Source organism: Neoarius graeffei, chromosome 5, assembly GCF_027579695.1.
Source record: "Neoarius graeffei isolate fNeoGra1 chromosome 5, fNeoGra1.pri, whole genome shotgun sequence".
NCBI lineage: Eukaryota > Metazoa > Chordata > Actinopteri > Siluriformes > Ariidae > Neoarius > Neoarius graeffei.
The window spans coordinates 56,641,828-56,786,006 of record NC_083573.1 but is presented as its reverse complement, the minus strand read 5'-3'; the positions used below and the strand labels follow the sequence as shown (position 1 = coordinate 56,786,006).

Genomic DNA, 144,179 nt, shown 5'->3' with positions numbered 1-144,179 from the left:
TTCTAAAAAATGAACTACCCTAGTTTTAATGTATTTCTATTCTGTTACATTCCTGCTGCTTAGTATCAAAACTCTTTACATTTGACTATATAGTTTCTCAGTGCTTCAGAACAGAACACTCATGACACTATATCAAGACAAAAAATTGTTTCAAATCCCTTTACACGGTCTGTGGGCAGTGATTAAAAAAAAAGTCCTTCACTGATTCTTGACACTGCATATTTGCTAAAAACTGTAATTTCTTATGGCTACTGCATTACTTTATCAGAAATGTTTGAGGAGTTATCCAGTAATGATGGTCACAGTGAATCAACTCTGTGATTTTCTGAAGACTCAAAAGATCTGAGGATAAAATGAAGAACGAGATCACATGATATTAATCTCCCATTGATTTTCTCCTACTGATACCACATGAGACTTCCTCTTTTCTCCCTAATTGTAGGATATATGCAGATGGGGAGTACTGATCCAATTCTATGGTACAGCCTGGGGAGATGTACTAATTAGTTAGTCTAAAAAATGTGCTATTTTACGTTCATTTAATTCCATTAAATCTCATTTGGAAAAATGATATTCTGATACTTTAACTGCACTGGCATGGTCATTAAATAACACCAACCTGAAAGGGAAATGTGTATTTTGTATGTTTAAGTCAAAATAGAACAACATACCCACATGGAATGCATTTCCAGTTTCCTGTTATTTGGTCACAGGGTCGTGAAGGTCATGGGCGCACACATCTGTGAGTGTGCACATCTGTAAGTGTGTAATGTGTGTGTATGTTGTGTCTGAGCAGTGTGCTTTCACACAGGCACATTCTAATAAAAAAGTGTAGACAGCTTGCAGTATTGTGTCAGTAGCTATGGCTCCTGCAGTGACCTGTGCACCACTTGCTTTCACACCCTGCCGCTGAGGAAAGGAAGTTAACGAGTGTCAGGCAGCGAGAGCGACAGAGCTAAAGACAAGTCTGCGTCAGAATGAATTGCCACTCCTGCAGCACTGTTTTGGCGGCTATTAATAGGGCATCACAACGGTTTGAGCAAAGATCCGCACACAGAGATTATGGCGTGTCAGTCTGAGTGCCACTGGGCATAACTGGACTGTGAAATCAGGAGCCTGATAAAGAGATAGAAAATGGGAAGGAGGACTGATTAAACACAGACTTCTGGAGGTTAATTGTTTGTTTGTGTGAACGGTTCACTCTGCTGGGTGCTTTGTATATCACAGTGGTTGTTCACAGCTGCGAGAGGTAGAATAATTATCAGACAAGGAGAGGAATTAAGAGTCTTTGTACATACACACACACACATCACCAGATATAGTCTCTCTCTCTCTCTCTCTCTCTCTCACACACACACACACACACACACACACACACACACACACACACACACACACACACACACAAATAAGTGATAGATTGATAAAACTGGTGTACCCACCACCCTGTGTTATGCGGGTGACTGACATGCATACATTTATGTGTGTATGCGGGGGTGGATGGAGACGTATGTGTGTGAGGGTGGTTGGTTGGTTGAGGATGTTTATATCTTGATGGCGACCAAATGCCCCCACAAGGACAGGAATATCTGAGAATTAAGACCTTGTGGGGACATCTGGCTTGTCTCCACAAGAAAACGTGCTGTTATACAAAAACTGCAGATTTTATTACAAGAAAGAAACAAAAAACCTAAACGAGCCCAGCAATTTTCCTTTGGTTACTGAGATTAAGGTTAATTCTGGAAGGTCCTCACAAGGATAGTGTGTGTGTGTGTGTGTGTGTGTGTGTGTGTGTGTGTGTGTGCGTGCGCACATACTTGTATATTTCACTAATCTAAGACAGTGAGAGAACACTGATAACCTGCTACCCATAAAATGCTGTATCCCAATGCTGATCTCCAAAGACCTCCTGTCACTTTCTCTATACCTCTATTCCACACTTTTCACTTCTCTTCTTTCTCTCTCACCACTTCTTTTGCTGCCTCTCTTAACCTCTCCTCCCTTCTTTATTAACGACCCCTTGTGTTGTTGCTCTCATTTGACAGTGTTGCTGTTCTTTCCTCAAACCCCACACTCCATTTGAAGAATAAAGATGGCTCCCATAAGTTTCAGTCACCATGGAAATGCCATGCTCACAAGGATTTAAGAGGAAGAGACTGTTGCCAAAATCAGCAAGGAATGTTCCGGCACGCTCCAGAGCAGCGATCGTTCTGTTTCAGTGCCGAACACAGCTGCGCTAAGCCTCCCTGCTGCCTGACAGACATCCACTAACAGCTTCTGTGCTGCTTAGAAATACAGTGCCGCCCAGAGGGAGCACCAGATTCCAGTTAAATTGCTCTTTATGAATTGCTCACCTGGCATATGCTTTATTACTAGAGTAGTGGAGGCCCACCTATTGTTCTGTTCAACTAGATCCTTACCATGTGCACATGTAGGCTACATTCATGGACAAGAAGTCACACACACACACACACACACACACACACACACACACACACACACACACACACACACACACACACAATCAAATAGACTGCAATATGAGTCTATGGTTGTCAGAAATAAGGCACAGACAGTGATGATCCTCAAGGTTAATTAAATCTTTAAAGCAGTAGGCGTGGAGATGAAACAGGATCTTTGAGCTCTGTCATGGTAAGTGAGCTTGTTTACCAAATGACTGAAATATACCCGCCCCAGATATATCACTTACAGGCTTTTGCCACAGAACGTCTGATTATTACACTATATACACTCTACAAACAGGGTTCTTCAGGTTGCTTTGGGTATTTAAGGGTCTAAAGGAGTTCTGTTTGTACCCCTTTCCAATAAAGAAACACTATATTTTACGGATCGATAGAAATGCTAGACCTAATCATTTTCTAAGAGTGTAGCAACTTGCAAAACACCTGAGAAATGACTTAATATAATATAATCAAACTGTTTTAATTTATAGAGCACATTTCCTTTTTAACTCCCAATGGGACATTCAAATCTCAGTCCTTTATACAGAAAGATATCAAGATTCAACAGAGTATTTGTAATATTATCCTAAATCAAGGACTGTATTATACAACAGTTCAAAAGTTAGGAGGGTATGGGAAATGCAAATAAAAAAAGAAAGCAGTGAACTTCATTTAATTTGTTAATATACATCCATTCCTGCATTTCAGGCCTGTAACACATTCCAAAATATGTTGGGACGGGGCAATTTAGGGTCAGTCATGAGGTAAAACAGTTAAATAATAATGTGATTTGAAACAGGTGATATCAACAGGTGACTGTAATCATGACTTGGTACAAATTCAGTATCCAGGAAAGGCCTCATCTTTGAGGAGCAAAGATGGGCTGTGGATCTTCAGTTCGTCAACAAATGCATGAAAAAAAATGATTGAAATGTTTAAAAACAATGTCCCTCAAAGAAAGATAGGAAGGGATCTGGATATTTCACCCTCTACAGTACGTAATATTATTCAACAATTCTAGGAATCTGGAGGAACTTGTGTGTGTAAAGGGCAAGGGCGCAAGCCTAAGCTGAACACTGATCTCTGATCCCTCAGATGGCACGGCATCAAGAACCATCATTCATCTATAGCTGATATAAACACATGGGTTCAGGATTACTTTAGCCACGGGCACAGATAGAGGGTGGGACGGGTGGGATTCGTCCCACCCAGATTTAAATTCACCTCGTTCGGTCCCCCCCACTTATAGGGAGGAAAAAACGTCTATGCTGTCTTTCTTTGCATAAGGCAAACCTCACGGAAAAATCAAAAGACTAATTACCATTCGGTTTATTGAGGTGCACAGCAGTACATACATAGTTGTAACAACTCACATAAAACAAAACAAAGACTGATATTCGGTTGGTTGAGCTGTGCAGACTGCACAGGTTGCGAGCTCGAGCTTGGTTGCTATGGTTACCCACAACAAGTTTGACAGGCATATCGGGGACAGCTCCTAGTTCAGGACCCCAACACGGCATGATGAAGGGTGCCAAACCGAAAAGGCAGAAAACGATTGCATCGGGGTTTTTTTTCAAAAAACAACGACTGTAAGTAAACTGTGCCTTACTTTATCATATCACCTTGCAATTTTTTGATAGTCTGTTCAAAGTAATGTCGTAGTGAAAGTAAAATCGTACGGAGTAGAGATGCCTTTCTGGTAGCCTCCTTCTTTCGGTGGTAGCCTGTAGATACAGTGCTCAGAAGGCAGTTTTAATGTTTAATCTGGCGTTCCCTGCCATAATTTCAGCGAGCATATTGTTTCATAAGGAAACTTTGCGAAGAGTTGTTGACTGACTGCCGCTCACGCAACACACAGGCATAGTTAGAAAGTCAGGATGCACTGGTTTACACTTTACACACACACACGTAGCCCAGCCTCTCGCTATGTTTAACAGTTGGAACTTAGCGGTTTTAAAACTAGTTTTCTTAAAGAATCAGTGTGCTGAAAGTCAATATTTAAATAAAACAGTTTTTGCATACAGCATATGGCATGCTTGGGGAGTGATTGGAATCAGTATCAGAATCAATAAGCTTTATTTCTTTCAATGATGGGTAATTAAGTTTGACAGTCCAAGTCTCAATACATAGGATACACAGACCTAGATGCTATAGATAAATACAAAGGGTAGACAAAACAGTCAGCAGTCATCCAGAACACACACACACACACACACACACACACACACACACACACACACACACACACACACACACACACATATTCAACCCACATGACATCCTGTCGTGTCAGTGGTAAATAGCACATGAGAGCACCAGACATCACAGGTGTGCTCTATTCCTACTCTTTATTTATTAGTAGGCCTAAGCTAACGGTTGCAGGGATGAAGGAGTGATGTTTTTTTTGTCTTAGCTGAGTAATGTCGCCGCCCTGAGGGCATCAGAGTATATTCCTCGCACAACACATGTTGGGGTGGGGTTGGGGTTGGTTTGCTGGCAGCTTTGTCCCCCCCAGTTCAAAAAACGTATCTGTGCCCCTGACTTTAGCAAACCTTTGTCAAGAACCACAACATGGAGTTACATCCATAAATGCTCGTTCAAATTTGACTGTGCAAAAAGGAAGCCTTATTTTAAGTGGGTCCAAAAGCACCATCGACTTCTCTGGGCTCAGAGGCATCTGTTATGGAACATCACACAGTGGCAGCATGCATTGTGGTCAGCTGAATCAGTATTCCAGGTATTTTTAAAAGAAATGGGCACCATGTACTCTGGACCAAAGATGAAAAGGACCATCCAGACTGTTACCAGCAACAAGTCCAGAAGTAACTTACACTTCTATGATGGCAGCATTAACGCAGAAAAGTACATTAAGATTTTGGCGCAACATATGCTGCCTTCAAGGTCTTGTCAGTGTTTACAATTTTATCACAACATCCATGTCCTGTGATAGGATCCTTGCTTAAAACTTTGTGAAATTAGATGTCAGTTGATGGTAAAATGTTAAAATTTTAAATCCAAGACAAGCAATGATATATTAACATTATGTTTATAATACTTTATCACAAATTAACAGATTAACCCATTAACTTCTCAGGACCTGTCAGGTTCATATTTACAGTACCTTACATAAGCATAATAGCTATCAGAACACAGACAGGACAATGTACCTGAAAAGCAGTGTTGTAGTCGAGTCACTAAACCTTGAGTCTGAGTCCAGTCTTGAGTTCCCAGTGTTCAAGTCCGAGTCAAGTCCAAATCATTAAAAAAAATTTCGACTCGAGGCCGAGTTGAGTCCACTATTGATCTGAGTTGAGTCCAAGTCGAGTGCCAGAGCAAGACTCCAAACGCACCATTTGACGGTGGCTGTTTTAGCGCCATTAACATTAGTTTGGTCCTGAACATGATATATGAACAGGTGAATGTGCTTCTCTTTGTCAGGGAGTGTGAAGTATTCTGTCAGAGATGGTTAGGAGACAGATGTAAGTGCAGAAGGTGTGTTTATTAATACAAGTGAAGACAGGTAAACAATTCAGAACGGCAGGCAAAATCGTAAAACAGTGAAACAGGCAACAGGTCGAGCCAGGCACAAACAGGCTAGCGTAGACTCGGCAGAATCAAAGATGAGATACAGGAAATCAGGGATCAGGAAACCAAACAAGGAAATAAGGCTCGGTAATGTGTCAGCAACACAACTCAATACTTCGCAAAGTAAGTGCGTTTTCACAGTTTTTATATAGGTGCACTTATTGCGCCTTAATCCTTTGCAGGTGCAAGTTGTTTGCGGCATGTGTGCGAGAGTCCGCTTGTCACGCGTGCTTCCAGAGCATGCCCGAGAGTCTATCTGATACATGCACCAAGGTGTGCAGGTGTGACACTCTTGCATGAAATTAGTACAAATATTTATGTAGTTATAAATATCTTCTGCCAAATTATTATGGCATGTTACAAAAAATAAAGAAAAAATCCGATTCCTCATCTCTAATTCACAAGTCTGAATGCAATTAATGCATGAGTCTGAGACCAAGTCTGAGTCATCAGTGCTCAAGTCCGAGTCAAGTCACGAGTCCTTAAAATTAGGGCACTAGTCGGACTTGAGGACTCAAGTACTACAAGCCTGCTGAAAAGTATCTATCTATCTATCTATCTATCTATCTATCTATCTATCTATCTATCTATCTATCTATCTATCTATCTATCTATCCTCCTGAGAACCAACCCATAGACTTGTGTCCTCTGTAGTTGACATTTGTTTTATGTGCACACCCTCTTAAGGCCTTTGCATGCTCTTGCGACAAGGCTTTCGCAGATAGCTTTTCGCAGACAGTTGTAATTTATCGTTGAGCGGGGAGTATAGGCGTGTATAGGCATGCGCGATGTTATTCACCGCCACAACGCAAGGGGGCGCGAAGTCGCGAAATCGCTAGGAGTAGTTGGTGGGTGTGGTTAGTGGAGTGTTTATCTTCCGGTTACTGAGCAACAGGTCATTCAACACCGCTGTCCTCATAATGCGCTGTCCTTATAATGACTTGAACTGGAGTCGTATAGATGTACGTACTTCCTCACTTCCTCGATCAACCGCTCTTCATGCTGCTCCATCTTCACTCGTGTTTTTAAAAATGGCGGTCGTGAAAACAAAACAAACCGGGGAAGTAGGGAAGCGGAAGTGCGTGTACAGCGGATGTAGAGTGGACCAATCAGAGCCCCCTTGTCTGCGACGCTGTCTGGGAGGCTGTCTGCGGTGGTCACAAATTTTGGGAGGTGCGCGCAGAGTGTCTGCGAAGGGGGGGGCTACGCAAACGCTATCTGCGACGCCGTCTGCGAGGACTGGGTTGTCAGCATAAATTGGCCCTTACTCTTTCAAGCTATTCACTTGAATCCTGGTGTCTTGTAAAGAGTACATCCTTGGCTTTCCAATGATATATCATGTGACTAGGAGGGTTGCTGGGAAATTCCTACTAAGGAAATCACAACAAAAGAGAACTTGAGAGACACATTTTTTCTCAGTTCCCAGGAGGATAAAATATCACAAACTTTGAACACCCTACAGAGCAACATTTAATCCAAAGAATACAACACGACCACAACTCTGCATGGAGGAGGCCATCCATCAAAAGTCAGTGACTGGGTGAGGGCCATATAAAAAGCGACCAAAAGGTAATGGGTAACTGGAGAGATCACAGGACAATCATAGGCCAGATATTCCACAAAGCTGAGCTTTATGGAAGAATGTCAAGCCATATGAAACCTCATTTGGAGTTTGGCAAAATACTTGTTGGAGACTCATAAAAAGGTGGACAAAAGTGGTTCTCTGGTCTGTTGAGACCATCACTGAACCTGTTGGCCTTGGTACAAAGCATTATGTAAACCCAACACCACTCATCACCATGAATCTTTGCAAGCTTGCATAGTTAAACAAATCACTCTACATTCCTTGCTCTTGTAAAAATCCCTTTCATATGAGTTTCACTACAGTTCATAAACATTACTAAAGCATAAATGAGCAGTGACCTGGGACTGTACAGTATTTAAAACGTTTATTAAACATTGATGTCAGACAGGTTTGATGTAGCACTTAAGAATATCACCAAGTTTATTCTGTTATTTTTCACCTACAAGCATACTAGAATAAGGAAGCAGTTCACACCCACATCTTGTCATGTTTCCAGATCTCTGGGTTGAGCCACCAGCAGACTCAGTTAAAACAGGTTCAACTGCAATCAGCTCTCATAAACACTTGACAGTCCGTCTCTTCTGTGTAAACTGGAGCACTAGAACCTGAGAAGAGATTTTAACACAGCAGTTAGCCAGTTTAACAGCAGTATGGTAAGTGCTGTATTGCTAACTTAACTCAAAATAATTTTCAGTTTTTTTTCTCATACACTAAAGTATTTGTTTGCTGTCCCTTTTGTATTTCTGTTAGCACATCAGATACAAACCAGAACTCTAACTTTCAGTGTATACACTAAATCATGGGTTCAGGACAAAGCAAAGATAAGATGTATTGCACCAGATATTTAAATGGCAAGGGACCTCCATCACTGACTGACCAAGGTATATTACTACATTATGTTCCTATACAATCTTAATATCTTTCTATGCTGTACAGTCCAGGGTGTAAACCAGTTTGTTTTTTTGAATCAGCTGAAAAAAGTGCCAATGGAAAAATAAACTCTGAAATAGTCAATGGAAACCAACCAGATAATGGGCGGATGACAATAACACACCTGAGGAGGAACGTGGAAGGATATCCAGACTGTGACACCATACAGATGAACTTTGAATTTGATAATGGAATACAGACGGTCAGTGTTTAATGTTTTTTTTCCACCTGTAATTCTATACTTTTGCATTTCACACAACAACATGCATACATGACATAGTTTCGGTTAGCTCAGTTAACTAAAAGTAGCTTCAAAGAATGTTCCTCCCTGCATTTGCTTTGGTCTGTGGTATTTGGCTCAACCTGTTTCATTGCTTAAGGTTACAGTAACATCTGCATGTTCTTTACAAGCAGCTCCTTGTAAAAAAAAAAAATCTAACTCCAGGCAATCAGAGCAAAGGGCTCACTCTACTGATTAGTGTGTTTCCACTTTGACAGTATGACTTACCATCCTTGTGGTTGTGTGTTTCCTTCTTTCCTCTGAAGGAGAAGCATCCTAATCCAGGACAGAAATACCACGGGCTTAAAACAGTGGCCTTTGTGCCTCAGAACCATGAGGGAAGGAAGGTGTACTGGCTGCTCGAGGCAGCGTTCAAACACAAGCTGCTGTTTACAGTGGCAACTACTAGTACCGGAGAAGAACAAGTTACTTTTGCTGACATTCCATTAAAAACCAAAGCGAGTGGAGGGCATGACAGGTGAGGACTATATGAAATCAGCTGACTCATGATTCGGTTGGCATTGCTTGAAGTTTTTCTCACATTGCATTTTCTTTGTCAGCTTCAGCTATCCAGACCCGAAGTATCTGAAAACAGTGAAGAATATCCTGAACTCTAAAGGGATCAAATGAGAAAGTTGAAAGATGAACAATATTCCAGCATAATATATGGACTATACAGACTGTACACAGGATTTATTCACATGACATTCACAAGACTGCCAATTTTACAGTGAAAAGTGACGTTTTCATTTGTGTACCTGTGCCAGTCAATAGACACCTGGAGTTTTTCATGTTAACAAAATGATACAGAATAAATTATTTAGATAGATAGATAGATAGATAGATAGATAGATAGATAGATAGATAGATAGATAGATAGATAGATAGATAGATAGATAGATAGATGAATGTATTAACTGATCGCACTTAGATCCTAATGGAACTTTAAATGAGTACTTTGTTAAAGAGGTGCACTTGGAGGGTAAACTCATTAAGCCCATAGATAAGACTCATATACACTGATAGTAGTAACTGTAAAGAATAAATATTTGTTGTGCCTCATTAGAGTCATAACAATTTTGGATTTTCCAATTAGATTAGATCTAGATTGTTCCAATAAAATCAAGTCATTTCTTAATTCACTAAACTCAGAGTTGCAAATTTCAGTGTATTAAAAATAAGGTTATTTAAACAAAAAACAGCAAAATATAGTGTACTCTTTTGACTGGGAGTGTATATGGAACATGTTGAAACAACAGGGGAATTTGTTCTGACAATTATTTATTAAGTAGTATGGAATGTTGCTGATCAACTGTCTATTTGACATAAAGGGATAAGAATATAGATAGATTATACTGTACAATATGCTTAGCAAGTGATTTAGTCTCCACTGATATGTTTAGAATCTCTGTTCCTGTAGAGTTCTCTTCCTTTCTTCATTATTTCTTGTATTATTTATATAGCACAGTTTGTACAACCTTGCCAAATTACATATGTGTAAATAAACCTGTTTCACCAAAGCAAGGATTCATTTCATACAATATCATTTACCCATTTACCTTAAAATTTAAATGGATAGGTGTTAATTACAAGCTAAGGTGACTCTTGCACCTCAGGCTCATGGGACATGCCATTTCATTCATCAAGCAATATGGAACATTGAGGGTGTAAATTAAAATTCCTAATTATAAGCAAAAGTGTCAACATTAAATGTTTTCAATCTACTGATTTTAGTTTGTCAGTATAGATTCGCCTCTAATCTATTCTTTGAAAGGCTAGAGGGGAGACTACAGGTAGCCTATATTTTGTCTGTTTGTCTGATATCCGTCCAGCAGATTGCAGAGTCTGAACTTTTTCAGGATGATGGAGGCCCTTTTGTTCTCTTCAAACTGAATTATGGGCTGGGCTTCACACAGACAATAAAGTCTAATCAGATTGGCGGGACCCATTAAAGATGCCTCTGTCATCTCCACAGGCATTCTTAAACCACTTTCTCCTGCATGCTCCACCAGGAGTCATCTGTCCCAACTGTCAGCTGCTACCGCTGCTGTGACAGCTATCAAATCTGGCTAGGCTACATCACCTCATCCTCGTCATCCTCCACCACTCTACACTACTCAGTTCTGCAAATGCTCCTTCTGCTATACTGAAAAGCAACACTAGCCAGCCTCTGTCACTACAGCCCACATCTGAAGTAAATAGGTCTCCATATAGCCATAGTCTCCATACCCTGCCTCGTAATTCATACTCCTAAGCTTGCTGTGCATGACACTGGTTTTTCTAACATCTCATAACTGCATTGTGTGAAAATGACAGACACAAATACACGCTTTTCTCAAGTCAGTAAATTGTGAGCCGAAATAATCCCCTCCTTCATCTCCTTTACGGGAACAAACAAAACTTAGAGTTCCAACAGAAATTATTTTAATTCTTCCCTGTCATACTGTTACTACAGGAAGGCTTAGCAGTCTTCAGTGTCCTACTTAGCAGTGATAAATGGGCTTTAGGCTTGATTTCATTAGGCTCTTTAATTTGGAGCACAATTAGACTTTTAGAAGACAAAGCAGAATCCGAACCTGTTAATTATAAGTGTGGAATCACAGATGCTGATGATGGATGCAGCTTCTGGGGCTCCACTTACAGGACACATCTGAACCACAGAAACCTTTGCTCTTACATTGTAGGCCTCTGCACCAATATCCTCACGGTGATTAATTCAATTCAGTTCAATTCAAATTTATTTTAATTATACCAATACAGCAAACGAAACAAAACAAAAAAACACAACTATCTCACTATTGTCTCTGAGACATACATCATAAACACAGCAAAACGTGCAGGATGGGATAGTGTAAACCAGAACGATGTCCACAACTCCACAACTGTAATATTTTTAGATTGTTGACTGTAGTTGAGTTTCATACATACATACAAAATGTTATCTGCTGGACCAGCTGTTTTCAGAACATATCAACATCAGTTATACCATAGATCAGTGTGAGATAAACTAAATGAAATTAAAACCTGACAGTGTGTTAATGTACAGCTTCCTCAAGGTTCAGGATAAAAATATGCCAAAGCCCAGAAATATTCTCATTAAATCCAGGTGTTGTAACCGCTCCTCTCCAGGACTGAAGTTAAGCACCACTTTTTTGTATTTGTGTGTAATACGATTCTGTGAACCATCAAATGCAGGCAGGCTTTTTGTGACAGGGATAGCACATTCCATTTGTGTCATGGAGTGTCCTTTTTACAGGCCCTATAAACCTTGCTGACAGGGAAGAAGAGTGACAATACACATTGTGTTAACCTGAACCATATCCGTAAAAGGAACAGCAGTTGCCACAAAGGTGAGGGGAGTCAATCTTACAAAGGAAATGGTTTATGAAGTGATAAATCTTCTGCAAGAGATGGATCGGGTGTTTTAGCCACTTCTCCTTTGTACTGATGGGAATACGCTTTACCTTTAGGTTATCAAAGAGCCAAAATGAAAAAAAAGAGGAAATATATGGAGAACACTCATATTTCTGACTCTTATTCTCAAGAGGAGTTGGTATTTATTTGGCTGTGTTAAGGCATTGTTTATGAGAGCAAACAGATTAGGTGTATGTCCGAAGTATTAAGGTGTAAGACAAGAGATATTACATGATAAACAAATATCTTGGTTCCAGGACCTGTTAATGGATCCAGAATTATGGTATATACCTCACGATTGTAATTACACACCTTTCCTTTTAGTTTCATGGTAGTTAATTAATAATTCCTAATAGTTACTGAATAATATGATTTAGTATGAATGAAATCAAATCTGCAGATATTAGTATGAATCTTAAAATGGTTATAAATAAAGAGAGAGAGAGAGAGAGAGAGAGAGAGACTATCCATCTCTGTGATCTATGACTCTTTCTCTCCATCAGCTCCCTCAGAGAGATCCGATGTTGTGCTTTCAGAAGGCCACCAAATAACACAAAAGCTCCAACTTTATACCATTCATCTGTGGAGCAGGTCCCATTTGCAGATCTTTGGTCATCTCATACTCTTTTCTTCAGACACAGAGACCTGTCAGACACCCAGGGCATTTGGGCTCACATGGCTCTTTCCTCACCGATTCAAATCAGAGCAGCCAGGGATCAGACTCTCCGATAACCCACACGCTCTTTGTGGCCTTAGGTTATTCCCCCTCCGCATTCATCTGCCAAGCATCCACATTCACAAAGTACTGATATCTCTATTATGGCTGAATGACACCAGGCCTTCTAAAAGAGCACAGATATGGCCTTGTGATACTGTTGTATCCTCTCTTCATGTGGCCTTTAACTGGAGCAGAGCCTCAGCAGAGAGCATTGATTCAGAGAAAGCTTGATTTTTCTTCCCTTTTGCCTTTACACAAAGAGCTATACAGTCTAGACCAAAATATTTAAGTGAGAGTCCTAACAGCTAAGAAATAGTAAGTGTCCTATGTTTTGTTATCTGTATTTCTTTGGGTCAAGCACACACAAAGAGATAAAGCATGTAAAATGGTTTATGAAAAGTTACTTTGCAGTCAGACACAAACTTCTGACTTTTTTCTGTGTGTGTTAAAGAGTAAAGTACATAGTTAAATCTATCAATTTGCTGCCACTTAAAGACTTGTTACAGTTAGCAGACCAACCATCTGTATTCTTTGAGACATTTCATATGCTCTGTGTGTGTGCGTGTGTGTGTGTGTGTGTGTGTGTGTGTGTTCACTGCTTCAGATGGGTTAAATGCAGAGGTTAAATTTCACTGTGTGCTTAAAGCAGATACACAGAACCTTTATTTTTAAATACATTTCTGAGTGGATAGTATCTCCATCCTTGACTCTTGTATGCTGCATAAATGGTAATAAAAATATATATATTTTTGAGAGCTAAAATTGACTGCAAAGTTGGCATTCGAGCTGCCCCGCTGAGCCAGCCAGCCCTGAGTATGTGATGTCACAGCGGTAACCGGTTTTAAGGCCGAGGCCTTTGACTGCTATAGACCAAAGTCATGTAAATAAAAATTTATGGTGAAAGTAAGAAATACCGTTACCAACTCACTCAAGTAAGATTGATTTGACTTCAATGATTGTGGGTTGACTCTCATTAAAACAGGATGGGTGTTATAACTTATGCAACAAACATGTACATGTATGCATCTTCACTGATAAAACGTAAAAGGCTAATTAAATAATCAGATGAACTGAGACAATCACATTCTGAAGCAAATTAAATAATCTTATACTGGTAACTTAAACACACAATACAAGTTCCATGTATTAATCTAAATACAGGTAAACAATGTGTTGTTTTTGTTGTTTTGTATCCAAATGAGAGTCGGAGCTTACCCGTCTGTGTTCTTGCTTCTTGAAGGCTGACCTTGTGGCCGATTGTTTTGAAACAATCTGACTTTCAGTTATTCGTTCAGTTCTCCATTCATTCACTTCTTCCACATAAGGGTGAGATGGCAGCAATATTCAGTTTAGAAATAAGACGGCTGCTCCACTCTTTCTCTATTTTGTCCATACGGAGTACTCCGCCATTACTGCTCGGCTCAGGCAATTACTAAAACCCAGGATGGAACAGGACATCACCGGTTTTAGCAACAACCGCGGGGAGGTCACTGCCCAAGCGATATGCCACGTCCCGTTCCATCCCGGGTTTTAGCAACAACCCTCGGCTCACTCTGGGAGGACTGGGGCAACTGAACTTTCCTTTTAAAAATAAATAAATAAATAAATAAATAAAATACTTTCTGTGGCAATCGTTTAAGGTGGGTGGAGCACAGAAGCACGGCAGGCCAGAACTGAACAGAACAGAAGTTATCTTAATCTCTTTTTATTTGCACTTTTCAGTGTCTACTTTACTCTCCCAGTCTCACACACACACACACACACACACACACACACACACACACACACACACACACACACACACACACAAGCATTCTGTTTGGGGAGAGAACTCCCTTCCTCTGCTCTCCCTCTCCTCTTATAGGGCGCGGTCACTGGGGAAGACACACAAACATAGGTTAATTCCTGTCAGGTGCAGTGATTCTGCCACTTACCTTCCCTGACTCTGCCCTCCATTCACTGACCAATGCTTGACCACGCCCCCGCTGCCACATACCCCCCCGACAGGAGAGGAAATCCGCCACAACCATCTGCGCCCCCAGCCTGTGGACCACCTCAAACTTAAACGGCTGGAGTGCCAGATACCAACGGGTGATCCACGCGTTGGCATCCTTCATGTGGTGGATCGTGGTCCGCTACTATGGTCCTCCGCTACTACCTGCAGGGGCACGTGATCCGACCAGAGGGTGAAAGGGCGCCCCAGCAGGTAGTAGCGGAGGGCGAGGACTGCCCACTTGATGGCGAGGCACTCTTTTTCTATGGTGCTGTACCTGCACTTGCGCACTGACAGCTTCCAGCTGATCAGTCCCCAAAATTATCGAGTGGGTAAGGTGAGGATTAGCCACCGCCTTTACTTTAGATTTCTCCCCTCGAAATAGAATGTAGACTGACACTAAAGGGTAGTTGTGAAGATCCCCGTGCACACACAACACCTTCACCAATTGTGCTCTCCCCAATGCCTCGTCTTGCACCAGGCTTTGGTGGATTGAGGTCTGATTACAGCCAGAATCCACCAAAGCCTGATACGTATCCACTTGGATACTCACCAGTATGCAATACACTCCGGCCCGATCGAGGGCGGTCCCTGGCGCGTCGGGGATCCGGACCACTGTGCCCACCTCCATCGCCGAGCACTGATGCTGGAGGTCCCCTGGCTCCCCGCAGCGCCAGCATACCAGCCCAGACTTTCCCTCTGCACCGGTGTTACAGAGCTCATTCACCTGAGGGGGGGAAGACACAGACATGGAAGTAGGAAACGGTAGGGCACCGTGGGTGCGGCGGGCCGGCTGGGGTGGAGCCGGCCGCCGCCTCCACGGTGGGGGAATGGGGCGAGGACAAGGAACAGAAGGGGAGAGAGAGAGAGAGAGAGAGAGGAGAGGGGAGAAGAGGAGACGTGCTGTCCTGCTGTCGGAACAGCTGCCATATGGTCTTCCGCCAGCTCGATGGCCTGATCCAGCAACACCGGGCAATGGCACTGGACCCACTCCACTGTTCCTTCTGGAAGTCAGGTGACGAATTATTCCAGCGCCACCAGGTCGATGTTTCCCTTGGCGTTGCGGTTGTCGGCCCTCAGCCACCGCTGGCAGGCATCCCGGAGTTGCTAGCCAAATGCGAATGGCCAGCTGACCTCCTCCAGGCACAGTGTGTGGAAGCGCTGCCATTGCTGCTCCGGGGTGCACCCCCACACGTTGGAGGATGGCCCTGCGGAGGTCGGCGTAGACCAGCCGGCTGTCGGAGGGGAGCTGTAGTGTGGCCAGCTGCGCCTCGCCGGTTAGCAGGGGGAGGAGGCACACCATGCGCTGTTCAACCGGCCAACCCCACGCCTCTGCTGCTTGCTCAAAAAGAGCGAAGAAGGCCTTGGGGTCATCATGCGGGCCCATCTTCCTTAGGGTGAGGTGGGGAGGGTCCGCGGCGGTGGTGACGGTGGACCCCGCTGACACGAGCAGGTGCCAGAACGCCTGGCGATCTTCCTGCTGCGCCAGCACCAGGGCTTCGAACCGTTGTTCCTGTTCCTTCCGGAGGGTGACCAGCGCCTGGTGCTGGCTCCGTTGGGTTGTGGCAAGGGCATGGACCAGGTCCTTGAAGGAGGAGGACTCCATGAGGCTGTTCTCTTCTGTACTCCGTCCCAGGTTTCGGCACCACTGTGGCAATCATTTAAGTTGGGTGGAGCACAGAAGCGCGGCAGGCCAGAACTGAATTCTCTTAAACTCTTTTTATTTGCACTTTTCAGTGTCTACTTTACTCTCCCAGTCACACGCGCACACACACAAGCATTCTGGTTGGGGAGAGAGCTCCCTTCCTCTGCTCTCCCTCTCCTCTTATAGGGCACAGTCACTAGGGAAGACACACAAACATAGGTTAATTCCCGTCAGGTGCAGTGATTCTGCCACTTACCTTCCCTGACTCCGCCCTCCATTAACAGACCGACGCTTGACCATGCCCCCGCTGCCACACTTTCCTTTTCTTGTTTTCTTTTCCTTTAATTGTTGGTACTGCACCCTCTTTTAATATGAGCTTATAGCCAACGCTTCTCAACAGATCAGAGGTTTCGTACGAGTCTTCAGTAAAATGTGCAGAGCAGAGGAGAGACCACTTCATAGGCGCCCAATGTGCCCGTGAACTTCTTGCAAAATGCGTCCAAATCTTTGCAGTTTGAACATTCTTGGTCCATGAGTGCAACGTAAATCCACCTTTTGTTGTGTTGCTGCACCCGCCAGCAACACATCTACGTGGCATGGCGATAAATTAGCTGAAAATGGAGGATTGGTGTTGCAGTCAGCTCTGTGTTTTAGTATAGCAGAAATGCGATGAGACCAATAGACTTCCTGCTGTGACGTTATGGACGTCAAGGTTATTCACTCAGGCTACATCCACATGACAACGGCAACGAGATTTTTTTTTTTAAATATCGCATCCACATGGGCAACAGATCAGTAAAATATCAGGTTCATATGGCAACGCAACGCTTGCTGAAAACGATGCAATACACATGCCACACCTCTACGTGCGCTGTAAGACGGTCCCATCGGAGACACCAGAACAATAGAAGAAGTAGGACGCATGCGCATGTAACGGGTTTATTTTTTTCCACTTGCCATTGTGTGTAGTGGTGGGGAAATTCTGCGCTGGCCCTTTAAGAGCGCACGTAGTTATGGGAACGAGGCGCTGGCCTCTTTCAGTTCTTTTTGGAAATGTAAGCGCCAATGCCACTGGATGTTTGCAGCCCATCCTCAGCAGTGTATTTGTGTCTCATTTCTTCAGAATAAAAAGACTGCTGAACAACACAACACAACGTCTGTTACACGCATAAACCCCTTCTTCTACCCGGCGTGAAGCACTCACAGGAACAAACACACAACAACAAGAAGATGGCTGTGACTACGCGAGGAAATCGTGCCTTTTGTGTGTAGAAATTAGTTTTATTAGTGTGCATAGTTTTATATAACTTAATTTTCTTATTGTGTGTGAACATTTTGAAAAGCATTTTTATATAATTTATATAACTTTTTATATTGTGTGTGAACATTTTGAAAAGCAGTCTTATCCAATAAAAAAAAGAAATTCAAGAAATGGTTCAGTTACTTGTTTATTTAAAAGAAAAGCTGTATACAAAAGTGAATGCAATGCAGTGGTTCATACAAAACAGTCTGTTGAAGGGTCTTCTGACCCTTTTCCCCTCTGCCTCCATTATAGTCAGGTAACTGTTGCTTTGTGTGGAAGGCTGTACTTTCTGTTCATCAAAGCAGGTGTAAATTGTCTGTCTGGCAGGTCAGTCAGGTTAATGTGTAAACAATTTCAATTTCTGTTGTTGTTATGAATGATGCGCGCGAGAGTGCTGCTTGTTCTAGTCATGTGGTTGCGACGTCATCGTAAACAAATCCGTTCTACTCATCCAGACGACTTCGCAACGGCGCCGTTGCCAGATTTTTCCACTCTGGAACCTGTTCTCAAAAGATTTCGTTTTGGGGCACCCAAAACGCCGGTGCCGTGTGGACGCCAGGCGGAAACGATAAACAATTTTATCAGATTCACCTGAATCCGTTGCTGTGTGGACAGGGCCTTAGACCGCTATCTATATAAATCACTTTAATTGGAAAATTACTACATTAGATTTATTGTTAACGCTTAAAACTATTCCTGTGCCATTCTTGAGGTCTCAAGGCATTTATAAACGAAAGTGAGGCCATGGTTCTGCATATATGCTTTAAGTCTGTGCTTGAGTGTACATGTTAACAAATAAAGGCTTCTTGAATTTTTGGCTTCTTTTCTTCTTCTTCTTCTTCTTCTTCTTCTTCTTCTTCTTCTTCTTCTTCTATTGGACCCAATAAAGCTGGGATGAAATGCTATATCTTTCACAGTAGACCAACGGGACTAGTAAACTATGCTGCCCCTGTTGAGCAACTCTTACAAAGAAAGGTAAAGGAGGGCACAACAGATGCAACTATGGACACCAAGAGTAATAATTTATAAACAAAAGGGAAATTCAGTTATGTCAAATATGTTATTTTTTAACAGATTTGCTGGAACCTATTCATCAATTTGTGATATGTACCGATAAAGTGTATAAATACTGAATGTACAGATGATTTAGGTTCAGTGACTTTCTTGCAATAAACCATTGAACTTTTTATGTGTGCCCTGTACCACAATGGGCTACTAACTTTGAATTAGTCTGGATTAGGGCCCACAGTTATAAGAATTTAAGCTTGTTGTAGTGGTTCAACACGTTTGTAGACTCCTCAATACCTTTCCTTGTGTTGAAAGTTCCTATGGGTGGTTGACTGGCCTGGCTTAACTGCCCAAACTCCCAGCACTTTGTGATTAATGACCTTTAAGGTGACAAATCACCACAGTAACAAAGCATTGGAATAGAGGAGCAATGGGGCTGGGCGCCCCGAAATCGATGCTCCATTGTTCTCTCCCTCTCTGCACCCTTCTCTCTCTCTCTCTCTCTCTCTCTCTCTCTCTCTCTCTCTCACACACAGCTTTTATCTGCCATATAGAGTGGTTTAATAACAGGGACACCGTCACCCAGATCTGTAACTGGGATACAAGTTGCATGGTGTGGATTTTTGAAAATTATAACTAACCCCAGGCATTGAGTTTTATCATGGATACACAGCTTTGAACTGTTTGATAAATTTTTGAATGTAGAAATATCCAGAGTGTTACAAAATCACTTTTATTTTGGAATATTATTTAAAATGCACCGCTGTGAACCTATCCATCTATCTGTAGATGAAGGAAAATTCTATCAAGCTCTAAAGAAATCACAGTTTGTTTTGCAGAGGTGGTAGAAGCACAACTACTTCTTATTCAAGTAAAAGTGTAAATGCTCATCTACACAAATATTCCAGTAAAAGTTAGTTTACTTATAGTAAAGATCCAAGCAGAAGCACCTTTGATAATTTATGTTTGTTTGTGATACTATCTGATACTAAAAAGTCACTTAATGATTTATGAGAATATGTAGATTACAGAGAAATATAATGTCAACGTTACACTCTTAGAAGAAATGTGTAAAAAATGCACAAATAATTTGTAGCGCTCACATTTTGGGTCAATAGTAAATACAATTATGTTGGAAGAATTTGGCTTTTTATACACAGTTATGTGTTGTTTTACACAACCTGTGAATTTGTTCACAACATTTAACACAGTATGCGTAAACTGATCTGCTCTACGCAAACTCAGTGTCAGGTTTTTTAATGCATGAGCTATTTGATTTATCTGAATAGCAGCCAGCCTGTAGTCTGATAAGGCCATCAACTTGCCGTTTCATTTTCATTTTATTTATACTGTTAGACATAAAATATCAAAATATTTTACATATTTCATATCCGCAGTTGAGTGGTCATTAAAGGCCTCTGAACATCCTCTGCATTTCTCAGAGATGATGTAAACAACACTGCTAATGTCAGCCACTGAGTAGCTCATCAGTCCTTACTACTCACAGTATAATACACTGGTCCTGTGCGAGTAAGATTGAGACTCCTGTTTACACCTCCCTGGAAAATTGGTGGAATGATAATAACTCAGGTGAGGGATTTTACTGGGAGAATTTTAACTAATGAGGTTACTCAAGTAGTGTTACATTAACACTAACGATCTCTAACTTCAGCTTGAATAATGCTAGCTTGCTACTTGTTTTTAACAACTACAGTGCCTTGCAAAAGTATTCATCCCCCTTGGTGTTTGTCCTGTTTTGTTGCATTACAAGGTGGAATTAAAATGGATTTTTGGAGGGTTAGCACCATTTGATTTATACAACATGCCTACCACTTTAAAGGTGCGCATTGTTTTTTTAGTGTGACACAAACAATAATTAAGATGAAAAAACAGAAATCTGGAGTGTGCATAAGTATTAATCCCCCCACCCCCACCCCCAAAAAAAGTCAATACTTTATAGAGCCACCTTTTGCTGCAATTACAGCTGTAAGTCTCTTGGGGTATGTCTCTATTAGCTTAGCACATCTAGCCACTGGGATTTTTGCCCATTCCTCAAGGCAAAACTGCTCCAACTCCTTCAAGTTAGATGGGTTGCGTTGGTGTACAGCAATCTTCAAGTTATGCCACAGATTCTCAATTGGATTGAGGTCTGGGCTTTGACTACATCATTCCAAGACATTTAAATGTTTCCCTTTAAACCACTCCAGTGTAGCTTTAACAGTATGTTTAGGGTCATTGTCCTGCTGGACCATGAACCTTCATCCCAGTTCATCCCATGAACCTTCATTCCAGTTCAACCCCACAGGGTTGAAATCACTCTCCAAGTGGATGCACTGAGAGCTATTCTGTGTTGTGTTTCCATCATGCTCTCCTCATCCTTTCTCTCTCTCTCTCTCTCTCTCTCTCTCTCTCTCTCTCTCTCTCTCTCTCTCTGTCTTCCTTGTTTCCTGTTTGGAAAGGACCTCTGTCTCTAGTTCCAATTTAAAATGCTGCTCCTTTCAAATAAGTAAAAAGATTAGCAATCTACAGCTGGCACACTGTCCTTTTTATTTTTCCTGTGCTATTTCATTTACAAATGATAATTGATACTTTATTACTACAATATTCAGCTTTCCTGGTGCCATGTTCTAGTTTTATTTAGTTACTGCTCATAAAGGCTCACACGTATAGGAAAAAAAATATGGATCAGCTGCATCCATTCAACACAAAAAATTATACAGAGATAAAGGTATTCAAAAGGTTTGTTGAAAAGCATACTGAGTTTGGCCTTTATTGAGAATAGTTTTATTCTTACAAAGACTCAATCCTACCTCCTTTTTCATTGTTTGTGACAAATAAATTATTTTGATACTTAAATAGATACTGTGAGGTCCAAAAATCTGAGACTACATTTAAAAAAAAAAAATCTAAGAATTTTGAAATTTAAGAATTTTGAAATTCTAAAATATAATAATAAAAAAAAAACTATTTAAATTTAAGCAAATTTGTGATATTGACAATGTTCTCTGCTTTGTACAAAAAGTCAGGTTTTCCGTGAGTCTTGAAGCACGTGTTCAGACATGCTGATGGATTTAATCTAGCCTGGATCATCAGTTTTTTTATACAAATTTGTTGAGCCTGTATTAACTCAAGAGCATACTATCATTGCAGCAAAAATGAGGATGTAGCAAATATTAAGAAATTCTGAAATTCATCTAAATATTTCGAAAATTAGACTGTACAGAAAGTAGCCACTGTTTACCTTAATGACGCTTTACACACTATTGGCATTATCAGTGTCAGTAGTGTATAAAGCATCATCAGGGTAGTCCAGCTTCATAAGGTCGTCACCTGGAATGCTTTTCAATTAACAACTGTGCTTCATCAAAAGTTAATTAGTGAAATTTCTTGCCTTCTTCATGTATTTGAGATGAAACAGTAAATAATAAATAATAAAAATACAGTAGATAGCCCTATTCCACAACTGTAGTAATCCATATTATGTCAAGAACCGCTGAACTAAGTAAAGAGAAACGAAATCCATCATTACTTTAAGATATGAAATGTCTTTAAAACATTTAATTAGAAGGTGTGTTCAAACTTTTTACTGGTACTGTATGTACAACATTGGTCTTTTTTTTTCTTTTTTTACAGCATGCATGTGGGAGCTAGTTATGAGGAACATTATGAAAAGGGTGCTCACATACAAACTATGACAGTCTATCAGCAAAAGGTCACATCTGTTGGGATATTGGCTTATTGATATTGAATAATTAATGTATTAATGTCCCTGATGTAATGTAAAAATACACTCAGACCCCTCTTGCTAAAAGGAACTACAGTCAGAAAAAGGTACTAAATTGTACTTTTCACACTACTAATACCAGTCTCTAGAGTGGTTATGTCAAGCATACATTGTCTGTACTTTTATTAATTAAAGTCATTTACATGACTTTAAGGATGTCTCTTGCACCATTTGACATACAATATACTCCTGGGCAAATTTTTTTTATTTTTTATTTTTTATTTGGGGGGGCTGCAAACCCAATATTTTTCAATTGATGTTTAGCCCATTTTTTTTGCCCAGGAGTATACATTTACATTGTTTGTGAATCTGAAAAACCAAAGTGTACCTGTAAAATACCTTTTATGACAGTTAAGGGTGAGGTTCAGTTAAGGATGTTGTTGCCATGTTCTACAGTCATGCTTGAATTAGGCAGTCGTAATAATCTCTGGTAATATTTAATCTAGTAATTATATCTTAGTAATTATATCTATTATAAAACAAGATGGCAAATGATTAATGTACATTTCTATAACCATTAAAGGCTAAATTGTCATTATCTTACATCAGATTAAGCATCTTTGCTGCATGTCATGTGATTTTGTTGGTTACATTGGAACACTGAATAGCCAAAGGCAACTCTGAGAACTTCTCTCCTTTATTTCTTAATAAACGGCTTTTCCTCCACAGAAGCCTGATAGATCACTCCTTTTTCTGCTCACAGAGGAGGGGAAGCCCAAGGAGGATATGCTTCCTGACAGTGGGTCTGTCTTCTTAATGACTGGGACTGCACATAACCTTCAAACCAGACTGTGGCACCACCCAGTCACTGACAGCTCGACCATCTCCCAAAGCTCCAATAAATGTCAAGCACTCATCTCTCTCTCTCCTGCTCCTATCTCCATTCCCAGATTAACAGGGGTCCCATAAATCTAAGCGACCCAACTTCTCCCAGGTCTGACTGGGGCCTAACAATTGGAACTGGCACTGTATTCATTTTCATTTTTCTTTATTTCATATGGCTCCTTTCCCTTCAGCCCGTCTTTCTTTATGACCTGCATTTAAGACGTGATGCCCCGTCTAAGCTGCTTTCTCTCTATAGGGCCTAAAGGGAGTCAGGGGGATATAATATTTACAATGTGAAGGACTTCATAGCTCATCTTAAGAAGAGAGAGAGAGAGAGAGAGAGAGAGAGAGAGAGAGAGGGAGAGAGAGAGATTTTGATGTGGGTCATTTCAGGAGCATGGTAAGGTGGTTGCTTAATCTTTTTCAGTGTGATCTGTGGCTTCATCCATTTATTGCATTCTAAAACACCTCTTGCTCGAGTCATTCATATACGCTGTTTGCTAAAGACATTTTCTTTGTTAGTTTGCAATATATTGATGAGTTTCAAAGATTATTTTATAATGTTCATATAAAGTACTATCAAAGGTGTAAAAAATTGTGACAGTGTCTAAAAACTATTCATTCGTGACAAAATATGGCCAAACAGCTGTAATTACTGCACACATCTACTTACAGACAGTGTCGTCCCCCCCCGGAATTCCTCAGAGAATTTTCCATCCAGTCTTATCAGACTATTTGTGTAGCTGGTTAGTCACCTCTAGTGAACTTTTCCATATAACTCCTTCTAGAGTGGATTAAGTCTTTAAAAACCCAGGAATGGCGGCACGGTGGTGTAGTGGTTAGCGCTGTCGCTTCACAACAAGAAGGTCCAGGTTCGAGCCCCGTGGCCGGCGAGGGCCTTTCTGTGTGGAGTTTGCATGTTTTCCCCGTGTCCGCGTGGGTTTCCTCCGGGTGCTCCGGTTTCCCCCACAGTCCAAAGACATGCAGGTTAGGTCAACTGGTGACTCTAAATTGGCTGTAGTTTTGAATGTGAGTGTGAATGGTTGTCTGTGTCTATGTGTCAGCCCTGTGATGACCTGGCGACTTGTCCAGGGTGTACCCCGCCTTTCGCCCGTAGTCAGCTGGGATAGGCTCCAGCTTGCCTGCGACCCTGTAGAACAGGATAAAGTGGCTAGAGATAATGAGATGAGAATGAATGAAAACCCAGGACTCATAATCAGGTCCTGACAAACATTCTTTACTCTTCTAACTACATCCCTTTCCTATTAGTTTCACAGTAGCTGCTAAATAATTCATAGAATGACATAATATGCTTTATAATAAATAATTGAAAGTTCAGTTGGCTGAAGAGGTATTACCCCCCCCCCCACACACACACACACACAGACACACTTTATTTAGAATAGGAAGTCTCACACTATCTCCTTCATCTCTTATTACTACATTTACAGCACTGAGATGAGTTTGGGGTCGTTGAAAATAAAACATCACTTGGTAGTACTGCATACCTTGACAGACAATGTGCAAATGCTTCAAAAACTGGTTCCTCAAGAGATCTTTTAACAAGTTGACAAAGAATGTTACTGGAACATTCTGCAAATGCTAGACTGTGACATTCCAGAAACAATGTACCTGCAATGTTCTAACATATCCGGTGTAATAACGGTTTCCTACTCAATGTTATTAGAACTTTGCCCACACTTTTTAGTTCATCAAAAAAAAATGTTGTGAGAACGTTTACAAACATTATATAAAAAGCTTCTCTGCATTCCCAGAAAAAAAAAGACTAAAAAATAAAAGAAGTTATTTGAACCATAACTTCCTATAACTGTAATGTTCAGAAAACTTAAAACTGTTCACTGGTGAACACTGGATGATAACAGTAATAGTCTACATGGGTTTATAGAGCCTTTAAGGGTTCCCCCAGCTTGACAAACATAGGACCCATTAAAGTGGTAAGGAGTCTTTAATGCACTTACAATGTTCCTCAGGAATGCAATCTATTTGTATGCAGGTGAATGTCTCCTAACCAAAGACTCAAAGGCAAATTTTTGCACAGCACACATCACAACAGATGGAACACTGTGTCATTTTAAACTTTGACCCCATGTCCCCAGCTTTGTGTTCACTTATCATATTTGTCAAACTGATGGGTGTCAGAAGCGCATTGAATGATTTCTGTTTCAGGTGCACCCAGCTGCTCTTCTGAGATTTATGGACCAGGTAACACACACACGTGAATCAATATTTCAAACTGTCCAAAATTACAGCAATTTGTTCATGACTAATGTTAGTTACTGTCATAAATGAGTAACAAGGTCAGTTTACAATAAATCTCAGGTGTCTTGGCTTTTGCTTACCTTACCAAGCCAAAACTGTAACTTAATAATGTCCATTTTCATCCTGCATGTTTATTATAAACAACTGTAAGCTACAATTTGGTTTCATTATATCAATAATGACGGCATGTGCTCAAATGTTCAATTCTTTGGCACACACTATAAAAGCAGAAACATGGTCTTGGTGAAACACAAACTGTTCTGTATTTTGTCCAATACAAGTGTAGTATTGGGAATTTTCTTCCCAGAACAATGACCTGCACAAGCTAAAATCAAGACCCAAATGACATCCTCCCTTTATCTGTAGCACTGAGTGATGAACAACATGGAGACATCCAGATGACACCAGCCATACATCCAGCCCTCTGTTCTGCCCTCCATGATGTTCCCTCCTTGGATGACAGCACCAGCCTTCACCTGTGCCCACCTTGGCATCATCACCACCCCCCTCCACTACAGAGACAGCACAGAAATGCAATCAGCCTCCATCTCCCTGCTGGTAATCCCATCTCCCAACTTGTGTCAGTATGTTTAGCCCTATGTGAGGCAGTGAGTGATAGCAGTGGAAAAGCGAAGAGAGGCTGAGGAATGGCTTGCAGACTCAGGAAGAGCAGAGGCTGAGCACACATCTTAAAAGAAGCAAGGGTCATTGCTCTTCAGAAAACCCAGAAAGGAATTATGGTCTAACACTTAGACTTCAGGCTGTTCAAGTGCAAATCAAACAATATTTGTGAAAGAATGTACATAAAACATGCCGAGGCAATCTGAATTTTACCCGAAAACCATAGGCATACAGCAGTTAATGAGTGTTGCTTCTAAGCAATATTTTAGAGAAGGCTTGCTCATGGACATATCATGCTACATGATATATGTGAAAGAATGGCCAAGTCACTTCACTGAAATATTTGTTGTAATAAATAAATAAATAAATTCATGAATTTTATTCCATCACATTATTTCAATCTCTAATTTGATTCCATTTTGTCAAGATGAATCTTGACAAAATGGAATCAAACTGGAAATTTAAAAAAATGTAAAAATTTATCATAAAATTGTGTAAAATTGATCATGAATAAAATTCACCAACAGTAAAATTATATCATTTTTAAATCTTGAATTCTACCTTTGAAACCAAGTTAGGGTATTGCTCTTCATCGTTCACTTTTTCTGTCATTGCACTCTGTGTTTCAAGAACATAGCATATCAAATGGATCGAATCACTCTCCCTCTTTCCTCAATCATTTCAAATGGTACCTTTCTGGTTTCAGCCATCTAAGAGTGGATTACAATTATTTGTCATATTAATTTGTCATGTGGGATAGTAAAAAGGACAAGATCATATGTTCAACTTGGTTCTGCCGATGATTCATAGCTCTGTCTCAAGGGCTGGATTAATATTGCACTGTAATTACTACATCCCCTACCATTAATGCTCAGGCCAAATGAAATCTTGTGAGTGAAGGATTTCATTAAAACAGAGAGCTTAAAAAAAATCACTGAACAACTACCTCAGTAAATGAGCAATTTAAAAAGAAATATTTTAAGTCCCTTGATACATAATTTACATAATTTTATTAGTGCATATTAATTTTAATAATACTAAATAACGCAATAAATATCTTTCAACAAAATTAGCACACCTTTGTAGTTTGGTTAAAATTTTGTGCAAGGATTAATTTACCAGAAGCGCCCATCTAAGCTTGCTTACCTTAATGTTGTTTGAATGTTCATAATCTACCATGATATAGGTTGACACTTTTTTTTTTAAATAGAGCAGAATTATTCTCACTGATTTCTCCATGTGAGGACAGGACATAAACAGTACTGGCAGATCCAGTGAGGGGGAAGAAAAGCTGGGCGTATGTTGGTGACAAACGTCATGCTGTCATCTAGCACACACTCTGCCTTTGCCCTGGGGATACACAGGCCACAGTGAGATGTAAGTCCGATTTAATCTGGACTGAAGGTGTACCAGCATCTGGAAATTTATTCATGATGAAGTGCAATTGTCATAGAAAATGTGTGTGTCTGAGACTCAGTCTTGCAGGTGGTTTGTTCATCGGAGGTCTGATTGGTGAGGGGGTGATGTTCAATGTTATTGACTTGGGCACATGGAGCAGGCCCTCCAGTTACATTCTTCTCATTCCTTGGTCTGATGCTGTGTCATGCCACATGAGAGCTGCACCAAGAGACTTACTGATACAATCTGACTGAAGATAAATTTCCTTTTTGAAAACATCAAAATTCCTCCAGTATGCAAATTAATGTTAAAGACACTTCAATTTGTTATATCCAATGCCCCTAGGCTTGTATGTGTGTGTGTGTGTGTGTGTGTGTGTGTGTGTGTGTGTGTGTGTGTGTGTACACATTTATATATATATATATATATATATATATATATATATATATATATATATATATATATATATATATATATATAGTGCTCAGTGTAAATGAGTAGGGGAGAGCGGGGTAAGATGAGCCAGGGGGCAAGATGAGCCACCCCCTGTTTCTAAGAAACAGTAAACAAATGTGACCATGTGACCACATTCAAAGGGGGGCGGGACCATTTACTTACACTTGTGGAGAGGAGCACCACATGTCAAACTAGGTGAGGGAGATATTTATAAAAATGTGTTTTTGTGCTTTCTAAGTCAATTCCATGTTTGTCCACAGTGAAGATGATTTAGAGAAGACAAAAGTAGAATAATATTTAGACACATTAGGGTTAAGTTAGTGGCTTTCTAAGCTATGATATGAATGCTAATAAAAATAATTTTGATTAGCCTAATCCCCTTTATTAGCATTTTTCTACAAAATGGTGGCCACGGGGTAAGATGAGCCATTAGATGTGGGGCAAGTTGAGCCACTGGCTCAACTTACCCCATTGGTGGCTGAGCTTACCCAATATGGATGACACTTAAGTTTTCACATTTACTGGTCATATATGACAACAACAACAACAAATAAATAACATGTTAATATAAATAATGTGTTTAAAAGGTTTTTAATAAATAAAATAATGCCCTCTGTTATTACAGGTGTGCATGATGCCACACTATACAAAAGAAAAACAGACAGAGCCGCACAATCCCGTGCAGTTTTGGAGAGAGCCGCAGAGGAAGTCAGGAAAGGCAGGCCTATTCAGGCTGTGGCGAGGGATATGCATTTGGACAGGATGACTCTGACTAGGTTCACTGAAAAGATAAAGAATGGAGAGGTAGAGACCAAGTTGGTGAAAGTGCATTACTTCATTGGCCAGATAATCAAATTGGATGTCTTCGAAATAGAGGCAAGATTTCTCAAAAGAAGCCGGTCATGCCATGGCTCTGCAAGAAAGCCAACCTTTGTCTTCAAAGAGAAAGATGAGGCTGTCCTGTCAAGACAGGATATTGTGAAAAAATTGCCCCGCCCCTTTACTGTTGGTGGGACAGCACGGAGGGAGAGGCAAATGGTGTTCCCTTGCAATTTGAATGCTTGGAACATTGAATAATGATGAAATGATTGAATGATTGATGGAATGATTGCTGCATGTTTTAGCAATGTTTTAACCTACTGAAAGAAATAAGATTTTTTGGCACTGCTCTACTGTTTTAGTAATTTCTATAATATAGTATATCTCTCATTCCCTCTCTAACCATCCCTCTTTCTATCTATCTATGCATATCTCTCTCTCTGTCCATCTATCTATCCCTCCCTATCCCATCTCGTTCTATCACCTCTCTCTTCATCTCCCCTTCTCTATGCAACGGCCCTATCCCCCACTTGATTGACTTGACTTGATTCATTGATTGCACTTCTAATAATAAAAGTTGTTTACTTTGTTAACCTAACATGTTTTGTGTTGGCTCAATTTACCCCACACAGTGGCTCATCTTACCCCGTGCATGGGGTAAGTTGAGCCACTTGACATTTTTTTTTCAAGAGGTAATATCACTCTAACCATAAGAGCTTATCAATTATTTTTTGCTCAGATAGTAACAGTACACTTTGAAATTTGGTATGGTGTGTAGACTGGAAGCAAAAATGGCTTTAATATGTAGTTATGATGAAAAATGTAAAAAGTGGCTCATCTTACCCCGCTCTCCCCTACACCCCCTTTGAAAAGTAACATTTTAAACAATATCTCAATGAACACAAACAATTTCCAAAATGTTGACAAGACAAAGTTTAATATAACATCTGTTTAACTTATAACCTGAAAGTAAGGTTAATAATATAACTTAGATTACACATTTTTCAGTTTTACTCAAATTAGGGTGGTGCAAAAATGAGTACACACCACAACAAAAACTACTACATCTAGTACTTTGTATGGCCTCCATGATTTTTAATGACAGCACCAAGTCTTCTAGGCATGGAATGAACAAGTTGGCGACATTTTGCAACATCAATCTTTTTCCATTCTTCAACAATGACCTCTTTTAGTGACTGGATGCTGGATGGAGAGTGATGCTCAACTTGTCTCTTCAGAATTCCCCATGGCTGTTCGATTGGGTTCAGATCAGGAGACATACTTGGCCACTGAATCACTTTCACCCTGTTCTTCTTCAGAAATCCAACAGTGGCCTTAGATGTGTGTTTAGTCATGTTGGAAAAGTGCACGACGACCAAGGGCACGGAGTGATGGTAGCATCTTCTCTTTCAGTATAGAGCAATATATCTGTGAATTCATGATGCCATCAATGAAATGCAGCTTCCCGACACCAGCAGCACTCATGCAGCCCCACATAAGGACACTGCCACCACCATGTTTCACTGTAGGCACCATGCATTTTTCTTTGTATTCCTCACTTTTGCGATGCCATACAGTTTTGAAGTCATCAGTTCCAAAAACATTTATTTCGGTCTCATCACTCCAGAGTATAGAGTCCCAGTAGGCTTCATCTTTGTCAGCATGGGCCCTGGCAAACTCTAGGTGGGCTTTTTTGTGCCTGGGCTTTAGGAAAGGCTTCTTTCATGGACGGCATCCATGCATGCCATTCCTCTGCAGTGTACACTGTATTGTCTCATTATCTCATCTCATTATCTCTAGCCGCTTTATCCTGTTCTACAGGGTCGCAGGCAAGCTGGAGCCTATCCCAGCTGACTACGGGCGTGTGGCAGCGGGGGCGTGGTCAAGCGTCAGTCTGTGACCGGAGGGCAGAGTCAGGGAAGGTAAGTGGCAGAATCACTACACCTGATGTCAATTAACCGGTGTTTCTGTGTCTTCCCCAGTGACCGCGCCCTATATAAAAAGAGAGAGAGAGAGCAGAGGGGGTGGCACGGTGCCGTAGTGGTTAGTGCTGTCGCCTCACAGCAAGAAGGTCCTGGTTCAAGCCCCGTGGCCGGCGAGGGCCTTTCTGTGTGGAGTTTGCATGTTCTCCCCGTGTCCATGTGGGTTTCCTCCAGGTGCTCCGGTTTCCCCCACAGTCCAAAGACATGCAGGTTAGGTTAACTGGTGACTCTAAATTGACCGTAGGTGTGAATGTGAGTGTGAATGGTTGTCTGTGTCTATGTGTCAGCCCTGTGATGACCTGGCAACTTGTCCAGGATGTACCCCGCCTTTCGCCCGTAGTCAGCTGGGATAGGCTCCAGCTTGCCTGCGACCCTGTAGAACAGGATAAAGCGGCTAGAGATAATGAGATGAGATGAGATGAGATGAGATGAGATGAGATGAGATGAGATGAGATGAGATGAGAGAGCAGAGGAGGAGAGCTCTCTCCCCAACCAGACGACTGATGTGTGTGTGTCTCTCTGAGTGTCTGGGAAGAGTGAACGCTCCGGCCCGATCAAGGGCGGTTCCTGGTGCGTCAGGGATCCGGACCACCGCGCCCACCTCCATTACCTAGCACTGATGCTGGAGGTGCCCTGGCTCCCTGCAGCGCCAGCAAACTGGCCCGGTCTCTCTCTCTGCACCGGTGCTCTGGGGCTCACTCACCTGAGGGGGGGGAGAGACAGACATGGAAGCGGGAAACGGGAGGGCAACGCGGGTGCGGCAGGCCAGCTGGGGTGGAGCCGGCCCCCGCCTCCGCGGTGGGGGAACGGGGTGAGGATGAGACACAGAAGGGGAGGGGGAGAGAGAGAGAGAGAGAGAGAGAGAGAGAGAGAGAGGAGAAGAGGAGATCTGCGATCCTGCCATGGGAACAGCCGCCAAATGATCCTCCGCCAACTCAATGGCCTGATCCAGCGACGCCGGGCGATGGCACTGGACCCACTCCGCGGTCCCTTCGGGAAGTCGTGCGATGAACTGCTCCAGTGCCACCAGATTGATGATTCCCTTGGCGTCGTGGTTGTCAGCCCTCAGCCACTGCTGGCAGGCGTCCCGGAGTTGCTGGCCAAACGCAAATGGGCGGCCGACCTCCTCTAGGCGTAGATCGCGGAAGCGCTGGCGTTGTTGTTCTGAGGCGCGCCCCACACACTGGAGGACGGCCCGGCGCAGGTCCGCGTAGACCAGCCAGCTGTCGGCGGGGAGCTGTAGCGCGGCCAGCTGCGCCTCGCCCATTAGCAGGGGGAGGAGGCGCATCACGCGCTGTTCCACCAGCCAGCCCCAGGCCTCTGCTGCTTGCTCGAAGAGTGCTAGGAAGGCCTTGGGGTCATCATGCAGGCCCATCTTTGTGAGGGTGAGGTGGGGTGGGCCTGCGGCGGTGGAGGTGGTGGACCCCGCCTACGCGAGGAGGTGCTGGAACACCTGACGATCTTCCTGTTGCGCCAGCACCAGGGCCTCGAACCTTTGTGCTTGCTCCTTTCGGAGGTCGACCAGTGCCTGGTGCTGGCTCCGTTGGGCTGTGGCTAGGGCATGGACCAGGTCCGCGAAGGGGGAGGACTCCATGGGGCTGTTCTCCTCTGTGCTCCTTTCCGGGTTTCAGCACCACTGTAGAACTTTGCGCGGGTGGGTGGAGCACAGAAGTACGGCAGGACAGAACTGAGTTGAAAAAACTCTTTATTATAACACTTTTCAGCATTCACTCTTCCCAGACACTCAGAGAGACACACACACATCAGTCGTCTGGTTGGGGAGAGAGCTCTCCTCCTCTGCTCTCTCTCTCTCTCTTTTTATATAGGGCGCGGTCACTGGGGAAGACACACAAACACCGGTTAAATGACATCAGGTGTAGTTATTCTGCCACTTACCTTCCCTGACTCCGCCCTCCGGTCACAGACCGACACTTGACCACACCCCCACTGCCACAGGGCGAAAGGCGGGGTACACCCTGGACAAGTTACCAGGTCATCACAGGGCTGACACATAGACACAGACAACCATTCACACTCACATTCACACCTACGGTCAATTTAGAGTGACCAGTTAACCTAACCTGCATATCTTTGGACTGTGGGGGAAACCGGAGCACCCAGAGGAAACCCACGCGGACACGGGGAGAACATGCAAACTCCACACAGAAAGGCCCTTGCCGGCCACGGGGCTCGAACCCAGACCTTCTTGCTGTGAGGCGACAGTGCTAACCACTACACCACCGTGCTGCCCACGCTGTATTGTGTCACGGGAAATAGTCAACCCAGTTTGGCTTTCTACTTCTTTAGATAACTGCAGTGAACTTGCATGCCGATTTTCTTCAACCCTTCTCATCAGAAGACGATCCTGTCGAGGTGTTAACTTCCGTGGACAACCTGGACGTCTCTGTGAGATGGTTGCAGTTTCGTCTTTCTTAAATTTTTGTACCACTTTTGCTACAGTATTCTGACTGATAAGTAAAGCTTTGCTGATCTTCTTGTAGCCTTCACCTTTGTGGTGGAAAGAAATTATTTTCTTTGGGGAATTCTGAAGAGACAAGTTGAGCATCACTCTCCATCCAGCATCCAGTCACTAAAAGAGGTCATGGTTGAAGAATGGAAAAAGATTGATGTTGCAAAATGTCGCCAACCTGTTCATTCCATGCCTAGAAGACTTGGTGCTGTCATTAAAAATCATGGAGGCCATACAAAGTACTAGATGTAATGGTTTTTGTTGTGGGGTGTACTCATTTTTGCACCACCCTAATTTGAGTAAAACTGAAAAATGTGTAATCTAAGTTATATTATTAACCTTACTTTCCCGTTATAAGTTAAACAGATGTTATATTAAACTTTGTCTTGTCAACATTTTGGAAATTGTTTGTGTTCATTGAGATATTGTTTAAAATGTTACTTTTCAAAGGGAGTGTACTCATTTACGCTGAGCACTGTGTATATATATATATATATATATAAAATCTGCTTCACTGAAATGATCACCCAACTGAACACAAAGAATTTGTAATTACTAAAGTCCAATTCCTTAATTTGCTGCTGAGTGATATTACACTACGATACAGTTACATGCAGATCTATACAGCGGCAAGTTTCCCAAAAGCATCGTAGCACATAGATCATCATTAAATAGTAGAGCGAGCAGCACAATGAACACTCTCTCTCTCCTAGTTAAGATGGTCTTAGCATTAAGAGGCTTTTGGAAAACCCACCACAGACTAGTTTACTGTCTCATCTGTGTCTTAATATCTAATGTTAAAATCTGTTAAGTGTTGTATATCAGTGTAGAAGGAGAATGAAGGTAGAAAACTTTTTTTTTCCAAGGTGGTCCCTGTGCCTGAGAGAACAACATGTTTGTCCTTGAGAGTGCATATCCACTAGCTCTCACTGTGATTTATTGTGTGTATTGTTGTGCTTTTCAATATTGTTCAATAGCCAGGTGCTGATTACCTTTCTCCACTTCCTTGTCAGACTGTGGCTTGCTGCCCCGCAGCACCAGGGGCTTTTTAATTGGTTCTGAGAGGATTTTGCCCCCTTTCATCAATGACAAATTTGATCATTTTGAGGGTTAGGAAGCAGGGAAAAAGACAGTCACAAATGCTACACTTCTACCTCATACCTTGTAGTCTTAGAGGTGTCTTTAAGAGCTTTCAATCAAAACTGATTGTAGTGCGGAGAGAAAGAGAAAAGGAATGTGGTGAGTTTTACCTGATAAGTTATATATACCGTATATATATATATATATATATATATATATATATATATATATATATATATATATATATATATATATATATGGGTCCGTCTCAGAAACTGGTCTCTCCTTTGGGACATTATGGTCAAAAAATACATTTTCTAATTTTACTTTTTTTTTTGCATTTACCTAACACTCAATGTTTCTTTTGTCATGTTTAATAAGAATAAAGATAGCATCTTGCTTTATCTGGCCTCCACTGTGGAAAATTATTTTGATTACAATTCAAATGCTTTTGTAAAATTGATTTACATATAAAATAACTCCATCATGAAGAATTAAAGCCCCTCCTTCACAGATGAGTGAAAATATTGAATAAATTTCCTCTTTTTGATTGCTTGGGTTAAAAATGCCAAATTATGATGACTGAATTGACTATTCACTTAAATATGAATAATATGATACATTTTGGGTATTTGATATGGCGAAATAGGACACAATGGAAAAATCAAGAACACACGGGAAAGATGAGAATAACGGCGGTGGTAAAAGAACAGCGACTGTACCGGCTGAAGGTCGCGCGGGTCTCTGCTGCGGCGTGCGAGCAATGGGACATCATTACCGCACCGGACGGAGCAAAATGACTGGCCGTAGATTCTATCAAAAGTTCGATCTAAATTGACCATAGTTACAAAATATTGGCCAAAAATACGCAAACACTACGAAATATGAAAGTAAGATGAAAAAGAAACATTCTATTGCCTTATACTGCCAGACTAAAACAAAATAAAACCTGTCAAAACTCACCTTTTCAGTGATAACGTCCGAACAGATCACTCGCGTAACAGAGAGACCGCAAATGGAAGCACGATCAACTCCTAACTGTTGGAGTGGAAAATTTCATTCTACACATGCAAATTGTTAATGTGTGTCCTTCCCCGCACACAAATAACGCACTGCGGTTAAAAAAATAGACCACAGCTCATTTTATAGCTCAGAAATTCATATAAGACCAGCTACCATCGTAACATATTCTGTAAGAAACACATTCTATACCTAACTTTCAGCTTTCGTTTTAAAAAACAAAATCACAGATTTATAATTAAATTTTTATATGGCATAGTGATTTTAAGTTGGGCGGCACGGTGGTGTAGTGGTTAGCGCTGTCTCCTCACAGCAAGAAGGTCCGGGTTCGAGCTCTGTGGCCGGCGAGGGCCTTTCTGTGTGGAGTTTGCATGTTCTCCCCGTGTCCACGTGGGTTTCCTCCGGGTGCTCCGGTTTCCCCCACAGTCCAAAGACATGCAGGTTAGGTTAACTGGTGACTCTAAATTGACCGTAGGTGTGAATGTAAGTGTGAATGGTTGTCTGTGTCTATGTGTCAGCCCTGTGATGACCTGGCGACTTGTCCAGGGTGTACCCCGCCTTTCGCCCGTAGTCAGCTGGGATAGACTCCAGCTTGCCTGCGACCCTGTAGAACAGGATAAAGCAGCTAGAGATAATGAGATGAGATGAGATTTTAAGTTACTACTTTTGGTGAGGTCGTGACCTTGACCCTGAGGCTTTCCGTTTAGATCAAAACACACGATCATATTGGTTTTGGGTCTGCGGAAAATGGAGTTATGGTGATCAAATATTTTGCATGATGTTTTATTACGGTTATGATTATTCTGTGAGCGCACCAAAATCCTTAGGTGTATAAAGTTCCAACTTAAAATACAATTAGTGATAACTGTAGACTTTTCAGTGGACTACAGCCTTTTTAAGGGAATGCGATGTAGTCAACCGTTTATCATGTCCCAGATCAAGCCGCCATTTTTCCACAAATTTGCAGAATTTTTGCCAAATTCTGAATAGAGTATTCACATCAAAGATTTAGTTTTATCTGTATTATTTCTTTCATCATTTTATTTCAAATTAAAACCAATATCACCATTCAAAACTGTATAGTTTATTGACTGTGAGTATATTTAGTGGGGTACCCCCACAGTACCCAGTTTCTGAGACAGACCCATATATATATATATATATATATATATATATATATATATATATATATATATATATATATATATATGTGTGTGTGTGTGTGTGTGTGTGTGTGTGTGTGTGTGTTGTAAATAGAAAACCATAAATTATATAATTTTAATTCTCCTAAATAACTAAATGCATGTTCTTGTTCCACTTAAATTATATTTGTAAAAATGCTTAAACAATAAAAATATATTCCACCAAGGCCAGGTGAGGAAAAACTATTCAGTAGCATCCTTAAAAGAAAACCTAACTATTATTAGTAGTATTCAGTAGCACATTTTTTTTATTTTTTTATCTTGAGCCTCTACATCTCTGTCACTACTTATATATAAGTTCAGGACACACTGTGCTATAGGCTTGGGTATCATCACATCACAGAATATCGCATAAATAATATGAAGCTTCATTATTACATATCACCACTAAAATAACTTTTACAAAAAGTAAAAAAAAAATACTTTGAGGTGTTCCTAAAACATTCTGAATGTCTGCAGCTTTAATCATGAACATGAACTATGCAATTTGTGCCATAATCAAATAAATGATTGATGGGCTGGCGTGTTTGCAGATATTGCCCTCTTCAGGCTCGCACAGGCCACATCAGTCGTAATGTTCAGGACAGGCAGTGACACAGCAGGCCAACAGTGTCGATTTGAGGCACACTGGATTCTCTATGATGGATGGTTGAGTTGGGCTGACTTTATTGCTGTCCTAATAAAAGCTGCCCTCCAATCCACATGGCTGGGAGTGGTTCTCGAAAACATTGCTGTCTTTAAGAGAAAAACTGCTCCATGTGTCAAAAAGAACAATGTTTCTCTGAAGACAGTACCTCACCTCAGCAGCACTGAGAGCTATATTTGCCTCTTGCAATTTCTTTTGTGCAAAGGAAAGCACTTAAAATATAATGTTCCTCTTGAATTAAATTTTGCACGAGGTGAAAGAAAGAAAGAAAGAAAGAAAGAAAGAAAGAAAGAAAGAAAGAAAGAAAGAAAGAAAGAAAGAAAGAAAGAAAGAGGCAAAGAGGCGAATTTTTAAAATACTGAAAATGTTCATTACAGGGCACATAGTTGAGACACAATAATTAAGAGTTATTCCATGAAATCGAGTCATACATGAGCTGATAGCCTATGAGGTGTGTAGCACCCAGTCGGCTATAAGCCATGTACGACTCGATTGAGTGGAATAACTGTTTTATTCTATCCACATTCTGCGGATTTTGAAAAACAGAGCATTTTTATTTTTATTTTTTGCAAATTCGATAAATAAAAACTTCATACAAAATGTCCGACAAAATCATTTCCGCTTAGAATGTAAACAAACTGGAGAAATGACAGTAGCAATTTGTGAAAAATGCTATAATAATAATTCTTGAAAAATAAAAAAAAGATACGTTCTTAACATCAAATACTTTCATTCCATATTTTGTTGCCTTTTTTGTATTTTTTTGGGGTTTTGTTTTCGAGTAGAGCTTTTATTTCATCCTCAGTTGGTTCAGCAACACGCGCTGCCATTTTGTATTTCTCTACTCGTGGTATATGAGCTGATAGCCTAATAGTACAGGAGCCAATCAGAGTGTGCGATTGCTCATATCCAGTGAATGTGGATATAATAATGAACATTATTACATTTTACTGTATGTTTAGCATCTTTAATGCATATGTCTATTGCTATAATGTTGACCTGTCACCTGTAGCGAATATTTTACTTGAAAGGAAGCCAGCATCAGTAAATTGTGCAATTGGCAGAGGATCGCTGTGTGCACAGGAATTCACTGGTGATTTCCTTATAACCTGGAGCCTCAGTCAGTCCACTCCCTGTACAAAATAATAATAATAATAATAATAATAATAATAACAACAACAATAATAATAATAATAATAATAATAATAATAATAATAATAATAATAATAATAATAATAATAATAATCATCATCATCATCTTGAGATAAGACTATTTGTTTTTTAATTTATTTTCAGTCGAATTGTGAAAGTAAAAAATCTTGGTCGTATTAAACAGCCAAAGTAGTCCACAGGTCAATGTTCTGAGTTAGTGACCAGAGTCTAAATTGCCAGGAGTCCCATAGAGCCCCTGCTGGAGCAATGCATTTAACTTTTTCATATAGATAAATGTAAATGTGCATATGAGTGAAAAAAAAGTGCATGTAATGAATTACCTTCCACTAAGTTGTAGAGGTTGCAGTAATTAGTGCCATGGTCTCTAACAGCATACCAGGTTTCTGAGACTGACATGGCCTATGGAGAATGTTAATGCTGTTCACATACAGAGTTGTTTTCAAGGTCCAGTATCAGTCAAAAGTTTGGATACTTATTACTATGAATGAGTAGGTGTGTCCAAACTTTTGTCTGATGCTATACATGTTAAAGTGATAAGCGCAAAGCAAATTCAGTGTATATAGAATAAATTCTTACTGATACATGGCAATGGGTGAAGAATTTATATGGATCCAGTCTAAAGTTTATATCTTCCACATATTTCTTCCTTGGTGCTGTGTGCTTTGCTGTAATGAAGTGGACGGAGGCTGACTGGAGCTATAATCGTAAAAAAGTATTTTCATTCATTTGTTTGTTCGTTCATTCAGTCATTACAGCTTAATCCTCATTCAGTAAACACACACACACACACACACTTACCTTATATAAACACTTTTCTCCACCCATAGCACAACTTGACATTGTCCTCCACTTTTTAATTTGAGTGACCAAGGCTTCATACACTTGACTGCAGGGAAGCCCAAAGTACCTGAAAGAAAATATATTGCAACTTTTCATTATAGATTTACGGTTCTTCTGAAATTTACAGTTACACTTTAGATAAGGAATTTACACGAACCCTTAACTACATGCATTTCTGTTTCCTCCTGCTACTTCTCAAACTTTTTGTAGCATGTTTAATGTTTAAAATAATAAATTCCATAGACTCCCTCAATACATAACCCAACTATTCAAATATTAGGCTCATTATTTAAATTTGTATAATCACATTCTATTTATTGCACCCTAGAGCTTTCTTAATCCTGATATTTTCTTCAGACAGAACATATTATGTCCAAGAAGACATTATTTAGATTCCTTGTTGTTTTAAGATATTGAGGTTTGGATTAAATCCATTCAGTTCAAACGACCAGTAAAACAGGCTAATAAGTCAGGTCAAAAAATATAATTGATAATAGTGGGTTGTGAAGTTAAAAATAAAAAATAAAATAATACAGACCTCCTGACTATGCTTCAGCAGACCCCACTTTAATAACCATTGTACCACAGCACACCCAAGTCAGCATCCATCCATCCATTATCTGTAGCCACTTATCCTGTTCTACAGGGTCGCAGGCAAGCTGGAGCCTATCCCAGCTGACTATGGGTGAGAGGTGGGGTACACCCTGGATAAGTCGCCAGACACAGAGACAAACAACCATTCACACTCACACCTTCGGTCAATTTAGAGCCACCAGTTAACCTAACCTGCATGTCTTTGGACTGTGGGAGAAACCAGAGCAAACCCACGCGGAAAACATGCAAACTCCGCTGGGTTCGAACCCAGGACCTTCTTGCTGTGAGGCGACAGTGCTAACCACTACACCACCGTGCCACCCCAAGTCAACATACGTATATTAATTATAATATATAAAATCTCTCTGTAAAGAGATTTGACATTTGACCATCTTAATTCAAATGCTGCCATCAACTGGAAGAAAGAGGACATTGCTGAATTCATTCGATTTATTTATTTATTTAGTTTTTTTTTTTTTTTCTTGTGGCTCTTAAATTCTGTTTGGTTCTCTACATGCCCTCCTCTGTCCATGTGGGTTTCCTCCCAAAACCTTGCAGATAGATGGACTGTATATGATCTACTGGCTGTAGGTGTGAGTATGGTGCCTTATGACAGATGGGCTTCCTATCCAAGTTGGCTTCTGGCTCATGGCCAGTGTTCCTGGGTTAAGCAACCTGGAATAAAGTGGTTACTGGAAGTGACAGAGTGAGTAACTGTTCTGAAATGCAACAAACACTTTTTTGTTTAGCCTGAATTAGTGTGTCCAGATGTTCTTTATTTAATTGGACATAAAGTAAAACAGAAATTTACAAATCATATACTCCATTATGTTCTTCACGAATAACATTACCGTGCTACAATAATTTCTAATGCAAAAGTCATTAGATTTACTTATACACAGGTGATTTCCCAACATTGTATTACCACTGCATGCTTTTTTTAACATATTTTTCCTCTGCTACTGGTCATCGAACAATAGTTCATTTTCCACTTGTATTCTATAATCTTAACTGTAACATTACCCTATCGAATTCAAATAATATGTGTGCAAGGGGTGTTCCTTTTCCAGTATAACACAGTTTGACATCAATACTGTACATACCTTTAATCTGAAATCACATCACACCAACCTCATAGCAACAGTTAAGACTTAACACTTAACACATTTAAGAGTTAACACAGATTTTTATAGTTTACTGGGTAGAAAGAGAGACCAATTCAAGCAAACAGACAGGTACACAAACAAATAACATATTTACCATTCCACTTTGCACTGTGCATGAAGAGGGCCTGAAGAACACACGGTAAATGATCCTAATGCCAGCATGGCAAGTAGGAGACACCTGGTGAAGTGCATTATGATCTCAGAGATTTCAATCCACAACTATTCTGTCTGAAGTTCTGGCGAGGAAAGATGAGAGTCGTTGAAAAGTCACAGGACACTCATGTGAGCTGTTCTCAAGGAAACTGACTGAAATTAAATTAGGAGACATTCTTGCTCTCTTCAGAAGAACAAGGAGAAACACAAGCAATGTTTCAAACACTGTACAGTCCACTGACTCCAGATGCTTTTGATTGTTTACAAATATAAAATGAGTACATGTTTGGAGTGCAAAGTAGAAACAAGAAATATAATAAAATCTGTATCTGTAGATATGGAATAAAATGCCCTTCTTGAAAATCCGTGAACAATTTGGTGTAGCTCACTGTTTATAATATACAGTGTGTCATGTGGTTTGCAAAATTTACAAATAAAAAGTTTTGATTGTGGCGGTACAGTGGTGTAGTGGTTAGCACTGTCACCTCACAGCAAGAAGGTCCTGGATTCAAGCCCAGTGGCTGACAAGGGCCTTTCTTGTGGAGTTTGCATGTTCTCCCCGTGTCTGTGTGGGTTTGCTCTGGTTTCCCCCACAGTCCAAACACATGCAGGTTAGGCTAATTGGTGGCTCTAAATTGACCGTACAGTGGTGCTTGAAAGTTTGTGAACCCTTTAGAATTTTCTATATTTCTGCATACAGTGGTGCTTGAAAGTTTGTGAACCCTTTAGAATTTTCTATATTTCTGCATAAATATGACCTAAAACATCATCAGATTTTCACACAAGTCCTAAAAGTAGATAAAGAGAACCCAGTTAAACAAACGAGACAAAAATATTATACTTGGTAATTTATTTATTGAAGCAAATGATCCAATATTACATATCTGTGAGTGGCAAAAGTATGTGAACCTTTGCTTTCAGTATCTGGTGTGACCCCCTTGTGCAGCAATAACTGCAACTAAACGTTTGTGGTAACTGTTGATCAGTCCTGCACACCGGCTTGGAGGAATTTTAGCCCGTTCCTCCGTACAGAACAGCTTCAACTCTGGGATGTTGGTGGGTTTCCTCACATGAACTGCTCACTTCAGGTCCTTCCACAACATTTCCATTGGATTAAGGTCAGGACTTTGACTTGGCCATTCCAAAACATTAACTTTATTCTTCTTTAACCATTCTTTGGTAGAACGACTTGTGTTCTTAGGGTCGTTGTCTTGCTGCATGACCCACCTTCTCTTGAGATTCAGTTCATGGACAGATGCCCTGACATTTTCCTTTAGAATTCGCTGGTATAATTCAGAATTCATTGTTCCATCAATGATGGCAAGCCATCCTGGCCCAGATGCAGCAAAATGGGCCCAAACCATGATACTACCACCACCATGTTTCACAGATGGGATAAGGTTCTTATGCTGGAATGCAGTGTTTTCCTTTCTCCAAACATAACGCTTCTCATTTAAACCAAAAAGTTCTATTTTGGTCTCATCCATCCACAAAACATTTTTCCAATAGCCTTCTGGCTTGTCCATGTGATCTTTGGCAAACTGCAGATGAGCAGCAATGTTGTTTTTGGAGAGCAGTGGCTTTCTCCTTGCAACCCTGCCATGCACACCATTGTTGTTCAGTGTTCTCCTGATGGGGGACTCATGAACATTAACATTAGCCAATGTGCGAGAGGCCTTCAGTTGCTTAGAAATTATCCTGGGGTCCTTTGTGACCTCGCCAACGATTACACGCCTTGCTCTTGGAGTGATCTTTGTTGGTCGACCACTCCTGGGGAGAGTAACAATGGTCTTGAATTTCCTCCATTTGTACACAATCTGTCTGACTGTGGATTGGTGGAGTCCAAACTCTTTGGAGATGGTTTTGTAACCTTTTCCAGCCTGATGAGCATCAACAACGCTTTTTCTGAGGCCCTCAGAAATCTCCTTTGTTTGTGCCATGAGACACTTCCACAAACATGTGTTGTGAAGATCAGACTTTGATAGATCCTTGTTCTTTAAGTAAAACAGGGTGCCCACTCACACCTGATTGTCATCCCACCGATTGAAAACACCTGACACTAATTTCACCGTCAAATCACCTGCTAATCCGAGAGGTTCACATACTTTTGCCACTCACAAATATGCAATATTGGATCATTTTCCTCAATAAATAAATGACCAAGTATAATATTTTTGTCTCATTTGTTTAACTGGGTTCTCTTTGTCTACTTTTAGGACTTGTGTGAAAATCTGATGATGTTTTAGGTCATATTTATGCAGAAATATCGAAAATTCTAAAGGGTTCACAAACTTTCAAGCACCACTATAGGTGTGAATGTGAGTGTGAATGGTTGTTTGTCTCTATGTGTCAGCCCTGTGATAACCTGATGACTTGTCCAGGGTGTACCCTGCCTCTCGCCCATAGTCAGCTGGGATAGGCTCCAGCTTGCCTGCAATCCTGTACAGGATAAGTGGCTACAGATAATGGATGGATGGAAGTTTTGATTGCATACATATTCACTTCCATTGCTTTGATGGTGGAAAATATTTCTTTAGCCTGAGATGTCTTAAACTGAATCAAATTTTTGGCACAATGTTTGGGTTGTGTTTGGTAGAAACCCTGGGAACACCAGGCCCACAATAAAGCACTGTGCTGAGACTATCATGTTGATAGTTACCCTTGGCCTCTTGGCTATTTACGTTCCATGTAATACAAATTGTTGTAAAGGTCAAGGGTGTCATGTTGTAAGTATGCAAGTCACTGTGTGTAACCACAACAGTTGTAGAATAATACATATACAGGTTGATGCTGTAGTATGTAAACTTTTTTCTGAATTATTATTATTATTATCATTATCCATCCATCATCTGTCGCTGCTTATCCTGTTCTACAGGGTTGCAGGTGAGCTGGAGCCTATCCCAGCTGACTATGGGCGAGAGGCAGGGTACACCCTGGAGAAGTCACCAGGTCATCGCAGGGCTGACACATCGAGACAAATAGACACATAGACACCTATGGTCAATTTAGAGCCACCAGTTATCCTAACCTGCATGTCTTTGGACTGTCGGGGAAACCCACACAGACACTGGGAGAACATGCAAACTCCACACAGCAATGCCCTCGCCGGCCGCTGGGCTCGAACCCAGGACCTTCTTGCTGTGAGGCGACAGTGCTAACCACTACACCACCGTGCCACCCAGGTGCGTGAGCCATCCATCCATTATCTGTAGCCACTTATCCTGTCCTACAGGATCGTAGGCAAGCTGGAACCTATCCCAGCTGACTATGGGCGAGAGGCGGGGTACACCCTGGACAAGTCGCCAGGTCATCGCAGGGCTGACATATAGAGACAGACAACCATTCACACTCACATTCACACCTACGGTCAATTTAGAGCCACCAATTAACCTAACCTAACCTGCATGTCTTTGGACTGTCGGGGAAATCGGAGCACCCGGAGGAAACCCACACAGACAAGGGGAGAACATGCAAACTCCGCACAGAAAGGCCCTCGCTGGCCGCTGGGCTCGAACCCAGAACCTTCTTACTGTGAGGTGACAGTGCTAACCACTACACCACCATCTCATCTCATTATCTCTAGCCGCTTTATCCTGTTCTACAGGGTCGCAGGCAAGCTGGATCCTATCCCAGCTGACTACGGGCGAAAGGCGGGGTACACCCTGGACAAGTCGCCAGGTCATCACAGGGCTGACATATAGACATAGACAACCATTCACACTCACACCTACAGTCAATTTAGAGTCACCAGTTAACCTAACCTGCATGTCTTTGGGCTGTGGGGGAAACCGGAGCACCCGGAGGAAACCCACGCGGACACGGGGAGAACATGCAAACTCCGCACAGAAAGGCCCTCGCTGGCCACGGGGCTCGAACCCGGACCTTCTTGCTGTGAGGTGACAGCGCTAACCACTACACCACTGTGCCGCCCTACACCACCATATTATTATTTAAGTATAGGGAAAATAATGATTAAACACTTGCACTTCTCTTTCTATCACATCCCAAAGATGTTCTTAAAGCAAACCGTTCTTATTTGTGTAGATTCCAAACAAATGTGGGATTTTCACCAATAGCTATAACGTGTTTCTGTGAGCCGCCTTCTACAATATTTTACTTTGAAAAAGAAATTAATTAACATTCAGTGTCATTACAGAAACACATACAATTTACTGAAAATGTGAAAGAAAAACGCTTCTGAATAAATTACGTGAAAAAGTTAGTCATGCGCATGGCGGAGTTTTATAATGGGCGCGGTCTATGACGTATGTTTGCTGTGATTGGTGAACTTTAATAGGAGGCGGGGCTAAAAGGAAAGACTTCGTCTCCGGTAAAGAATGTGGGCTGAGTATGTGTCAGAGAGAGAGAGAGAGTGTGTGTGTGTGTTCATTTTAGAAGTCTACCTTTCTGTCATCATATTTACATATCCTTTTTGCCACTTTTTCTTTTTTTTAATTTCATGCAGGACACACGGTTAACAGCTACACGGCTTCAGTTGTGGACTGGTTGAGAAGTGTGAAGTTTATATCCTGAGGTATGGCTCTCTTTTTGACTGTATGACCCATTAAGTGAATGTATTTTGCTGGCTCCATGTGAATCATGTCTCTGGCATGGTTTCACTTTCAGTGCCATCTGCCTGTATTAATGTTGCACACTAAGCACTGAGTGGAGAAGTGGTATGGTAGCTAGGCAACATACTCCATAAAATGATTTACCATTGAAAATAATCACTGACCTGAAACTCCACCATAGATGAAGTAGTGGGATTACTTTATTTGACAGGGACAGAGTTCAAATATTCAAAACAGCTGCATGTGTCATATATAATAATGTACAGTGTTACACATAGCAAAATAAAACCTGTACAGTTTTGGGTGGCACGGTGGTGTAGTGGTTAGGTTGCCTCACAGCAAGAAGGTTCTGGGTTCGAACCCAGCAGCCGGCAAGGGCTTTTCTGCGTGGAGTTTGCATGTTCTCTGCGTGGGTTTCCTCCGGGTGCTCTGGTTTCCCCCACAGTCCAAAGACATGCAGGTTAGGTTAATATGGGACGGCCTTGGGCTGAGGTGCCCTTGAGCAAGGCACCTAACTCCCAACTGCTCCCCGGGCGGGTGATTCTCATGAAGCTACAGTGAACATGTCCAGGGCACATTTTCCAAAATCAATACTTAATTCACATAAACTCTGATATTTTGTGTAAAGAAAATAGGGAGCACTGTATGGACAAATGCTTTTCATCATCATATAAACTAATTTTTATATCAATTAAACAAAAAATCTATGGAAATTCTCATTACCGTTATGTGTCCGCATCCCTTTTTTTAATGTTTACTTTAAATCATATAAAAATTCCTAATTATATTAAAAATAATACAGTGTAAAGTTATTTTAAAACATCTATATTTATGCATAATATTAATATTTTTTGTGTTGAACAAAAAAAGGTACTTGATTTTAAACAAAATAACTGTCCGCACCAAATGTTTCTCATTACCGTTTCATGATTTCACCCCCCTATAAAAAGTACACCGTGCCTTTAAATTGATCAGCTATCCCATGATGCATCACTTCAGATACAAGATTCAAAATGGAGACAAGGTCAGTTGCTCACTCTTCTCTTACTTTGTGATATTTATGTTAATGTTGCTAAATCTGTCCTCAGTTACACTGTCTATTATCATTACCGTTATGGTTTGATACTCATTACTTTTAAAAATAAAAAAATATATATTAGTTTATGATTATTATCACAATATAAGGCTTTAACATGTGGCAAAGTTATAGGTTGCTAGCATTTCAGGTTATTTGTGAAATTAGCCAAGAGTATCTCATTACCGTTACTCAATATTCTCATTACCATGCACTGTGAGGGCAATAAATAAATGTAAAAAAATATATAAAGTAATTGTCATGGACTGTGCTGTTCATTTAATGGGATATTTTGTGGAAATATAAAATAAATTGTCAAAAAATGTTTTTAACTCATGATCTAGCTTCATCATTTACTATAACGGTGATGAGAATTATTCTGGATCATGTAAGCCTCAAATAAGAATAAAATTCCATTAAAATATTTTCCATTAAAAAAAGATCAACATAGTAAAGTTCACACTCTATTTTAGGCTCTCAACTTGAAAAAATACTGAAATGAGGTGAAAAACTTTTGTTAATGTGAAGGTCTTCATGAGAATCACCCGGGCGCTGTTAGCATGGCTGCCCACTGCTCTGGGTATGTGTGTGTGTGCTCATTGCTCATGTGTGTGTGTTCACTGCTTCAGATGGGTTAAATGCAGAGAGGAAATTTCACAAGTGTGTGATGAATAAAGTTGTGCTTTCTTTCTTTTTTAATATTACATATTTTACTAGATGAGTAACTCATACAGTGTTTAATAAAGAAACTGAATGTTAAACCTCTTAACAGCGCTAGCTGTGAACGTCTCCCCAACTCCAAGAATTAATGCCTTGGTGATTACAGGGCAGTCATGTGGATGCCAGATTTTGTCTTTGTGCCTCCATGCTTGAAGGGTTCATTGTTGACATGGGAATGAATTGCAATAAAGCACTAATGCACTTGTGGAGTTTGTCCATAAAGGCCTAGAATAACAGTGCACTGTGGGCAATTTTCTAGGGTTTCCTGCTGTTTGCCCTGTTATGGAGAGACGTCCTCATGATTTGGGAGAGCTAACAGCACACCATGATGAAAGCCTTCAGCCTTCTGAAGTGGAACCACAAATACAACTCAATCAAAAGGCACGGTACACTGCATCATAGGGTGAAAGACTCATATAACAGGAGTATAAAAGAAATAAGACACATGCATGTATCGAAACCTTCTCGGGAATAATTATCCTGTTTGGCATGCTTGTATCCATTAGCTAATATGTTTCATTGTTGGAGTGATTTTTTTTTTTTTTTTTACAGAAATGCCATTTGCACATTAAATTATTTCTGGTGTTTTTTTATTTTGTGAAAAGACGTTTATAAAACTCCGGAAAAAACTTCGTATTTAGATATTCGTGGATTTCTGAATAGATAATCATGTGTGCTTAATAACTTTTACTCAGGTTTTTAATGAATTTAGTTTTTGGGGTTTTGTAATTGTAATGGAAATTTCTAATAAACACTTCAGAACGCTTAGCAGTTGTCTTTTCAGTCATTTATTATAGTAGATCATATAAAAGATATAAAATAGGAAAGGAAAGAGAAGAATAGAAGAAGACACCACTTCTGATGATGCCGAGAGTACGCGCACTCTGAGTTGTGTTTTAGGAATGTTATCTATTATACTCTGAAAGCATTCGCTCACTGCTTGTGTCTTCACGTGATTGGCTCAAGATTTTCTCTGAAGTTTTGTTAAAGCGTGCACCTGGCGTGCTCTGGTATGTGCAGGCGGATGCGAGTTAGGGAGAGCTCAAGCTCCCTGCTTATCACCACCGAGGTCAGGAAAGGTGGTTACATCATGAGAAGATGCGTAGTTAGGACGAACTCAAGCACCCTGCTCATTACCACCAAGGCCACAGAAAAGTGATTACAACATTGGAAAAAAAAAAAACACATCTTTCTCAGTGTATTAGGCCACTTGAGCTCAACACACAGAAACACAGAGAATAGGAATGTTCATCCACTAAATTTCCCTCACAGTAATCTTTTGCACTGATGTACAGAGGAAAAGTCTAGACTGGAAAGCAGGTTTGCATCTTTTATGGTAACTATGACCTTGAAAACAATTATGCTATATTGTCAGTATTTGACATCAGAGCAGAGCAACGTTTCCACTGAATATTGCCTAAATGCCATTTATTTGCGACAACAGCATATCATTTAAGGATCGCAAATCTCCATAGGCATAATTAGATTTAAGACATTGATTATAGCTCTTGCTTTCTCTCAGGAGCCTGAGGAGGGAGAAATGGAGGCTGAAGAGATGTTGTCAAGCACGAATCCTCACCCCTTGCTGCCTGCGTATGCACTAGAGGAATTTGAGTTCCCTGTTCATCTACATGAGATGCCCCTTTTCCCCAAGTGGCGCCTCCCTCTCAAGCTCATGGCTGTGTTTTTGACTGTGGCATTTGTGTATACATTCCTCCGGGATGTGCTGCAGCCTTATGTGTCTCAGAGTAAAAATGACTTTTACAAGATTCCCATCCTGTTGTTAAATAAAGTTCTACCCTGGACATCAATCACTCTGCTGGCACTTGTCTATCTGCCTGGAGGGCTGGCTGCTCTGCTGCAAATATACAGAGGTGAGCAAATGAGCATCTGTAATGTAATCTCCATTATTAATGATTGTGTTGAAGTTAAAAACACACATACAATTTCATCTTTTTATTGAACACTCATTGTCATAAGTAACAAAGTGAAAAGTATGAGACAGTATAGGAAGATAGATGGCAACTACAGTGCCTTGCAAAAGTATTCATCCCCCTTGGTGTTCGTCCTGTTTTGTTGCATCACAAGCTGGAATTAAAATGGATTTTTTGGGGGTTAGCGCCATTTGATTTACACAGCATGCCTACCACTTTAAAGGTGCACGTTGTTTTTTTTTAGTGTGACACAAACAATAATTAAGATGAAAAAACAGAAATCTGGAGTGTGCATAAGTATCCCCCCCCCAAAAAAAAGTCAATACTTTATAGAGCCACCTTTTGTTACAATTACAGCTGCAAGTCTCTTGGGGCATGTCTTTATTAGCTTAGCACATCTAGCAAATGGAATTTTTGCCCATTCCTCAAGGCAAAACTGCTCCAACTCCTTCAAGTTAGATGGGTTGAGTTGGTGTACAGCAATCTTCAAGTAATGCCACAGATTCTCAATTGGATTGAGGTTTGGGCTTTGACTACGTAATTCCAAGACATTTAAATGTTTCCCTTTAAACCGCTCCAGTGTAGCTTTAGCAGTATGTTTAGGGTCATTGTCCTGCTAGACCGTGAACCTTCATCCCAGTCTCAAACCTCTGGCTGACTCAAACAGGTTTTCCTCCAGAATTGCCCTGTATTTAGTGCCATCCATCTTTCCTTCAGTCCTGACCAGCTTTCCTGTCCCTGCAGATGAAAAACATCCCCACAGCATGATGCTGCTACCACCATGCTTCACTGTAGGGATGGTGTTCTCAGGGGGTTGAGTTTGCGCCACACATGGCATTTCCCATGATGGCTAAAAAGTTCAATTTTTGTCTCATTTGACCAGAGAATCTTCTTCCATGTGTTTGGGGAGTCTGCCACTATTGGGCAAACTCCAAATGTGATTTTTTTTTTTTTTAAACAATGATTTTTTTTTCTGGCCACTCTTCCATAAAGCCCCGCTCTGTGGAGTGTATGGCTTAAAGTGGTCCTATGGACAGATACTCCTGTCTCCGCTGTGGATCTTTGCAGCTCCCTCAGCATTATCTTTGGTGTCTTTGTTGCATCTCTGATTAATGCCCTCCTTGCCCGGCCTGTGAGTTTTGGTGGGTGGCCTTCTCTTGTCAGGTTTGTAGTGGTGCCATATTCTTTCCATTTTGCTATAATGAATTTAATGTTGCTCCCTGGGATATTCAAAGTTTGGGATATATTTTATAACCCAACCCTGGTCTATACTTCTCCACAACTTTGTCTCTGACCTGTTTTGAGGCTCCTTGGTTTTCATGTTGCTTGTTTAATAATGTAGCAGAGTCAGGGTCCTTCCAGAACAGGGTGCTTTATACAGACATCATGTGACAGATCATGTGACACTTTGATTGCACACAGGTGGATCTTAACTAATTATGTGACTTATGAAGTGAATTGGTTGGACCAGCTCTTATTTAGGGGTATCATACGAAGGGGGGGGAATACTTATGCACACTCCAGAATTCTGTTTTTTCATCTTAATTATTGTTTGTGTCTGTGGCAGCGGGGGCGTGGTCAAGCGCCGGTCTGTGATAGGAGGGCGGAGTCAGGGAAGGTGAGTGGCAGAATCACTACACCTGAGAGCAATTAACCTGTGTTTGTGTCTTCCCAGTGACCACGCCCTACTTAAGGAGGGAGAGCGAGAGCAGAGGAGCTCTTGCTGAACCAGACGCTGAGTGTGTGTGTGTGTGTATCTGAAAAGTGCATACATAATTGTTAACCTGAAAAGTGTGGCAATAAAACGGGCTGTCAAACCTGATCTCTGTCCTGCCGTCCTCTGTGCTCCACTCACGAACGCTGAACCGTTACAGTGGTGCCGAAACCCGGGACCTGGAGCACAGCAGCCTCACAGCCCCATGGAGTCCTCCCCGTTCGCTGAACTGATCCACGCCCTCGCCACGGCCCAGCAAAGCCAGCACCAGGCGCTACTCGCCCTCCGAAAGGAGCAAGAAGAGCGGTTCGAGGCCCTGGTGTTGGCCCAACAAGAAGATCGCCAGGCGTTCCGGCACCTCCTCGCATCGGCGGGGCCCACCAGCGCTGCTACCGCGGGCCCGTCTCCCCTCACCGTCACCAAGATGGGCCTGCAGGACGACCCCGAGGCGTTCATCACGCTCTTTGAGCAAGTCGCCGAAGCCTCGGGGTGGCCGATGGAGCAGCGTGCGGCGCGCCTCCTCCCCCTGCTCACGGGAGAAGCACAGCTGGCCGCGCTACAGCTCCCCGCCGACCGCCGGCTGGCCTACGGGGACCTCCGCCGGGCCGTCCTCCAGCGCGTAGGGCACACTCCAGAACAGCAGCGCTAGCGCTTCCGCGCGCTGCGCTTGGAGGAAGTCGGCCGGCTGTTCGCGTTTGGCCAGCAGCTCCGGGACGCCTGCTGGCGGTGGCTGAGGGCCAACAACCGCGACGCTGAAGGAATCCTCGACCAGGTGGCGCTGGAACAGTTCGTCGCTCGCTTGCCAGCAGGAACTGCGGAGTGGGTCCGGTGCCACCGCCCAGCGTTGCTGGATCAAGCAGTCGAGCTGGCGGAGGACCATTTGGCGGCTGTCCCGGCGGCAGGACAGCAGATGGCCTCTTCTCTCTCTCTCCCCCTCCTCCTGTGTCCCGTCCTCGCCCCATTCCCCCTCCGCGGAGGTGGGGGCCGGCACCCCCCCCAGCCGGCCCGCCGCACCCGCGGTGCCCTCCCATTTCTCCCTTCTGTGTCTGTCTCTCCCCCACCTCAGGTGAGTGAGCCCCAGATCACCGGTGCAGAGGGAAAGCCGGTTTGCTGGCGCTGCAGGGAGCCGGGCCACCTTCAACAGCAGTGCACGGCAATGGAAGTGGGCGCGGTGGTTCGGATCCCCGATGCGCCAGAGGCCGCCCTCGATCGGGCTGGAGCGTATCGCATACCGGTGAGTATCCAAGGGGCTACATATCAGGCGTTGGTGGATTCTGGTTGTAATCAGACCTCAATTCGCCAAAGCCTGGTTCAAAACGAGGCATTGGGGGGAGCACAAGGGGTGAAGGTGTTGTGTGTGCATGGGGATGTTCACAGCTACCCTTTGGTGTCGGTCCACATTATTTTCAGAGGGGAAAAATTTATAGTGAAGGCGGCGGTTAATCCCCGCCTTACCCACTCTCTAATTTTGGGGACTGATTGGCCGGGATTTCGGGGTTTAATGACACGCCTAGTAGAGAGTGGGTCCTGCCATTTGACAGGGGGAGGTCCCGGTGTCGCTTTGGCGGGAGCCGCTGTCACAGAGCCGTCTACGCCATCTCAGCGTCAGAGTGAGGAGCCGCCGGCTCCTCCTCTCTCTATTGGGGAATCCCTCGCGGATTTCCCATTAGAGCAGTCGCGAGACGAGACTCTGCGGCATGCGTTTGACCAAGTGAGAGTAATCGATGGTCAAACGCTCCAGCCGAACGCCACCCCGTCCTTCCCCTACTTCGCGATTATGAAGGATAGATTATACCGAGTGACGCAGGACACTCAAACTAAAGAGCGAGTCACGCAGCTTTTAATTCCGAAGAGCCGCCGGGAATTGGTATTCCAGGTGGCTCACTTTAATCCCATGGCTGGACACTTGGGGCAGGATAAAACACTAGCCCGAATAATGGCCCTATTCTATTGGCCAGGGATTCGCGGCGATGTCCGTAGGTGGTGTACGGCATGCCGCGAATGCCAGTTAGTAAACCCAGCGGCCATTTCAAAAGCGTCTTTGCGCCCTCTACCGTTAATCGAGACCCCGTTTGAGAGAATTGGGATGGATCTCGTCGGGCCATTAGATCGGTCAGCACGAGGGTACCGCTTTATATTAGTTCCGGTGGACTATGCAACGCGATACCCGGAAGCAGTGCCTCTGTGCAATATCTCAGCACGCAGTATTGCAGAGGCACTCTTCGGCGTCATCTCCCGAGTTGGAATCCCGAAAGAGATTCTGACTGATCAAGGCACTACGTTTATGTCACGAACACTGCGCGAACTGTATGGGTTATTGGTGACTAAGCCGATCCGCACCAGCGTGTATCACCCACAAACGAACGATTTAGTGGAATGATTCAACCGCACCCTCAAAAATATTATTAAGAAATTCGTAAGTGAGGATGCACGTAATTGGGATAAGTGGCTCGAACCCTTGCTGTTCTCAGTGCGAGAGGTCCCCCAAGCCTCCACGGGGTTCTCCCCATTCGAATTATTATATGGGCGTAAGCCGCGCGGCATCCTGGACGTGCTGCGGGAAAATTGGGAGGAGGGACCTTCACAAAGTAAGAACGAAATTCAGTACGTTATGGACCTGCGCGCAAAACTCCACACGCTCACCCACCTAACTCAGGAGAATTTGCGGCAGGCCCAGGAACGGCAAGCCCGCCTGTACAACAAGGGTACGCGCCTTAGAGAGTTCACACCGGGACATAAGGTACTCGTACTGTTGCCCACGTCGAGCTCCAAATTGATCGCCAAGTGGCAAGGACCCTTTGAGGTCACACGGCGAGTCGGGGACGTCGACTATGAGGTGAGGCAAACGGACAGGGGTGGGGCGCTACAGACTTACCACCTCAATCTGCTTAAACTCTGGAATGAGGAGGTCCCCGTGGCGTTGGTGTCGGTGGTTCCGGAGAAGGCGGCGCTGGGGCCGGAGGTTCAAAAAGGGACATTGGCATCACGTACCCCTCCGGTCCCCTGTGGAGACCACCTCTCCCCAACCCAACTCACGGAGGTCGCCCAGTTGCAGACCGAGTTTTCGGCTGTGTTCTCGCCCCTGCCTGGTCGCACTAACCTCATAGAGCACCACATCGAGACGCCCCCGGGGGTGGTAGTGCGTAGCCGCCCTTACAGGCTACCCGAACACAAAAAAAAAAGGTGGTTCGGGAAGAACTTCAGACCATGCTCGAAATGGGCATCGTCGAGGAGTCCCATAGTGACTGGAGCAGCCCGGTGGTCTTGGTACCCAAGGCCGACGGGTCGGTCCGGTTTTGTGTGGACTATAGGAAAGTCAACGCGGTGTCTAAATTTGACGCGTACCCAGTGCCTCGTATTGACGAGCTGCTCGATCGACTAGGCACGGCTCGCTTTTATTCGACACTGGATTTGACGAAGGGATATTGGCAGATCCCCTTGACTCCACTATCCCGAGTCGGCTGCAGGCCGGACGGCCGCCCAGCCTGAGTCGGGCGGTGGGGGTATGTGGCAGCGGGGGCGTGGTCAAGCGCCGGTCTGTGACAGGAGGGCGGAGTCAGGGAAGGTGAGTGGCAGAATCACTACACCTGAGAGCAATTAACCTGTGTTTGTGTCTTCCCAGTGACCGCGCCCTACTTAAGGAGGGAGAGCGAGAGCAGAGGAGCTCTTGCTGAACCAGACGCTGTGTGTGTGTGTGTGTGTGTATCTGAAAAGTGCATACATAATTGTTAACCTGAAAAGTGTGGCAATAAAACGGGCTGTCAAACCTGATCTCTGTCCTGCTGTGCTCCACCCACGAACGCTGAACCGTTACAGTGTCACAATAAAACAACAATGTGCAACTTTAAAGTGGTAGGCATGTTGTGTAAATCAAATGGTGCTAACCCTCCAAAAATCCATTTTAATTCCAGCTTGTAATGCAACAAAACAGGAGAAACACCAAGGGGCATGAATACTTTTGCAAGGCACTGTAGATACATCACTTTATAGTGTCCTTTGTTTTTCCATAGCCTCCAGAAAATGCAGTTTTACTCTTAAGACAGACCAACACTTTTTTAATCCGACTACTGAGTTTGTTTATAGCACGTGTGCTGATGCTATAGCATTTACTGGAGGCCCTCAGTCTTTTCAAGACATGAAGGATTCTGGCCCTTCTTGCACGTGGCATCAGCATTGATAGTTATCCAAGAAAACCCACAGTGAGTTGTAGATTTTCACCATTTTTACAATGGCACCATCTACACAGGACTGCATTTCCTGAAGTTCACCACCATCTCATCTCATTATCTCTAGCCGCTTTATCCTTCTACAGGGTCGCAGGCAAGCTGGAGCCTATCCCAGCTGACTACGGGCGAAAGGCGGGGTACACCCTGGACAAGTCGCCAGGTCATCACAGGGCTGACACATAGACACAGACAACCATTCACACTCACATTCACACCTACGGTCAATTTAGAGTCACTAGTTAACCTAACCTGCATGTCTTTGGACTGTGGGGGAAACCGGAGCACCCCGAGGAAACCCACGCGGAGTTCACCACCATTTGTAATCAATTACCATGTCTTCACTTACTGTATATTTTGCAGATTACATGACCTAAAATTGTTTGTGTACAGGTTGAACAGGAAATGAGTCAACACAGTCTTTTGGGTTCTTATTTTGGGCCTTTGTCATGGCTATGACACCACACAAGCTGTTGCCAGACAGGCCATGGTATGAAGTCTGCCATTGTCTGCCAATGACCATGATTTGGACTGATGTTGAATTCAGACTCAACCAGGTCCTTGGATTGTGTTAATATCACCCTGGTTCTGTGGCTTTGTATTGTCAATGAAGTACTGGTTCCAGAGCCAGTGCGTGATCTGGAACTGTTTGTTCTTAAACAGCAAAATCAGTTTGATTTCACCACCAAAATGCAATTGAATATAAACTACATTGCTATAAATGAATATAAGCGCCACTGCTAATGGAAAACAAAGCTTTGTTTGAGTAGATGGCAGACTGCTTCATACAACATTTGTTAATACGACATCATTCAGTAATAAGCTTCTACATCTAATTATGAAGTTGTTTAGCTATTTAGTCAGTAAAAACGAATTTATTTAAAAAAAAAATCTTTTCCTAGCCCAGTACTGGTGCCAGCACCATGTTGGTGAACAAAAGGTATGTTTGAGGTTCCTCATCTTTTTCTAAAAAGATTCAATAAAGAATAAGGTTACTGTGTTTTGGAAAAAATATTGTTTAGTTATCCCCATAGGCACTCCTATTTCACAGCTTCAAACAGAAACACTAGTCATAAGAGTTTTTATATGCACTGGCTCCAGTCTGATGTTTAGTGAATCCACCCACTGTTTTCTCATGGACCCATTATGTGTTCTGAACTACTTTTGACATGGGTGTAAAATGTGACTTTGTTTTCGCTTTTTGTGAGAAAACAGACTTGCTACTTTGAGATATGTTTAGTTAAGTGATTGCTGTTTGCTGCTATGGTTGAAATAAAATGGCTGCCTTCTTTACCAGTTGCCTGTTGAATCAGGCAGGCTGAATGCAGCAGTAAGGTGCTATAGTTACTGTGTATTAGTCTAATGCCTCGGTCCCAACCGGCCGTACGTGCTCCTACGGCCGGTCTACGTGCAAAAAACGCAAGAAACGCACGGACGGCGCGTGTGTGATGTGCTGATTTTCGAGCCGTAGACTGGCCGCAGACCGGCCGCAGAGGTTCTTTGTCATGTCAAACAAACTCTACGGCCGCTTACGTTTTTTTCAGGTTGCAAGACAAACTTACGGCCAACGTGCATCTTTCTCCACGAACAAAAAAACCGCAGCGATTTGGGAAACGCCAAAAATTGCACAGCCAAAAAAATCGTACGTTCGGTTGTGACCTAGGCTTAACGCAAACTTCCTGTGAATAAACCACCACATAGATAGATAGATAGATAGATAGATAGATAGATAGATAGATAGATTTATTAAGGTAAAAATTACATGCCAGTAGGACAATATACTCATGTACAATTGAACTAAATGCATAAAACTAAAACCAAGGATAACACAAAGTGTAAAACACTTATTTCCATTGTGGTCCAAAGGAAAGTTTCAGGATGGCACTATGTTGACTGTTTAATCATGGAATTACGTGTATTATCAATACTGCATTTGTACAAATGGCACTAAGTAGAATAAAAAAAAAAAAAAACTTTAACGGCACAAAAAAACCAAACACCTGAATTGCTAGCTAAACATGGATATAAAAGGCAAGATACAATAATGCACCCGAGTAACACAATGTAGTTGAGCACCACAGAAGGATCACCACAGTCAGATGGCTCAATTTATATACCTTCCTTGACTGATATTATACATCTATTACAGACCAAACTAGTTGGCATCAAATTAATACTTTTACTCTTCCTTGTCAGGCACTAAATACAGCTCTTTCCCAGTTTGGCTGGAAAATTGGATGGGTGTGAGGAAACAGTTGGGTCTGCTGGCCTTCTTCCTGGCCTGCCTACATGCCATTTACAGCCTGAGCTACCCAATGAGACGCTCTTACAGATACAAACTCCTCAACTGGGCCTACCAGCAGGTGAGCAAGGATATTAAGTTTAAATCCTTTTCATATGAAAAGAACATTGTTATTAGATACTTAACATTCTTACCATGGCACATTTATATTATCTTCCTGCATTTCACATGCAAGACCAGAACTAGTCTGTATAAAGCCACTCAGAGAGATTCCTGTCTTAAGTGCCAAAAAAATCAGGAAGTTTACTCCTTTAATTAGGCCTAAGAATGGGAGCAATGCACAAAAAAATCTTCAGTCTTAAAAGTACTCTCAAACGAGCAAATATTTCGGAGTGTTTCAGATATGTCTCGAATGTTTAATAGTCATGAACAACGGCAGCACTAGCGCTGAAAAGATGTGCAGCCGCTAACTTATGTATTCATTAGGATGTCACCACCACTCATCTCATCTCATTATCTCTAGCCGCTTTATCCTGTTCTACAGGGTCGCAGGCAAGCTGGAGCCTATCCCAGCTGACTACGGGCGAAAGGCGGGGTACACCCTGGACAAGTCGCCAGGTCATCACAGGGCTGACACATAGACACAGACAACCATTCACACTCACATTCACACCTACGGTCAATTTAGAGTCACCAGTTAACCTAACCTGCATGTCTTTGGACTGTGGGGGAAACCGGAGCACCCAGAGGAAACTCCACACAGAAAGGCCTTCGCCGGCCACGGGGCTCGAACCCGGACCTTCTTGCTGTAAGGCGACAGTGCTAACCACTACACCACCGTGCCGCACTCATTAGGATGTACTGCAATTAATTCTGAGTTCAGTAACCTGGTTTCCTTTTTATTCATAGACTTAATCACTAATCAAATATAACAGCGCAGTAATGGTTGACTGAGGCACAGCCATTTCAGATGTGCCTCATGTCGTCGTTTGGCTTTTGTTTATTTGCTTTCAAAAGACTAGATTGAAAACTAACTTTAGAAAGATTAACTACAGATTATGGAAGTTTTATAACACATGGCACTTCTATTCACTGACTTCTGTTTATGGTGCCACACAATCTATATAAAGAATTTAACTAATTTATACCTGAATTTTGTTACAAGTTTGGTAACTTTAATTTAGCCAAATAACATCTATTCTCTAGCACCCATGTGCTTATGTGATAGGTGCAACAGAAGAATGAGAACTCATGGGTAGAGGATGATGTCTGGAGGATGGAGATCTACATTTCACTAGGAATCCTGGGACTGGGAATTCTGGCTTTGGTGGCCGTCTCCTCCCTGCCCTCGGTTATGAACACACTAAACTGGAGAGAGTTTCAGTGTGTCCAGGTAGGTGAGAAACAGAGAATCCAGATAAGCACTGAAATATGATGCTTCAGTTTTATGGTCTTTGACAGTTTCCTCTCAGAAATGACCTAATCGTACATCATCGTATGTTTGGATTCCATAGCCATGATAGATGTTATAAAGATTTGCTCCACATGTTGATTTTGCAGAGGCTTTCTCCATGTTTCTGTAGAGAACTCTGGGACATGCAGCCCTGTTTTTGTGCACGGCTCACGCTCTGGTGTATGGATGGAGGAAGTGGGTGGAGGTGAAGCAGTATATATGGTACACACCACCATCATTTATACTGGCCACCTTCCTCCCAGGTGTGGTGTTACTGCTCAAGGCTGTGTTGGCTATGCCCTGTTTCAGCAAGAGACTGGAACGCATTCAACATGGCTGGGAAAGACCTGGGCAAAAGCGATTAATAGACAAGGACTCATTCTGACTCACTGTCTTGGAGGCATATAGTTTTAAATTTGTCTTCACTAATGTTGGGTTTCAAGTAATGATTGTTTTTCAGAGTGCTGTTTTTCACAACTTGTGAATGATGTTTGATTTGTTTGTACTATCATGCATCACGACATTTACGTATCAATTAATATGATCTCTTCTGCTTATTTTACAGTAGTTAGTAATTAATATAGTACAATTTTTATATTGTTGTTGTTATGGTACATTGTTCTGTTTAAAAGAAAGGAAAATCAGTTTTGTGACAGATGCATGATTCCCCATCATGACTACAACATTAAGGCATCACAAACCGATTCAGATCACAAACATCACCAGTATCTTGCACTCCATTTTGGCATATTTATTAGCAGCTTAAGTTAGGTTTGAGTCAGGTGGGCTTTACATTAGACCGTATCAGCGGATCATCAGATTAACGTTTTTAAAACGATTAGCGTGCACACAGCAACACCAATACACGATTCGCGTGCACACAGCAACACCAATACATGGATGCGCTCGGCTCCGCAGGCATCCTGCGCTCCAAATCACTCCGCCCTGAACAGCGAGTGCCCTCCGGCCCTGCGCAGCTCACAGAGCGCGTGAGTATAGCGCACGAGCAGTGATTCGGGACTGAGCCGCTGTGTGTGTGATCCCAGTGCATATCACTTACCACTTGCAAGTGGAAGGATGGCAAGCCTAAAGACAATCATAACTACACAATGGGCAGTATTTGCATCAGTATTTGCAGTATTTTCATACTTTTATACTCTTTAATGAAAGGTGATACAAGGCGGAAGTCCGCGCTGTTTTTCAGCAGTCGCGTCACATGACCAACGCCAGCGAATCAGGAAGGTGGATGTCACAGTGACGTTGTCCAATGACGACGCCGGCTAGAGCTCAGCACAGCGTATCCGCGTATTCTCAATGTTTACACAGCACCGGACCAGACACGATCTAGATTGAATACGTGGACCCTGGCGGATTCCCGTTTCCCGGCGTTTCCAGGCGTTTTAATGTAAACGGACAGTGCATCCGCGAAGAAAATGAGACAGATACGGTCTAATGTAAACTTGGCCTCAGTGTTCAGTCACTCTTCAAAACTGCTTGTGAAATGTGATAAGTGGGGGAAAGCAAAGCTATGCATTGCAGCAATGTCCTAAATTATACACTGTTGTACTAAATAGTATGTTATATAGTAGTATGATATCAAGGGTGACATTCGCCACCTTGCTAATTTGATCTATGTATTAGTAAGGTACAATGTGTGTGTGTATATATAAATGCAACCATTGTTTGAAGATGTTGCTTATTAAGTTTCTTAACAACTATGACATTTTGCTTATGATTTATAAAGCTCTAAATCAGGGGTGTCAAATTCACATTCTCCCAAGGACACCAGTATTTTTGTGAGATTTTAAAGGGCCATAAATAAAGGCTATTCATTTTTTAACGTGCTCTAAAATTTGATTATGATATTTCTGACAAAAAAAAAGGACTACCAAAGTATTCAACTATATGCACTATTTGGTGATAGTTATTAAACTGATTAAAATTTTTATATATCATAGGGGTTGCAGAGACTAGTTGATTAGACTAATTTCACTAATCGACACTGTGATGTTGACTTGTAAGGGTGGTTGAAAAACAAGGAAATGTAGACAGAAAAAAAACAGTTGAGCTCTAATATGTCAGACTAGATGAATTCTACAGTCAACTGAACATTGTGTAAGAATACACCTGTATTTTTTTATACATTTGTGTGGGGTGTACTGCACTTATCTAATTCTGATGACTAGTTTACTAGTCCACTACTTAAACAAATTAGCCCTGTTTGTTGACTAGTAAAAATTAATATTTACGCAATGCATTATATAGGCTATATCTGTTTTCCAAATATTGAAAATATGAAAAAGAGGTTTAAGAGGGACACAGTATCTTGTATGAAGATAATACATGAACTATAATGGCCTTGTCTTTGTGCTTCAAAAATGTTCTCCCCCCAACATATTTTAGATCTCTGGGTGATACATTTCAGGATTTGGAGTCACTCACTGAATCCCACTAAAGACCAACACCCCACATGTTTCTGAAACTTCCTCTAGACATGTGTTTGATTTGCAGCAGATAGACAGCGATTTGAACCAGTGTTTCAGCCCTGCAGTGTTTCAGATGTCTGAGTCTTCTCTGAATTGTAGCTAGTGTGAAAAAGTTCAGTTGTGTGTACTATGGTGCATTTCAATAATGTGGTTTACAAATTTGATCGAGCTGAATGAAATGAAGCAGCGAGTCTGCAAGCCTTGAGTTTGATGCATGCTCTAAATTGTTTAGCTTTGGTGCTATTTTACTCATCTTCTGAAACGAACTCATCACTTCGTTCAGGTGAAGTATGTTTAGGATTAATTCTTAGGATTAACTGCAGTTCAATCACTGGTAGATTTGGGTTATTTTTTTAATATATATTTTTAACAATAATTTTTGTACTAACATTACTGATTCGTATTGATTTTTTTCTATTTTATTTTTTAAATTATTTTTATTTGCATATTGTTTTATTGCTTGTGCATTTTTTAAGGAAATGCAGGCAGAAAAAAGGTAGTCCAGATCTAATGTCAAACTAGATGAAAATCCATCCATCCATCCATTATCTACAACTGCTTATCCTGTGCAGGGTCGCAGGCGAGCTGGAGCCTATCCCAGCTGACTATGGGCGAAAGGCGGGGTACACCCTGGACAAGTCACCAGATTATCGCAGGGCTGACACATAGAGACAAACAACCATTCACACTCACATTCACACCTTCGGTCAATTTAGAGCCACCAGTTAACCTAACCTGCATGTCTTTGGACTGTGGGGGAAACCGGAGCACCCGGAGGAAACCCACGCGGACACGGAGAGAACATGCAAACTCCACACAGAAAGGCCTTCGCCGGCCGCTGGGCTCGAGCCCAGAACCTTTTGGCTGTGGGGCAACAGTGCTAACCACTACACCACTGTGCCACCCTAGATGAAAATCTAATTAAAATATTTTATTTAAAGTGTTTTGAGATTCTGACAAGTGCATTATTATTATTATTAGTAGTAGTGGTGGTGTAGTGGTTAGCACTGTCGCCTCACAGCAAGAAGGTCTGGGTTCGAGCCCCGTGGCCGGCAAGGACCTTTCTGTGTGGAGTTTGCATGTTCTCCCCGTGTCCGCGTGGGTTTCCTCCGGGTGCTCCGGTTTCCCCCACAGTCCAAAGACATGCAGGTTAGGTTAACTGGTGGCTCTAAATTGACCGTAGGTGTGAATGTGAGTGTGAATGGTTGTCTGTGTCTATGTGTCAGCCCTGTGATGACCTGGCGACTTGTCCAGGGTGTACCCCGCCTTTCGCCCGTAGTCAGCTGGGATAGGCTCCAGCTTGCCTGCGACCCTGTAGAACAGGATGAAGCGGCTACAGATAATGGATGGATATTAGTAGTAGTAGGTTTTTTTAATTTATGTTATTTATTTTTTAATAAACAGCAAAGTAATACAATGAAAACACACGAGACAGTACCGGGGGGGTCAAAACAGACAGAAATACATTTGGAAAGAAATATGTTAAAGAGCACACATCAATCCAAGCAGCAGGAGTAGTTAGTTGTCAGTTGGTTACGTAGTCGCCGTGGCCTGGTATCTGATTGGTGGAGATCTGCCTGCTGAGGCGCCAGACCGTGGCCAATCAGTGCACAGAGGGCGGGGCGAGCGGCGACAGTGAAGACATTCCTTGTGTTGCAGTGAAGGAGGCTCCATGAGGCATCGCGGTACCGCCACTGTTTCCTCAGCTCAAGGTTAGCCGGTATAGTGTTGTCTTGATAAAGCCTAAAACTGTGGTCGTACTGTGTTAAATAAATCAGCGTTTTCAGTTCGTGCTGCGTGACACTGGCAGGTCACTGTGGCTGTAGCCCTACAGTCAGATTAGCACCGACCGCCTGGAGTTCCATCCGAACCCCAGAGTCACTCAGCCTTCATCTGCGGTTTATAAAGGAGCACTCAGCCAGCAGCATGTGGGTTACCGCCGCTTAGAACGGAACGATAAGCGAAATAATGTTGATGAGAACATGGAGACCTGTGAGAAGCTGTTAGAGCTCATCACAGTGCTGTAACACAGAACCCGGTCCGGACGGAACAGTACTGTCACGTATTTTAATCTGGTGTCACGTATTTTTTCTTTTATTTTTTTCGCGGTCCGGTTTCCATCGAATCCTGCGCTCTGATTGGCTGGCGAGCGGGTCTGTATCCTACGGTACGGACCTCTGGCGACTCGCTCGTTCACAACAACAAACAACATAGTAGTATTTTTTGTCAACATTTATTTTTTTAATAAGATTTATTTATAAGATTATCAAAAATCTGATAAATTTTTGCCAGCATTTCTCAGGAGAATAGCATTAATTTTACAGCATGGATAGCGATAACGACAGTGTTCACAGCGGAAGCGAGTTTTACTGCCCTGAGGAAGAAGAAATAAAAGAAAACATTTCAGGAGAAAGATAAAACCTCTAATTTGCTCACGCCGAGCAACAACATGGCTGAATCCTGAATGAGCCCTATTTGTATAAATAGGGCACTACATAGGCGGCAAAATGTAGTTTTTTTTTTTTTTCCTGCCATGGAAGTGCACTTGTATACTGAGGAGGAAGCAATTTGCATTACAGCCGTGAATGAGGATTCAAAATGGCGGCTCGGCTCGGTTTCCCCATTCGGGCGCTCTCCTTTTCTGTTAGAATTTGGTAAAGAAAAAAATAAATATATTATTTCCCAGCTTAAAGTGCCATTCCACCATTGGATGTATTCTTTAGCATAAAATACAATATATTTTGACAACATATATAAATGGTATCACTAGATAGAGAAATCTTTTAGCTTCAAAATGATATATCAAACATAATTTTTTGACAACGACAAGTATATTAATTTTGCAACCAAAGTCACCTACCCTTTTAATTTCCGCGCGTGATGTCATCGGCAGGTTCCCCTTCTTGTGTACCACGGCGGATAGAACGCGATAAAAATAATACCAATAAATCTAGCTAATACCAATAAATCTAGCTAACTGAAAGATTAACTCAATTTTTCGCAATTTTTTTGGCCCCCATATACGAGGAGAAATGACTCTCTCACTTTGGGGGTTTCCTGGTCACCGACACGTGGTACACAAGAAGGGACACGTGGTACACAAGAAGGGGAACCTGCCGATGACGTCATGTTTCACTACCGCGCGGAAATTAAAAGGGTAGGTGACTTTGGTCGCAAAATTAATATACTTGTCGTTGTCAAAAAATTATATTTGATATATCGTTTTGAAGCTAAAAGATTTCTCTGTCTAGTCATGTTGTCATAAAATGTATTGTATTTTATGCCAAAGAATACATCCAGTGGTGGAATGGCACTTTAAGGTCGGTCCGTATGGTGAAATACCGTGACCTCGGCCCTGAATACTGACCCAGAGGGCCTCGCTCAGTACTTTCAAGACCTCGGTCACGGTATTTCACCATACGGACCGACCTTAAGCTGGGAAATAACATATATATATTTGCCTTCCGGGTTTTTATCTGCTGTTCCGCCCCATGTAGAACAGGTGTTCTGTCCTGCAATACCATTTTTGTGACATTTATTTACGGAATGTATAATCTTACCTTTTTGTTCCAGTTTCACAGAGACGTCAGTCACATTCACCATTTTATTAATCAGTATTTACACTAGTCATCCGGCCTTATAGAAGAGCCTGTCCCGTCATACGGTAAATAAAGTTAGAAGAAAAACAAAATGTATTGTTTAGTAGTTTTATTGTCAAAACATATAACAACTATTTATTCATCTATTTTACAATTTATTATCTCTACCTTTTTCATTTCTTCAGCTGATATTGTATACATTTCTCGTTCTTATCTTTTCTGATCTGTGCTTCTGTTTTATGATCCACGTTTTCACAATCAGTGTGAAACCACATTTTACACTCATTGCACATGAAATACAAATCTGAATCTTTTGGTAACTTACAACTACAGTAAAGCCTTTCTACATGAATAGTTCAATATCGTATCAGTTTTCTCAATGATTTTACATGGGAACATGGTAAAGAGTTTGTTTTGCATACAAGTATGTAAGTGCTCTTTCATGACCCTAACATCATATTCGACAGTACATGAGCCAATGCCATGTAAAATACCAACACAGTTTGCTATAGCAAATCATCATCTTCTTTTGGCTGCTCCTGATTAGGGGTCGCCACATCGGATCTTTTGTCCTCATTGCTCCCTGTCTTCCGCATCCTTCTCTACCACACCTGCACCTTTCATGTCCTCTCTCACCACATCCATGTATCTCCTCTTTGGCCTTCCTCGTTTTCGTGTGCCTGGCAGCTCCATCCTCAACATTCTTCTTCTTTTGGCTGCTCCTGATTAGGGGTCACCATATCGGATCTTTTGTCCTCATTGCTCCCTGTCTTCCGCATCCTTCTCTACCACACCTGCCACTTCCATGTCCTCTCTCAACACATCCATGTATCTCCTCTTTGGCCTTCCTCGTTTTCGTGTGCCTGGCGGCTCCATCCTCAACATTCTCCTTCCCACATGCTCTGCATCTCTTCTCAGGATGTGCCCGTACCATCTCAGTCTCATCTCTCTTAGCTTAATTCCCAAGCTCTCCACATGTGCCGTCCCTCTGATGTGCTTGTTCCTTATCCTGTCCAACCTTGTCACTCCCATCGCAAATCCTCAACTCTGCCACCTCCAACTTTGCCTCCTGTCTCTTTGTTATGGGTACTGTCTCCCATCCATACATCACAGCTGGCCTCACAGGAATTAGTATCAGGTTGGGATTGAACAGCTACAGATTTCAAAACTAGTGACATTGATGACACTGGTCTTGCAAACCCAGCCACACTTCTTAAACATGTTAACCTGAGATAGTTGCCTCCTCCACTGTCTAACACAACATCTCCATCATGACAGTTAAAAGTGGAGACAACTATCCAGTGAGAACCCATCCCAACAGGATGGCACTCGTTCTGCCACACGGGATTTCTTTGTGACGTCATGCTGAGGTATATTCCGTAATTGGAGTTCCAGGCTTTTAGATCAATTTCGATCAAAAAATCATGAATATAATGTTAATACAACGTGACGGGATATAATAATACTGAATAATCAAAGAATACATGGCAGTGATGTGTGAGTCCAAGATGTTAAGTATGAAATCCCTGAGTATTTAGAAAACATAACGTTATTGTAATGTACCGTCCCGTTCCGGTTCATACTTTCCGTACTGGGTTATGGGAGACACCCTGTAACACACCTGTATTTTTATTAGTCTTAAACATGCTGTCTGTAAAAGCTCACATTTCTGACACATTTCACATGCTTTTTAGACTAATATTGAAAATTATGTATTGAGGCAAATTCTAGCACCTAATCTTGTTCTACATCAGGCCTACTAAGACTATAATTATCATGTTTAGTATGATATCAGTTAAATGATATTGTCTTGACTCTCTTAGTGAACACTTTTCTAATGAAATAAATCATCAGTGTAAAAAACAAACAACAATTACATTACAATTAATATACCGTATTTATATTATAAGCAAAGTGTATCTGGTTAAATTAATTAAACTTTAAAGAATAGTTTGACATTTCTGTACAATTTGATTTATTGTCCTACTTAGAAACGTGGCTTTATCAGCATCGAGAGCTCCACGTCTGAAAATGGACTCCATCTCATTGATGGGCAGCAGTCCTGCCAGCAAGGCCTCCTTCCTTCCTAATGGAGTGAAGAACGGGCCCAGAGAAGGCTCCAGCAAACCCTTGGTGGCCATCATCGGCTCTGGGGATTTCTCCAAGTGCTTGGCCATCCGTCTGCTGCGTAGTGGCTTCCAGGTGGTGGTGGGCAGTCGACAGCCCAAGCGGGCAGCTGAGTTTTTTCCTCATGTGGTAGACGTGACCCATCACGAGGATGCAGTGGGCAAAGCCTCCATTATTTTCCTGGCTATCCGCAGAGAGCACTACTCTTCTCTCTGGGACATCAAGCACCTGTTAACTGGCAAAATCTTGGTGGACGTCAGCAACAACAGGAGGTCGAACCAGTATCCAGAATCCAATGCAGAGTACCTCGCTTCCCTTTTCCCAGAGTCCAACGTAGTGAAAGGGTTTAATGTCATTTCGGCATGGGCTATGCAGTCAGGCCCTAAAGATGCTAGTCGACAGGTAGGACATGCAGTCAGTCCAATAAAGTCAGCATTTATGACAAGGAATAAAACACGATGGGGCCTGCTGTTGTAGGAAAATAATCAACACCACGGTGGTGTGATGTGTACCACCCTAGAGTCAATTATTTTCCAATGACCGGATTTCTCATCATGTTTTATTCCACTTTTATACCAAAGAAATGTGCCAGATATTAGTCTTTTATACCTTTAAATCATTTATAGTTATATTTAATGTTGTGGAATGTCCGTGAGACAAATCAGTTCCTGTTATAACTAATGTTATAGCAGCTGTAATCAGTCATTCCATCATCCGCCTCCTTTTATCCCCATTGAAAATAACAAGACAAAAAAAGCAGCTTATCATGTTACTGAGAAATCAGAAAGTGCTTAGTCCTTTGTCTTCTGGACTCTCCTGTATCAGAAAACTGACTGAATATTATAAGGTTTATATACTATAATGCTTATATATTTTATAACACATTTTTAACTTGTTTATTATTATGTCAAATTATGTGCAGCATCCACCTTTCACACCCCTGTGAATGAGTTGTTACTATAGAAGCCATAAAAGGAAAACATTAATATTAACCTGTAGTTTGACTGATTTCATAAGCATATTTGACTGGTCACTTGAATTTAACGGATTTAATCCAGATCTGTAATCTCTTCTCCTAAAATAATTCATATATACTAGAGGACGACAGTATAGCAGCAATAAAAAAGGCTTATGATGCCAATATAATGCAGTATATACAAAGTGTACACATTTTAAAACTGTGCCTAATATTTGAATAGTATAATTATAGCCGGCGAGGGCCTTTCTGTGTGGAGTTTGCATGTTCTCCCCGTGTCTGCGTGGGTTTCCTCCGGGTGCTCCAGTTTCCCCCACAGTCCAAAGACATGCAGGTTAGGTTAACTGGTGACTCTAAATTGAGCGTAGGTGTGAATGTGAGTGTGAATGGTTGTCTGTGTCTATGTGTCAGCCCTGTGATGACCTGGCGACTTGTCCAGGGTGTACCCCGCCTTTCGCCCGTAGTCAGCTGGGATAGGCTCCAGCTTGCCTGCGACCCTGTAGGACAGGATAAAGCGGCTACAGATGATATGAGTATAATTATGTTTGTATAATTAATGAGTACAGATCAGTGAAATTGTTTGAGAGTTAAAAGACGCAGAATGTTTGAGATCCCCTGCTCCAAAGTAATTGGCAGTAAACTAATAAGGATTAATGATGGTTGATTTTATTTGCTTGTGCCATTCTGCTCGAATTGATGTTTCACATGAGAACATCATGGCAGGATCAGTAGGAGGTATATAGCCAGCACCAACCATTCTGATTGCACGTTTCGGTGTGGGTCTCAATATTGCATTACATATTATGTTTTAATGTACTCTCTTTTTTTTATTACAGACCTAAATTAATCCACTGACTCCGTTCCTGTTGCTCAAACCCATACTGAAAATCATGAAACAAATTCAAGTAGATATTTAGTTCAAAGCAGGTCCTCTCGCAACATGATTGCATCAGGGATGGGGTCAGGAAGTTCTGGGAATAACGTTGTTTCCCAGAATACTGCAGATCGCAGGGTGCCACATTAAAGGGTTTATTCTGGGCCTGCTTCTGAGCTAATCATTTTCATAGAGAGCGCTTTGAAGACAGTACGAAAAGGGTTAGCAAAGATGCTTAAATTTTGTAAAATGCTTGATATTAAAATATGTTTTTAAGGTTCTAGCAGGAGCTTTGTTTTGAATTTTAATGACTGAAAAATGTTCAGTCCATTATCAGTGCCAGACAAGTTCTCTCATACCCCTTTTCCACCAAATCAGGGCCCGTTTACACGAGGACGCTGTCAGGTAAAAACGACTAAATATTTTATCAGAAGTGCCTTTCGTTTACACGAGGACGGCGTTTCCGAGGCTGAAAAACGGATAAAATTGAAAACGCCTTCCAAAGTGGATAAGTTTAAAAACGGCCCCCGTTGCGTATCCGTCTAAACTACCCAATACGCGAAACTCCGCTCGGATCTGCTCACGTCGGGTACGCGTTTACGTCATACATGTGTCATATACTGCACATGCCAGCCCGGGAAGTAAGAAAGTAAGTAAAAAAGTAAGAGCATGTCTGATTACATCGATCCAACGGACATTCAAGCTGCTCTGTGTTTTAATGCAGTAGATGTGTTTTCCTGCTCACCCGCCCGGCTGGAGCTCCTCAGTTTGGTGTCGCCAAGTTACACGCACGCGCGCGCCGCCTATTCAAGCCGCTCGTGAAACCATAAACCCGAGACTGAAAACAAAACTAGCAGCCGAACGGGTTTATTTTGCTGAGATGGACACTGCCTTTTCTCTTCTTCACCGAAACAAGAGTGAGTGTTACTTAATAAAGGCAGATTGAAAGAGTTTCGGTTTGCTCCTGCTCCTCCCTCGAGCACTACAGTACCTCAGCCGGACCGGTGTTCTGTAAAGTTATCCTAGCAAGTTCTCATACAGACCGTTTTATTATTTAAAACAAGTCATTACAAATTATTTGACTCGGCCAAAGACTCGACCAATACGCACAAAACATAAAAATCGGCAAATGCGTGAAATTCTCACCGATTTTCTATCAGCCCAGCTGATCGGTGGGACAAAACTACTGTTGAATTTTCCTACCCTCCTGGATTTCGCGCATGCGTAGTAGGCTTGGTAGGATAACTTGACAGAACAGCGGCGCAGATGTGCAGATCAGACAAGACGGAAGATGTTGCGCATGCGTGCAGACATAGCGGAGACATTTATGCGTCACCATATAGATGCAGATTTCCTCCTTGAAAACGGTCGTGTAGACGCGGAAAAAAGTGAGAACGAAAACGGACTTTTTCGTTTTTGTTTTATACCGTCCCCGTGTAAAGTGGGCCTCAGTTCCAGGGCTGGTTCGGGGCTGGTGCTGGTTCACAACTCGCTCAACTTGCAAGCCAGCTAAGAACCAGCTTGCTTTTCCATCGCTCGCGGTGCTAAGAGAAGACACGTCAGTTACGTCGCTGTTTACATCAGTTACGTCGCTGTATACGTCATTACGTCGCTGTATACGTCAGTTACGTCGCTATATTTGCATAAACCTTGGCGCGAATATCGAAGCAAAAACAACGTGGAAGAAGCAGCAGCAGCAACAACAATAATAATAATGGATGACTTCGTTTGTACGGCTGCTGCTTCTCGTCGCTTAAAAATGGCGATCTTTCGCGGTCTTGTTATTGTTGTTGGTCTTAACAACTCCGCCCCCCCCGCTGATGTAAGCGGTTCTTTCCTCTGGCCCAGCAGAGAGTTGGTGCTAGCCTGGAACCGGTTTTTCTGGCCCCAGAGCCAGTTCTTTGTCAGTGGAAACAGAAAACCCGGTTCCAAACTAAGCACTGGCCCCGAACCAGCCCTGGAACTGCTTTGGTGGAAAAGGGGCATCAGTGGAGTGAGATGCTAAAACATCACTAGGCATGAAGCAGATTGGAAGGTAACAGATGCTTTCTAGACGTATTAGATGATTACCTGCTGACAGATATTATACTGTTATGTCTAGTTGTCAGTCCAACATTAATAGAAATAGATCTGAACTTTAATACATAATAGATTCATGCCCAACAGCTTATAGAGTGATCGTAACACTTTTGGGTGTTGGAGTGAAATGATGGAAATTCTAAACTGACCTAGATGGCGAGTGTTGGCTCATTAACTAGCACAGTTTCAAAGATTTCAGAACGAGAAGCTGACATTATTCATCTCCTTCCATTTAGAAATTTAGCGACTTCCTTTTGTTCAGTCTTTGTTTGTCAAAGTCATGAGATACATGTTGATATTTTAATCCGAGTTACGGTATAACTTGGATATCATAAAGGCTATATCTGGATAATTATGCAAAGCATGAATAACAGTTCATTCTTGCCAAGAATAACCAAGAAGAATAAATGTTTGGAACTACATTGGAGGTACAATATACTTTTGATATAATATAATGTTGTACAAAAAATAGAGGATATTATATGGCTATTTCCCAGTAAAACACTCGTTTCCATATTATAATATATTACATGGACATGAGGGTTTTACTGGGAAACACACCACTTGTATTTTTCATACAAGCTACGTCTGGGACATAGAGAACCAAAACCACAATATAAATCTCTATGTCACTTGTGAGAAAATCAATGAATTGTTTTAATAAATTTGGGTATTTTTTGTTTGAGTGTGTCTAGAAAATAAAAATAAAATCGTACGTTGTCTTGAAGATGCAAAGTTTATCTTCTCGTGTTGAAAAACTCACATTTTTCATATGAAATGCATCACAGGTCTGAGTCACATTTTTAAATAATATTGGCTGGCTGTGAGTGGTCTATCAGATGTATTCCATTCAGCAATCATGATATTCGACAAGTCAAAGACGAGTAGCTGAATGGAATACATCTGATATACCATGAAAAAAATAGGTATTCTTCTGATTATTAATAATAATAGTAATAATAATAATCTCATCTGTAGCCACTTTATCCTGTTCTACAGGGTCGCAGGCAAGCTGGAGCCTATCCCAGCTGACTACGGGTGAAAGGTGGGGTACACCCTGGACAAGTCACTAGGTCATCACAGGGCTGACACATAGACACAGACAACCATTCACACTCACATTCACACCTACGGTCAATTTAGAGTCACCAGTTAACCTAACCTGCATGTCTTTGGACTGTGGGGGAAACCGGAGCACCCGGAGGAAACCCACGCGGACACGGGGAGAACATGCAAACTCCACACAGAAAGGCCCTCGCCGGCCACGGGGCTCGAACCCAGGACCTTCTTGCTGTGAGACGACAGTGCTAACCACTACACCACCGTGCCGCCCTATTATTATTATTATTATTATTATTATTATTCATACACATTCAATGGAATGATTATAGATTTTACAAAAAGTTAAGAACGGGGGTAACTTACCAATATTGAATGCTGATGCTCATCAAATGTAATCTGTCAATCCAATGTACATTTACAAAGTCAAAGTTCTAACAATAAAAATGGTCCAAATCCAAAAAGCCTGAGCAACCCAACTTATGTACAAGCTATATCCAGGTAGACAGTTCAAGTTTAAAGTTACTTTTGCTCATAGTTAATTGTTACATTGCAGTTGTTCAAAACAAAAGGGCTTTGCTGAGTGAAGTCCTCTTGTAAAAGTCTCCGTCACTTTTCCTCATCTCCAAGTAAAACTTTGACAATATTTCTGCTGTTGCTCTTTTCCAGTTTTTTTATGTCCTTTGGTATGTTTTTCTCTTGTAAAGACGCGTGAAGAATATCCAGTGAAGTTTTGTAGCCTTTCGGGTGTTCAGCGCATCTTTCTCTTTAAATCTTCCGCATTTAATGAAGCAAACCTCGCTGCCATGTTTGTGTACAAAGGGTCACAGTCACTCACTAACACGGAAGTTTTACATCTCCGATGTGTCTCTTTTCCAGTTTTTTTGATATCCGTTGGTATGTTTTTCTCTTGTAAATATGCGTGAAGAATATATAATGAAGTTTTGGTAGCCTTTCAGGTGTTCAGCGCATCTTCAGTTTCGGTTTTCAGTTTGTTTATTTATTTATTTATTGCTTAATCCGAGCACTGAATTAGCCCCTTCTTTTCTCTCTTTCCCGGCCAACAAAGAAATGATTGTGCGCATGCGCAGCAGAAAAGTTTTGTCATTGGATCTTCGCATGAGCTCCGAAGTGTGATGTCGTGTTGTCTTGACAATGTGCGATTATTATAACAATATTGCACGCTCATTCTCCATTGACGAGAGTGGCGTAATACATGGAGGATAAGCGATATGATGATAATATTGCATGCCATTAGTAAACCTACTAGAAGGGAATAGAATACCGTACATATTTTTATTCCATGGAAAAAGTGTCCCATATGTATAATAATTCCCGATATTTCACTCGGATGACGTCACTCCCAAAGTTTTTCCGCCGACTAGACGCATGTTGTCAAAATGGTGAACCGGTTCAAAATGTAAATTCTTTTGATTCACTTACAGATTTTTTTAGTGGATATGTCTATATAATGTAAAGAACATGACATGGTGGTGCGAAGATATGAAATTTATCTTCTCGGGTTAAATATTTTCACCAATGAATATGTTTACCACTCAAAGATAAACTTCATATCTTTATGCAACTGTGTAATATCCTCTATGTACAATATAATATAAAATAAAATACTTTGCATATTGTATAATTTCCATTGTATACTACAGTAGAACACCACTATACTTTTCCCGGCTATTTTGGAACTACAATATCACCACGACTGTGGTTTTATCATCGTTCAGCACCCAAATGAAAACCTACCAATTCTCCGTAAACCCATCGTCCATCTTCTTTCTCAGTGCCTCCTTTTTCAATGTGAGAGAGATGTAAAATCAATCATTTTATTTAAAATTATTCTTCATAATTTCAGAATCCAGTGAAAGACAATTTCTTTATACTTGATGAGGAAATGAAAGGAATCCACATCTGATCATTTGTTTGTTATATTTCACACTGCAGGTGTATATCTGCAGTAACTCAGTGGAAGCGAGGCAGCAGGTCATCGAGTTGGCCCGGCAGCTCAGTTTCATTCCTGTGGACATGGGCATGCTCTCCTTGGCAAAGGAAATAGAGAACATGCCGTTACGGCTGTTTTCAGACTGGAAAGGTCCCGTTCTGACCGCTGTTGCCCTTTCCATCTTCTTCTTTGCCTACTCTTTCATTCGGGACATCATTCATCCGTATGTGAAGAATAGGCAAAGCTTTTTCTTTAAGATCCCACTGGAAATGGTGAACAGGACACTGCCGGTGGTGGCCATAACCCTGCTGGCACTGGTGTATTTAGTGGGTCAGCTCGCTGCTGCGCACCAGCTCTTCTATGGAACCAAGTTCAGGCGCTTTCCCTGCTGGCTGCAGGGATGGTTACAGAGTCGCAAGCAGCTGGGCCTGCTCAGCTTTTTCTTCGCCTGCATCCATGTCCTCTACAGCCTCTGCCTGCCCATGAGGAGGTCTGAGAGATATCTGTTGCTCAATATGGCCTACCAGCAGGTTTGTTTAGTTTTCATTAGGATCTATTTGAAAAGTGCAAGTTCATGTTCACCAAGTTTACTTTCCAGCTGCAACATGACACGCTAAAATATCAATGCTATAAAAATTAAAGTTTTAAAGTCGACACATATGATGTTTGCGCCTTAAAGTGCATATCACGGGTAAATTCAGGAGCAAGATCAATGTAATTCTCCCATTTTATATTAAACTTTGGTCAAATATCTGTAACATTCTGCATTCTCTGCAATTTTTTTTTACCTTGCGCAATACCAGAAAAATTCAGTTGAAATCAAGCCATTTGAGGCGAATTGGTCCGCCTCTGAAAAAACTTGCCATTTGGATTTCCCGGCAAACATTGATTTTCGTGACGTCATCTGCGGGACGCCTCCCTCTGAATCCTACGTCAGCGCTGGTTTGTTTATGAGAAAACGACCTGGTGGTTTTCTGCAAATTTCTTCAACGTTATCACGTAATTATTAAAATGGTTAACAGATGTATTGTAGGAGGGTGTAGCAACACCAATCATGATGGGATTAGTGCTCATCGTTTCCCAAAAGACCAGACAATGAGAGAGAAATGGGAGCGCTTGGTCTACACAGGCTGTGCACTGAAACCGTGCAAAGCTCACGCAGCCTGCTGGCGCTTCCGCAGGTGACGTCACGAATCTGGCTCCAGACTCCCTTGGGAATTTTTCCAGACGCGTTTTGGTATTTTATTTTTTTCTGCTATAGACAGATGGCCTTGTGCAAAATTACCCTTCTGGATGAGTGTGTAAAGCGACATACTTTTATATAAAAAAAACCCCACAAAATTGGTCCAGAATATGCACTTTAAGATATCTTCCTCTATATTTTTACTTTTTTTTTCTGTAAATGACCTACTTAGTAATAGCAGCTATTAATTAAGTAATTAAGTTAATTGAACCAAATTCATGATGTAACTACACACTTGTATCTAAAGCCTCACTCTCAACCTGCCGTATGTGCTACTACGGGTGGTCTACGGTAAAAAATTTGGCAAAACTGTGCTTGAGACTTGAGCGACACTTGCATGTGTTCAGTGCTGTAGAAGGTCACAGACTGGCTGTGGAGACTTTCGGTCCTGCACAGGCAAATTCTATGGGTCTTACAACAAATCAAGAACGCATGCACTATATACGGGACCCGTACTCCTTTTGTACACCTGAACCAAGTCAGCAGCACGGCTAGTAGGGGCTTTTTGCGATGATGGTAAGACTCATGAGTGATGCACGGTCATTGTATGAGTGACATGCCTCAGAAGTACTACACAAGTATTCCACACTTGCTATTTGTGCGGCACGCAAGACAGAAGTACATCTCGCTTTCTACCCCTATGTGTGGTGTGCACGCAGCGCACGCGACCTGCACGCAGCGCACACGATACGAGGGGCAAGACTCTGGAGATAGATACAGTGGGGCACCTATGATGAAAATTACAGGCCTCTCTCATCTTTTTAAGTGGGAGAACTTGCACAATTGGTGACTGACTAAATACTTTTTTGCCCCACTGTATATATATTGGAGAGGAACCGATCATGTAGCATGTAGCATTGTAGAAAGGAAGAAGACCACCTCATTTGCTGTTTTTATTTAAGTATATGCTAATTTACCATGCAAACGTCAAATAATAAAACATGACTATAAGGGAATAATGCATTTTATTACACTGTAAAAAATCCCAACTAAATAATCCAATGGTTTGAGCACTGAAACACACTTTGACTCCGAGCTGCTGTCCTGCTCCTGCTGAGTGGTGGGATGGGGTGTCGGGATGTCCTCGTCCTCATCACTGAGCATGGCACAATGGCCTGACAGCGATGACGGGATTGCAATGTCCTCACTTCTGGGCATCGTTAGCTGAAACATACATGAAAATCAGGATTCATGTAAATATATTAATTACATAAGCATATAGATACTGCAATGAATGTTTAAAGCATGTGTAGTGAAAATCCCTCTAGCGGAGTGCTGTGCCTTCTGCCGGCTTGAAGGCATACTTCTCCCTGTCCTTGCAGGGCTCACCAGTGCTGCTACCATCATCATCAAACTCTTCCTCTTCCTGTGCTGTTTCAGGCTGGGTTACTTCACTTTTTTGCTTGCTTCTTCTTGGGTCCCATTTTCTAAACTTTAAACTGAAAAATTTTTAATTTTTCCCACAAAATATCCATCGTTCTTCAGCCGAAAGACAGATGCAGAATGCTGCAGACACGCTGGTTTTATACCCACTCCTGGCTTGCATCACACGCAAGTTATGAGTGATTGTAACATGCTAATCACATGCATTACACACGCTTCACAAGTGCGTCCCGAACTCATAGCGCAGGAAACTCGTAAAATGCAAGTCTCACACACTCCACACTTTCTGAACACGCACTGATCACATGCATCAGATATACACTTTCCACGGGCTAACAGCGCAGTTTTTCCCACGCCTCGAGGAAGTCAGATGTGCAACCTGTACTTTGCCCATACTCCTCCCCCAAACTTTCCCCCGGGTTCACCGCGACCCTGCGGCATGGCTGCAAGCTACCAAACCCTGCGACCCATGCGTGTCCAAAACACTTACAGAGGGTTATGAGTGAGGTTTAAGCTCTGTGATTTCTCCCTCATACATGTATATCAAATTTAAAATGTCTCCATGTTCTAATATATAGTGAAATGCAATATAGAGTAACCTTACTGCACAGAAATACAACCCCGATTCCAAAAAAGTTGGGACAAAGTACAAATTGTACATAAAAACGGAATGCAATAATTTACAAATCTCAAAAACTGATATTGTATTCACAATAGAACATAGACAACATATCAAATGTCGAAAGTGAGACATTTTGAAATTTCATGCCAAATATTGGCTCATTTGAAATTTCATGACAGCAACACATCTCAAAAAAGTTGGGACGGGGCAATAAGAGGCTGGAAAAGTTAAAGGTACAAAAAAGGAACAGCTGGAGGACCAAATTGCAACTCATTAGGTCAATTGGCAATAGGTCATTAACATGACTGGGTATAAAAAGAGCATCTTGGAGTGGCAGCGGCTCTCAGAAGTAAAGATGGGAAGAGGATCACCAATCCCCCTAATTCTGCACCGACAAATAGTGGAGCAATATCAGAAAGGAGTTCGACAGTGTAAAATTGCAAAGAGTTTGAACATATCATCTACAGTGCATAATATCATCAAAAGATTCAGAGAATCCGGAAGAATCTCTGTGCGTAAGGGTCAAGGCCGGAAAACCATACTGGGTGCCCGTGATCTTCGGGCCCTTAGACGGCACTGCATCACATACAGGCATGCTTCTGTATTGGAAATCACAAAATGGGCTCAGGGATATTTTCAGAGAACATTATCTGTGAACACAATTCACCGTGCCATCTGCCGTTGCCAGCTAAAACTCTATAGTTCAAAGAAGAAGCCATATCTAAACATGATCCAGAAGCACAGACGTCTTCTCTGGGCCAAGGCTCATTTAAAATGGACTGTGGCAAAGTGGAAAACTGTTCTGTGGTCAGATGAATCAAAATTTGAAGTTCTTTATGGAAATCAGGGACGCCGTGTCATTCGGACTAAAGAGGAGAAGGACGACCCAAGTTGTTATCAGCGCTCAGTTCAGAAGCCTGCATCTCTGATGGTATGGGGTTGCATTAGTGCGTGTGGCATGGGCAGCTTACACATCTGGAAAGACATCAATGCTGAAAGGTATATCCAGGTTCTAGAGCAACATATGCTCCCATCCAGATGACGTCTCTTTCAGGGAAGACCTTGCATTTTCCAACATGACAATGCCAAACCACATACTGCATCAATTACAGCATCATGGCTGTTTAGAAGAAGGGTCCGGGTACTGAACTGGCCAGCCTGCAGTCCAGATCTTTCACCCACAGAAAACATTTGACGCATCATAAAATGGAAGATACGACAAAAAAGACCTAAGACAGTTGAGCAACTAGAATCCTACATTAGACAAGAATGGGTTAACATTCCTATCCCTAAACTTGAGCAACTTGTCTCCTCAGTCCCCAGACGTTTACAGACTGTTGTAAAGAGAAAAGGGGATGTCTCACAGTGGTAAACATGGCCTTGTCCCAACTTTTTTGAGATGTGTTGTCATGAAATTTAAAATCACCTAATTTTTCTCTTTAAATGATACATTTTCTCAGTTTAAACATTTGATATGTCATCTATGTTCTATTCTGAATAAAATATGGAATTTTGAAACTTCCACATCATTGCATTCCGTTTTTATTTACAATTTGTACTTTGTCCCAACTTTTTTGGAATCAGGGTTGTAATAGACATGGTTGGAAATCTTATTATTTCTGCCTCTTTTTTTTTATCTTATTAGAATAAATGTAATTCTATCAAATTTAGTGTAACATTAAGCTTAAAGACAATTTCCATAACTTTTTTTTTTTTAAAGACTTTCGATTTCATAAAATTGGTGAAATTTAGTTCCCTCTGAAATTTGGTAATTGTGATGTATTTTTATTTCTGTAATATCTAAAAAAAAAAAAAACCTAGGCCATTCTGTGGCTGGGAATGTATTTAATTTTAAATGATTCCCGAGCAAATAATGTGCATGAAATCGCTTGCTTCACGCAGTCAAGTAGACAGAGGAAGTCCAGTGTGCACATGTGCAGGTTTACCTGCTTCTTATTATTATTATTTTGTTGGGTTTTATGGCAGCTGACATCCACAGTGCTGCATTACTGCCATCTACAGGTTTACCTTGACCGTGCACTGACCGTTCCATCATTCTGTCGCTAAACAAACAGCTGATCACACTGAGGTGCTCGCTGACCACCGATATTTATTAGTTTGGTCCTGCGTTTCCTTTCCTTCGCAACATAACATCTTTTTTTCTCGCTTTCCGTTACTGCAGTCGGTCTTTCACGTTTCATTTGCGCACTCACGTCCTCCATTTTTCTCTCCTCTTTCAAATTTGTATCCCACAATGCCTTGCGCAAACAGGGAAAGCCCGCCACGTGATGCATGACGTAGTATCTTGATTTGGGTCATGGCGAAGCAGGAAAAAATAGCGGAGAATTTAGGGCCAAGTGGCCCTAAATTCATTAACTGTTCTATTAAAAAATAATGATAAAATTGGAAGTCTGTGATTCGATTTCAGTAGCTTTTGGTCCACTAAACAAAAATAATTGGGTGTCAGGGAAAATTCTTTTTCTGACCTGCACTTTGAAAAATCTGAAAGTCAGTCTACCTTTAAGTAAGGGTGCTAATAATTCTGGAGCTGACTGTATGTTCCAATAGATTAGACAAAGTATGAGGGTATACTGGATTGTCTCTGTTTCATTCTTCCCAGGTCCATGCCAACATAGAAAACTCGTGGAATGAGGAGGAGGTGTGGAGAGTGGAGATTTATGTGTCTTTTGGTATTATGAGTCTGGGCCTTCTCTCCCTCTTGGCCGTCACATCCATTCCATCAGTAAACAGCACTCTCAACTGGCGAGAGTTCAGCTTTATCCAGGTTAGAGACACTGCACCATTACTGTGAGTGGAAACACATACTGGTAGGAATTTACCATTTATACGTGGGCCTGGTTATGCTGAACCCTTTTTTTTTTTTTTTGAGTATACTGTTAAGTTATTTTGACTCTTAAAAGTAACACACATTAAGTAACATGGCAGTTATCACAGTCTCAGTGCTATTATTTATTATTATTATTCTACCAGTCCCACACATTTTTGGCATCTATCAATGCAGTACACTAAAAATTAATATAGTATTTTATAACAGTTCTAATTAACAATTATTCGCTGAAGGTGAAGTGAATATCAGTGAATAATAACCGAGACGAAGTCGATGTTATTATTCACCGATATTCACGGAGCCTGAGGCAGATAATTGTTTTAGTATAAATACACAGGTGATTTATTTAAAAAAAATTTTTTTAATTATTTCAAACTTCAAAAGTGGCATGCATGCATATGTAATAAAGGCGCAGAGCAGGCTTATCTATGCCGAGTCACATAAAATACTTTGTTTTGAAATGGATAAAATAAATCACAATTCCACCTTACCTTTGAATAGTTTTAGACCAAACTTGGTAGCATATTTAGTGCTTTTAAGAACTGCATTTCCTTTTATAATTTGTCATTCTTCCTCACTGACAGTGACAAAGCGTTTAGCTGGCATTTTGCCCAGAAATAGTCCAAATTTCTCAACGAGTCAGCACATGTGATTTTCTATAATCACCTGTGTATTTATACTAAAAAAAAACGTATTCCCGTTCAGGCAATTGTTTTTGATGGTAGTCATTTTTATTAATTATGTCAAGGCATTTATGTAATGTAATGAGCCACATGTGATGCACTAAATGTAGTGCTTGAAAATGTACAGACTGACTTACAGTCTGAAAATATACAGACTTACATTCCTGACGCTCATAGCATCACTTTTCTGTTTCACTGTCGTTGCGGGACTCATGAAAGTTACTGAATATTATGCATTAAGCAGTATAACTGAATAGTAATCTGAGAGTTTAAAGTGCCATTCCACCATTGGATGTATTCTTTGGCATAAAATACAATATATTTTATGACAACATGACTAGACAGAGAAATCTTTTAGCTTCAAAATGATATATCAAACATAATTTTTTGACAACGACAAGTATATTAATTTTGCGACCAAAGTCACCTACCCTTTTAATTTCCGCGCGGTAGTGAAACGTGACGTCATCGGCAGGTTCCCCTTCTTGTGTACCACGTGTCGGTCTATTTTTAGACCAGGAAACCCCCAAAGTGAGAGAGTCATTTCTCCTCGTATATTGGGGGCCAAAAAAATTGTGAAAAATTGAGTTAATCTTTCAGTTAGCTAGATTTATTGGTATTATTTTTATCGCGTTCTATCCGCCATTGCTGATATATGCCACATCACACGTCACGTGGTACACAAGAAGGGGAACCTGCCGATGACATCACGCGCGGAAATTAAAAGGGTAGGTGACTTTGGTCGCAAAATTAATATACTTGTCGTTGTCAAAAAATTATGTTTGATATATCATTTTGAAGCTAAAAGATTTCTCTATCTAGTGATACCATTTATATATGTTGTCAGAATATATTGTATTTTATGCCAAAGAATACATCCAATGGTGGAATGGCACTTTAAGGGGTTAACGGATTCATTTTCCAGTCGCTTTTTTTTTTTAATGAGCCTGTACTTTCACCGATGCTTTATATTAAAACTACCCCTTATACAGTTGTGGTCAGAAGTTTACATACAGTGACATGAATGTCATGGCAATATTTGGGCTTTCAGTAATTTCTTTGAACTGTTCTTTTTCTGTGGCAGAATGTACAGCATACATCTTTAATGGGGAAAAAAACTAGAATTTGGTGCACAAGTTTTAATTTTCTTTGGGTTTTCTGCAATCAACACATGGTCAAAAATATACATACAGCACACCTAATATTTGGGTAAAATGTCTCTTTTGCAAGATTCACCTTGACCAAACATTTTTGTTTATCATGAACAAGCTTCTGCAGAATTCTGGTTGGATATTTCATAACTCTTCATGGTAGAATTGGTAGAGTTCAATTACTTTTTTTTTTCCTTGTCATGGACTCGACTTATAAGCACGGTCCAGATATCTTCAATAGGGTTGAAGTCAGGACTTTGTTTTAAGCTTAATATTAGCCTGCTTTATCCTCCATAACCAGCTCTGTTGCATGTTTGGGTTCATTGTCCTGCTGTAAGTCCCAAGTCGTGTTCAAGTTTCTGATGGTTTATGCTGAAGAATTCTGAGGTAGGCCTCCTTCTTCATTATTCCATCCACTTTGTACAATAAACCAGTTTCACTGGCAGCAAAACAGCCCCAGAGCATGATGATCCTACCACCACCAGTTGGTACAGTGTCCCTCTGTACATGGTGGTCATTGTGGCCAAACAATTCAATCTTTGTCTCATCTGACCATACAGCTATCCTCCAGAAGGCTTTTTTCTTTCTCCATGTGGTCAGTTTCAAACTTTAAGCTTGAAGGTGTCGATTTTGGAGCAGGGGGTTATTTCTTGTATAGCAGCCTCTTAGTCCATGGTGATCTGAACTGTAGACAGTGATCCATCAGCTTCCAGTTCATGGCAGGACTGTGCCATGGTGGTTCCCAGGTTGTTCCTGACCATCCAAACCAATTTCCTTTCAGCTGAGGGTGACAGTTTGGGTTTTCTTAAAGCAAAGTGGCTTGGCGAAGTAACTACATCTCACAATACAATTATTTTAACTGAGATCTTGGGATCTGCAGTTGTTTAGAAATGGCTCCAAGAGACATTCCAGAGTTGTGTACATCTGCGATCCTCTTTCTCAGATCTGCACTGAGCTCCTTGGACTTTCCCATTTTACTGTGTGTTGGTCAATCCAATGAGTGCTGTAAACAAACCCTTTTTATGAAGGCACAGAGAAGCTACCAGCTGTAGTCAATCATGATCACTAACAGGAAGTTAAGAGACCTCGGCCTTGGCAAGATAAGAGACGTTGGAAGTTTCAGCACCTCTGAATTAATAATCTAAGTGAGTTTATGTAAATTTTTGACCCAGTATGTATAATTTTGACCCTGTGTTGATTTCAGAAAACCCAAAGAAAATGAAAACTTGTGCACCAAATTCTAGTGTTTTTTTTTCCATTAGAGATGTATGCTGTATGATCATTCTGCCACAGAAAAAGAACAATTCAAAGAAATTACTGAAAGCCCAAATATTGCCATGACATTCATATCCAAGATGACATTCATGTCACTGTATGTAAACTTCTGACCACAATTTTATAATTTAATTTATTTAGCTTTTCCCATAGGAAGATCTATATATCTATCTATATATATATATATATATATGGCATGGGAAACCACAACAGCTTGCGCCAATTACAGTGGCCCCATTGTACCGAATCTTTATATATACTGTATATAATGTTGCTACATCATGCGTCACATCAAATATATCATTGTATCAATATATATTATTGTTAGCAGTGTTCACAAATAGAGACTGAATGCGTCTTGTTTTGCTGTTATAGTCCACGCTTGGCTATATTGCCCTGCTTATTGCCACATTCCACGCACTGTTGTTTGGCTGGAAGCGAGCTTTTGAAGAGGAGTCTTATCGTTTCTACATGCCGCCCACCTTCGTAGTAGCCGTGGCTCTGCCTGTCACAGTGATTGTGGGTAAAGCTGTGCTCATGATGCCTTGCATGGCCTGGAGGCTGAAGAGAATCCGCAGAGGCTGTGACAACAGTCAGCATCATGCTGATTGTGAGAGACCTGCAGCCCATGTTTCCCCAGAGAGAGTCACCATCATGTAGCTGTATATGTAATACTCTAATAACTCAGCAGTAGTTCAGCCTTGTTCCTACTGTACAGTGCCCACACATCTCATGTGTCCCAGCTATGACCAAAAGAAGGAACTGTTTGTAGAGACACAAAGAGAAAATGATCCTGATGTTACGTCGCAAAGTTTTGTTTTCCATGTTGCCCTCAAGTATTTGATGATCTGTCTTAAACTTTCCTGTGGACTTTTCAGTTCATATTGTGTTACTGGGAGTCACATGATTAGTGCATGAAGTGAATTTGGAGTCACAGTAGCTAGACTTGTGACGGGGCCTCTGACTCCATATAATTGAACCTATAGCCAAAATGGATGGCTCCGTTTAGGCCGTGTGCTTTGGCCATATGCTGTGGTATCATTCTGAACATTATGTAATAGGAAAATGATCAGTGATGGTCTCATACCATCCTCAAGTCTTTTATTCCTCATATAACACAGCAATTTGCCAAAGATTAATTTTTTTAATTTCTTTTAAATAAAGAATGGCACAGCACATTTGTATCCGTTTAACATCCACAAAGCAAGTAAGTTCCCATTATCACTTATATTTTAGCAGCTATAAACAGTTGTTCTATTACTTTCTCTTGAATACAACAAAAATGCAGCTTGTTACAAAGAAACCAGAAAAATAGGGATGATTTTCCGTTTCAGAAAATTGCCAATTCCATTTTGTGATTTTGCCAATTCCGCCCCCCTTTTCTGTAATAAGGGATAGGAAAAAGTTTCCATGTACCGATGATACAGTTTTGGAGTTCTGAAATCCATAAAAACAAAACTTGAGCAAGACATTTTTAATTCAATTTCTCCATAATTATAGACTTTCAGGTTCAAATTGGGAGAGTGAGAGAAGTTGAAGAAATGTATGGTATCACCTCCACTGAAAGACATCAAAATGAAATAAAAGACATCATGTCAGGGCTCGACATTTAACTTTTTAATCCACTTGTCCGGTCGGATAAGCAGCAAGATTTTTCACTTGTCCTGACCATAACCTTTTTATTACTATGTATTTACTAGTTCAGTGAAAAGAACGTGGATAACAAAGTTTATCAAAAAGCAGGTATATTTATGATAATCATTATGATTTAGTGATTTTATAATTTTTTAATAAAACTCAAACTTTAAGTGTAACAATAAACAAAAACTATCCAGTGCCCCATTGTGATGATCAATTACCTGATCTGCAGTTTTAAGAGTTAGACTCACCCAAATTCAAAGCTTCTGGAGGAAATAAAGTTAAATCTTGATTAATCCAGTAAAACATGAAGTATAAATGAATTTAATGAAATGAAACGAAAGAAAACAAGTTGGACATAAGGGTGACTGAATCATGTTGTGAATGAAAACAAACTGTGAGTTTGGCACTGTCGTAAAATCCCTGCAAAATATTTTACGACATTTGTGATCATGCAAAAGAAAAATACATTGAATGTCCAACTGATATGAAGATTCACAACAGATATTTATTTTATTGAGGTATTTGATTGCCATTTATCTGATTTTGATTAATTCAAAGTCTAATAATCTATAATTAGATATTAGTGTGGTTATTTTTACACATGCGCCTGCTGTACTCGGCTTCCCCGGAATTTTGTAAACAATAACACGGCCGGATCACTGAGGTGATTGAACTAGTTGGAACTTTGATGTAACTCTTGAATATTTACTATAAAAATTGTGATCTTCAACAAATATTCAACTTGTCCTGTCGGACAGGCAGATCCAGCTTTAACTTGTCCAGATGAAACATTTGGTTGTCCCGGACAGTCGGACTACTGTTAACGTTGGCCCTGCATGTGCACGATGAAAGGTCACCATAAATTCACAAAGTACTCAAGTCACAGAAATGGCAATGAACATGAACTAATGAAGAAACAGACGGGAGACCACTTGAGTACGATTCACCCAAACGGAGCCTCAATATAACCATTGTACATCAGCATTGTGAGCTGCTTTACATTTTCCGGGTTGAGGCGTTCCCACTTATAAACCTCAGATGTCTTTTTATTATTTTTTTTTTTAACCCAAATCAGCGTTCACACTGATCATAAGCCCTTGTGTCATTTACAACATGGCGGGACATTTGATAGTTTGTTGATAACCTGGTTTACACTGAGATTCAATTTCTTTTTGTTAAAAAAAAAAGTCCTTGCTGTATAGCTGCATGGATTGAATTTATTGGGTTTTGAAACGGGATACCGACAAAAACCCATTTTCCGTTTCAGATGAGTGATTCTGTGATTTCTGTGTTTTTTCTGTGATCGCTGAAAATTATCATCCCGACAGAAAACACCGACATTCTCTGTCCTTAGACTTTCCTGTGGTAGAACAGCCTTTCCTCTGACTGTTACAAAGCATTGAAAAAGGAGACTCCATATATTGTGTGTGTGTGTGTGTGTGTGTGTGTGTACACACACACACACCCATATCCTTACAGATAGCTTCAGCATATCAAAGATGGTACATTTTGCTTTTGTTAAATAACTACAAACTATGTATTATTCAACTTAAATAATATGGAGTACCTACCATACAAGTCCCTGTAAATTAGCCTTTACTATCGAAACAATAAAGCATTAGAACAAGTACAATAATATAAAACTGTTATATGCCTTACTGTGAAGCTGTTATAGAATTAATTATAATTACTCAACACTTTCTGACAAATCAGATTTGAGAATTTTACAGCATTGTAGTGTACAGTGTATTCACTGTTGTTTTTCACAATACCATCATGTGCTAGTCAGTTTCAAGTTTATACATGTTGTGGAGTTGCCGGGTGGGTAGATGGGTGTAATTGTCAGGTTCTCACAGTGAAGCTTTGCAACTGTAGTTACAAAACAATAGCAGCCAACAAGCAACATCAAACTGCAAAACAGATTTGTACAGTTTTATGTGATTAAAGGTACATGTGCTGCTGTTTGTGGAAATGTTTAAAAGGGTGAAATATCAATGTATAATGCTTTATTGTCTGCACATGTGATAAACAAGCAAAATCTTTACTGTCTCACTCCTTGTCACTAAATTTGTATTGATTGTTTTAGTAGCAGCTGAGTTTCACTTATAAACACATTTAAACAGGATTCATTTTATTTCATTTCAAGGATGTTACATGATAGCCCATGCTTCATAGTTCCAACGTAGGACACTACTGATGTCTGTTAATTGTATTTATCTAACAGCGCCAAATCACAGAAAAAGTAATAAATAATAAAAACTTGCATTTTTTTAGAAATGTACTTCAGTATGTTATGTGAATTCTTTTATAGTGAGCAATGATGAGGTTTGATGGTGTCACTGTGGTTATGTGGACAGTGTTGTTACTGAACATATGCAGCAGATGGTGCACTTGCTTCAAATTAAACATGACCACAAATTCTGATTTCACTTACTTATAAGAAACTGACCTGTGACATTCGGTTTATGAGTAGTTAATTAACCGTCATGTAGCAAATTTAACCCCTTCAGTGCCCTTGGATGAGTCACGTACGTCATGAAATCTTTTACCGCTGTGCCTTATGACGTACGCTATACGTCCTTTGATGTACCTTACATAGCACATTACTTTTACTTCACAGTGGCACATATGAATTACAGTCAATGACTAAAACATTCTTCCGTCATAAGGCATAGCGGTAAAAGATTTCATGACGTACGTGACTCGTCCAAGGCCATTAAAGGGGTTAAGACAGATTCATGTATTCAGTGATCTCAAATGAGCTTTTTCCAACTTTTGCCCCAACGTTGGAAGTACAGAATTGTCTAGAATGCCGTTATATCCTGTAACATTAAGCTTTCCCTTCACTGGAACTCAGGGGCCCAAATGTATTCCAGCATGACAATGCCCCTGTGCATAAAGCAAGGTTGAGGCATGGCTTGGCAAGTTTGGAGTGGATGAACTCGAATGGCTTGAACACCTTTGGGATGAACTGAAACACTGATTGCACCCCAGGCCTCTTGCTCTTATCGTTGAATGAGCAAATCCCCACAGCTACACTCCAGAATCTAGTGAAAATCCTTCCCAGAAGAGTGAAAGTTATTACAACTGACTAAATTTGGAAGTAGATGTTCAACAAGCACATATGGGAGTGATAGTGATGTGTCCACATACGTTTGGCCTCATTGTGAATAAATATATGTTATAAGTATTGTTAGTTACAATAATAGTTTTTTTTTCAAAAGTAAGATTGCTTTTAATAAATGCAGAACATTATTTTCTGTTATTTGCATAATATTTAAGATGTCTTCACATACAGTACATGAATTAAAAGTTTAATAATAAATAATAGGTTTAATAAAACATAGCATCTGTTGCACTGCTGATTTTTTTTTGTGTGTGTGTGTGTGATTTAAAAATGAAATATTTTAAAATGTTTGTGTGATACCAAATATATTAAATATTAGGGAACAACTTGGGGACAGAATTGGGATAAAGCACTGGGGAAAAACAAAACACTCAATTCACTGATTAAAGTCTTGGCATCTGGACATGGGCTAATTCTAATTGAAAATGCTTGATTGGCAGCCATCTGTCCAAGAATGTAACTCATGCAGAACTATGGGGAGGGGGGAAAAAAACCCAGCAGCATCACCATTTCAAATTCATCTCATCATCTGTAGCCGCTTTATCCTTTTCTACAGGGTCGCAGGCAAGCTGGAGCCTATCCCAGCTGACTACGGGCGAAAGGCGGGGTACACCCTGGACAAGTCGCCAGGTCATCACAGGGCTGACACATAGACACAGACAACCATTCACACTCACATTCACACCTATGGTCAATTTAGAGTCACCAGTTAACCTAACCTGCATGTCTTTAGACTGTGGGGGAAACCGGAGCACCCGGAGGAAACCCACGCGGACACGGGGAGAACATGCAAACTCCACACAGAAAGGCCCTCGCCGGCCACGGGGCTCGAACCCGGACCTTCTTGCTGTGAGGCGACAGCGCTAACCACTACGCCACCGTGCCGTCCACCATTTCAAATTAAATGTTTAAATTTTGTAACATGTTTTGTGATTCCTGAAGAAATATTCATTTTTTTTAATCTCTAATAATGCTTATCTGGAGTTGCTAATTTTAAACTCTCAGCCAATAGAGCTGATATATAAATTTATGTAGATTTATTTATCATCTCTACTGGCTAAAATGTATTTTTTTTTTAATTTAGAGGGATAAATACATTGATTAGGGATAAAGTTAGCTCATTTGTTTAAAGTCTTTAATTTTCTGTAAAGTTGCTTTGCGACAATGTCTCTTGTTAAAAGTGCTATACAAATAAACTTGACTTGACTTAAAACTTGACTAGAGAGAGCATGGTTCAGCCAGTACAGGGATTTTGCCCCAGTTGCCACATTTGTTCAAAGAAATAGAAGGCTTTCAGCATATTTAATAGACAGACAGTAGCCTGGGTGTGTGTCCTGGTTCAGCTAATGTATTTTCAGAGCAGTTGAATTCAAATATTCAGTTTAATGGATGTGGCAATTACGGAGACCAGATGGGTTCCAGGGCCATTACTGGAGTTATACTGATATAAAGCGTCTCTTCATTTTATGATGAAATCAAGTTCACGATCATAAACTTTCTCAGAAACCAGTGCAGAGGGTGTCTGGTGAATGTGAGATGTCAGGATTATCAAAGAAATGTTCTGCACAAATTGAACTGCTCTCCTCTGCATGTGACTCTGCTTCTTCTAGCATTAAGTAGCTAATTGCTCGACATATCACAGTGATTCAGGGCCAAAGAGATCATCACAGGGCAGAGAAGGGAGCAGTTACCATGGCTACAAATATGCTTCTTGTCACTGGTGAGAGACAGAGAGATATTAGTCTTAATTAATGCTAATGATCAACAAACAAGGAGAAATGATCTGCCTGTTATCCTGTGCCACAGGTTTCCACATCAGGGAATAATGACAGAGCAATAAAACTCATGCCATCTCATCACTGGGTTCATTTATCAAAAGAGATGCACTAAAGCAGACATAAAATTAAGCACAGTTAATGAAACAGAAAGACCAACGGGTGGCCAGCATATGCTCATAAACAACACTCACACTGGGTTTGCTTCATAAGACATATATCAGCTCTTTCTGAAACGTATCCAACATCAGATTCGGTTTTTCCTCTTGTACTGATTATCAGAATAACATTTATTTTTCTGTATAAACCATTTTCTGTTTAGAAGAATGCAATTAATGGTTTTAGAAATGCAGTTCTACTTCCTTTCCTTCTGCACTGCCATGAAATCCTGAGTATGATGCTGGAGCTTGCTCAGCAGCAGCAGTGAATGGGCTGCAGGCTGGTATCAAATCTGTGTTAGCAAAAGTAAAACTGGTCTTACATTGTTATGTATCAAATACCATACCCATTTGTTGGTAAAATTACCCAAGAATGTGACTGGGGCTATGTCCATGGAGCTATTCTGTAGATCAGTGTATGGCAACACTTCCAAGGCATAATTCACTAAATGTGCCAAAAGACAGATAAAGAGAGAGAATTTTATTGGTCTTTGTGGGTTGTTTGTTTTTGCACCAGTACAATAAACAATAGATAGATAGATAGATAGATAGATAGATAGATAGATAGATAGATAGATAAAACTTTATTGATCCCTTTGAGAGGAGCCATTCCACTGAATGCCTATTTGTCCTTGTGTTTTTAATTGTTATTTATTGTGTATAACTTCTTTTAAGTTTAGATTACTTGTGACTTATGTGTGGTATTGACCAAGTTAGGGGGACGTTATTTCACTCTTTTGTGTACTCTAGTGCATAAGGAATGACAATAAAAATCTTGAATCGGTGCCATTTACGTCCCTAGAAAATTATATGTATAAATGCACATAAAATGTACTTTAAAATACATTTCCTTATTACGCAGAATGTCCTGCACATTGATCTGATTTCAAATTTAAGATATATAATTGTAAGGATTAATAAAAACTACCTAAAACACTGGGCGGCACGGTGGTGTAGTGGTTAGCGCTGTCGCCTCACAGCAAGAAGGTCCGGGTTCGAGCCCCGTGGCCGGCGAGGGCCTTTCTGTGCGGAGTTTGCATGTTCTCCCTGTGTCCGCGTGGGTTTCCTCCGGGTGCTCCGGTTTCCCCCACAGTCCAAAGACATGCAGGTTAGGTTAACTGGTGACTCTAAATTGACCGTAGGTGTGAGTGTGAATGGTTGTCTGTGTCTATGTGTCAGCCCTGTGATGACCTGGCGACTTGTCCAGGGTGTACCCCGCCTTTTGCCCGTAGTCAGCTGGGATAGGCTCCAGCTTGCCTGCGACCCTGTAGAACAGGATAAAGCGGCTAGAGATAATGAGATGAGATGAGATGAGATGAGATGAGATGAGACCTAAAACACTGAAAAATAGCATGTGTTACCTGTCCCCGCACTCTAACTTTATACTTAACTATGAAATATTATGATTAAAATCCTTCAGAAACAGTATTTCTTTTGCACTGTTGTGTGACTCCATATTCTATCCATGGTTTAAATATATTTTTTTCATAAGAAATCCACAATATCTTAGTTAAAATACACATTTTAGTCGTGTCCCTGGGTTTTCACTCAGTCCTGTTACCCAAACATATTACCCCATCTGACAAATTTGGAACATTCCATAAATCACATGCTCAACAGGAAGTTACATCAGTTGTGTCTTCTGAAGCCATGGGAAGACCAAAAGTTAGTTCTCTCATTTACTTTTCTGTATATTTGATGATTTTTTAACTTTGACTGATAAGGTCAATGTCAACATACTGTCCTGTTACTTAAATTATTTCTTAGATGATATTTGTTTATTTTAAAAATACAGATTTTTGGTAAATCACTAGAATGTGCTAAGTGTGGTCATGCTATTCGCAATGACGCCATGTGGCTTAATTCCATGTATTAGCTAATCCTAGGCTAAAAACTCAGTCCTGTTACTCATATAAACAGGACTGAGTAACAGGACTGAGTAACAGTAACAGTACTGAGTAAAGTGCCTAGTTTAATTGATTTATTAGTGTTATTATTATTTAATATTCTAATCACATTATTTTTATGTTTCACATTTGAAATTAATTTGTTGAAATATAAGATCAGTTTCACAATATGAATACAATACTTACAGGGACCTCACCCACCACTAAGTGCTGCAGAAAAACAGCGGCTCTATCGAGCACGTCGTGATGCTGACCCAGAGAGGAGGGAAAGATACTGAAAGAACAAGAAAAGTACAGGGAGGATCTAAGATCAGGCAGGAAGAAAAGGATTGATGACTTAAGTGAGAGAGAAAAGCAAGATGCAGAAAATGGAGGGAGACATACCATAGAATTAAGGAGAGGAAAGAAGCCCTACAGCACCTCGTCACCCCTCCACACAGCCCCAGCTATCACCAGTGCAAGCTGTAGATCTCCAACCAAGCATTTCCAGGTCTAGTTCATGAAATTGATCATATCATGAAAGTGTAATAGAACATGTACAAAGGAGGCAATTACAATTATATTACATTGTAAGAAACACAGATATGTTTCTTACAATGTAATAACAAGGTGTTGTGCAGCAACCAAATTTTGAATTTTCTTATAAAGTAGCTAATTATAATAGACATGATTGCATTACAGTATGAACTTAAAAATGTAGTTAACAGGTCTACACAGAGATTAATGTAACAGTACATTGTAAAAAGTGCAGTGTGTCATTTCTTGTGATGCACATGTGTTTTAGGCAACACAAACGGCAGAGAAGAGGCCACAAAAAGCTAAGGAAGCTTCAGAAACAAATTCAAGAACTACTGTACAGGGTCTACTGAGAAAACCAACCCAAAAAACAGTTAAGTATAAGAAACAAGTCCAGTGTATGAAAAAGACTAATGCATCTCCACGCACAAAATTGAGAAGACAGATGAGACAACTTCCACGTGCGGCCATTCAGAAGACTCTTTTGTTTCATGAGGTTCTGGTGGAGGACATCTGAAATAAATACAACAAAGCACGGGGGGAGAGGGAAAGGCAAATAATTGCAAGAATAATAACAGGAAAAGTTCTGAAAAAAATACAGACTGCAATGCTTGGCTCAAAATTCTTTGGAATTTTCAAAGAAAAGATGGAAGAATGACAAGAATGGGAAAATTAACTACACCTACCAACGGAAGAGGAACGACAGAGTTTCAGATAGTTTAATAAGCAGAGTGAAATCTTTCTACTCAAGGGATGATGTGAGTTGCATTACAAGTGGGAAGAGACAGACCATCACTTGGAAGAAAAAGAAAATGCAAAAACGATTTCTTCTGGATACCATGAAAAATTTACACACTAAATTTTTAGCTGAAGAACAAAGCTCCATCTCTTACTCTTCTGTTTGCTCTGACCTTTTTGGATTGTTCATCCAACTCTGAGTGATCGAGACACATGCATGTGCAAGATGCATGAGAATCTGGGTTTTATTGTACAGAAGCTCCACCAACTGAAAGTGATCAGCACCACTAATCTGGATGACCTTGTGAAAGCCATCGCATGCAATACAGAAAACATAATGTGCATGTATGGAGAATGCTCTGAGTGCAAGGACCTCTCTTGCCCAGTCTCTACCCAAAACAATGCAGAGCGTCAGGTGACTTATCTCCAGTGGGCAATAGTGGATAAGGAACACAAGAATGACCCCAGTGGCAAAACATCTAAAATCACAATCAAAAAAGAGTTTCAGGCCACACAACAAGAACTGCTGGAACAGCTGAACCTGCTGCTGCATCGGTTTAAGAGACACACTTACAACATCAACAATCAGTTTACCCACTACAGGGCACTGAGAAAAGGCTTGAAAGAAGATGAATGTTTAATTCATGTTGACTTTTCTGAAAATTACCTCTGCAAGTACAGCACAGAAATACAGGCTGTCCACTTTGGAGCATCACATCAGCAGGCAACACTGCACACGGGTGTGCTTTACGTATATGTATCCTCTCATCCGATGTCCTTCTGTACAGTGTCCCCCTCAAGACAGAAGGGCCCACCAGCAATCTGGCAGTACTTATCACCAGTACTTGATTATTTGCAGAGTGCACATCCAGAGGTTTCCATGATCCATTTTTACAGTGATGGCCCCTGCACTCAGTATAGACAGCGAGGGAATTTTTTAATGTTTTGTACTGAGCTGTTCAGACAAGGATTCACTGCAGGGACATGGAACTTCTTCGAGGCAAGCCATGGGAAAGGAGCCCCAGATGGTGTGGGAGGAGCCCTAAAGAGGAGGGCAGACAGTCTGGTCAGCAAAGGGACAGACATTCCTGATGCCACAGAGCTGTTTGCTGTGTTGACAAATACAGAAACAACAATCAAGTTGTTTTTTGTCAGCGAGGAAGCAGTTGAGAAAGCAGTTCAGGAGATGCCCAATGATCTGCCACCAGTTCCATCCACGATGAGGATACTTCAGGCAGTGACCGTAGCCCGAGGAGAACTGGCATACAGGGATGTCAGCTGCTTGTGCACCACCAAGCAAAATCTGATCTGTCAGTGCTTCAATGCAAAGCGTTTCACATTCCGTCATCAACAGATGACTCCCACAACCACAGAAGTTCAGTGGCAAAGTCCTGAAGTCGTTGGCAAATGGTGTGTGGTGAAGTACAAGGATAACCTCTACCCTGGCGTCATCACAAATGCATGTGAACCACATGTTGAGGTTCGCTGCATGCACAAACTGGGGGTCAACAGATTTTTCTGGCCAGCACAGGAAGATGTACTTTGGTACCTCTTTGAGGACATTTTGTGTCTCATCCCACCCCCAAAGCCAGTCACAGGTCGCTATATGGCAAATGAAAATGAAGTCTGGGTCAAATTAGATAGAGCCTCTTAAATGACCAAAATGGGTTGTCTTCACACACATACACACACTCTCTCACTCACACTCACTCACTCACTTGCGTGCACACACCCCAACACACCCCAACACACACACACTCATTCCTGTTACCAAGTGTTCATTCCTAAAAAAATAAAGTTAATTAACTTTTTTTCCAATTATGTGTGGTCCATCATTAATTCAGTTGTTTAATAAATTATATCATAGGAAATTTGATAAACTTGAGGTTTGGGTCTCTTTGAAAAGGTAAAAATTACTTTGCATCTTTTAGAAAAATGCAACTTGAGTGTATACACAGTTATTTTTTTTGTCACAAATAGTAATTATTTTAACATATAACCAGCCATTTCTTTAAAATGAACACTTTGTTTGAGGGAAAGACAAAAGAATTAGTTGATGTGCTTTTAAACATGCTTTTTAGATGTCACTTGAGTTTTGGTAACAGGACTGAAAAAAAATGCAGCCATCTTTGACTTCCAAACCTTGTAAAAAAATAAATAACGTAGCCTGAGGTTGACCAATACACATTTTGAATAGTTAAATATGTGTGTTATTATAATCAGTGTTGAAAAGATATAACAAATTAAGTTTAATTTGGGATTGGTACAACAAGCAAATGGCACCCATTCGGTGGAATGTCACAGAGGGTTCCCTCAGGGAAATTAAAATTCCAGCAGCATCATTACAGAATAAACAGAGAATAGAAAATAGAGAAAACTTCTAGATAAATTAAGTATTAACATATACAAATATAAAAAATAAAATATGAAAGGGGGGGAATCTAGCAGGAGGGGTATTACACATTATATTGCACATTTATATTGCACATTGTCCAGTATTGCTTTTTGTCGAGCTAGGCTACTGCTCCTTCCCGTCCTCTGTCCTCCTGTTACCCCTCCTCCCCCCTAGAGAGGAGTTGTATAGTCTGATGGCGTGAGGGACAAAGGAATTTTTAAGTCTGTTAGTCCTGCACTTGGGAAGGAGCATTCTGTTACTGAACAGACTCCTCTGGTTGTTGATGACGGTGTGCAGAGGTTGACTGGCATCATCCATGATGTTCAGTAGTTTGTCCATAGTCCTCTTCTCTGCCACTGTCACCATAGAGTCCAGCTTCACGCCGACCACAGAGCCGGCCCGCCTGATCGGTTTGTCCAGCCTGGATGTGTCCTTCTTGGATGTGCTGCCCCCCCCAGCACACCACAGTGTAAAACAGGACACTGGCGACCACAGACTGATAGAACATCCACAGGAGTTTCCTGCAGATGTTAAAGGACTGCAGCCTCCTCAGGAAGTACAGCCTGCTCTGTACCTTCCTGTACAGGTGGTTGGTGTTGCAAGTCCAGTCCAGCTTGCTGTCTACCCAAGGTACTTGTAGGAATCCACAGCCTCCACCTCGACTCCCTCGATCAGAACTGGGCGTGACCTTGGTCTGGACCTCCCAAAGTCAATGACCAGCTCCTTGGTCTTTGAGGTGTTGAGCTGCAGATGATTCCTGTTGCACCAAATGGCAAAGTCCCTCACCAGCTTCTTATAATCCTCCTCTCTTTCGTCCCTGATACACCCCACTATGGCTGTGTCATCGGCGAACTTCTGAATGTGACATATCTCCGAGTTGTAGCAGAAGCCCGTGGTGTACAGGGTGAAGAGAAGAGGGGCCAGCACCGTGCCCTGGGGTGCTCCAGTGCTGCTAATCACAGTGTCAGACGTGATGTCCTTCAGCCTGATGTACTGCAGCCTGTCGGTAAGGTAGCTGGAGATCCAGGTGACCAGGCAAGGGTCCACTCGCATCCTGTTCAGTTTTTCCTGAAGCAATAGGGGCTGGATGGTATTGAAGGCACTCGAGAAGTCCAAAAAGAGGATCCTCACTGTGCCATTTCCCTTATCCAGATGCAAGTGGGCTCGGTGTAGCAGGTAAAGGATAGCGTCTTCCACACCAACACCTGCCCGGTACGCAAACTGCAGACAGTCTTGGCCATGTTGCACCTGGGGTCTGAGGAGGCTGAGGAAGAGCCGCTCCAACGTCTTCATCAGATGTAAAGTGAGTGCCACCGGTTGGAAGTCGTTCAGCTCTCTGGACTGGTTCTTCTTAGGAACTGGAACGATGCATGATGTCTTCCAGAGGGTGGGCATTCTCCCCAGCTGCAGGCTGAGGTTGAAGATACGTTGGAGTGGTTCACCCAGTTCAGCAGCGCAGGTCTTCAGTAGTCGGGGACACACCTTATCCAGGCCTACTGCTTTCCTGGGGTGAAGCTTCCTCTGACTTGATCTGCAGTGATGCATGGAGGAGTCTGTGTTGAGGTAGGGGTGGAGGAGGAGGGGGCTGCTGCAATGGCTGGGGGGAGGTGTATTGAGGGAAGAACGAGAGATGGATGCAGTGAGGGGTTGGGTGGGGGGACTTGAACTGGTTGAAAAAGTCATTCAGCTCTTTCGCCCTCTCCACTGTCCCCCCTACAACTCTGGTCTTTGTATTGTGGCCTGTGATGGTTTTCACACCTTCCCAGACCTCCCTCATGCTGTTCTCCTTCAGCTTCTGCTTCACCTTTCTCCTGTAGCTGTCCTTAGCTTCCCTCACGCAGCATTTCACCTCCTGCTGTGCTGCTTTCATCGCCTCCCTGTCCCTGCTCCTGAAGGTGGCCTTCTTCCTGTTGAGGACAGCTTTGACTTCCTGTGCTACCCATGGCTTGTTATTAGGGTAACACCGTACAGTCTTAGCAGGGGAGACCATGTCTGCACAGAAGTTCGTCTGTCCGTCAGACAGTATGTCAGCTCCTCTATGTCCTCACAGTGTGGGCTAAGCAGCACATCCCAGTCCATGGTGTCATAACAGTCTCTGAAGGCATCTTCCATTTCAGGGGCCCAGCTCCTGATGGAGCTAGTTGTTGCAGGCTGCCTTTGGACAAGAGGGGTGTACTTCGGCTGTAGACGAGCCAGGTTATGATCAGACTTCCCTAGTGGGGGGGAGGGGTGTGACTCTGTATGCATCCCTCACATTAGCATACAGCAAGTCAATTTGTCCTGTTGTTCCTTGTTGGACAATCCACAACCTGGTAAAAAGCAGCCAAAGTAGAGTCCAAAGTAGTGTGATTGAAGTCCCCAGAAATGATCATAAATTACACACACTATGCACAGAGAACATAAACTACAGTACCTATACTCAGTAAACTAACTCGTAAGAATAAAATAAAATGCTAAGTAGTGACAAAAGTTAGTAAAGTGGCTGTAGTGTATGTGATGATCATAAGGTGACATTCATTAGAATGTGCCCATAAGAATATGAATAAATAATGATAAATACAGTGCAGGAGAATCTCATAAAAACAAACAAACAAACAAATAAACCTAGGATCTAGGCATTGTGTCTGAAAATACGCAGCGAATTACAGTTTCATGATTGACCACCACCAAACCATACTAGTGGTCTGGAATGTGAGGAAGTAAAATGAAAGGTTACATAACTTGGGTCACTTGGGTTGGAGAAAATGGCTAGAGAATGAGAAACTCCACTAGTTCCCACTAGAACCCTTCAATTAGTCATACAACCATGGTTACATATCTAAGTGTAACAGTCTCGAAAGTCTTGGGAAATGAGGAAATGGGAGACAGGCTTGACAACTCAAGGTGCATTTTATTTTCCTTCAACTTTACAGTTCATTGACTTTATATTTCCTTCAACTTCACATTTCACTCTGCTCTATGCATGCACGCATACACAGCACTGGATTGTTCAGCTTTCTCTCTGTGGTTATGGCCCCCGTCACACTTATTTGGAATTAGCAGGAATCAAGCAGAACCAGCCGGAATGAAAACATTTTCAAAATTCATGCCACATTCGGGCTGGAATTTCAAACTGACCAACATTCTTACAGCTTTGTAAGAATGCCGTTTGAATACTTAGAATGTGCTTCGAACCCGCCTCGAATGATTCTTGCACATTCCGGGTGTATTAGCTTTCGAATGCAGTTCAAATGTAGTTGGAACACAGTAGGAATACCTAGAATGCTGTTAGAATGCAGTAAGAATATTAAGAATGCACTTCGAATGCCGTACGAGTGCGGTTCGATTGGTGCCCGAATACCACCCGAAGTCTGGTCGGAAGGTGCCTCGAATGCTGTACAAATTCACCTCAAATGCAGTCAGAACTCTCCCGGAATAGTCGCCATTTCAAACGTCTAAGAATTCAAAGAGAATGCAGCTTGAATACTTAATGTACTTCAAATATCCCGGAATATACAAAGAATTTTAATTCCGACGGCATTCCGGCTCATTCGAGGCACATTCGGGACATTCTGGCAGGATTTGAAGTGGCTTGCCATTTCGATTTTTCCCTCGAACGCGATCAGAATGTTTCGAATGCTGTTGGAATGCCATAAGAATATTTAGAATGCAGTCAGAATGCAGTTAGAATACACTTCGAAAGCCGTTCGATATTTCTCCTCTTTGAATGCACCTTGAATGTTTTGAGCATGAGCAAAACGTTCGGGGCCGGCCACAAGAATGGGTCCGAATGTTTGGAATGCAGTCAGAATGTTTAGAATGCACTTCGAATATCCCAGAATATATGAAGAATTTTCATTCCGACGGCATCCCAGCTCATTCCGCCTCTAGTGTGACTACCCTATACCGACTTCTTTTTTGCAAGAACACAAGACACACAAATAAATAAAATGCCAGTAATCAGACACAGGTGAAATGCTTCACGTGTTACTTGCCAGTTCTACCTGACTCCTCATCGCCCACAGCCAATGCTCGATAACGGCCCCACTGCCACATACACCCCCCCACCCCGTAGGAGAAGTAATCCACCATCATCATCTGCATCCGTGGCTTGTGGACAACCTGTGGACAACTTCAAATCCTTCAACCTTTGGCATCCTTCATGTGGTGGATCCACTGGAGCGGGGCGTGGTCAGAACAGAAAGTAAAAGGGTGTCTTAGCAGGTAGTATTGGAGAGTGAGGACTGCCCATTTGATATCCAGACCACAAAGTTGCCACTTTAATTTAGAGCATGACATGGGTTTAGAGCATGACATTTTAATTTTTTGCCACTTTAATTTAGAGCATGACATTTAGTAATTTAGAGCATGACATGGATAGTAAAATGAGTACTTTATCTCCCGGTGCAAATTCCTAGAGTTGAGCCCCCCATTATACAGCCAGGATTGCTGTTCTTGTGCCTGGAGCAAATTTACCTGGGTTAGATGACTCAGTGTATGGAATTTTCCTCTCAGGTCAAGAACATACTGAATTTCCAAGATGCCATGAAGCTTGTGACCATACAATAATTCAAATGGGCAGAACCCTTTGGAGACTTGTGGGACCTCTCATACTGCAAATAAGAAGGGCTCCATCCACTTGTCCCAATTTTTAGTGTTGTCCTGCATGAACTTACGAAGCATGCTTTTAGGTGCTTGATTAAACTGTTTGACTAGGCCATCCATTTGTAGATGGTAAACAATGGTACAAAACGATTTCATCTGCAACAATTTGTATAGTTTGCGAAGTATGTGCGACATTAATATTGTGCTTTTGTTAGTCAGGATCTCTTTTGGAATCCCGACTTGGGAGATAATGCAGAAGAGTGCTTCCTCGACACTGTGGAAATGTTGCATAGAGGCACTGCTTCTGGGTATTACATTGCATAGTCCACTAAGACTAACACAAAGCAATACCCTTGTGCAGTTCGATCTCATGGCCCAACAAAATCCATACCAATTCTTTCAAAGGGGGTCTCAATCAATAGTAAGAGATCCAGTGGCACTTTTGGGGTGGCTGGCGGATTCACCAGTTGACATTTGTGACATGCCGAGCACCACCAGCGAACATCACCACAAAAGCCTGGCCAGTAGAAACAGGCTGTGAATCAGTTCATTATTTTATCCTGAACTAAATGCCCCATCATAAGGTTATGATGAACCACATGGAATAAAAGTTCCCTATGGCTCCTTGGGACCAGCAACTGGGTCACTTCCTCCTTTGTTTGAGTGTCCTGCATCACTTGATATAATCTAGCTTTAATAACTGAAAATTATTGGTAGGAGAGTGCTACGTTAGGCTGGAGGTTTTGACCCTCGATAAGTCTCACTTGGTTACAAGCGTGCTTCAGGGTTTTGTCTTGTGACTGCTCCAACAGGAAATCCTGAAGGGAAATCCTTGCAGAGAGTGGAGGGATGGAGTCCTCCCTACCCTCTGTGTCCCCCTGACATGGAGCTGACACAGACAGACATGGGACCACCTCCCCAGATAACGCTGCAATGGAATCCCCACAAGTTTCACTGCAGCAAGACCTATCCACAAATAAACGCTTTCCTAAAACTTTAAACCCTGGCCAATTTGTCCCCAGAATTAATGGATGGATTAGTTGAGGACTAACCGCCGCCTCCACACTTTGCTTTTGACCCCTAAATTGGATAGTGATGGGCACCAGCGGATATTTGTGAACATCCCTATGTACACATCTTACCTTCAACAATTGTGCATTTCCTAATGCCCTACATTGAATCAGGCTTTGATGAACTGTAGTCTGATTACAACTCGAGTCCACCAAGGACTCAGTGTGTACTCCCTTGAATACTTACTGCCACTCTGTAAGTTCCTGCTCAATTTGGAGAGACCCAGGTGCATCATGAATGCGTTTCAGAATCCCCACCTCCTTAAGGGGATGCTGATCCCAGAAATGCCCTGCTTTCTCGCCGTGCCTGTAGACCTGCCCAGGTTTTTTCCCAGTCCTGGGGAACACAGAGAGTTTCACCTGTGGAGAGAGAGGGAGGTAGTGGCAGCATTACCATGGAGGCACAAGATGGTAAGGGAAAACAAGGAGGGACACGGGTTTGGGGAGCGGGCTTTGGGTGAATTAGCCCCAGCTTCCGTGGTGCAGGATTAGGGGAGCAAAAAGACACAGAAGGAGAGAGAGAGAGAAGGGGCAGAGATACCTGCTTCTGGAAACACGGCCAGATGGTCTTCTGCCAGGTGGACTGCCTCCTCCAGTGACACCGCACAGTGGTGTCAAATGATGAACTGCTCTAGTACCACTCAGTTGATGATGTCAATAGCATCACACTATTCTGTCAGCAGCCACCATCGGCAGGTGTACTGGAGTTTTGGGCAAGGCAAACAGGTGGCCATCACCATTGATATTGGTGATGCTGTTCTGAGGTGCAGCTGACCTGCTTCAGAATATCCCACTTCAGGTTCAGATACTCCAGTAGGTTGGCAGCTGACAGCTGTTGAACTATGAGCTGGGCTTTCTCTCACAAGGGCGACAATAAACATACCACCCACTGTGAGATTGCCCACAATCTTGCTTCGGCAATGCCCTCAAACAGCTCCACAAATGCCTCTGAGTTGTCCTGCAAACTCATTTTGAGCAGCAGAACATGGGGTTTGTCCACAACATCTGCAGGATCAGCTGCTGGATTACCCGCTAGTGAGACAAGGCTCCAGATCACCTGCCTGGGCCTGGAGCAGAGCCCAGAAGCCTGTGCTACACTAGCTTCCATTTTATTTACATTATTTAAGTGCTCAAGTACTCTTTTTGTCTTGATTTGTAGAGAGGGCCTTTTCACACATGAGTAGTCTGAGTAGTCAGACGCTATTCTGGACACTTCTCCTGTTTTCCCCCTCCTTTCAAACCCTGCCAATAAATAAATAAGACCAGTTGCTTTCATAATCTGCCATTTCAAAATCAAATTTAGTATATTTACAACAGTATATTTCATTGTTTCATAAGCATATAGAACCTCCTATTCCTACTGTGCACTGAATGTGTTAATGAACAGCTAGATATGCAGCTACAAAATACTTTATTATGAAGAGTGTCATGATATTTCATGTGCTCTTCACATCATCATTAAAATCTGCAGAACTTATTTGTTACTTGTGCTTCAGCATCCTGCAGCAAAGTGTTATTTGTGCTGCAGGATGCTGAAGGTATAAGAGCAGTCATGCTGGGATGCGTACATACACAGATTTCAACGTTTTCTCATGCTCAGTAATTGAGTTGCATGCTGCTCACTGTCTGCTGATGCTAGCTAATTCACGTCATGTACCCAGAGTTCATTGAGCAACCAAATGTGTCTCAGAAAAACTTTCTCTTTAATGCTCTTTCTCTCACTGTCCCTTGGAGTGTGGGCGATACAGCGCCATTCTTGACTGTTCTCCTTCTCTATCACTTGCTCTGCTATAATAAAATTTTCACCACCAGCCTACACACAAGGAGTGGGATAGTCCCTGTCACCTCTTCTGGCTAAATCCTTGGAGCTCTGCTTTCTCTGTCTGTCTACACATTTTCTTTTCATAGCACAACTTAGTAATGCATTGCCTACTCCTCTCACATCAGAAAATGGAGTAGAGCAAAATGCAGACTTGTGTTGATCTTTATTACCATGACCTCATGAGATATGTACTGTATCCCTATGTGCATTTTTAATATATACTTGCTGTGTGTAACAAGTAGGTTTACAACAACCATGGTAATCCAGGTTTAGTCACCATCCATTAGCTCCCAGTTCATTTTAGGCTTTGGTTTGTAGGTGTACTGTGTGGAAATTGAGCACCAGTGGTTATAAACTACAAAAGCACTGGAACAATTTGTTTACTCCATGACCAGTTATGCAGCCACTGGTGTTCCTCCATGTTATTCAAGTAAAGTTAGCTTTTCATTGTCTCATTCTAATTGTTCAGTTATTGATCCAAACAGTTCACCAGTTTCTAACATTAATGATTGCATCTGTTCAGAAATATATCAAATTCATTCTTCAACTTTTTGGTCATTAAGTTTCTCCGTCTTGAAAAAAGCAACTCCCAAATTAGCACTTGCTCTGTGTGTGTGTGTGTGTGTGTGTGTGTGTGTGTGTGTGTGTGTGTGTGTGGTCATTGCAGATTTGCAGCAAATTGTGTTTTTGTCTCCCACAACAATATTATATAGTGATGCTGGGCATTTAACACTGAATTCCACCATGTTGTTGTTTCTAAGCAGTGAATATGAGAGAAGACTAGGGGTGTAATGATCCACTTTGTCCACAATTCAATTTAATTTGTGATACTGGCTTCACAATTCAATTTAATTTGATTCTGAATATTTTGAACAAAATTTGAATTCAGAACAAATACGACTGAAAAAATGCCTTTGTTATTTTTTAAATAAATAAATAAAGTCTCTCAAAACAATGATTGAATGAACAAAGTCTCTGACCTGGGGAAAATGATCGATTGAAAGACAATGAGCTCTTTAGCAGGGCCTGAGGCTTCATTTAAATTGAAAATAGAGCTCTAAAGTCAGCTAAACTGCCAGTGATTTGGGACCTTTTTCTTGGACACCATAGATTGCAGTGGAACAGGGATGTTATCATTTGAAAGTTAGTGAAGAGCTGTTTCTAACTGTTATAATGTGGTTGTGTAACCCAACGAGACAGTTAATGATGGTGTAGCTCACTCCAGCCCCACCTGCCACCTTGCGCAGTTCTACTCTCAACCAGTCCAGTTCAAATATTTGAGAGTAGAACTGCTTAAGGTGGCCCACTTTAGATCATTCCTTTTGGACTAGACAGTGCCAGAGTGGGTAGAAGTTATGTGCAGAAAGAATAAAAATTGGTGAAGAATTGAGGGAGAAGAAGCGATTTGTGTGGAAACTGCTTGTTAGGCTTTAATTACTTCATATCTTCTTTATTAATTGAAATTATGTAAATTTGGGTAGAAGCTACAGTGCCTTGAAAAAGTATTCATACCCCTTGAACTTTTTCACATTTTTCCACCTTACAACCACAAACTTAAAAGTTTTGATTGAGATTTTATGTGATAAGATAGACCAACACAGAGTAGCACATAATTGTGAAGTGAAACGAAAATGATAAATGGTCTTCAAAAATTTTAAACAAATAAAAATCTGAAAAATGTGGTGTGCATTAGTATTCAGCCCCCCTGCGTCAAGACTTTGTAAAGCCACATTTTGCTGCAATTACAGCTGCAAGTCTTTTGTGGTATGTCTCTACCAGCTTTGCACATCTAGACACTGAAATTTTTGCCCATTCTTCTTTGCAAAATAGCTCAAGCTCAGCCAGATTGGATGGAGAGCGTCCGTGAACAGCAATTTTCAAGTCTTGCCACAGATGCTCAATGGGATTTAGGTCTGGCCTTCGACTGGGCCATTCTAACACATGAATATTCTTTGATCTAAACCATTCCATTGTAGCTCTGGCTGTATGTTTAGGGTCATTGTCTTGCTGGAAGGTGAATCTCCTTCCCAGTCTCAAGTTTTTTGCAGCCTCCAACAGGTTTTCTTCCAGGATTGCCCTGTATTTAGCTCCATCCATCTTCCCATCAACTCTGACCAGCTTCATGATTTTTTATGGATTTGTCCGCCACGTTGCCATCGCTTTTGTCCACGGCTAATATTTACACATAGCTAGTTAACTTGGACACTGTTAGCATGTAAAATTGGAGTTACGCTAACACGAATAACGTTAACTTATCTGAAGTCCTTTCAGAAATATGTTTTAGCATAATCTTGCCAAATAAACAGAATGTACAAATCTTTCTTTTCTAGTAACATTAGCTACCCAATATGATTTCGAGTTTAAAAAGAGTTTGCTAGGATGGCAGGTGGCGCTTCACTGACTAGCTAGCTTAATGTTAAACCACCATGATGGCACAATATGCGTTCATTTTGTGAATTCACATTTCTGTCTTTGGTAACGACATTAGGTTTTGTAAGCATTGTGGAAATAATATAATGATGCATTGACAGAAAATGTACTTTTAATACTTGAGTATTTTTAAAGCAGGTACTTCAGTACTTTAACTTAAGTAAAAATTTGACTGTACAACTTTCACTTTTATCGGAGTAACATTTGACCAGTGGGATCTGTACTTTGACTTAAGTAATGAAGTTGGGTACTTTGTCCACCTCTGCACCATGCACATTGTCAAATTTTTGCACTACAGTGCATCAAAACCTGATGCGTAATTACACCCCTAGGGAAGAGTGAAGAGGGCAGTTGCGGTTTCTATACAATGACAGACAGGAGGAATCCAGTAGGGATCAATGTTATTTCAAGGTGCTTTTTACTCAGAGTACATTTTCTTGAATTTCATTGTTGTAAATTTTTTTCTTCACATTCTCACATTTGAGAATCTTAAGAATAATAAAAATGTGCACCTCTTAATCTATCAGGAACAATAAACAGAACGATACTTTTTCTATTAGTTTCAATGCAGTAATAATAAATAGTAAATAATTAATAATAAGCTTTGAAATATAACCATGTTGCTTTGCACTAAACAACATGCTGAGACCTTAACAAGTTAAGAGTGACCATAGTTTTGCAGTTTCTACTTTGGTGCACTGTGCCATTTAACACAGATGTGCCTCTTATGTTTCTGTCTTAAAGATAATACACAGAATGTTACATGTATAGACTGTGTATATAGTGTGCGTTGTATATTTGTTCTTGTTTTTTCTTTCATGTACAGTTAAAAATAACACGAGTACTTCTTAGCATCAGAAGTTAAATGCAATGTTAGCACATAAAGGTGGTTACATGGAAATGATGGATTTATGTTTGCAATATTGTCAATTGATCTACTACTACAAAATAATCTTCACTAGTGTATAGTGGTGCTTGAAAGTTTGTGAACCCTTTAAAATTTTCTATATTTCTGCAAAAATATAACCTAAAACATCATCAGATTTTCACACAAGTCCTAAAAGTAGATAAAGAGAACCCAGTTAAACAAATGAGACAAAAATATTATACTTGGTCATTTATTTATTGAGGAAAATGATCCAATATTACATATCTGTGAGTGGCAAAAGTATGTGAACCTTTGCTTTCAGTATCTGGTGTGACCCCCTTGTGCAGCAATAACTGCAACTAAACGTTTCCAGTAACTGTTGATCAGTCCTGCACACCGGCTTGGAGGAATTTTAGCCCGTTCCTCCGTACAGAACAGCTTCAACTGTGGGATGTTGGTGGGTTTCCTCAAATGAAGTGCTCGCTTCAGGTCCTTCCACAACATCTCAATTGAATTAAGGTCAGGACTTTGACTTGCCCATTCCAAAACATTAACTTTATTCTTCTTTAACCATTCTTTGCTAGAATGACTTGTGTGCTTAGGGTCATTGTCTTGATGCATGACCCACCTTCTCTTGAGATTCAGTTCATGGACAAATGTCCTGACATTTTCCTTTAGAATTCGCTGGTATAATTCAGAATTCATTGTTCCATCAATGATGGCAAGCCATCCTGGCCCAGATGCAGCAAAACAGGCCCAAACCATGATACTACCACTACCATGTTTCACAGATGGGATAAGGTTCTTATGCTGGAATGCAGTGTTTTCCTTTCTCCAAACATAACGCTTCTCATTTAAACCAAAAAGTTCTATTTTGGTCTCATCCATCCACAGAACATTTTTCCAATAGCCTTCTGACTTGTTCGTGTGATCTTTTGCAAACTGCAGATGAACAGCAATGCTTTTTTTGGAGAGCAGTGGCTTTCTCCTTGCAACCCTGCCATGCACACCATTGTTGTTCAGTGTCCTCCTGATGGTGGACTCATGAACATTAGCCAATGTGAGAGAGGTCTTCAGTTGCTTAGAAGTTACCCTGGAGTCCTTTGTGACCTCGCCGACTATCACACGCCTTGCTCTTGGAGTGATCTTTGTTGGTCGACCACTCCTGGGGAGGGTAACAATGGTCTTGAATTTCCTCCATTTGTACACAATCTGCCTGACTGTGGATTGGTGGAGTCCAAACTCTTTAGAGATGGTTTTGTAACCTTTTCCAGCCTGATGAGCATCAACAACGCTTTTTCTGAGGTCCTCAGAAATCTCCTTTGTTTGTGCCATGATACACTTCCACAAACATGTGTTGTGAAGATCAGACTTTGATAGATCCCTGTTCTTTAAATAAAACAGGGTGCCCACTCACACCTGATTGCCATCCCATTAATTGAAAACACCTGACTCTAATTTCACCTTCAAATTAACTGCTAATCCTAGAGGTTCACATACTTTTGCCACTCACAGATATGTAATATTGGATCATTTTCCTCAATAAATAAATGGCCAAGTATAATATTTTTGTCTCATTTGTTTAACTGGGTTCTCTTTATCTACTTTTAGGACTTGCGTGAAAATCTGATGATGTTTTAGATCATATTTATGCAGAAATATAGAAAATTCTAAAGGGTTCACAAACTTTCAAGCACCACTGTATATCAGCAGACAAAAGTACAGCAGTTTGCATTCTGAAGTCTTATCTAATCACTGGTATGAAATGACGTTAAACAGGTCAGTTTTCTTTGCAAACAAAGCAACATCGCATTCCACAACAGTGTATAAAGCACAATGAAGCTGAATTCCTACTGTACGTTCATGTTAATCTTCATGATAATTATTCTGACAATTAGTGGTTTTAATTTGATTTAATTCGACAATAAAAGTCTAATCCTGTAATTTCTAGTTATAGCTGTGGACACATCATCTCTGCTGTGATGACCTGGCGACTTGTCCAGGGTGTACCCCGCCTTTCGCCCGTAGTCAGCTGGGATAGGCTCCAGCTTGCCTGCGACTCTGTAGGACAGGATAAAGCGGCTAGAGATAATGAGATAATGCATCTTCTCGGAGCATACTCATCAGGTAACGATCAGCGAGCTGAGTCAGATTTTTTTCAGATGATCAAACGATGCATTTAGGCATCATATTTTTTACTATTTATCAAATGGCAGTTTCACAGCATTTTAACAATGTATCATTCCCCCAGTCACTTCTGTTCTGTTTATATAGTCCTCAGTGCACGTATGTGGTCATTCTGCTTTGTCCTAGATACAATAGAAAGAAAATTGTTCTGCTCATGCGCAAATCCATCTTAATCACAGAAGCTATCAGGAAGCCAGCATCCAACATCCCAAAGTATTGCCAGTACAACCCATCACAGCGTGTCAGGCTGCAGTGGGAGAAAGGAGCAGAGGTTAGATGTGTGGCAGATAGAGAAAAAGAGAAAGTCTAAGCAGGCCACTGAGAAAATTGTAGTGTGTCTGGGAGTAAAATTAAAGTATCTGAATAAATAGATAAGAAATAGGTAGAGGAAATTGTCGTTACTGACCTGCTTTAGAATGAAAACATCTTATTCATTGAGAGAGCTTTTTAATGGAATGGAAGTGAGGGAAGGGAGAAAAGGAGAGACAGGAGGGGAGAATCACATGTTTCAGTGACACAACAGGAGAAGGAGGATGCAGCTGCAATGCAGCCTGTTGATTACTGAGTGAGTCTGTGTGGTCAGCCAGTTCTTGTAATTAAAATTTGATTAAGATTATTATGCCCTTTGTGGAAACTGGAAAAGAAATGCATTTTTATTCATTTCCTCCACCCTTCCTGCCAAGCTTATGTCCCCTTTTAATTGTGACTTTACTGCAACGTGGTGAGGCATTACTGTGCTGCTATTGGTCATGTGATAGTAAGCAGAGGACGAAAAAAAAATTAACTTAAATAAAAACTTACTGTGATGCTCTGCATTGTCCATATTGTCAGCTCCATAATGATTGGTACCTTTGGTAAAGAGGAGTTAAAAAGTTTATGAAAAATATCCTTGTGGTTTATTAGCTTAATCTCACACTGAAAATATGAGAGAGATATATATTAAGCAACTTTACTCTAAATAAAATTAAACCCCGTGTCAAAAATGTTTTTAACAAAACCTACGTGTTACAATTATTGACACCCCTGTATTTAGTAGTGTGCAACTTTCTTTTACAAGGAATTTGTGACCCCTTCAGGACAGAATGTCTCCTAATCCTCCAGGGAAATAGATTCGCTTTTGTGTAGTCTGTTTTTTACCAAGCATAACCTTTCTTGATGGTGGCACAGTGGTGTAGTGGTTAACATGGTTGCCTCACAACAAGAAGGTTCTGGGTTTGAGCCCAGCGGCTGACTGGGGCCCTTCTGTGTGGAGTTTGCATGTTCTCCCCGTGTCTGCGTGGGTTTCCTCTGAGTGCTCTGGTTTCCCCCAAAGACATGCAGGTTAGGCTAATTGGTGGCTCTAAATTGTCCATATGTGTGGATGGTTGAGATGAGAAAACCTCTATAATAATCCAATAGAAGGCAACAGGAAACCACTACTGTAATGTTCCCTAGACATTTTGATGGCTGAAGCCGTCAGAGCGGCCACGTCACTGTAGTCATATGCCTGGATGGATGGAACCTTTCTTGGTCAAGGGTGTCAGTAATTGTGAATGTGACTGTAACTTACCATCTTAAGTGGCTTATAATTGATTTTTCTGGACACGGCAGAACTGCCCATCTCTCATATTCAATCTTGTACTTGATTGAGATTAATGCAGCTGAGGATAAAATGAGGAAAATTATTATTATTATTATTATCCATCCATCTCTTATCTGTAGCCGCTTATCCTGTTCTACAGGGTCGAAGGCAAGCCGGAGCCTATCCCAGTTGACTATGGGTGAGAGGCAGGGTACACCCTGGACAAGCCGCCAGGTTATCGCAGGGCTTATTATTATTATTATTATTATTATTATGTTGATGTTGTTGTAGTTGTTCTTATTTTACCAGTTCATTTGATGTTTGGAGTTTGTACTAATTGCTCCATACAAATGCTCATAAGAATAAAAGAATTAGCAGTATTTGATATACATCATCTATAAATTTTGTGAGCCTGTTATGCATGGCTTAGATGCTCTCTAGTGTAAACACATCCTTGCAGTTTATAGCATACTGTGGTTGATATGTGGCAACAGAGATGTAGAGCTTCTTACAGAGCAGATAGTTGGTTATTTTATATACAGTTTACACTGAGTGGAATCAGCATCCAGGGCTGTTGTGTCTTGAGGAAAATACAACTTGTCTTTTTATTAGAACATAAAAGGTTGAGGGTGGAGAAATGCTGACATGTGATGTATTGGAGCCTGTGGTAAAATGCTCCATCAGACCACACACTGTTGTTCCAGATCATTTGTCAAACTGAAAGCTGGGATGATAATGCACGAGAGATGTGTGGCAGACAATGAAACCAGCTGCTTTTGAAGGTATTAGATAAAGCATTAATTTCACACAAACTGATGTCCAAAATTGCAAATATATGAGCTTATGACAATCTACCTGCTGTATTTTTACCATTTTCCATCATTCCAGATTAAAGTGAGAGAGAGAGAGAGAGAGAGAGAGAGAGAGAGAGAGAGAATAGCTAATAAGTAGTTAATTGAACAACAGTGGGCATTACTATTATCTGCATGCAATCGTGGACATTTTGAATCCTGATTTATTAACTGGATTGGGCAGCATGGTAGTGCAATGGTTAACACTGTTGCCTTACAGGCAGCAAGATGTTTCCAGGTTCAAACCTCATGGCCGACAGGGGCATTTCTGTGTGGAGTTTGCATGTTCTCCCCATGTCTGCGTTGGTTTCCTCCCACAGTTCAAGACATGCAGATAAAGTAAAAATACCCAGCCACTGGGGTTGTGCAAGCCAGTGCATACTTACTGCCGGTCCCAAGCCCAGATAGATTGGGGTAAAACCCTTATCTGGTATAAAAAACCTATGCCAAATCAAATATGTGTATCATGGGGGGCGTCGTGGCTCAGGTGGATAAGGCGCCATACCATAAATCCGGGGACCCGGGTTCGATTCCGACCCAAGGTCATGTCCCGATCCCTCCCCGTCTCTCTCTCCTGCTCATTTCCTCTCTCTACACTGTCCTATCCAATAAAGGTGGAAAAAGCCCCCAAAAAAATCTTTAAAAAAAAAAATGTGTATCATGATGATCTGCTGTGGCAACCCTTAACGGGAGTAGCTGAAAGAAGATTAATTTTATTTCATTTTTCACACTCAAGGATGCTTCAACATTAAACAGATGTAAATCATCTTCTTCTTCTTCTTTTGGCTGCTCCCGATTAGGAGTCGCCACAGCGGATCTTTCGTCTCCATTGCTCCCTGTCTTCCGCATCCTCCTCTACCACACCTGCTACTTTCATGTCCTCTCCCACCACATCCATGTATCTCCTCTTTGGCCTTCCTCGTTTTCGTTTGCCTGGCAGCTCCATCCTCAACATTCTCCTTCCAACATGCTCTGCATCTCTTCTCAGGATGTGCCCATACCATCCCAGTCTCATCTCTCTTAGCTTAATTCCCAAGCTCTCCACATGTGCTGTCCCTCTGATGTGCTCATTCCTTATCCTGTCCAACCTTGTCACTCCCATCGCAAACCTTAAGATCCTCAACTCCGCCACCTCCAACTTCGCCTCCTGTCTCTTCGTTAAGGGTACGGTCTCCAATCCATACATCACAGCTGGTCTCACTACTGTCTTATACATCTTACCTTTCACTTTTGCTGGGACTTTCCTATCACAAATGACTCCCAAAATCCTTCTCCAACTGCACTCTTTCTCACCTCACTATCACAGCCCCCATTTTCCTGCACAGTTGACCCCAGGTACTTGAATTCACCAACTTTCTTTAAGTCTACTCCTTGCATCTTCACTACACTCTCATCCCCGTTCTCATTGATGCACATGTATTCTGTTTTGCTACTGCTCACCTTCATTCCTCTTCGTTCCAATGCATACCTCCATCTCTCCAAACCCAACTCAACCTCCTTTCTACTTTCACCACATATCACAATATTTTTATTTATTTATTTCATTTATTTATTTGCACATGATAAAAGAGATTTACAAGAAAACATAAATGGAACAAAAACAGAAAACGTGCTGGGGGAAGAAAAAAGCACAATGGCTTGTTCTAAGTCTTCCCCCATTTAAATTAACAAGTAATTAATACAAATTAAACAAATTAGAGAATAACTATATTAACAATAGTAAATAATAACAGTAGTAATAACAATAATAATAATAACAATAGTAAATAATAATAAATATCATCTGCAAACATCATATTCCATGGTGACTCTTGCCTCACTTCGTCCGTCAAGCTATCCATCACTATGGTAAACAAAAAAGGACTCAAAGCAGATCCTTGATGGAGTCCCACCTTCACCATGAACCATTCAGTCGTTCCAACTGCACACCTCACTGCTGTTTCACTGTTCTCATACATGTCTTGCACCACTCTAATATACTTCTCATTCACTCCACTCCTTCTCATATAATACCATAAGTCATCTCTCGGCACTCTATCGTATGCCTTCTCCAGGTCTACAAACACACAATGTAGCTTTCTCTGGCCTTCTCTGTACTTCTCCATTAACATTCTTAAAGCAAAAATTGCATCCGACGTGCTCTTCCTTGGCATAAACCCGTACTGCTGTTCACAGATTGCTACCTCTCTTCTCAATCTCGCCTCCAATACCCTTTCCCATAACTTCATGGTGTGGCTCATCAGTTTTATCCCTCTGTAATTACTGCAGCTCTGTACATCTCCCTTATTCTTGTATATTGGGACTAGCACACTCTCCATTCATTTGGCATTTTCTCATTCTCTAGGATCTTATTAAACAATCTCATTAGGAACTCCACAGCCATCTCACCCAAACACCTCCAAGCCTCAATCGGGATACCATTTGGTCCGATTGCTTTCTCAGTCTTCATTCTTTTCATGGCTGCCCTCACCTCATCCTTACTAACCAACTCTGCTTCCTGATTTGCTGTCTCCAATGAATCTGACCTTTTCTCTCTTGGATTCTCCTTATTTAATAAATCCTCAAAGTACTCTTTCCACCTTCTTAATACACTCTCTTTGTTTGTCAGCACATTTCCATTTACATCGTTCATCACTCTTACCTGCTGTACATCCCTCGCTTCCTTGTTTCTCTGCCTAGCTACTCTGTACAGGTCTTTCTCTCCTTCTTTTGTCTCCAGTCTTTCATACAACTCCTGGTATGTATCTGCTTTTGCCTTCGCTACCGCTTTTTTTGCCTTCTGTCTCATCTCTCTGTATAACCGCCTGCTTTCCTCGTCTGTCTGATCATCCCAATTCTTCTTTGCTAGCCTCTTCTCTTTTATAATTTCCTTCACTTCTTTGTTCCACCACCATGTCTCCTTGTCTTCCTTCCTCCTTCCCGATGACCACCCTAGCACCTTCCTTGCTGCCTCTCTTACTAGTACAGCAGTAGTATCCCAATCTTCTGGCAGACTTCCATCACCACTCAATGCTTGTCTCATTTCTTCCCTAAACTCCTTCCGATATTCAACCTCTTTTAGTTTCCACCACTTAATCTTCGGCTCCACTATTTCACGCTTCCTCTTTTTCACTTTCAAGCTCATCCTGCACACGACCACTTGATGTTGTCTAGCTACACTCTCCCCTGCCATCACTTTACAGTCTCCAATCTCCTTCAGGTTACCCCTTCTGCAGAGTATATATTCCACCTGTGTAGATCTTCCTCCACTCTTAAACGTCACCCTGTGCTGCTCTTTCTTCTCGAAGTATGTATTGATTATTGCCAAATTCTTCCTCTTTGAAAAATCAACCACCATTTGCCCTTCCACATTTCTCTCTCTTACACCATATCTGCCCACCACGTCCTCATCTCCTCTGTTTCCCTTGTCAATATGTCCGTTGAAATCTGCTCCTATCAGCACGTGCTCCTCCCTTGGTATACTTTCTACCACTTCATCCAGCTTTTCCCAGAAAGACTCTTTCTCTTCATTCTCATATCCAACTTGTGGGGCATACGCACACACAACATTGATTACCACTCCTTGAATCTCCAACTTCATGCCTATCACTCTATCTGACACCCTCTTCACATCAGTCACACTGTTGACCAACTCTCCCCTTAAAACAATACCAACACCATTTCTCTTTCCATCAACTCCATAATAAAACAACTTGCATCCATCTCCAATGTTCTTGGCCTTGCTTCCTTTCCACCTCGTCTCCTGCACACACAAAATGTCCAACTTCCTTCTTTCCATCATACCTGCTAACTCTCTTGCTCTGCCAGTCAATGTTCCCACATTCAGTGTTCCTACCCTCAATTCTAAGCTCCTTCCCTTCCATTTTTCATGCTCTCTCCTAACATGCCTCTCCCGTCTCTTTCTCCTTCTCCGTTTTGGTGCAACAGTAGCACACTTTCCACCGGCACCCTGTTGACCAACAGTACCAGAGGCGGTCGTTGTTAACCCGGGCCCCGACTGATCCGGTATGGTATTTCTCTTTTCATTCCACATGTTAGATTAAACAGATGTACATTAAACAGATGTGAATATTAATATTAAATATTAATTTAAATAGTAAAATCAACAGACACAAAAGGGTGAAATTTCATTTTGCCAAAATAATAAACCCTTATAATAACCATTATTTCTAATCAGCCTGCTTTTGGAGCTATACTCTGGAACAAAGAAAGGTTCTTTGTCCCACTGAGGCAAAGTTTCTATCTAGAACCCTATAACTGAGTGTTTTCCTTTCAGAAATATTTACAAGCTAGAACAATTTGGATATAAGACCCTTTATAGACCCTTAATATACAAGGAGACTCTTTAAGAAACCATTTTCTAAGTGTGTCAACACTATTAATAAAATCTGTTCTACTTATGCCGGGATCAGACTACACAAATTCAGCCCAATTTTGACATGATTTGTCATGGCTGACAAATTTTATGTTGGGCCTGAATATGAACATTGGAAATGATGAATGGGCCTTGAAGTGTGACATAATAACACTTGTAGTGTGACAAAGAACACTGATGTGGAGTCTGGGATGCCCCATAACACCACAATTAATCGTCAAATTTTTAGCATATCAGAATTTTTTGTAAATTCTCACCTAGTTTGACAACTCCTATGACGTGTTCCTTCATGTTCCTTCTATAGCCATGATTGAAAATTTCTTGGCCAACCTCCCTGACAGCAAGCAAGGGCGTAAACGTGAATCATACAAGCAATGCAATCATTTTTCACAGGAAAAATAAAATGCACACTTACTCTGATGAAATGTCCTCAGATAGTGTTGTGACCAGACTCTAATTCAGAGTCTTCACTCTACCCATCCATTATCCATAACCACTTATCATGTGTAGGGTCGCAAGCAAGCTAGAGCCTATCCCAGCTGACTATGGGGAAGAGGCAGGATACAAGTAGCAGGGCTGATACAGAGAGACAAACAACCATGCACATTCACACCTACGATCAATTTAGAGCCACCAATTAGCCTAATCTGCATGTCTTTGGACTGTGGGGGAAACCGGAGGAAACCCACGCAAACACGGGGAGAACATGCAAACTCCACACAGAAAGGCCCTCGTCAGCCACTGGGCTCAAACCCAGGACCTTCTTGCTGTGAGGTGACAGTGCTAACCACTACAACACCATGCTGCCCTTCACTCTACCTAATAGTTTATAAGTTTTTCAGCTGAAATTCTCCCTGACTCTTGGTTGCAACTGTCCTGCTTCATTTCATACAAAGCTATAAAAAATATTGTGAAATAAGTCAAGTTCTTTCATATTCATACATGCAAGGACCAAAGCTCAGTAATCTCAGGATGCATGTTTTAAAGCTCTAATTGATGTGTTTATAATATTCCAGTAAATCTTAAGTTAACTCAGGAAGTGATAAAAATAGATTTTAATATGTCTACGATAAACCATTTTCAAAAATAAATATTTTTATGATTAATTTAATAAGGAGCTGCTTTACCTGATGATTATCACGTGGGTCTAAAATGTAATATCCAAAAGATGGAGCACTGCATTTTCAGTCCCCAGTAGCTCCTACATCAAGAGAGGGCAACAGAGAAGAGGACACTGCGTCCAGTAGAATGAGGCACATTAATCTCACTTACTGTAACTTACTATGTGTCACATTCATCTTATTTACTGTTACCCAGTACAAGGTACTAGGTAACATGTTTTAAAGCTCTAATTGATGTGTTTATAATATTCCATTAAATCTTAAGTTAGCTCAGGAAGTGATAAAAATAGATTTTAATATGTCTACAATAAACCATTTTCAAAAATAAATATTTTTATGATTAATAAGGAGCTGCTTTACCTGATGATTATCACGTGGGTCTAACTACGTGTAATGTTCATCGGGTTTACTGTGACCTAATACATGTAATGTTCATGTCTTTTACTGTTACCTGCTATGTGTAACATCCATGTCATTTACTTTTACCTACTACATGTAACGTCCGTCTCATTTACTTTTACCTAGGTAAAAGTACCTTGTAGGGTATGTATGTTAGGAAATTATTACTTTTAAATTAAATTTTAGAAATAATTTTTAGTTTACATTATAATAATTCCATTAAACAAGGTCCAATGGACAAAATAATTTCTATAGGAGATACGGCTTGATGATGGTAGCATCACCAAGAAATAATAATAATAATAATAATAATAATAATAATAATAATAATAATAATAGGCTTGTTATTTGAAGCATTTGAGTTCATCATTCATTTAGAAAACCATCTCATTGACTATTACTTACTATGTGCAACTTTCTTCTCATTTACTGTTATGTGCTATGTGTAATATTCACTGTTACTTACTCCACGTACCAGTCACCTTATTTACTGTTACATACTGCATGTAATGCTCATCTTGTTTACTGTTACCTATTACATGTAACTTTCATCCAGTTTACTGTTATATACTACATGTTCATCAGTTTACTGTTAAGTACTACGTATAACATTCATCCTATTTATGGTCACCTACTATGTGTAATGTTCATCAGGTTTGCTGTTACCTAATACATGTAATGTTCATGTCTTTTACTGTTACCTGCTATGTGTAACATCCATGTCATTTACTTTTACCTACTACATGTAACGTCCGTCTCGTTTACTTTTACCTACTACATGTAACCTGCTTCCTGTTACCTACTGCATGTATTGTTCATCTCATTTAGTGTTAACTAATGCATGTAATGCTCATCTTGTTTTCTGTAACCAAATACATGTAACATTCATCCCATTTACAGTCACCTACTACATGCGACACTCATGTTGTTTACTGTTACCTTCTACATGTTACATTCATCTCATTTACTCTTACCTACTACAACCCCGATTCCAAAAAAGTTGGGACAAAGTATAAATTGTAAATAAAAACAGAATGCAATAATTTACAAATCTCAAAAACTGATATTGTATTCACAATAAAATGTAATAAGACCTCATCAGGTCTTATTTAACTGATCGTTATCAGTATGTTGATATAAATGGTGATATTTCTAGATGTACTGAGGTAAAGTTTGGTGTTACACAAGGTTCTGTCTTGGGTCCACTGCTTTTTTCTCTATTATTATGTTACCTCTGGGTGATATTATTCGTAAACATTATATTAGTTTCCACTGTTATGCTGATGACACACAGTTGTATGTCTCTGCAAAACCAGATGAGAGACACCAGCTTTATAGAATTGAGGAATGTGTTAAGGACATTAGACACTGGATGCTTATTAATTTCCTTCTGCTTAACTCTGACAAGACTGAAGTACTTGTACTAGGACCACATGCAGCTAGAAGTAAGTTTTCTGATTACACAGTGACTCTGGATGGCCTTTCTGTTTCTTCACGTGCACCAGTAAAAGACCTCGGAGTGATTATTGACCCCAGTCTTTCATTCGAAACTCACATTGATAACATCACCCGGATAGCTTTCTTTCATCTCAGAAATATTGCTAAGATAAGAAATTTAATGTCATTACATGACGCGGGAAAAACTAGTCCATGCTTTCGTTACCTCCAGGTTGGATTATTGTAATGCCTCACTGTCTGGATGTTCCAATAAGTGCATAAACAAGCTCCAGTTAGTCCAAAATACAGCAGCAAGAGTCCTTACTAGAACTAGAAAATATGACCACATCACCCCTGTCTTATCCACACTGCATTGGCTCCCAATCAAATTTCGTATTGATTATAAAATACTACTATTGACCTTTAAAGCACTAAATGGTCTTGCACCACAGCACCTGGGTGAACGTTTGCTCCTCTATGACCCGCCACGCCTACTTAGATCAAAAGGTGCAGGCTATCTGCTGGTACCTCGTATAGTGAAGGCTACATCAGGGAGCAGAGCCTTTTCTTACAAAGCTCCACAGTTATGGAACGGCCTTCCAAGTAATGTTCGGGAATCACAGTCTCAGCATTTAAGTCTAGGCTGAAAACATATCTGTTTAGTCAAGCCTTTTGTTAATGGTGTTTATGAGGTAAAGGGTCCTCAGGCATAGTGTGTTTTGGTAAACTGGGATGTATGGATGCTGTCAGTCCCCCACTCGCTTGCTCACTTGAGTTTGTTGATGGTGTAGTGGCTGGCTGCTTTATGTCCCGGGGCTCCCTCATGCCTGTGTTACCTTCTGGCTCTCCCCTTTTAGTTATGCTGTCATAGTTAGTTGCCGGAGTCCCTGCTTGTACTCAGTGCAATATGTATACTATTCCTACTTATTCAGGTGACATTGGGCATACCTAACAACCTGTGTTTTCTTTCCCTCTCCCCCCCCCCCCCCCCCCAAATCTGTCCCTCTGAGTTACATGGAGTCAACAGGAAATCTTTTGGTGGAGAGGGTGGAGACCTTGACTGGCTATCGTAGCCTGCAGGGACTCGGCCGTCAGACATTCTGTTGCATGTCCCAGACCCGGTGAAATGTAACTGAATTGTCTTGGCCAGCCCTAAGGGTCCCATCTGCATCTTATCATTGCTGAGGAGTGTGCTCCCATCACCCAATCAAGCATCCAGCCAGAGCAGGTTCATGATATTTTTTAACCATATTAACATGCCATTGTTGTGTATTATGCCTGATGTCAAGACTCTCGTCTCTGCGAGCCTACCACACAGATTTAATACTTGTGTCATTTTTAGGGCATACCTAACAACGTGTGTTTTCTCCCCCCCCAATCTGTCCCTCTGAGTTACATGTTGGTCCTGGGATTGAGATGCTGGCCTCTTCTGCCCCCGGACCTGCTTGATCCATCCTAGTGCCCTGTGTCTGGTCAGAGTTTTATCGCATCACTCCTGTGAAGGACGGCCCCATTGAGGACAGTTGAGGGTTACACCTGGAGGATGCTCTGGACTCTTACAGTAATGCTTTTATGGCTGAGGACTACAGTTGACTTGCTAACTTTAGGACTGCAGTTGTCATGAACAGTTTTGCACTCAAGTTTCCATCAATGAAGAGTTACAACATCAACAAAACTGTCTTCATGTTAAAACTGTTAATGTTATAGTCATGCTGTCTGTTGTTGCCCAAATGAGGATAGGTTCCCTTTTGAGTCTGGTTCCTCTCGAGGTTTCTTCCTCATGTCGTCTGAGGGAGTTTTTCCTTGCCACCGTCGCCACAGGCTTGCTCACTGGGGATAGATTAGGGACAAAATTAGCTCATGTTTTAAGTCGCTCAAATTCTGTAAAGCTGCTTTGCGACAATGTTTATTGTTAAAAGCGCTATACAAATAAACTTGACTTGACAATAGAACATAGACAACAGATCAAATGTCGAAAGTGAGACATTTTGAAATTTCATGCCAAATATTGGCTCATTTGAAATTTCATGACAGCAACACATCTCAAAAAAGTTGGGACAGGGGCAATAAGAGGCTGGAAAAGTTAAAGGTACAAAAAAGGAACAGCTGGAGGACCAAATTGCAACTCATTAGGTCAATTGGCAATAGGTCATTAACATGACTGGGTATAAAAAGAGCATCTTGGAGTGGCAGCGGCTCTCAGAAGTAAAGATGGGAAGAGGCTCACCAATCCCCCTAATTCTGCGCCGACAAATAGTGGAGCAATATCAGAAAGGAGTTCGACAGTGTAAAATTGCAAAGAGTTTGAACATATCATCATCTATAGTGCATAATATCATCAAAAGATTCAGAGAATCTGGAAGAATCTCTGTTCATAAGGGTCAAGGCCAGAAAACCATACTGGGTGCCCGTGATCTTCGGGCCCTTAGACGGCACTGCATCACATACAGGCATGCTTCTGTATTGGAAATCACAAAATGGGCTCAGGAATATTTCCAGAGAACATTATCTATGAACACAATTCACCGTGCCATCTACTGTTGCCAGCTAAAACTCTATAGTTCAAAGAAGAAGCCGTATCTAAACATGATCCAGAAGCGCAGACGTCTTCTCTGGGCCAAGGCTCATTTAAAATGGACTGTGGCAAAGTGGAAAACTGTTCTGTGGTCAGACGAATCAATATTTGAAGTTCTTTATGGAAATCAGGGACGCCGTGTCATTCGGACTAAAGAGGAGAAGGACGACCCAAGTTGTTATCAGTGCTCAGTTCAGAAGCCTGCATCTCTGATGGTATGGGGTTGCATTAGTGCGTGTGGCATGGGCAGCTTACACATCTGGAAAGACACCATCAATGCTGAAAGGTATATCCAGATTCTAGAGCAACATATGCTCCCATCCAGACGACGTCTCTTTCAGAGAAGACCTTGCATTTTCCAACATGACAATGCCAAACCACATACTGCATCAATTACAGCATCATGGCTGCGTAGAAGAAGGGTCCGGGTACTGAACTGGCCAGCCTGCAGTCCAGATCTTTCACCCATAGAAAACATTTGGCGCATCATAAAACGGAAGATATGACAAAAAAGCCCTAAGACAGTTGAGCAACTAGAATCCTACATTAGACAAGAATGGGTTAACATTCCTATCCCTAAACTTGAGCAACTTGTCTCCTCAGTCCCCAGACGTTTACAGACTGTTGTAAAGAGAAAAGGGGATGTCTCACAGTGGTAAACATGGCCTTGTCCCAACTTTTTTGAGATGTGTTGTTGTCATGAAATTTAAAATCACCTAATTTTTCTCTTTAAATGATACATTTTCTCAGTTTAAACATTTGATATGTCATCTATGTTCTATTCTGAATAAAATATGGAATTTTGAAACTTCCACATCATTGCATTCCGTTTTTATTTACAATTTGTACTTTGTCCCAACTTTTTTGGAATCGGGGTTGTACGTTTAACTTTCATCTCATTTACTGTTGCATATAATGTGTCATGTTCATGTTTCCTGTTACCTACTATGTGTAACACTTTCATCTCTGTTCCTGTTACCCCTCCCTCTGTGTAATGTTCATCTCATTTACTGTTACATACTGTGTGTCATGTTCATCATGTTTACTGTTACCTACTTCCATGTCATTTTCATTTTACTTACAGTTACATACTACATGAAACACTTTCATCTCATTTACTGTTACCTACTACGTGTAACATTTCATCTCACTTTCCATTACCCCTCTCTGTGTCATGTTCATTTCACTTACTGTTATTACAGTGAGTGACTAAGCACTTTAGTAAACAATACATTTTTCAGTGTTGTATATTATGTTGCATTATTTTTAGTTGTAAAGTATGTTTTGCCTGGATAAGTCTCCCAGCAGACATTATTAAGGCAAGCCTTTAACATTACTTAACCCTGAGAGAGAGAGAGAATTAGCAAGAGTTATTTTCTGCTCTGCTGCTGATCAGATAGGATCAGAATCAGTTCCACATTTTCAGCTAGGATGTCTGTTCCGGAGCACTAGAGGTCTGCTCCAGCCAACTATTTCCACCACAAGCTGAGTAATCAACATGCTCTTAGAAAATATTGATCCCCACCATCCCCGTATCCCACCTGCTGCACTACTGGCTACTGCTGAGCTAATAATGAGTGGTGTGAAAGGAGCTCTAAAGGCCCAGGCTACTGAGAGTAATTCTCAAACAAAAGGAAACTAGGACTAGCTCCAAGTCCATATGTGTATCTGATTCATGTCCCTGACCATTTTTACTCAGCTGCAATAAATATTAATCGCCAGACAATAGGAAGTGTCCTTCCTGCAATAAAATCTCTGACAGGCATATACATTTGTGTGTGTTAAAAGAGCAGCAAGGTCTGTGGATTTATAAACCATGGGTTAGGCCACCTTCAGCCTGACTAAAGTAAAATTCAGTGCTCTATCTTGTGATTTAAAATCTCTTTAAAAAGGTTTTGGCTATAAATGAGCTACATATGTCAAGGTTGAATAGTCAATCAGGCCTCAGAAATAACATCATTTATACTAAAACCTTCCCCTTTGATGAACATTTCACTTTAAATGCACAGTCTCTGAAATGAACTATCACTGGTCAGAGATTCTGGTAATGCTTTTTTTTCCACCTCATAACTGTGACCTTCAACAAGCATTTTGAAATAATTTTATAACAAAATAGTGGGGCGGCACAGTGGTGTAGTGGTTAGCGCTGTCACCTCACAGCAAGAAGGTTCTGGGTTCGAGCCCCGTGGCCAGCGAGGGCCTTTCTGTGCATAGTTTGCATGTTCTCCCTGTGTCCGCGTGGGTTTCCCCCACAGTCCAAAGACATGCATGTTAGGTTAACTGGTGACTCTAAATTGAGTGTGAATGGTTGTCTGTGTCTATGTGTCAGCCCTATGATGACCTGGCGACTTGTCCAGGGTGTACCCTGCCTTTCGCCCGTAGTCAGCTGGGATAGGCTCCAGCTTGCCTACGACCCTGTAGAACAGGATAAAGCGGCTAGAGATGAGATGAACAAAATAGTGTGTCTAACAGGGGTCTATTAAGCTTGCTGCCTTTTCAGTATCACAAAATGAGAAAAAAAATTACTTTGGGAGCATTTATTTATCTACATGTCTTCTCTTCTTAAAATTATTGAGAATGTCATTAATGTTGTTAATTAATATTAAACAATCGCTAGGAACTCAGGACACTCAGATTATTAATATGATGGTTACATATGACTATACCATGGGCCATGGGGTACATCTGCTTTGGTGGTGACACTAGTTTATATTCTGTCTTTGACTGCAAAGTTTTGATATGATAATGACTGTTCCGGGGTGGCACGGTGGTGTAGTGGTTAGCGCTGTCGCCTCACAGCAAGAAGGTCCGGGTTTGAGCCCAGTGGCTGGCGAGGGCCTTTCTGTGTGGAGTTTGCATGTTCTCCCTGTGTCCGCTTGGGTTTCCTCCGGGTGCTCCGGTTTCCCCCACAGTCCAAAGACATGCAGGTTAGGTTAACTGGTGACTCTAAATTGAGCGTAGGTGTGAATGTGAGCGTGAATGGTTATGTGTCAGCCCTGTGATGACCTGGCAACTTGTCCAGGATGTACCCCGCCTTTCACCCGTAGTCAGCTGGAATAAGCTCCAGCTTGCCTGTGACCCTGTAGAATAGGATAAAGCAGCTAGAGATAATGAGATGAGATGACTGTCCCTCTGGGAATAGATGCACCGCTGGGTTGTACTTTAATACCATGCATACAGTATGTAGCACAGGACTGCACACTACATAATTGCATGGTTTATAGTTTCTCCTGCTGTAAGTACAACTCATTAAACTTAAGTACTTGATAAAAAGTTGGTGAAGCACATTAAGTTTGGATGCTTAAGGCAGTAATACACTGCTCCCTGTAACTGAAGAGCAATTGTAGATAGACATGTGAACCATCTTAAAAAAAAAAAAAATATATATATATATATATATATATATATATATATATATATATATATATATATATATATACATACATACACACAAACAGTATATATATATATATATATTCCCCCCCCCCCACATATCCCAGCTTCCCCTCCTTGAATCACCACTTTAACATTGTGGAGAGGTTTGAGTGCCTCGGGGATTCTAGGAGCTATGTTATCGGGGCATTTGCCCCTGGTAGGGTCTCCCAAGTCAAACAGATTCTGGATAAGAGGTCAAACAAAGAGTGGTTCTGAAGACCCTTATGAGAGAAACAGCAAGGATCTGAGTGCCCTCACCCAGACCAGGGATACCAGGGCCCTACCATGAAGCCAGGCCTGAGGGAGGGGCTCGTCAGCGAGCACCTGGTGGCTGGGCCTATGTCCATGGGGCCTGGCCGGGCCTAACCCCCAATGAGTAACACGGAACCACTCTCTTGTGGACCCACCACCCGCAGGAGGTGCCGTAAGGGTCCGATGCATTGTGGATCGGGTGGCAGCCAAAGGCGGAGGCCCTGGCGTACTGATCCCCAACTGACAAAACTGGCTTTTGAGACATGGAATGTCACCTCTCTGGTGGGGAAGGAGTCTGAGCTTGTGTGTGAGGTTGAGAGGTACTGACTAGATATAGTTGGACTCCCCTCAATGCATAGCTTGGTCTCTGGAACCAATTTCCTGGAGAGGGGTTGGACTCTCTTCCATGCTGGAATTGCCAAGGGTGAGTGGCACTGGGCAGGGGTGGGGCTATTGGTAGCCCCCCAGTTCAGCACGCTAACATCAGAGTTCTCCCCAGTAAATGAAAGAGTCATTTCCCTGTGCCTTCAGGTCAGGGAACAGTCTCTGACTGTCATTTGCGCTTATGCGCCAAATGGTAGTTCAGAGTACCCGGCCTTCTTGGAGTCCTTGAGTGGGGTGCTAGACAGTGCACCACGAGAGGACTCCATTGTTTTACTCGGGGACTTCAACACTCGTGGGCAATGACGGTGAGACCTGGAGGGGTGTGACTGGGAGGAACGGCCTGCCCAATCTGAACCAGAGCGGTGTTCTGTTGTTGGACTTCTGTGCCATGCATGGTTTGGCCATAACAAACACCATGTACGAGCATAAGGGTGTCCATAAGCACATGTGGCACAAGGACACCCTAGGCCATAGATCGATGATTGACTTTGTAGTCATTTTATCTGACCTGCGACCGTATGTCTTGGATACTCAGGTGAAGACAGGAGCAGAGCTGTCAACTGATCACTACCTGGTGGCGAGCTGGATCAGATGGTGGGGGAGGAGGCCGGACAAACCTGGTAGGCCCAAACGTGTAGTGAGGGTATGCTGGGAATGTCTGGTGGAGGCTCCCGTCTGTCGGATATTCAACTGCCACCTCCGGCAGAGCTTCAACTGCATACTGGGGGACTCTGCCAGGGCTGCCCTTTTTCATCGGTTCTGTTCATAACTTTTATGCACAGCCAAGGGGCAGAGGGTGTCTGGTTCGGTGGCATCAGGATCACATCTCTGCTTTTTGTGGATGATGTGGTCCTGTTGGCTTCATCAATCTGTGACCTACAGCATGCACTGGGACGGTTTGCAGCTGAGTGTGAAGCGGCTGGGATGAGGATCAGCACCTCCAAGTCCGTGGCCATGGCGCTCAGCCAGAAACAGGTGGAGTGCCTACTTCGGGTCAGGAGGAATTGCTACCTCAAGTGGAGGAGTTTAAGTATCTCAGGGTCTTGTTCACAAGTGAGGGTGGGGGGAGTGGGAGTTGGACAGACGGATCGGGGCAGCGTCAGCAGCATTGCAGACACTAAACTGGTCTGTTGTGATGAAGAGAGAGCTGAGCCAAAAAGCAAATCTCTCAATTTACTGGTCCATCTACGTTCTCACCCTCACCTATGGTCACGAGCTGTGGGTAGTAACCGAAAAAATTAGATTGCAGATACAAGCAGTCAAAATGAGTTTTCTCTGCAGGGTGGCTGCAGAGACAGGGTGAGACAGGGTGAGAAGCTTGGTCATTTGGGAGAGACTCAGAGTAGAACCACTGCTCCTCCGCATCGAAAGGAGTCAGTTGAGGTGGTTTGGGCACCTTGTTAGGATGTCCCCTAGATGCCTCCCAGGGGAGGTTCTTTGGGCATGCCCCACCAGGAGGAGGCCCCAGGGCAGACTCAGGACACGCTGGAGAGATTACATCTCTCAGCTGGCCTGGGAACGCCTTGGTATTCCCCCAGAAGTGTTGGTGGAGGTGGCTGGGGAGAGGGATGTCTGGGCTGCTTTGCTTAAGCTGCTACCCCTGCGACCCAGACCCGGATAAGCGGCAGAAAATGGATGGATGCATGGATGGATGGATATCCCAGCTTAAAAGATAGCAGATCACAGGGATAGCCATGGCTTGCCTCCTGTGGTCCAGATCAGGGCCCAACAGTGATAGCTTAGCTCTTAGCCACTTGTTTTAACCAAGATGTGAATTTCATCCATATATTTTAATTTGTCTGACATTAATGGTGATTAATGTAGATGTAAGAAATTGCAAATCCCAACAGTGAGTTAATATGTAATTGAAATGGATCCTTTTCCATATTCTTAGCATAGTCTTAATGCAGTGCTGTGGAGGAAAGAGATCCCAGAGAAGCAGTATTCACACCCTGCACAAAGCTTGACATGCTTTTGATGAACTAACCACACAAAGCTTCCAAATACGAGTCAGTCAATAATCTCACAGGCCTCTGATCCCACCTCTGTAACATGATGGCAAATGGCTACTCAGCAGCTGCATTTGTTTGGATTGCTTCCCAACATCACATGCGACATGCACATACATGCCCAATAGTGACCATGATAGTTTAGCAATGCACTGCCAATGTCAAAATCAGTATTCACAGCAACACAAGTGACATTTTTATTCACTTAAAGTCTGTGTGGCATATACACACTACAGAATGATGGAAAACAAATACAAGCCACTGGGACAGAGGAAGGACAAGAGAATCTGTCAGTGGGAGAACAGTCAAATGCAAATAAATATTTATGCACTCCTGTAGTTCTCTTTTCTCTACTGTTTCTCACCTGTTTTCCTGAGTCTACAGCAGAACAGCTCCTTTCCTGTCCTGCACATCAGGCACTCCTTGCCTGACCCACTCACAATCTGGCATCACAAATGTGTTGCTTGTTTCTGTTGCTGACTCTGACGAACATTCATAGTCAACATTCACAGTCATAACAAAAACGAGCTGGAATGCTTGTTTTTGGGATGAAGTGGAAGAATACAACACAACAAGCACCATCTGTGTTTTTAACATGAATCATTCTTGTAACTTCATATCATACTTTTGAACAACAAACACTGCAAATCTGGTCAGAGCAATCCATTTGTTCATCAACATACTGCCAAGAGTTAAGATGCAAAATTAAATGAAGAACCATTAATTTAAGACAGGGACGATTCTAGCATCTGATCTTTGGGGGTGCTTAGCCCCCAGAGCTGACAGAGGCACCTGGCTTGAACGACAGTGTTTCCACGTTTATTCCGCATTTAGACTAGACTTAACTAGACAAGAAGACTAGACTAGACAAGACTAGACTTATGTAATGTTTTAACAGAAGCTGACCCAATAAACTATGATATCTACACATTTACAACCACTGACACAAATATTTACGTTATATTTTTAACTAAACAAGACCTACTACTGCATTTGTAATGTTGGAGCTATTCATTTTGAACAGTGGTAATTGTTAATTAATGTGTTATTGTGTATTGTGTAATAATAGTGTGTATTATTATGATTTTACATTAGTTTACATTAGTTTATATTTTTTGTTATATTTGTTATATTTTGGTAGTGTTCTTTTGATAGTCATTTGTTTAATTGTTTGCTTCATGCATGTACGTTTCAGTGTCTGTTTTGATTAATTTGCTAATTATTATGATGACCCAGACAATGACCAGGGTTTGGATTTGTGAATGATAAGCAAACGTAAACGCTATGTTACATTAAATAAAATTGACTAACACACGGTGGTCTAGCACCATAGCACTTGTACAGCTCTGCACAAAAGTATCTCGATATGGATGATAAATGTTGTTTTTATCATTCTGTTCATAGACCAGGGAACATCAATATTGCATTATGCATATTATTGTGTTGTGTTTAACAATTGTAACTCCAGTCCGTACCTTCACATCTCGCTATGCCAGTAATACTCAGGTGCTACTTCGAGTTCCTCATCGGCGTGGAATCCAGTTAAAAAAAACACCATGTCATAGCAAGCACTCGCGCGGACAGGCAACCCAATCAGAGGGGACGCAAGGAGGAGAGGTATTTTACTGCTCATAGAACTATCACGTAACAGGTGAATTCAAGAACACACACACGCCCGCACACACATTCATTGCGCAGTGCGCAAGGGCACTTATTTCTGAAAATTACATCCAAAAGCAGTGTTTTTGAGGGTGCTGAGCTAGGGGGTGCTGAGCTCGTTTTTGGGGGTGCTTGAGCACCCCCAAAAATAGGCTAAACACGTCCCTGATTTAAGAAGTATATTAAATGGAAATAACGTCATCAGCAGGCCTCAAATAATGTGACCCTGATTTAGACAATATCTAATATTTAAAAGGGACTTTGCAATGGGTTTTCTCATCATGGTGTTTCCTAAATAAAAATGGAATGCAATGTAAATAAAAATGGAATGCAATGATGTGGAAGTTTCAAAATTCCATATTTTATTCAGAATAGAACATAGATGACATATCAAATGTTGAAACTGAGAAAATGTATCATTTAAAGAGAAAAATTAGGTGATTTTAAATTTCATGACAACAACACATCTCAAAAAAGTTGGGACAAGGCCATGTTTACCACTGTGAGACATCCCCTTTTCTCTTTACAACAGTCTGTAAACGTCTGGGGACTGAGGAGACAAGTTGCTCAAGTTTAGGGATAGGAATGTTAACCCATTCTTGTCTAATGTAGGATTCTAGTTGCTCAACTGTCTTAGGTCTTTTTTGTCATATCTTCCGTTTTATGATGCGCCAAATGTTTTCTGTGGGTGAAAGATCTGGACTGCAGGCTGGCCAGTTCAGTACCCGGACCCTTCTTCTACGCAGCCATGATGCTGTAATTGATGCAGTATGTGGTTTGACATTGTCATGTTGGAAAATGCAAGGTCTTCTCTGAAAGAGACGTCGTCTGGATGGGAGCATATGTTGCTCTAGAACCTGGATATACCTTTCAGCATTGATGGTGTCTTTCCAGATGTGTAAGCTGCCCATGCCACACGCACTAATGCAACCCCATACCATCAGAGATGCAGGCTTCTGAACTGAGCGCTGATAACAACTTGGGTCGTCCTTCTCCTCTTTAGTCCGAATGACACGGCGTCCCTGATTTCCATAAAGAACTTCAAATTTTGATTCGTCTGACCACAGACCAGTTTTCCACTTTGCCACAGTCCATTTTAAATGATCCTTGGCCCAGAGAAGACGTCTGCGCTTCTGGATCATGTTTAGATACGGCTTCTTCTTTGAACTATCGAGTTTTAGCTGGCAACAGCGGATGGCACGGTGAATTGTGTTCACAGATAATGTTCTCTGGAAATATTCCTGAGCCCATTTTGTGATTTCCAATACAGAAGCATGCCTGTATGTGATGCAGTGCAGTCTAAGGGCCCGAAGATCACGGGCACCCAGTATGGTTTTCCGGCCTTGACCCTTACGCACAGAGATTCTTCCAGATTCTCTGAATCTTTTGATGATATTATGCACTGTAGATGATGATATGTTCAAACTCTTTGCAGTTTTACACTGTTGAACTCCTTTCTGATATTGCTCCACTATTTGTCGGTGCAGAATTAGGGGGATTGGTGATCCTCTTCCCATCTTTACTTCTGAGAGCCGCTGCCACTCCAAGATGCTCTTTTTATACCCAGTCATGTTAATGACCTATTGCCAATTGACCTAATGAGTTGCAATTTGGTCCTCCAGCTGTTCCTTTTTTGTACCTTTAGCTTTTCCAGCCTCTTATTGCCCCTGTCCCAACTTTTTTGAGATGTGTTGCTGTCATGAAATTTCAAATGAGCCAATATTTGGCATGAAATTTCAAAATGTCTCACTTTTGACATTTGATATGTTGTCTATGTTCTATTATGAATACAATATCAGTTTTTGCGATTTGTAAATTATTGCATTCCGTTTTTATTTACAATTTGCACTTTGTTCCAACTTTTTTAGAATCGGGGTTGTAGTTGAATATATAGTACGATCTTGTGCTAGAGTGTCTGGTGAATTGTTTGATGTCAGTCAGCCTTTAACTTGACATCAAGGTACAATCCAAAAAAGTTGGAATGCTGTGTAAAATGTAAATAAAAACAGAATGCACTGATTTGCAAATCATGGAAACCCAATATTGAATATGAAGTTAGTACAAATACAACATATCAAATGTTGAAACTGAGAAATCTTATTGTTCATTTTGAATATATGCTCACTTTCAATTTAGTACTTGCAACATGTTTCAAAAAAGTTGAGACAGGGGCAACAAAAGACTGGAATTGTTGTGCGATGTAAAAACAACAACAACAAAACTAATAATTAGGTTAATTGGCAACAGGTCAGTAACATGATTGGGTATAAAAGGAGCATCCCAGAGAGGCTGAGTCTTTCAGAAGTAAAGATGGGGAGGGGTTCACTGCTCTGTGAAAGACTGCATGGGCAAATAGTGCAACAGTTTAAGAATAATGTTCCTCAATGTAAAATTGCAAAAAATTTGGGGATCACATCATCTATGGTACATAATATCATTAAAACATTCAGAGAATCTGATGAAATCTCTGTACACAAGGGACAAGGCCAAAAATCAACATTGGATGCCCTGGATTGGATTTAGTAGTGGAAATCGCTACGTGGGCTTAGGAATACTTCTGAAAACCATTGTATAACACGGTTCATCACTGCATGATTGTCCACAAATGCAAGTTAAAACCATGCCTAAACAATATCCAGAAACATCACCACCTTCTCTGGCCTCAAGCACATTTACAATGGACTGAGGTGAAGTGGAAAAGTGTCCTGTGGTCTGACAAATCAAAATTTGAAATTCTTTTTGGAAATCATGGACGCTGTATCTTCTGGACTAAAGAGGAGAGGGACCGTCCAGCTTGTTCTCAGTGCACAGTTCGAAAGCCAGCATCTGTGATGGTATGGGGGTGCATTAGTACACATGGCATGGATAGCTTGCACATCTGGGAACACACCATTAATGCTGAATGATATATACAGGTTTTGGAGTAACATGTTGCCATCCAGATTACATCTTTTTCAGGGAAGTCCTTGCTTATTTCAACAAGACAATGCCAAATCATATTCTGCATGTATTACAACTGCATGGCTCTGTAGTAAAATAGTCCAGGGTGCTAAACTGGCTTGCCGCAGTCCAGACCTGTCTCCCATCGAATCATCATGTCCATATGATCTGATTCTAAATGGCACCCTTTCGATATGTTTGGTATATTACTGACAATTTGAGACCTGATATACATATTTACAAACATGCACTCAATCAGACTGATGTCAACAGATGCTGCACGTCTGTCTATCTATGTATAGACAGTTCTACAGCTCTGCAACTGATACATCATTGACATATTGACAGCTTGTTAATATTTTACAACCATTTTACAGTTATAAGTATACAGTTAGGTCCATAAATATTTGGACAGAGACAACATTTTTCTAATTTTGGTTCTGTACATTACCACAATGAATTTTGAACAAAACAATTCAGATGCAGTTGAAGTTCAGACTTTCAGCTTTAATTCGGTGGGTTGAACAAAATGATTGCATAAAAATTTGAGGAACTAAAGCATTTTTTAAACACAATCGCTCCATTTCAGGGGCTCAAAAGTAATTGGACAAATTAAATAATTGTAAATAAAATGTTCATTTCTAATACTTGGTTGAAAACCCTTTGTTGGCAATGACTGCCTGAAGTCTTGAACTCATGGACATCACCAGACGCTGTGTTTCCTCCTTTTTAATGCTCTGCCAGGCCTTTACTGCAGCGGTTTTCAGTTGCTGTCTGTTTGTGGGCCTTTCTGTCTGAAGTTTAGTCTTTAACAAGTCAAATGTATGCTCAATTGGGTTGAGATCAGGTGACTGACTTGGCCATTCAAGAATATTCCACTTCTTTGCTTTAATAAACTCCTGGGTTGCTTTGGCTTTATGTTTTGGGTCATTGGCCATCTGTATTATGAAACGCCGACCAATCAGTTTGGCTGCATTTGGCTGGATTTGAGCAGACAGTATGTCTCTGAATACCTCAGAATTCATCCGGCTGCTTCTGTCCTGTGTCACATCATCAATAAACACTAGTGACCCAGTGCCACTGGCAGCCATGCATGCCCAAGCCATCACACTGCCTTCGCCGTGTTTTACAGATGATGTGGTATGCTTTGGATCATGAGCTGTACCACAACTTTGCCATACTTTTTTCTTTCCATCATTCTGGTAGAGGTTGATCTTGGTTTCATCTGTCCAAAGAATGTTCTTCCAGAACTGTGCTGGCTTTTTTAGATGTTTTTTAGCAAAGTCCAATCTAGCCTTTTTATTCTTGAGGCTTATGAGTGGCTTGCACCGTGCAGTGAACGCTCTGTATTTACTTTCATGCAGTTTTCTCTTTATGGTAGATTTGGATATTGATATGCCTACTTCCTGGAGAGTGTTGTTCACTTGGTTGGCTGTTGTGAAGGGGTTTCTCTTCACCATGGAAATTATTCTGCGATCATCCACCACTGTTGTCTTCTGTGGGTGTCCAGGTCTTTTTGCATTGATGAGTTCACCAGTGCTTTCTTTCTTTCTCAGGATGTACCAAACTGTAGATTTTGCCACTCCTAATATTGCAGCAATTTCTTGGATGGGTTTTTTCTGTTTTCGCAGCTTAAGGATGGCTTGTTTCACCTGCATGGAGAGCTCCTTTGACTGCATGTTTTCTTCACAGCAAAATCTTCCAAATGCAAGCACCACACCTCAAATCAACTCCAGGCCTTTTATCTGCTTAATTGAGAATGACATTACGAAGGAATTGCCCACACCTGCCCATGAAATAGCCTTTGAGTCAATTGTCCAATTACTTTTGGTCCCTTTAAAAACAGGGTGGCACATGTTAAGGAGCTGAAACTCCTAAACCCTTCATCCAATTTTAATGTGGATACCCTCAAATGAAAGCTGAAAGTCTGGACTTTATGTCCATGTCCATTATATAACTTTAACCTGAATATGTTTCAGTAAACAGGTAAAAAAACAAAATTTGTGTCAGTGTCCAAATATATATGGACCTAACTGTATAAGTTACACAACATGTTCACATTCATGAATGTTCATGCTGTTAGTGACTGTTCATTGGTAATTGACAAAATGAAATGTTATAAATTTTACCTAGTATTCAGTTCAATTTTACTTCTGTATGCGTAAACATACACATTTCACACACTGTGAACACTGCTGTTGTGCAGATTTCATATAAAGGTTCACCATACTGCCTTAGTAGCTTTTGCAGCTTTATCCACTTCCAATCTTATGTACGTAATCCAAGTACTCCCTAGCACTGTCTGTAATGAACTCAAGAGCCATCTCAGTGTGCTTCACTGGAAATCCATCTGTCTTTTAAAGTCAGATGAGTCTGCATATCTTAGTGGTTTCTTTGCTTTTTAATTCAGCAAATGCTCTCTGATTCTCCCAGCAGTAGTACATGATAGAGACATGATAGATAGATAGAAAGATGGCGTTTCAGCGTGTCATTTTGATCAGAGTGAGCATTTTGGCTTTCTATCAATCTGCCTTCCTCCATCTTTTTCCACCTTTCTTAGCCAACTGTATTTATCATGCATCACTAAAAGGATAAATCCAGCATGTGCTAGAGGAGGCAGAAAAGGTAGGATGACTGAGATTGTGGTGACCCATTTTCTTACAGTTGCACAGTTTAAATTCAGACTAAATTATTTATATTCTATTTCATTTTGTTATTAGCGCTCAAAGATTTTTTTCCCCTTTTTATTATTTTATTTTTTGGCTATTTTCTCCCAGTTTGGTCATTTGCCAATTTCCAACATCTATTTAACTCTCCTCAACACACAACAGCTAATGTCCGGTGGGGGTGAGGTACATCCTTCTTCTGAGAGAGAGAGAGAGAGAGAGAGAGAGGTGAAGCCAGCCACTGCATCTATTCAAACTGCTGCTCATGCTTCAGTACGGCACATGGCAGCTGAATCCACAGAAGTAAGTGATAGCTACCCTCTTCTGTATACATGAGTTTACAGACTCTTACAATTGGTTGGCATCACTCTGATTGACAGGGGAGAAAGTAATGACATCCCTTCCACCCAGGGATCTCCAATTTTGCTCTGTTGGACTCTTGGCCACAGATGGCCATGGGATTGTTGGGATTTGACTCATGATCTAGTCCAGAAGTCTCATGATTGTAGGGCAAATGCTTTCTGTTCTATTACTCAGAAAACAGCAATGATATTTTTATTTTACAATGCAGATTGTCTGTGAATGAGTATTTAGTTCATAAAGAAAACTAACAGTGCAAAGATTGTGTTTAGTATTTGAATCCCATATAGTGGAAGTAACGTAACAAAAATACAGAGCTAATCAAGTTCTGGCAAACTGTCAATTTCTTTATTCTTCTGTTTACTTTGTCTCCTTCCACCCTTAAAAACAACACATCCAAATATGGGGTGATAGTGTGTTTCTAGGCCACAATAATAATAAGAGAGTGGGAGGTGGAAAGCATACTCCACTCTGTGCTCAGTGTGTGGGAACAGGGGCCTGTTAGATCCTCACAAAAATGCACCCCCTACTGCTTGGTGTCCTCTGTCCCGCTGAGGGACTCCATCCTCACTCCAGCATAGAGAAGTGTATGTGATACCCAGAGAGTGCGTGGGAGATGTCACTCTTAGCATAGTGTACAGGAATGGCCACCCTCTCTTCTCCTCCATGAATTTCACACTTTGCAATGACCCTAACCCATACTGTAACTTCGTCATCGCTTGTTTACTGCAATGCATTATGGGCGATACCCAGAGTCAGCTCCACTGTATTGTTTACTTTCGCCTTTGTTAAACACCGCATTGTTTTGTCTAACTGGTTTTAACCATGCCTAAAGTGAACTGCTGTGTGCCTAACTGTGTGCCTAATTGTGTCTCCACAAAAACCTGGTTTGAGCTTTTATCAGCTGCCAGTTGAGAAGAAAGAAATGGATAAGTTTAATCTGCAACAAAAACCTTGACAAGTGTTTGTAGTTTGCATTTCTCTGGTGGGAAAAAGATGCACTTAAACTGTGACCAAGCAATATTTCCATAGTCTGCGGAATGGCCTTCAGTTATAGAAGATTATAACAATTGAGACTGTTCATCATCTGAAACGAGCGATATTCCAAAGCCTGTAAAAGAAATAAGCATTCTTCAGCCTTTGCCTCTCAACGTGCTGAAGCACTCGGCAGCCAAACGAGCCTGTCGGACTGATAAAACTCCCAAACCATGAAGGGTTCTCTTTCGGGTGTGTATAATGTTCGGTGTATCTCACTAGCGGCATTCATTGAAGAAAATACAGTGCCTTGCAAAAGTATTCATACCCCTTGAACTTTTTCACATTTTTCCACCTTACAACTACGAACTTAAAAGTTTTTTATTGAGATTTTATGTGATAGACCAACACAGAGTAGCAGATAATTGTGAAGTGAAACGAAAATGATAAATGGTCTTCAAAATTTTAAACAAATAAAAATCTGAAAAATGTGATGTGCATTAGTATTCAGCCCCACTGTGTCAATACTTTGTAGAGCCACCTTTTGCTGCAATTACAGCTGCAAGTCTTTTGTGGTATGTCTCTACCAGCTTTGCACATCTAGACACTGAAATTTTTGCCCATTCTTCATTGCAAAATAGCTCAAGCTCAGCCAGATTGGATGGAGAGCCTCTGTGAACAGCAATTTTCAAGTCTTGCCACAGATGCTCAATGGGATTTAGGTCTGGCCTTTGACTGGGCCATTCTAACACATGAATATTCTTTGAGCTAAACAAGTCCATTGTAGTTCTGGCTGTATGTTTAGGGTCATTGTCTTGCTGGAAGGTGAATCTCCTTCCCAGTCTCAAGTCTTTTGCAGCCTCCAACAGGTTTTCTTCCAGGATTGCCTATTTAGCTCCATCCATCTTCCCATCAACTCTGACCAGCTTCCCTGTCCCTGCTGAAGAAAAGCATCCCCATAGCATGATGCTGCCACCACCATGTTTCACAGTGGGGATGGTGTGTGCAGGGTGATGAGCAGTGTTAGTTTTCTGCCACACATAGCGCTCTGCATTTAGGCCAGAAAGCTCAACTTTGGTCTCATCTGACCAAAGCACCTTCTTCCACATGTTTGCTGTGTCTCCTACATGGCTTCTGGCAAACTGCAAATGGGACTTCTTATGCCTGTCTTTCAACAATGGCTTTCTTCTTGCCACTCTTCCAAAAAGGCCAGATTTGTGGAGTGTATGACTTATAGTTGTCCTGTGCACAAATTCTCCCACCTGAGCTGTGGATTTCTGCAGCTCCTCCAGAGTGACCATGGGCCTTTTGGCTGCTTCTCTGACCAGTGCTCTCCTTGCTCACTCTACCAGTTTAGGTGGACGGCCATGTCTTGGTAGGTTTGCAGTTGTGCCATACTTTTTCCATTTTTGAATGATGGATTGAACAGTGCTTCTTGAGATGTTCAGAGCTTGGGATATTTTTTTATAACCTAACCCTGCTTTAAACTTCTCCAGAACTTTATCCCTGACCTGTCTGGTGAGTTCTTTGGTCTTCATGATGCTGTTTGTTCTTCAGTGTTCTCTAACAAACCACTGAGGCCTTCACAGAACAAGTGTATTTATGCTGAGACTAAATTACACACATGTGGGACTCTATTAACTAATTAGATGACTTCTGAAGGCAATTGATTGCACTGGATTGTATTTAGAGGTATCAGAGTACAGGGGGCTGAATACTAATGCACACCACATTTTTCAGATTTTTATTTGTTTAAAATTTTGAAGACCATTTTATCATTTTTGTTTCACTTCACAATTATGTGCTACTCTGTGTTGGTCTATCACATAAAATCTCGATAAAAAACTTTTAAGTTTGTGGTTGTAAGGTGGAAAAATGTGAAAAAGTTCAAGGGGTATGAATACTTTTGCAAGGCACCGTACATTTATACTGAACAGATCAGCGGGTTTCCAAATTTTTTTTATTTTTGTAATGTTTCCTGATATCAAGTTTTATTTAACTAATCACTCATTTATCACTCAGACCTTTATTCCCCCACAAATCCCCCGCGAGAGTGCTGCTCTGCACCAATTCCTGATATTCAGATAGATTTGTTTTCTCGATAAAGTTTAGCTGGTGCAATATACGTCCTCAGAAATAAGACATTCTGAGATTTGATGTTGTCATTGTACAGTGTGATAAACTCAGTCTAGACTCTTACCTTCTCACCAAGCTTGATTTGGATTCTGATTTTCCTGCTGTAAACCCTCGACATGTTATCCACCTCTTTAAATCACCAGTTTCATTATCTTCCACAACAGAGCACGGCAAAATCGCTCCTCTCACATCACTCTCATGTAAAATTAATCTGACATCCATCATATCGCTCAACTACCGACCCTGGTTATCCCCCACAATGCATTGCAGTAAACAAGTGATGGCATAGTTATGCTTGGGGGCTATTAGTGGAGGTCACTGAACATTTTTTTCTTGCTGGGACAGTGTGTGTGTGTGTGTGTGTGTGTGTGTGTGTGTGTGTGTGTGTGTGTGTGTGTGTGTGTGTGTGTGTTTGCACAACCTTCTGAGTTAATCTCACAGCTATTATCTTAAAGGATATACACAGAACTTTTATTTTTAAATACATTTCTGAGTGGATAGTATCTCCATCCTTGACTCTTGTATGCTGCATGCTGCGTAAATGGGAATAAAAAATATGTTTGAAAGTTAAATCGACCACAAAGTTGGCATTTGAGCTGCCCCGCTGAGACAGCCAGCCCTGAGTGCATGACGTCACAGCGGTAACCGGTTTTAAGGCCGAGGCCTTTGACAGCTATAGACCAAAGTCATATAAATAAAAATTTATGGTGAAAGTAAGAAATAGCGTTACCAACTCGCTCAACTAAGACTGATTTGACTTCATTGATTGTGGGTTGACTCTCATTAAAACAGGATAGGTGTTATAACTTATGCAGCAAACATGTACATGCATGCATTTTCACTGATAAAACGTAAAAGGCTAATTAAATAATCAGATGAACTGAGACAATCACATTCTGAAGCAAATTAAATAATCTTATACTGGTAATTTAAACACACAATACAAGTTACATGTATTAATCTAAATGTAGGTAAACAACATGTTGTATTTGTTGTTTTGTATCCAAATGAGAGTCGGAGCTTACCCGTCTGTGTTCTTGCTTCTTGAAGGCCGATCTTATGGCCAATGGTTTTGAAACAATCTGACTTTCAGTTGTTCGTTCAGTTCTCCGTTCATTTGCTTCTTCCACGTAAGGGCAAGATGGCAGCAATATTCAGTGGAGAAATCAGACGGCTGCTCCACTCATTCTTCATTTTCTCCATACTGAGTACTCTGCCATTACAGCTGGGCTCAGGCAATTACTAAACCCCCGGGACGGGATGTCACCGGTTTTGGCAACAACTGCGGGGAGGTCACTGCCCAAGCGATAATATGTCACGTCTCTTTCCATCCCGGGTTTTAGCAACAACCCTCGGCTCACACTCCGGGAGAACTGGTGCAACTGAACTTACTTTCCTTTTAAATAAATAAATAAATAAAATACTTTTCTTTGCTTCTAGTTTTCTTTTCCTTTAATTGTTGGTACTGCACCCTCTTTCAATACGGGCTTATAGCCAATGCTCCTCAACAGATCAGAGGTTTCATACGAGTCTTCAGTAAAATGTGCAGAGCAGAGGAGAGACCACTTCATCGGCGCCCAATGTGCCCATGAATTTCTCACAAACCGCGTCCAAATCTTTGCAGTTTGAACATTCTTGGACCATGAATGCAACGTAAATCCACCTTCTGTCATGTTGCTGCACCCTCCAGCAACACATCTACGTGGCATAGCGATAAATTAGCTCAAAATGGAGGATCGGAGTTGCAGTCAGCTCTGTGTTTTAGTATAGCGGAAATGGCGATGAGACCGATAGACTTCCTGCTGTGACGTTACGGATGTCAAGGTCATTCACTCAGACCGCTACCTCTATGAATCACTTTAATCGTAAAAATTATTATATTAGATTTATTGTTAACGCTTAAAACTATTCCTGTGCTATTCTTGAGGTCTCAAGGCATTTATAAACAAAAGTGAGGCCATGGTTCTACGTATCTCCTTTAAAGAAAAGGTCCATTCTTCCCTCATGCTATGACTCTTTGTTAGGTATAATTTTATTATATGTAGGTTAAATCAAGATATATGTAGGTTATATGTAAGTTTAGTTAAGTATTAATTCTTGGCCAAGAATTCAGCGAATTATTCTGTGTCAAAATTATATTAGTTGGAACGACCTTAGGTCTCGGCTGGACATTGTTTGGGAACATTTTGTTTATTTTTTGATATGAATGTGTATTCATTCAGAGAAGTGTCTGAAGGATACACCAAGGTCTGTTTTGGTGTCAGATCGACTCACACACACTCTGAAATGGTAGAATTAAAGTTCATGTTTATGTTAATTCATTTTAGTTGAAACTTAGGTTATAGCTTCTTAAAAGCTTGAAATATACTATGGTAGTGATTTGAATCCCGGAATTAATGAATGCATTCCGTGATTAATGTTAGTTTTATAGTTTTAGATTAGTTTCATAATGACATTATAATTATAATTAAGATCTTATGATTCTAAGGGTTTTTAGTTTAAAAGCATTAACCTAATTTAGTTATGAGTTTAATCCTGTTAGTTGTTTAATTGTTCTTTCATTGTTAATATGTTCTTGCAGACATATTCTCATTGTTCTTATGTTTAAGTTGTTATTTTATGTTTATTTTCTTATAACATTCTTTGTTTTAAAGACATATTGTTATTTGTTATTTTGCTTATGTTGATGAAATCAAGATGTAATTTACTGACTTAACACACATTTATGTGTTAAGAAATTATGTTAATTATTAAGATCCTTTCTGTGCAAACTAGTGTCTTTGACCTTCTCTGAGTAGACTCTGTAGACTAGACATTATCTGTGGTTTAGACATTCCATGCTATTCCATGAATATTAACCATAATATTGATCATAAGCCGAGACTCTGATATCTATCTGTACCTTACTGTCAGCAGAAATATATTATTATATTATGATTGATTCAAGATCATTACACACTTCCACATAGACGCACACCCATCACACACACACACACACACACACACACACATGAAGACAAAACATAAACACAGAGACACTATAAGACGTTTTCAAGAATGTTTTCATTTTGACGAAGTGACTGTGTGAATAAACTGGCATGTGAAACCTCTGGTTCCCTGTCTGTTTTTCTCGACCTGTTGATTTGTCCTCGGATCCGAGGGGAGGCCCACGAAGGAATCGGGGTCTCTTTCTGGGTGAACCCCAACAATCTTGAAGTCTGATTCAGATGCTTCCATTTCAGAACTGTAAAATGTATTCCTTTAGTCAAGGCACTTGTTACTTTCTATGAATATACAGCATTTTATAAGCAAATTCTATTTATATTTTGCTAGCCTAATGGTTAAAGTGTATCATGTAATTTACCAGAAAATATTGTGATAGCATTTTGACACCAGAACTGACAAAAAAATAATAAAACCCTAAGGTCTAACCATCCACTTGTAGTGAATTAAACCCTTAACACAGAAACCGATACTGTATATTGAAAACTTGTTTTAATCATATTACCATAGTTCAGTGTAAGAGCTGCATGCTTTAATATATACTGAGCAGTATTGTTCCCATACTGCTGGCTTTCTTTAAAGAAGTACACCTCTTCGACCTCCTAAACCCCAATTTAAGCCCTGAGGATGACGAGTTATAAGAAAGGTTCTACATTGTTCCTATTACTTAATTGTTTGGGTAATGTTCTCTGCTTGCTAAGAAATATCCACAAACATGCATATAGGTGGACTGGCGAGGCTATATTGCTACTAGGTGCAAGTGAGTGTGTCTGTGTGTGTACATACATGGTGCCCTGCAATGGATTGGCGTCCAATTCAGGGTGAATTCTGCCACTTTGCGCCCTGTATTCCAAGGGAATGGATCCAGGAGCTCCATGATCCTGGCCTGGATAAAGCAGTTACTGAGGATGAAAGAATAAATGAATGGTATTGTAAACTAATCTGACAAACCAAGAATGTGTTATTACCTGCTATTATGCTTTTTTGTAGATTTAGATATTTACTCTGTAATATCAGGAATGTCCTGAATGTGTCCTTAAAAAGTCACAAAGTCTAAGAGACACACTAAAGTATATAAAAAAGACCAGAAATGAGAGAAACAAGAATTATATTAGGCCTACCAATGAAAACTTTATTCTTTGGACTTTGATTTCTTTATCAACAGAATGGAGCAAAAAGAATGGTATCTGAAGACAAACTGGCCATGAAGTACGTCTTTGTTTTTCTGTTTGATTTAATGACACAATAGTATTGTTGCCAACATCCTGATAATGGTTTGTGTGAAAAGAAAGATTAATGAGGCTAAAGTATTTGATATTTTGAATATATTATATAAAGACATTTTGAACCGGCCACTGGGGTTGCACAAGCCAGTGCATGCTTAGCGCCGGTCCCAAGCCCGGATAGATTGGGGAGGGTTGCGTCAAGAAGGGCACCTATGCCAAATCAAATATGCGGATCATGATGATCCACTGTGGCAACCCCTACTGGGAGCAGCTGAAAGAAGAAGAAGAAGAAGAAGTTGAACCTTAAACCTTGTCACATTTCACTGTTTTCTTCAGTGACTTGAAACTGTTATTGTAATATTGTAAAAATTGAAACCAACATTGTAATAATATTGTAATGATTTGATATCCAGCTATTTAGCAGTTCCCTGCAACACTGGACACATTGCTTATGAATAACAGATTCACTTCAGTGCGTCAGTAATCAATTCATCTGCTTATGATATAAAAGTAATCTGCTTTCATCAGGAGATTTTATCAATAACTTTAACACAATATGTAATATATGACTTGATGAGACATAGTACTTTGTTATTCTGTCTGCCTAAAATATGACTTTTGTTAGCATGTGCTATGACTTCATGCCTAACACCTGAAAAATGTATGCTTATTTTGTCGAAGGCGAAAATTAAAAATATTTCTCTACAGTCACAGATCCAAATCATGTGCTTGGAGAAGAATATGTGACAGTTACTTCAATATTTTGAAATGAATTTATTTGGAAATAAAGTCTACATGGTTTGAGGGATAGTGTGCTATAGGCTAAAGGAGAGATATCCTCAAAGGATAGCTTCATATTGCCCTCTGTCTCTTCTTTCTCTATTAATTATCTTTGATGTCATCATTTTTATCATCACTTCATCACATGTAGTCATCATTATGTCAGCCAAGAGTGAGCAAAGTTCTCAGTTTCTCATCATAACTTCATTCTATGACTCTTTTGAGGATTACCTACTCTCCTGCATGATGCTTATTCTTCTCATCAACAATACTTATTTAGCATCCGCCGAGGTTTGTTTTTGATATGTGATCCTAGAAGCAACCTGACTCACTGAAGGAAAGACATGAAATGTCTGAACTACGTCAACTTATTGGAACTGATCTGATGCTTTTCTGACCCTGGGTCAATAAGGGCAGGAATTCAGGTTTCACTGTTTCAAAATACCCAGTGCATCTGAGTGGCCAAGATACATAAAGATAATGACATCAACATAGAGTCTGGATGACATCACACAAATCTTGTTCTATGGGCATAGTCAGGGGAGTAAAGTGATTTTCCATTTTGCTCTTGTGTGTTTTGGAATTTTTATTCTAGTCAATTTTATCTTTATTGTTGGCTATAGTAGGTACAAGATATGTGCATATACTACTACTACTAATAATAATAATTATAATAATAATAATAATAAGAAGAAGAAGAAGAAGAAGAAGAAGAACCTAGACTTATTGTTTAAGCAGTTAAGTTTATGCCTATTCGCAGTAGAAAAAACAACATAAGTGCTTAATAACTGTTTTATTCACATTGTGAAATAGTTGATATTACAATTTTCTTACAAATAATTCACACCAGGGACATCTTCATAGTATAGCTATCTATTCAGTTCACAGTGCATGCATTCTGTACCACTGTGCCCAAACCCCAGAAATCCAGAGGTGTCTTTTTAAATTCTTGCAATAATCTATATCTGGAGGGTTTTTGTTGTTGTTGTTGTTGTTGTTGTTGTTGTTGTTGTTGTTTTTGACAATACTGTGATTGGAGAGTACCCAACATAGATTTAAACATGTACAGGTCACAGTTTGAAATACGGTATTTG

General features: G+C 41.2%; 4 protein-coding genes across 6 annotated transcripts; 3 read left to right on the top strand and 1 right to left on the bottom strand.

The window, feature by feature from the left end:
- The first annotated feature begins 8,178 nt into the window (after positions 1 to 8,178).
- On the top strand, positions 8,179 to 10,362 carry dtx3la (deltex E3 ubiquitin ligase 3L a). 2 transcript variants are annotated; one of them, XM_060920614.1, is made up of 5 exons: positions 8,179 to 8,285; positions 8,391 to 8,513; positions 8,604 to 8,764; positions 9,109 to 9,320; positions 9,403 to 10,362. In XM_060920614.1, the coding sequence occupies exons 2-5, from the start codon at positions 8,432 to 8,434 to the stop codon at positions 9,470 to 9,472; spliced, it is 525 nt and encodes a 174-aa protein (XP_060776597.1). In that variant the 5' UTR covers positions 8,179 to 8,285; positions 8,391 to 8,431; the 3' UTR covers positions 9,473 to 10,362. The 2 variants fall into 2 exon arrangements, with proteins under 2 accessions (XP_060776597.1, XP_060776596.1); XM_060920613.1 differs by having other exon boundaries at positions 8,383 to 8,513.
- Positions 10,363 to 38,246: 27,884 nt separating this feature from the next.
- On the bottom strand, positions 38,247 to 41,424 carry LOC132886063 (uncharacterized). The gene is made up of 5 exons (XM_060920612.1): positions 41,374 to 41,424; positions 39,478 to 39,586; positions 39,256 to 39,375; positions 39,000 to 39,078; positions 38,247 to 38,639 (listed from the first exon to the last, which is right to left on the bottom strand). Exons 2-5 carry the CDS (start codon positions 39,517 to 39,519, stop codon positions 38,548 to 38,550), a joined length of 333 nt encoding a protein of 110 aa, XP_060776595.1. The 5' UTR covers positions 39,520 to 39,586; positions 41,374 to 41,424; the 3' UTR covers positions 38,247 to 38,547.
- Positions 41,425 to 45,796: 4,372 nt separating this feature from the next.
- Positions 45,797 to 61,052, top strand: LOC132886910 (metalloreductase STEAP1-like). Its single transcript, XM_060922124.1, has 6 exons — positions 45,797 to 45,966; positions 48,058 to 48,179; positions 49,321 to 49,672; positions 57,866 to 58,032; positions 59,140 to 59,304; positions 59,495 to 61,052. Exons 2-6 carry the CDS (start codon positions 48,081 to 48,083, stop codon positions 59,747 to 59,749), a joined length of 1,038 nt encoding a protein of 345 aa, XP_060778107.1. The 5' UTR covers positions 45,797 to 45,966; positions 48,058 to 48,080; the 3' UTR covers positions 59,750 to 61,052.
- Positions 61,053 to 63,475: 2,423 nt separating this feature from the next.
- Positions 63,476 to 88,689, top strand: LOC132886908 (metalloreductase STEAP2-like). Of its 2 annotated transcripts, none has more exons than XM_060922123.1 (5): positions 63,476 to 63,562; positions 67,441 to 67,978; positions 74,521 to 75,048; positions 80,387 to 80,551; positions 84,099 to 88,689. In XM_060922123.1, exons 2-5 carry the CDS (start codon positions 67,481 to 67,483, stop codon positions 84,381 to 84,383), a joined length of 1,476 nt encoding a protein of 491 aa, XP_060778106.1. In that variant the 5' UTR covers positions 63,476 to 63,562; positions 67,441 to 67,480; the 3' UTR covers positions 84,384 to 88,689. The 2 variants fall into 2 exon arrangements, with proteins under 2 accessions (XP_060778106.1, XP_060778105.1); XM_060922122.1 differs by lacking the exon at positions 63,476 to 63,562 and adding an exon at positions 64,811 to 65,007.
- Positions 88,690 to 144,179: the final 55,490 nt, after the last annotated feature.

Coding starts and splice junctions, on each gene's coding strand:
- LOC132886063 (XM_060920612.1), bottom strand. CDS start 39,519: ATGTCAAGTTGTGCTATGGGTGGAGAAAAGTGTTTATATAAG. Junction 39,079..39,255: donor TCACCCATTGCCATGTATCA/GTAAGAATTTAT, acceptor CATTCTCCATAG/GCCATGTCAGTCTCAGAAAC. Junction 38,640..38,999: donor CCTCTACAACTTAGTGGAAG/GTAATTCATTAC, acceptor TATTTTGTACAG/GGAGTGGACTGACTGAGGCT.
- dtx3la (XM_060920614.1), top strand. CDS start 8,432: ATGGGTTCAGGACAAAGCAAAGATAAGATGTATTGCACCAGATATTTA. Junction 8,514..8,603: donor TCCATCACTGACTGACCAAG/GTATATTACTAC, acceptor TTTTTGAATCAG/CTGAAAAAAGTGCCAATGGA. Junction 8,765..9,108: donor TTGATAATGGAATACAGACG/GTCAGTGTTTAA, acceptor TTTCCTCTGAAG/GAGAAGCATCCTAATCCAGG.
- LOC132886910 (XM_060922124.1), top strand. CDS start 48,081: ATGGAGAGACGTCCTCATGATTTGGGAGAGCTAACAGCACACCATGAT. Junction 48,180..49,320: donor AAATACAACTCAATCAAAAG/GCACGGTACACT, acceptor GCTTTCTCTCAG/GAGCCTGAGGAGGGAGAAAT. Junction 59,305..59,494: donor GAGAGTTTCAGTGTGTCCAG/GTAGGTGAGAAA, acceptor ATGTTTCTGTAG/AGAACTCTGGGACATGCAGC.
- LOC132886908 (XM_060922122.1), top strand. CDS start 64,883: ATGACTCTCTCACTTTGGGGGTTTCCTGGTCACCGACACGTGGTACAC. Junction 67,979..74,520: donor CTAAAGATGCTAGTCGACAG/GTAGGACATGCA, acceptor TTCACACTGCAG/GTGTATATCTGCAGTAACTC. Junction 80,552..84,098: donor GAGAGTTCAGCTTTATCCAG/GTTAGAGACACT, acceptor TTGCTGTTATAG/TCCACGCTTGGCTATATTGC.